The sequence below is a fragment of the Clupea harengus genome, chromosome 7, assembly GCF_900700415.2.
Source record: "Clupea harengus chromosome 7, Ch_v2.0.2, whole genome shotgun sequence".
NCBI lineage: Eukaryota > Metazoa > Chordata > Actinopteri > Clupeiformes > Clupeidae > Clupea > Clupea harengus.
Window position 1 is genome coordinate 11,906,641 of NC_045158.1, and position 103,299 is coordinate 12,009,939.

Genomic DNA, 103,299 nt, shown 5'->3' on the forward strand with positions numbered 1-103,299 from the left:
GTTATTTGTTTCAGTTGTGCCTTTCTCTTCATGTTGTATAAGTGTGCCACAAGCTTGATAAAGCATGCAAGTTATATGAACTATGTGTCTATCTAATCTTTTTTACTTTGTTGCCATCTATTTTACTTTGTTGCTGTATTATAAACAACATATTTGTGTCACGCTGAACATGTGAAATGTATTTGAAATAGGATTTCTGCTTCCTGCTGGCACTCAAACTGCAGCCCATAGCCTATGCCTACCTGTCCATATAGGCCTACTGCTTATAATAATCAGCTACCTCTATTTTTGTGACGATGACATGACGTCATACAAAATTGCCCCACCAGACATTTCAGGGAGAAAAAAAATTGGAGGACAACTCTGGAATTTGGTTAAAAGGTTCCGTCTTGAAAGGCTATACCGATTCCCCAATGAGGTAACCTGAAAACTCCAGTTTCATTCGGAGTGGAACATCAGAAATTGTCAATGCGAACACATCCTATTTCCACAAACTCTCTTAGAACACATGCGAAAAATCCAGCATCTGACCCTTTCGACATGGCACTCATACTCACTGTAATCCTGCTCTTGCAACTCTGACTACAAAATAATGGATTTGAATGGCTCTCCACATGAGTAATCACCAGTGTCTGGATATGCTTGTGCATTGTCGTTACATAACGGATCTGCATCTGGTATGCACTTGCTACACTGGTGATAAACCCCTCCAAAACTAAGATTGGTTGCCGAACCTTCACAAGAATCATCGTCTATATTGGCTTGACACATCCAGGACGACGATTGATCTTGTAATAATGCTTGACAGCCTGATGCACTAACATCGCCATCTTACACACAGTTGGTTTTGGAAGGTGAGTAAATGCTGCTGTTCAGGAATAATAATAATAATAAACCTTATTTGTATATACCTTTCATACAAAACAATGCAGCTCAAAGTGCTTAACAGCAAAGAAATGACATACACAAAGAAATTAAACCTTTAAACCCCTGGGTTACTGTGTGTCAATGATTTTACTTGGACTTCTCAGTCTTCTTATTAGTAGCAATTAACTAATAGAATCATTGGTATCCATAAAATCATCAATACATAACAATCCCTTGCTGTTTATTAACTGTACTTGTCAAAGAAATTAAACTTTAAATTAGTAGATTTGGGACACCTGCACGCAGTTGAATCCTACAATCTTCAATTGCTTCTACTCACAAATGGCAAGGCTGGCATTTCAGATGTTAAGGTTCTTCCTCTCAGAAGGGAGAGTGATTGTGGGAGTGACAACTGAGACAACACTGTGGGAGTGACGACTCTTAGACAGTAACAATGACTGTGACTGAGATCTGAAACACCCGATTAGAAATATAAGAATGGAGACTCACTCACAATAAATGCAATGCAATCCTGGCATGGTCGATAGGCACAAGATTATTGAAGGTACAGTATATAGGATTTAGTGGCAGTGGCGAGGCTGCAGATTGCAGCCGACTGGATACCTCTTCCTTTCCAAGTGTGTAGGAGAAGCTATGGTGGCCGTAAGGTGACATACAAATGCCCTCTTTAATAGCAGTGTTTTGGTTTGTCCATTCTGGGTGGGCTACTGTAGAAACATGGCGGTGCAACATGGAAGGCTCCATGGAAGAGGACCTGCTCCACATAAAGGGCTCATTCTAAGCTAATGAAAACACATACATTCATAGTTACACGTGAACATAATTATGAATACTATATTCCATTTCTAATAGATCACTCTAAATCCTCCATACTGCACCTTTAAGGGTGCTTTCCTGTCATTGTTGCAGCATGATGCCTGGTTAGAACAAAGCTCCGTCATGGCCCTGGGTGAAAGAGTATGTGGTGTTTCCCTCCTAATTGCCTCCACCCGGCAGCACACCCAGGGCTGGTGTTCTCATGACACTCCTGCAGCCCATTGTTTGGCCGGGGAAGAGACAGAGAAATACAGTGATCCAAGACATAAGAAGATTTCCCAAACAAGACCAAATCTGTCTATCAGATCGAGCTGCGGCGAACACAAGATATTGTTTGTTACCAAGGTCGGCCTGTGGCATAGGTGATACAGGTAGCTGACTAGTGAGGGACTGTTTGTCACCTCAACCTTGACATCCTGCGCTCATGAGACAAAGATTTGTGTGATCTCAGGATGATATTTATAGCGTGACCTAGAGCTTCCTGTTGAAAACTGTTAGTTTCGAGTTCTTGTAACAGACAAAGCTGTGAAAAAAATATGTTATATATCCTGTCTTTGTCTTTGGTCATTATCTGTTAGCATGAAGCAGGTAACACACAGGTTAGAGATCGGGCTAAAGCACTGAAATCATTTTAGGGAATCACTTTTATTTGTCTTTATGTAATGCAGATTTAAGCCTACTGTAAATATGATCTCTTAACTTTCCTTGCCTCACTTTAATAATGAGAAACTTAAACTCTTGTTTCAACAAATAACCATAAAGTTTTTACCTAAAGAAATATTGAAACTGTCCCCGTCAGATTTACTGATAACTAGGTGATCATCAGATGATCAACAGCAGTTCTACAAAAAGTAATTCCCCTGTGTTGGGAAATCAGATCAGGACTGTAGCAAGAAGCTGCAGCAGGGTTACCACTTAGATTCCGGTTTGTTGCATCCTGAAGCTGGCTGTTGTTGGTCACTGATGAGCTGCAAGCTTTTGCATCTGCTTTTTGCATATGATTTGTTCCCAGTATCGGTCAGTGACGGACCAGAAGTAGGTCACTTGGGAGAGATGCTGTATGTGCGTTGACTGTTGATGTCCAGCAGGGCTTCTGCTTTTTTTCCTTGAAAAAAAGTTATCAGAACAAATACTTAGGTCATACCTTTGATGGCCACTAGATGGCATAATGTAGCAGACAGAGGAGATAACTTCACAGACGGATGATCAGTGGGAACATTGAGGGAGGGAGCGATTTCATGCTTTGTATTTTTAAGTTTTTTAACCTGACATTAAAGAAAACAGAGGTTTATAAAAAATTATACTACATTTAAAAAGTGAAAAAAAACAAAACAGTATTGATTTGGCTTTGTGTTAAAATGCTGTTGCCATATCTTTCAGGTTTTTCATCTGTGTCCGGATGAAACACCTTAGTTATCAGTTGCTGGCATCTGTACATGACTAGCGAGAAGTGAAAGAGGTGTGATGAGGATCTGGCCCTGTGGTCAAGAGTTGTCCTGAAATGTTACCCTGTGACAGCCTTCAGCTCAATCTCTCCCACAGGGAAGTTTCTGGTACATTTCAGTATTGATTCTGGACTTTCCCCACAATACCAGTCTTCCTCTTTCTCTGATTTACAGACCTATCACACAGGTAGTGGCTTCTAAATGAGGAAGTGGAGCCCTTGATAAGTGTTGAAGCCTTATCATTCATCAAACCTGTTTATAAACAGGGAGCAGATATCTAGCTTCTCTAAGTGCAACATTCTGATAGAAACATTTTGATAGAAAATGCTACACCATGGTAACTAATTTCACTAGAAATCATAGGCTACTCAATTTTTTATATGGCTTTTCCTTTGAAAAGGCCAACAAGCTATTTTTGTTACACATGTACCATTTTAACATGATTAATTAGGTATCGGTTAAGGGAGTTGATCATTATGACACTAAAGTAATGGTAGCTGAAAATGGAGTTTTGCAGTTTTAGTAAGTCAATATCTATCAAAATACTGATGTATATATAGCCCAAATTACAAGAACCAAGAGAAAGAGAAAGGTTTCATTAATTAAGAATGGCCTTGATTTGACTAGGTAATAAATAAGCCAGTGAAAAACAGGCATCTGTCCACGTTATCCACATGTTCTGGAAAGTTGTACTTCAGTTTATTTCAGTGTTTGTTAGTAAAAAGTTAAATAAAAGGAACACATAAAAGAACATGTGCAAGAAATGTGCAAAAGGACCCTTTAATTGAGAAAAGAAATGTTTCTTTATCTTTTGTTAGCTTTTCACTGATTGTGGTGTACCCTCCCCTACATTCCTACAACAATCAAACATTGCATTATTTAAATTCTATTCATCTGAAATGCTTGTACCTCCTGTTTTCGTATTACCATTTATTCCACAGCGTATGCTCCCAATGTTAACACACAAATTTAGTCAAGCTTAATCTTGATGCAGGCAGCTTAAAAAGGCAGATTCTGAATGGCAGCATTGTTAACAAAAGTACTAGAATATGAGTATAATGACATATAAAAGGAAAAGAAATGACATTCATTCATCATGATACCTTTTTCTCTCAACTTTCATTAGTTTAACCTTGTGGGGAGCCCCGACACTGAGACTAATACCCAGAGGAGTTATGGGAGCAGGACCTGGGTTGGGCTGTCACTCTCACTCTCTGACCGCGGCTCAGCCTGGGTCTCTCCCTCTGACTCCGTTTGCCCTTTGCCCCTGATCTCCTCATATCCGCTGCCAATCAGAAGCCTAGTTCCCCTCTTCTTCCTCCTCATGACGACAACCGCACCTACAACTACCAGGGCAATCAGTGCAATAACACCAACAGCAACTCCAAACTTTTCCCCTCCTGACATCTCTGAGTTCTGCAGCTCTGATAAGTTTAGGATCTCGTCTGCGTTGGCCAGTTTCCACATCTTTGTGTCTCCAATTCGGACCCAGGCCTTGCCGCCCTCGGTCATGACCGCCACGGTGTTGGTGGCCGCCATGTTCATGACTGGGGAGCGGGTAAAAGGCGGCAGGTGGATGGGCAGTAGCTGCCCCCCGGTGAAGATACCTGACTGGACGCAGTAGAGCACCTGACACCCGTCGCTTATGGCGGCAAGGTGCTGGCTGTATTTCGGCGGGCAGCGAGGATGACCTCCCATGAGTGGGTTGCCAGACTTGCAGCTGAAGAATCCCCCAAAAGGCACAGAAAATCGAGTGCCTGCCTCATAGTCGTTACTCAGGCACACCATCAGTCCATTGGCGAGCAGTTTAAGAGGGATGTAGTTGGGAGGGCAGCTTTTAGATTTGGTTAAAGGATTCTGTAACAATGGGCTGTAGAGACCCCCAAAGAGATACCCAGAATCCGTTTTTGTTTCTTTGCTTGTAGAGCACCAGTATGTATCAACTTTGGCACGTCTGACATAATAGGAGTCGCCACACAAATCTTTGCAGCATGTTGCAACTAACCAACAGCGATGGCACTGCCGATGGCATTCATAACGACTATATCCCTCCTCCACCACCTCAGATCGTAAAAGGGTTGGTGTGAAGGGCTCGGGACAGGAGTAATCCCCAGTGCCTGGGTTTTTCTGAGCTTGTGCATCACAAATCGGATCTGCATATGGTGTGAGTTTGGTGCACTGCTGATAGACGCCGCCAAAGCTCAGGTTAGTTGCTGGGCCTTCACAACTACTATCATCTACATTGGCCTGGAAATTGAAATTCTGAGAGTCTGGCTTGACACACCCTGGGCGTGTGTTGATGGAGTAGTAGCGCTCTACAGCTTGACGCACTGATGTTGCCAGCTTGCGAATGGTTGGTTCAGGAAGGTCAGGAAACGCTGCCTTGGTAAGAAAGTAATGCAGTGGCATTCCCGCACGGTCTATAGCTACCAGATTGTTGAGGGTGCTTTCTTGCCATTTTTGCAAAGTGATGCCAGGGTAGAACAAAGCCCCACCGTGGCTCAGGGTCAGAGAATACGTCAAGTTTCCCTCATAACTGCGAGTTTCTGACGTTTCATGGGAGCCTTTGCCGTCAATGTTAAAGCTAACTTTATTGAAAAAGTTCAATCCGGCTGAAGCGCTCACAGTGGACCGTGAAGTGTCACTATTGGCAACATAAGAGGCCTTGAGATAGTCCTCCTGCACCAAAGAAGCGCCGGCTTCAACTGTGGTTATCACGTGAGTGCCGTAGTCAAGGACTAGCTTCTCTGACAGGTAAGCTGCTTGCCGAGTATCATTGTTTTCTATAGCATCGGCAATTTCCTCAGCCTGATGGGCGAATCGGGAGTCCAGGGTGAAGTCTGGATACACCTTCACCGTGTAGAGATGGTTCCGCACCTAGAACAAATTAATAGGAATATAACCCAAATAGCAAACATTTATCAGTCCACTGGTGGATAGTGTAACTAGTCATGGATATTCGTAAAATAATATAAAACAATTAATGGAATTTCTTCATATCCCTGGCATAGTCTATTTACAATTCCACCCGTTAAAGAGAAGAAGTTCATGGTAGCCTATTAGGCTCTCAGGGTGAAAATGAGTTTTGACTATTAAAGACTATGCTATGCACTGGTAACATCAATACAAAATGTTAAGGGTTTGTCAAAATGACTGAAGAAGTATAAATCAGTAGAGACTGTAAACTGTTTTGAAAGGGAGTCGCAAAACGGTGGGCCATTTGTCTCTAACTCACCAGCGGACCGCCAGCTTTGACCCCAGTGGGCCAACGGTGGTCCACTGGCGTTTTGCTATCAGGGAAGGATAACATGCTAGCGTTTGTGCAATAATCAGGGAGGTTCCAAATTGCCACAAACTCATCGTCATGAGATTTTCACCCTGGGTTGCCTAATATTCTACCATGTGATGCTGTTTAACATACAAATCATATTACACTGTTTAACATGAGTTGTGTATGACAGCAATAATATGTTTTGTATGAGAGCAATCTGTTCACTTAACAAAGCTAATTAAAAAGCGGTGGTAATTCTCAGATAACTATAAGAATAAACAAGATTAGAAGTAAAGTACAATATGCATATTTCTGGTGTGATTTATGTTTTTCTAAACTTAAAATGTTATACCTGAAATTTAGACTTGGCTACTAAAAAGAATGACAAGATAGTAGCCTATCACAGTATCATACGCAAATGTTATGCAATCAATGCTTGACATGTAGTAAATTGTATCCATTTTTTTTATTTGCATGTGCCATTAAGTTCTCCGATATACACCTACCTGTATACGGGCAGTAACAGCAGTGTCTTTGACCTGATGTGTTTTCATTCGTTGATTCTCTGAGGAGAACTTTGCGTTGAGGACGGAGAAAAAAGAGGCACCTGTGTTGATCGACTGGGAGGTGGAACTGTGTTGGTCGAGCCATGAGGAGATGATATCCGAATTGGTCTCCACACCACCGACCTTCTGTGGGATAACGAACACTTCATCGGGGATGAGATAGACTCCGTCCTCTGAGGTTTGGCATTGGGAATAACTGAAGTTCATCACTCTTCCCATGTCCAAATTACGGAGGTTGTCCCAGCCTCCACCAGGCAACACCTCTAGAGCCGGGATCGTTACGGTTTTCCGACAGTCGCGAAGCCCATTGCTTTGGCGAGAGAGTGGATGAGAGCTAATGTATCTACTGAGAGAGAGGACAAGGCAAAGGACTAGTTGGAGAGCCATGGTGTCCTGAAATGACTAAGCACACAAGTCGGGGCAAGTTATAAATATGTTCCTGGTTCCCCCAAGTCACGAGACAATTGCACGCAATGTTAATTTTGTTTCCACAGTTTCACATCACGAAATATACCGCTAGAAATAAATCACTTCCGCTTTATCATTGTTTGCCATTGTTTGTAGTTCCAACTTCTGACTTTAATTGTTCTTCGTTCTGCAGTTATTATCTTTGACTTGCTTCTAAAAAAGCTGCAAGAGTTGGTCCACTCACTTTAGGGTTGCCAACTTCCTCAACCCCAAATGAGGGACACTTTCTTCCAGGTGCGCGCTCGCGCGCCAACAGCTGACCAACAATAATGGAAATCGCAAGGTTTCATTAGCCATACCATAAACCTACTAATTTCAGTGTAATTTTGGCAAACCACTACTGTACTTGCTTGGATGTATTGTTCATAGTAATAGTCAAGACAATTATTACAAGTTTCTCTCAAATTTCATGTTGTTTTCTTGAAATAGCATTAGACTATAACCATATGCCACAGACACTGAAAAACTTTATTAGGCCTAAACCAACCATTGTCCTAACCTGATCAGCTCTGTGCTGCATCTGTTTCTTGAATCTGACCATTTATTAGTCATCAGTGAGAAGATCCTCTCTACAAAGGCATTTGAGCCTGGCACGCTGAGGACAAATCTGTTAACTCTAGCTTCTTAACAAGTTGATCGAGAAAGAAAAAAAAAGCACAGGTAAATCTCAGCAGTGTCGGTTTTTACTTCATCCTCAAACATTCTCCTCTGTACCATCGGACAGTTTTCCCCAAGGGACCTGAAATATGAGGTAAGAGCAGGCCAGGTTTCTAGGAGGAGTCACAGCAGGATGAAGGGAGAGCCATCTCGTGCACACATGACGCAATATCTCACGCCACTATATAACGACAAAAGCGAAAAAGGAACGTAATTCCTCTCTCCGAGATGCCGACACTGAGAAGTGGCTGTATATTTTGTAAAACAATGGCCTCAATATCCATGCATGTTTGCATGCATTATGTGCGACGTGGGACGGGCAATTAGCTTTTAGAATGCCATCGTTTGCGCTGCTGAGTAACTTGTAAACAGAGGGGTCATGCAGACGAAGTCTAGTTTGCCTGAACCCGGAGAGAACCGTCTCCGGATAGCCCTATCGTGCAGACGAACGCACTGTATCCGCACACTGTATCCGCACTCCCTCAAATCTGCGGTTCAAAGCATGCATACTATGTCTATGGTCCAAAGTGAGTAAACTCGAAATCCGGTCGCGAGTTGGTGTTCGTATGCACGCTATCCGCAAACCTAATCGGATTGCCCCACGTGATCGCATCATTAGACCAGCCAGAACAAGGACACAACCAGCATTATTTATAAAACTGAATGGGTTGCCATGGCGGAGTAAGTGTGGCTGCCAGTTATAACAGCTCTCCAGTTTAAAAAAAATAATTCTTCCTATTACCTTGCTGCTTTTCCACGTGAATTTCCCTAACGGGATCAGTGGTGGAATGTAACGAAGTATTTTTACTTCGTTACTGTACTTAAGTACATTTTTACGTATCTGTACTTTACTTAAGTAAAAATAATAGTGGATACTTTTTACTTTTACTCCATTACATTTTTGAGCTATTATCTATACTTTTACTCCGCTACATTTCTACAATATGTGTTGTTACTCGTTACATTTTATGAACACAGTTCTGCCAAAATGTTGCCCACACAAAACTATGGATTGCGTTGCTGTTTTGGAAGTTTAAACCAATCAGGTGGCTCTATCAACTCCAACGATATCAGAGTGCGCGTTTGGCAGCAGCACTAGCGGTAGCTTTGCCTGTTATACCTGAACATTCAACAGACAGCCTGACTACTGCCTATTCAACATGGATCCAGAGTCGGCCTGAACTGAGCCCTCTGATATGAGCCACCCTTGGCCCTATTTAAAAGATATGTTCGCGTTCAAAGGCCCTAAGAATGACTCCTGGAGGTTTCAATGCATTTTCTGTCTCCCTCAAAAAAAGGAGTTGCTAGCCTTCAATCAGAATCAGAATCAGAATCAGAATAGAATCAGAATAGTATTTATTGCCAAGTAGGTTTACACCTACCTGGAATTTGTTCTGATGTATAGGTGCATACAGTAAACATAAAAACATACAAACACAGTAAGTACTACACATAACATAAAACATAAAAACACAGTAAGTACTACACAAACACAATAAGTACTACAATTCAATACAAAAAGCAGGGCAGGAGTGCAAAAGTGGATGTGCAATGTGCAGTGTGCAATGTAGTGTGTGTTAACATAACACAGGCTTGAGGTGTGGGGGCGGGATGAGAGTCCACGTCAGGTGGCCTTGTTACTAAGGCCAACGGCAGCCGGGAAGAAGCTGGTTTTGTGGCGTGAGGTTTTGGTCCTGATGGACCGCAGCCTCCTGCCGGAGGGAAGGACCTCGAAGAGGTTGTGACCCGGGTGTGAGGGATCGGCCACAATCTTACCTGCCCGCCTCAGGGTCCTAGAGGCGAACAGGTCCTGTAGAGATGGCAGATTGCAGCCAATCACCTTCTCGGCGGAACGGATGATACGCTGCAGTCTGCCTTTGTCATTGGCAGTGGCAGCAGCGTACCAGACGGTGATGGAGGAGGTGAGGATAGACTCGATGATGCAGGTGTAGAAGTGCACCATCATTGTCTTTGGCAGGTTGAACTTCTTCAGCTGCCGCAGAAAGTACATCCTCTGTTGAGCTCTTTTGGTGAGGGAGCTGATGTACAGCCCCCACTTGAGGTCCTGGGAGATGATGGTGCCCAGGAAGCGGAAGGACTCCGCAGTGTCGACTGGGGAGTCACTCAGGGTGATGGGGGTGGGTGGGGCTGGGTTCCTTCTGAAGTCTACGACCATCTCCACTGTCTTCAGAGCATTTAGCTCTAGGTTGTTCTGCCCACACCAGGTCACCAGATAATTCGCCCTCAAATTTAAAGTAGCATATCGAGGCAAGCAGAGTGATTGCTATGCTAAGTTAATGTCCCTGACTTATATGTGTATTTAATTCGTTTACTGACATGATATTATAATGTTATCTAGCGAAATGCATGTTGACATACAGCAATAGCATCAAAAAACATGATTGTATCTTAATTATATATTTAACGTAGTGGTAAGATAAAGCTGGTAGGTTAGCTATGTCAAGCTAGCGTGCCTTGTTCTGTCCAGGTTTACAATTGCATTTGTTTTTCATGTTCCATGTTTTCCTTTTTTACACGTTTACAATTCAATAAAAGATTTAAAGATATCACATGGTGTCTTTATTGGTTTGGCTTAATGGTATTAACTTTGCAAATAATCCCTGGTAGATAACTTGTCATCCGCAGAATTGTAAGATATAGTGTGAACAGTATTACAGATGGTAGGCACAATAAGTACACCAACCTTTCCAATTAACAAATGTGGTTGCTTATAATTATAACTAGTAGTGACATCTGTAGAGGCATTTATTACCAGTAGCTATTTCTTTATCAAAATGGCACAGCCTAGACATTGAGAGACAACCCATTGCGTGAGTACTTTTACTTTTAATACTTAAAGTAAATTTAAAAGTAAGTACTTTTTACTTTTACTTAAGTAGGATTGTTGATGTAGCACTTTTACTTTTACTTTTACTTTTATTTTCCTGGGTACATGTACTTTTACTTAAGTACTAAACTTCCTCCACCACTGAACGGGATTAATACAAATGTATCTATCTATCTGTTGTTAGGAAAGGGATGACATTAACAAGCCACACTTTAATCTATCACTGTTTAATCTATTTGCATCAAGACCATTTTTCTAAAAACAGTTTTTAAAAGTGTCAGCAATAGCCTATATGAGCAAATCTGACGTGAAAAGATTTTTTATTATAGACGGAAGTTTCAAAACGGTCTGTAATAAAGATGAATGTTACGTTAGCTTTAGTCCTGTAAGACAAGGATAGCGATAGCTACTAGCTAGCGTTAACGTTACTTCAGAGGTAGCCTACAGTAGGTGAAGGACAAAGCCTTCAACAATAGCCTACATTTGTTGTTAGTAATAAAACCATGAAATTGGAAGCAATTGTAAACCATGAAACATCCAGGATCCACAGCACTTGCATTGTGGTCTCTCGCAGCTCAGCATCTCCATAAAGCACAGGCATTTAAACAACTCAGACATGTCATGTTGCACATTGCTTTGTTGCACTGTTCTAAACTCTTTATTATCAATAACAAATATTTTCGCTTAACCTACAGTCTGCTCTTACCACTGATTTTATAAACAACCATAATGTGTTACTGTGCAGATTAAATGTAGGCTATGCAGCTAAGCTAAACGTTGCTAGTTGAAGCTCAACTGCTGTCATATGTTACTTTATTAGCATGCTCCTGTCTTCTTCTCCGTTTTCTTCAGTTGTCTGTAGCACCTTAAAGCGCCACCAACAGGCGTGGGGGACGTACTACAGCTGAGTCAATCGGATTTGCTGGGTTCATGTGCACGTGATTTAAAAAGTTGATATGTGTGAAAAATGAACCCGGGTTCAGGCAAACTAGGCTTCGTCTGCATGAGGCCAGAGTGATGTTTTCCATAATTTACGTTCGCATTATCGGCTGCATACGCAGTGATGTTTCTTATATACAGCCTATCCTTAATTTTCCAGGCAGGTCATTAGAGCTTGTTGTATGTATGCCATTTGCCGTTTCATCGCTGTCTTCATAAAAGTCAAGCAGCTTGAATTGTACGCCATCGGACACAGAGAAATACCTCACGCATACTGGAATCATTTATCTATTTCCCTTATTCAAGGCAAGCAACAACCGTGTCCCATAGCAACGCTTGCGTGAGTTTTGGTGCGTTTACAGCAGTGTTGCCAACTTAGCGACTTTGTCGCTATATCTGCCGACTTTCCAGACCCCCTTGGAGACGTTATTAGCAAAAAGCGACTAGCGACAAATCTAGCGACTTTTTTCTGGCATTATTATTGGATTATTGTGTCGACAAAGCACTGAAAAAGCATCTCACATATCCCGCTCTGCAGTTCACATTACAACCGATCTCACGAGAGCTGAGTACAGTGAGGGCTGTAATCGTCTCCTCTCCACTCACACAGCGCCTGCGCGGCTAGTCTGACTAGATAGCAGCAAGATATTAGAGCTTTGTATTCGCGGTCAAAATATTCGAACTTTGTATTCGCGCAAAAATTGTACCTCTCCCAGAATTGCATAATGTGCGCATGCGCATCGTATTTGCATATTATGCGAATTAGTTGATTACGTCATCTAGCGATTTCTGGCGACTTTTGGGAGAGCTAACAGCTACTTTCCTTACAGAAAAGTTGGCAACACTGGTTTACAGTAGCCTATTATTGGCCGACGAGGCTGTGATTGGAATACGGGACTGGAGCTGGAACATTAATGATTTCCGTCAGGGACAAATCAAAATCACCCACAATTCGGGATGTCCCGGACAATTCAGGACGGTTGGCAACATCATTAATGTATTATAGTCAATGGTACTTCTACTATTACCTTAACAAAAGAGCAAAAACCTTTGGAACTTTGCCCACATGCATGATCACCCATGATAAAATGTCCCGGAAGACTATCCGACAAAATAAGGCGGCCACCTAGCCCACTGTAGCCTACTGTACTCCAAGGCCGTAGCAAGGTGGGGGGTTTGCTGCGCTACACAGGAGACTTTGAACATCATCACTGGGGCGTCTGGAATCCTATTTCACAAAATACATGTGAATCACTTAATTAAAGCTGTCAGTTAATCTAAAGATATCAGTTATAATTGTTATTAAAAACTATATTTACGATTGCACTAATGCGTTTCCAGTAACACATGATTAGTTTAACGTGGGATGCGGGACGTCTTAAGAGCATGAGAGAAAATAATTTCCCAAAGTCAGAAAAACCTTACTAGGCTTTGTCAAATGCATTATCACCCAGCCGAAACTGAGTTGGCCATCAGGCTACACTGAACCAGGAACTGTGATGTGTCTGATTTATTGACATATGCAAACATGTGCATCTGAGGAATACCTGGCATCTATGCTCAGCACAGTAAGTAGTAGTAAGTAGTAAAAGAAATAGCCTTATATTTTTTAAGACTGCTGTCAGTCATGGACTCACAAAAACACACATACTTCAACAACAGGTGGCAGCATTCCTCTCCCATTATGTTCCAAACAGCACATTCATGCCAGGTTTTGTAGGTTTTCTTATCTAGCACAAGAACCTCATAACATTATGGAGAACATTGGAGGAGAAATGGCATTGGCACTGGCATTTAAGACAGTCAGTCAGCAAGGTCTTGATATCAGAAACATAAAGGTAGCCCTTCAGACAAAGAATTCAGTTCAGGTTCAAATGTGTTATATGCTCTTATCAGCTACTTTCTGTCTTAGAATTAATTCTGAAAACCTGATTTAAGATTAAGATGCAGGGCAATTGCATGTTTCTGAAATTTCAAAACTTTGGGAAATTAGTTTAACCTCCTGTCCTAACCTAATGATTACAGAGTGACTAGCTTTTATACGGACCACATTTGAAAGACCGAGTTTTGGTCTGTTTTTTGTAGAGTGCGTGTTTCCAAATTAAATTGCGCCAATTTACGTCCCTCTAAATGCAGTGTTGGGGGTCCACATCTTCTGATGCAATGGGATCCGCCTGTGGTGCATTACATTGAAGGGACATTATGTAAATTTGTGAGCTACTGTTCTAATGTATGTTTTTTTGCCCCGGCTCAGAAGCTCGCTAACAACCAGCTTTTACAATACGACGTCACCAGGTATGACCAAAGTTTTTATCAGAGATCGCTAAACTGTTGTTGGTGTTCAAGGCATTTGGCCCTTAGTAGTAGGCTCCATAATGCCCAGGCAGTTTTATCCAAAGTGACGCACACAGGGAAGGTAAGAGAAGGTACGTAGAAGTATGCTGTCTGCACAAACCCATGTGCAGTGCCCTCCAGAATTATTAGCACCCTTTAGTAAAAATGAGCAAAACGAGATGCGAAAAAATTTCTTTATTGTTCATCCTCATGATCTTTCTTTCAAAATATTCACAAAAATCTAACCGGTGAGATTGTTGATTGACAGCAGAGGCTTTTTTCTGGCAACCCTCCCAAACAACTTGTGGTGATGTACAGTAGGTGGCGTCTGATGGTAGTTTTGGAGACTTTCTGACCCCAAGACTCAACTAACTTCTGCAATTCTCCAGCTGTGATCCTTGGAGATTCTTTTGCCAGTCGAACCATCCTCCTCACGGTGCGTGGGGTCAATGTACACACATGTCCTCTTCCAGGCACCTCAAATGTATACTCCAGTGAAACAGGAAATCATGGTTGACCACTTAAGAGTTCCTAATCAAACAGGTGAACTTAAAAAATGTAAAACATGACTGGAAATATACTTCAGTTAGATTTTAATTATAGGATTTTTTAGGGGTGCCAATAATTGTGGCACACATGTTTTGGAGGAAAATATTCATTTATTTTTTTCAATAATTTTACTTAAATGACAAGGTAAGATTTTTGTGAATATTATGAGTGAAAGACCAAGAGGATGAACAGCAAATACATTTTTTCATAGCCTGTTTTGCTCATATTCACTAAGGGTGCCAATAATTCTGGAGGGCACTGTATATGATATTAACCTCTACCTTACCGTAGAGCTTTTAGAAACACACACATTACAACACACTTCGTTAAATCATATTTGGTGTATTTTCTTTATACTATAAACTGCATCAGTTGTCCATGGCTTTTGATGGTTTTCTGCAAGTTACAATGTCATACCGTCGAGGCCTGAGACTGAGAAAGCGTTAATATAACTAGGTTATAAATAAGCCAGTGAAAAACAGGCCTCTGTCCAGGTTATTCACATGTTCTGGAAAACTGTACTTTTTTTATTTTTATTTCAGTGTTTGTAAGTACAAAGTTCAATAAAAAGGAACACAAAAGAATATTTTGAGAACAAATATGAAATAGCCTAGCTGTAAAATGTTTCTTTATCTTTTCTTAGTTTTTCACTGATGGCGGTGTACCCTCCCCTGCATACTTACAGCAATCAAACCATTCAAAAACATTGCATTCTTTAAGACAGATAGATAGATGGATAGATGGATACTTTATTAATCCTGAGGGAAATGTAGGTCGTCCAGTAGCTTATACACTTATACAACTCACAGACATACATACATAAATCACATACACATAGGGAGAACATGTTCACAAGGAGTGGGGTGTTTACAGATACAAGAATGGGTCTGACCCTATGGTACAATATGCATTGATTGTGACAGTGTAGATGCCCAGGAGGAAAGTGTTCTTGTGCTGCTAGTGTGGATAGTGCAAAAAGATAGTGTTCTTGTGCTTGTGTGGATAGTGCAAAAAGAAAAGAAATTAATTAATTATGATACCTTTTTCTCTCCACTCTCATTAGTTTAACCTTGTGGGGAGCCCCGACACAGAGACTAATACCCAGAGGAGTTATGGGAGCAGGACCTGGGTTGGACTGTCACTCTCACTCTCTGACCGTGACTCAGCCTGGGTCTCTCCCTCTGACTCCGTTTGCCCTTTGCCCCTGATCTCCTCATATCTGCTGCTAATAACTAGTCAACCAGAAGCCTAGTTCCACTCTACTTCCTCCTCATGACGACAACAGCACCTACAACTACCAGGGCAATCAGGGCAATCAGTGCAACAGCAACGCCAATCTTTCCCCCTCCCGACATCTCTGAGTTCTGCAGCTCTGATACGTTTTGGATCTCGTCAGCATTGGCCAGTTTCCACATCTTTGTGTCTCCAACTCGGACCCAGGCCCTGCCGCCCTCGGTCATGACAGCCACGGTGCTGTTGGCCACCATGTTCACGACCGGGGAGTCGGTGAAAGGTGGCAGGCGGATGGGAAGCAGCTGCCCCCCGGTGAAGATACCTGACTGGACGCAGTAAAGCACCTGACACCCGTCGCTTATGGCGGCTAGGTGCTGGCTGAATTTCGGCGGGCAGCGAGGATGACCTCCCATGAGTGGGTTGCCAGACTTGCAGCTGAAGAATCCCCCAAAAGGCACAGAGAATCGAGTGCCTATCTCATAGTCGTTACTCAGGCACACCATCAGTCTGTTGGCGAGCAGTTTTAGAGGGATGTAGTTGGGAGGGCAGCTTTTGGATTTGGTTAAAGGATTCTGTAACAATGGGCTGTAGAGACCCCCAAAGAGATACCCAGAAGAAGCGTTTGTTTCTTTGTTTGTAGAGCACCAGTACGTATCAACTTTGGCACGTCTGACATAATAGGAGTCGCCACACACGTCTTTGCAGCATTTTGAAACTAACCAACAGCTATGGCACTGCCGATGGCATTCATAACGACTATACCCCTCCTCCACCACCTGAGATCGTAAAAGGGTTGGTGTGAAGGGCTCGGGACAGGAGTAATTACCAGTGCCTGGGTTTTTCTGAGCTTGTGCATCACAAATTGAATCTGCATCTGGTGTGAGTTTGGTGCACTGCTGATAGACGCCGCCAAAGCTCAGCTTAGTTGCTGGGCCTTCACAACTACTATCATCTACATTGGCCTGGAAATTGAAATTCTGAGAGTCTGGCTTGACACACCCTGGGCGTCTGTTGATGAAGTAGTAGCGCTCTACAGCTTGAAGCACTGATGTTGCCAGCTTGCGAATGGTTGGTTCAGGAATGTCAGGAAACGCTGCCTTGGTAAGAAAGTAATGCAGTGGCATTCCCGCACGGTCTATAGCTGCCAGATTGTTGAGGGTGCTTTCTTGCCATTTTTGCAAAGTGATGCCAGGGTAGAACAAAGCCCCACCGTGGCTCAGGGTCAGAGAATACGTCAAGTTTCCCTCATAACTGCGAGTTTCTGACGTTTCATGGGAGCCTTTGTCGTCAATGTTAAAGCTAACTTTATTGAAAAAGTTCAATCCGGCTGAAGCGCTCACAGTGGACCGTGAAGTGTCACTATTGGCAACATAAGAGGCCTTGAGATAGTCCTCCTGCACCAAAGAAGCGCCGGCTTCAACTATGGTTATCACGTGAGTGCCGTAGTCAAGGACTAGCTTCTCTGACAGGTAAGCTGCTTGCCGAGTATGATTGTTTTCTATAGCATCGGCAATTTCCTCAGCCTGATGGGAGAAATGGGAGTCCAGGGTGAAGTCTGGATACGCCTTCACCGTGTAGAGATGGTTTCGCACCAAGAACAAATTAATAGGAATATAACCCAAATAGCAAACATATATCAGTCTACTGGAGGATAATGTAACTAGTCATGGATATTCGTAAAATAATATAAAATGTTATTCCTGGAATTTCTTCATATCCCTGGCATAGTCTATTTAAAATTTCACCCGCTAAAGAGAAGAAGTTCATGGTAGCCTATTAGAAGGCTCACAGGGTGAAAATTAGTTTTGACAATTAAAGACATATGTTATGCACTGGTAACATCAATAAAAAATGTTAAGGGTTTGTCAAAATGACTGAAGAAGTATAAATCAGTAGAGACTGTAAACTGTTTTGAAAGGGAGTTGCAAAACGGTGGGCCATTTGTCTCTAACTCACCAGCGAACCGCCAGCTTTGACCCCAGTGGGCCAACGGTGGTCCACTGGCGTTTTGCGCTCAGGGAACGATAAGATGCTATAGCGTTTGTTTAATAATCAGGGAGGTTCCAAATTTAGGGTTAGGAGTTTTTTACCCCCGGTTGCGTAATATTCTACCATGTGATTCTGTTTTACATACAAAACATATTACACTGTTTAACATGAGTTGTGTATGAGAGTAGTCTTTAGAGGTGGGTATGTGTCATAATTGGAGTAATGAGGGGTCATAAAGGTCATAAAGGGTTATTAATATGACAATTTGGATGGATGGTTAGTTTTGATCTAGCTTTGGGTGACAGCTTGCTTGTCATTTTGGATGGATGAGACAGGTCCTCGGCCCTTTCTCCCCCCTCCACACAGGCAGTTGACCCCCACAAATGGTGGGAATCGCTTTGATAGTAAGGTGTTATCTGAGAGGGTGAGATTTTCCCGGCGTAGCAATGGTGTTTCTGACCAGGTCTATCCTGTTGGCATAGCAGGGGTCAGGAAGACTGGCTGGTCTAGGCGTGAGCACGGGGTTGATAACAGAAATTTGGTGTTGAATGATGTCGTAAACCGGTGTTACCCAAGTAAACCATATGGGTTATCAGGCGCTCAAGCATAGCAACGTCTTGTCAGCCTGTGAGATGTCATTCTTTCATTCTATTATAGCAAACTTTAACATGATATACACATAATCCCTATGGTCTAATGGTAATGATACCGGCTTATTCAAGTCTAAAAGACTTAGTTTTGTAAGGCTTGACCCATAAGACATTTGTTCATGAGATGCTAGCTCAACAAAAGCAGATATAGTTCAACAGCACACACACACACATGCATGCACGCACGCACCCACAGACACACAGACACACATACACACATACAAACACAGAGACACAGAGACAGATACACAGTATACTAATAGTTATATTATAAACAACAAAACAGAGGTATTGTGTAATATGTGACTATATTTTAGTTTAATCCCAAAACAGCGTGATACATTGAAGACATACAAACACACACACACACACACACACACACACACACACACACACACCCACATTCACAGTAAGAGATGAGAAAGGTGTTAAATCCACTTTGTTAAGCAACTGTCATACAAACACAGAGACATAGAGACAGATACACAGTATACTAATAGTTATATTATAAACAATAAAACAGAGGTATTGTGTAATATGTGACTATATTTTAGTTTAATCCCAAAACAGCGTGATACATTGAAGACATACAAACACACACACACACACACACACACACACACACACACACACACCCACATTCACAGTAAGAGATGAGAAAGGTGTTAAATCCACTTTGTTAAGCAACTGTGTATACACAACACATTCGGGACCTACTGGAATGACTTCGATAGAACAAAAAAAAAGAAAAAAGTGACCCCATTAGTTGATGGTAGAAAATGGATAGAACATTTGAAAATTATACAAAAAGGTAACCTGAATTCTGAACAAAAAGCCTTAAATGCTCAGTTGAGAAAACAAATTGAATACAAAATTGAAATACCTCAAGAACAAAAAATGATGTGGTGTAGATGGAGGGTACAATCAAATGCTGAAACACAGCACACCTAAATTAAGAGAGACAATCTTGAAATTATTCAATTTAATCCTGTCGTCAGACCCCTTTTCCAGAACAATGGAAAGGTGAGCCACATCACACCAATTCATAAAAAAAGGTGACAAACATAAACCTGACAACTATAGAGGCCTCACACAAGGCCGCAATTTAGGAAACTTATTTTGTGCCATCCTGAACAACAGAATAACACAATTTATCCAGCATAATAATATCATAAATTCATCCCGGATAAGTTTTTCTCAAAATAACAGACCAACTGTTCATATATACACATCCCATACACTCATAGAGAGACCAGTACAAAATGTTAAAAAGGTAAAATATTTGGTTGTTTCATAGACTTTAGCAACGCTTTCCACTCAGTATGGCATGATGGACTTATGTTGAAACTAATTCATAGTGGAATTGGAGACTAAATGTATGACATCATTAAACACAGGTATAAAAACAATAAATGCTGTCTAAAAATTAACAACAGAATAACTGATATTTCGACCAGACAAAAGGAGTTCGACAAGGCTGTTGAGTAAGGCCAACCTTATTCAACATATAGATCAATGATTTGGCTACAGAGCTTGAAAGATCTGCGGCCCCAGGTCTTATATTTCTAAATGAAGAAATGAAAGGCCTGCTTTTTGCTGACAATCCTCTCCTACACTCCCCTAGTGTAGAGGCGCTTCAGGAAAGTCTAAATATTCTTAACTAATACAGTCTAACAAGGCCTCCCCTTCCAATTAACCAGGATAAGTCCAAAATCATGATATTCCAGAAAAGACACACCATACTTAATAGTGTTTATAGGATCACAACTGGCAAACAAAAACTTGAACAGCTAAAAATATATTGTTATTTAGGATTAATGATTTCATCTACAGGACATTTTGATGGTGTAATAAGATATTTAACTGAAAAGGCAAGAACAACATACTACATGCTAAGGAACTCATCACTAAAATATAACCATCCTATAAAACACTGCTTACAAATTTTTGATTCACTACTGAAACCAATACGATGTTATGGTAGTGAAGTTTGAGCAGAGGGGGTGGACACCCCGAGAGAGAGCCTTTAAACTATTTATTAAAAAAAAACAGGGGCTCAACTAAAATAAAAAAATAAAAAGATTCAACCATTGCTTCAAAACTGAAACAGCTAAAAGAAAGGAATAAAGAAAATTACATTAACTACGGGGTTTCCCTTTTTCTAACTGTCCATTACTTGTATTTGCTATATGTATATCTTATGGAATTTAACTTTACTTGATTATGTTTACTTAATTATTATTATTACATTTTTCCCTGTATTACTATTATTATTGTTGTTACTGCTTAAGTGCTTGGGTAATGGTGTATTGGACAGTCATTCCAATAAAGACAATGACATTTAATTGAAATGCAGAGAGAGAGAGAGAGAGAGAGAGAGAGAGAGAGAGAGAGAGAGAGAGAGAGAGAGAGAGAGAGAGATGCAGAGAGAGAGATATACAGAAGAGCGAGAATCAAAGAAATGCACTCCACTCTGTATAAAAAACAACAACAAATTCAATAACTCATATTGCAGCATGAAACAATACGAATCCTTTGTAATTAGCCAAGGGAACGTCCAAGGGTTAAGATCATCAGCCTTTGGACTAAAAAGTAACGAGTTATTTAATGAGTTCAAGGGGAGGGGGAGGAGGAGAGAGGGACACTTACACCAAATGGCTGCCCTGGAGTGACACAGGGAACGACCTCAGGGATGGAATCCTTATCTGGTTTAAAGCTAAATATACAAATTATATTGAACTTGTTAGAGAAGGTGAACATTATATATGGCTTAAGTTAAAAAAAATATTTTTTTTTTAAAAACCTGAGCTCCAATACCCAAAACATATTCCTATGGACAATCTACATCCCTCCAATTGAATCACCCACTTCCAAACCCAGGGAAACATCCTAATTGTAGGTGATCTGTATGCACACACAGCTGAAGAAGCACACACTACTAGCACAAACAGAGACAAATACATGAATAACAAAACTCACACCAGTCTTACTCTTCCATTAAGGAATAACTAAAATAAAATTAACAAATAGAAAGGGGAAAGAACTACTGCAGCTCTGTTGGTCCCACTGTCTGTACATAGTCAATAGTTGCCTAAGAGGGGGCTCCTTTGGCCGCTACACCTACAGCGCCTCTCAGGGCAGTAGCACAGCAGATTACGCATTAACATATTTGGACCCTTTCTCGCTCAGAGCAGTCACAGTCAGGCAACAACCCCCTTTTTCAGACCATAACCAGCTCAGAATACACCTAAAAAGACTCCACTCTAACCAACCATGTTCTAACTCCAGTAATTTATATAACATAACAACTCAATAAAAGATGGGCGCAAAGCAGAATACCTGAATATCAGGAAGCAATGAGTAGCCATGAAACTCAAGAACAGCAGTAAAGAAGGAGTAAACATAGCCACAAAGCACATCTTGTGGCACAACAATCAAACTTACCTTTCCAAAAACCAAACCTACCCCCTAAAAAAAAAGAAAATACAAGAAAAATGGTTTGACTCAGAATGTAAAAAACATTAGGAAAAACTAAGACAATTATCCACCCAAAAACACAGGCCTCCAGACAAGAAAAGTCTGTGCCCCGGACGGCATTCTAAATGAGATGCTTAAACATGCAGACTATGAATTCAAATCAAATCAAATCAATTAAAACAAACTTTTCAATTTAGGGCTTAGAACCGGCTTCTTTCCTGAAGTATGGAATGAAGGACTGATAACACCCATATTTAAAAGTGGAGACAAGACAGATCCACAAAAGGGGGAACTATATAAATTCAGGTGTAGGAAAAGTCTTATGTAGCATCCTAAATTCACGAATCATAGACTTCATCACAGAACATCACACAACACTAAATTTAGAACTACACATCATAGCTTCACATTAAACACAGTAATTGACAATTAAGGGCACACAAATAATGCAAAGACTTAGGCCTGTTTTGTGAATTGTCAAAAAGCCTTTGATTCAGGCTGGCACAGCGGCCTTTTCCTAAAATTACTTGAAAGTGGTATCAGAGGGAAAACATACGATCTGATAAATTCAATGTACACTAATGGGTAGTGCTCAATTAAAGCTGGAACAAAGAAAACAGAAGCTTCCTTTCAGAGACGTGGAGTAAGACAGGGCTGTAAACTTGCACCTCACTAAATTAAATTTCTTCTCTTTGAAGACGACTTGGTTTTGCTGTCCCCATTAGCAGAGGGACTACAACAGAACCTGAAGCTCATACACATGTTTTGGCAGACTTGGGTCCTGACCATTAAATCCCAAAAAAGAAAAAATACTAACTTTTCAGAAAAATCCAGAGGTCAGGGAAAGAAATTCACTATGCAGGAACATTTTAGACAAGTGTTGTGCTCCTGAGCAGCACTCAGGGAACTTGGAGGCCCGATTCCAGCCCAAATCATCTGGCAGAAAACTGCATTTTGTATCTGCAAGTTGAACTGTTAGTGAAGAATAGATCAGATGTACTAAATGTTTAGAGTTTCAAATGTTAACAACAGGAAGAAAGAACAACATAAACTCGCAAAAACACAAATGAGAAGTTTGAATGTATGTCAGTGGCAGAATAGGAGGTTAACAGTGTGAAATGGAGCGCCGAATATTGAGACTTGTAGTAAGGAGGATGAGAGACATTTTGGTCACAGCACCATGAATAAGATTTCTAAGACTAGTCTTTTTTCCTTTGTGTATTCATTTTAGAAAACTCAATGCACTGATTTTTGTCCCCCCTATAATTAGGGTTGGGTACCGAGAACCGGTACCAATATGGAACCGGTTCCAATACAACCGGTACCTACCCGGACCGAAATGCAACGCAGATTTCGGTGCTTCATTTCGGTGCCTGAGCCAATTGAAAACGGTTGCTAGGCAGATTCCGCGGGGCACATGTAAAACTGCCCCAGCTCCCAATGTAAACGGTGTCCTGTGTCGCTCACGCTCATTGGTGTTTTCATAGCAACAGTCTTATGACAGTGAAGAGCATGCAGCATTTCACAGAGCAAGCACAAACAGAACTAGCCATCAACCTTTTAACAGAGAAAATACCGAAAGCTAAACGGTCAAAAGTGTGGCTGTATTTCGCACAAAAATATTCAAACATCGCGACTTGCAGCAAATGCAACAAAAACAATTGCGTGAAAAGAGGGGCGAGAAGGCAAGAGTCAACGGCAGATCAGCAACCGAAGACTGAAAAATATACGGAGATGACAGCTAAACTACCTACGTAGTCTCTTAAAGGGGCAGTACACATTTTCTCGTACTCAGTGTGTTCAAGTAACAAGATTAACTATAAACAAGATAGAAAAGATAGGTATAAACAAATCATAAAATGGTGAAATTTCATGAAATAAATGCAAAAAAATAATACATTTTTGACTCCAAACTCCAAAAGAAGTTTGAAGCTGTTTTTTGTATTTATTTATATTTATTTAAGTATACTATTAATAACTGTTGTTTACAGTTAATATAATGTTCATAGTTTGAAAGTTAAAAAAGTTTGAAAGCTGTAGTTTGAATCCAAGTGTTTTGTATGTATTATATTTATAATATACTTTAAACAGTTAATATATTGTTCAATTTGAAGAAAAAAAATTGCCTTGGCAATAAAAAAAGCCTTTCTTAAATGTCGTCAATCGTCATTATTTTTTTTTTATAAAAGTATCGGTTCCGGCACCGTTTAGGCACCGGTATCGTTTTAAAAGTATCGGTTATGTACCGGTATCGGATAAAAACCAAACGATACCCATCCCTACCTATAATGCTGCAGGGGCCGGGAGCAAAATAGTTTAATTTTGTAGTATTTTAACTGGGCATTTGTTCATTCATGTAGATGGGGTCATCTAAAAGGAAAAGCTGTATGGTTTGTACAGTGTTCAGTAATTGTAAGGCTCAAAAATATTCCAACCAGTCATAGACCAATCGCAAAGATATGGCAGCAAACTTTTAGGTCCTCTGATGTACAAAGGATTCGAAAATGGAGACAACAACCAGTTAAAACCTAGGTATGGAGGAGTAATTTTAAGGTATTACTCCCAGGTGTAGTACTAACCATGCTACCGTTAGTGTTTTTATGGTAAACAAGTTCAAAGCTTGTGGTTTTAAATATTTGTGATTGTGGTAACAAATAATAATATAGAATCAACGTATTGTGATTTGAATTTACTTAACTACATGGGGGTGGAATTTGTTGACATAACTAGGTTTAGTAAGTCCAACGTGAATTCACTAGCTTTACAACAATGAAAACGATTTAAGTTAGCTGAGCTTATCCAAGTCAGTTAAGTTGGAACTTCAAGGAGTTGTTCAGGTGGTGTAAGTACATGCATTTGAGTAAGAATTACATATGTAAGGTTGGTCAGTGTAATGGATGTCTGTTTAGTTAGATGAACACTGTCTGATCAATTAAGGTTGACTTGACCAGAAAATATTAAATGACTTACTAAAGTTTTGTTGGTTTCACTTAAGTTAGTTATTTCCTCTGTAATAATAGTATTAAATAGTTTGAACACCACTCATGTATTGGAAATGTTGACATAACTAGTTTTAAGTACATTGATCAACTTTTTAGTGTAGCATTGAAGTGTGTTTTGTCTTTTGTTGTTTTCAGTTCAAAATGTCAGGTAGTTTTGTCCTTCTTATACTTGGTCATCTACACATTTATATTTAAGGTTAGGGAGATAAATATAAACTATACATGTTGTAAAATGGGGTATTTGATATGCAGGACATTTTTTAAGGTATTACTCACATTTGTAATACTAACCATGTTACCATTAGTGTTTTTATGGTAAACAAGTTCAAAGCCTGTGGTTTTTAAATATTTGTGATTGTGGTAACAAATAATAATATAGAATCAACGTATTGTGATTTGAATTTACTTAACTACATGGGGGTGGAATTTGTTGACATAACTAGGTTTAGTAAGTCCAACGTGAATTCACTAGCTTTACAACAATGAAAACTATTTAAGTACTGCTTATCCAAGTCAGTTAAGTTGGAACTTCAAGGAGTTGTTCAGGTGGTGTAAGTACATGCATTTGAGTAAGAATTACATATGTAAGGTTGGTCAGTGTAATGGATGTCTGTTTAGTTAGATGAACACTGCCTGATCAATTACGGTTGACTTGACCAGAAAATATTTAAATGACTTACTAAAGTTTTGTTGGTTTCACTTAAGTTAGTTATTTCCTCTGTAATAATAGTATTAAAATAGTTTGAACACCACTCATGTATATGGAAAATGTTGACATAACTAGTTTAAGTACATTGATAAACTTTTTAGTGTAGCATTGAAGTGTGTTTTGTCTTTTTGTTGTTCAGTTCAACATGTCAGGTAGTTTTTGTCTTTGTTGGTCAGTGTAATGGATGTCTGTTTAGTTAGATGAACACTGCCTGATCAATTAAGGTTGACTTGACCAGAAAATATTTAAATGACTTACTAAAGTTTTGTTGGTTTCACTTAAGTTAGTTATTTCCTCTGTAATAATAGTATTAAAATAGTTTGAACACCACTCATGTATATGGAAAATGTTGACATAACTAGTTTAAGTACATTGATCAACTTTTTAGTGTAGCATTGAAGTGTGTTTTGTCTTTTTGTTGTTCAGTTCAATATGTAATGTAGTTTTCTCTTTCTTTGTTCACAATTTGGTTTGGTGGTGCAAGGATGGCATAGATCTAATGCTGGTTGTTAGTCACATTAGTTTGGTTGTGCTCGTTTCTTGTGTTAGTTTGTGTGAGCCTTAGCACTAAAAGGCAGTGTTTTTGCGCATCTCTTGGCTATCAAGGGTTTTAAAACAATAGGAGTTGGGGTCACTTGTATATGTTTCCAGAATTTGATGGATCATTTTTCAATTTTATTTGATAAAGGGTACTGGCGTAATTCAGCCCTGCATGCATTGTTATGGGTACTCCTTTATAACTTGAGTATAACAAAATCTCTGTATACCGAGGTTTCAACTGGTTGTTGTCTCCATTTTCGAATCCTTTGTACATCAGAGGACCTAAAAGTTTGCTGCCATATCTTGCGATTGGTTCTATGACTGGTTGGAATATTTTGAGCCTTACAATTACTGAACACTGTACAAACCATACAGCTTTTCCTTTTAGATGACCCCATCTACATGAATGAACAAATGCCCAGTTAAAATACTACAAAATAATATTTTGCTCCCGGCCCCTGCAGCATTATAGGGGGGACAAAAATCAGTGCATTGAGTTTTCTAAAATGAATACACAAAGGAAAAAAGACTAGTCTTAGAAATCTTATTTATGGTGCTGTGACCAAAATGTCTCTCATCCTCCTTACTACAAGTCTCAATATTCGGCGCTCCATTTCACACTGTTAACCTCCTATTCTGCCACTGACATACATTCAAACTTCTCATTTGTGTTTTTCGAGTTTATGTTGTTCTTTCTTCCTGTTGTTAACATTTGAAACTCTAAACATTTAGTACATCTGATCTATTCTTCACTAACAGTTCAACTTGCAGATACAAAATGCAGTTTTCTGCCAGATGATTTGGGCTGGAATCGGGCCTCCAAGTTCCCTGAGTGCTGCTCAGGAGCACAACACTTGTCTAAAATGTTCCTGCATAGTGAATTTCTTTCCCTGACCTCTGGATTTTTCTGAAAAGTTAGTATTTTTTCTTTTTTGGGATTTAATGGTCAGGACCCAAGTCTGCCAAAACATGTGTATGAGCTTCAGGTTCTGTTGTAGTCCCTCTGCTAATGGGGACAGCAAAACCAAGTCGTCTGCAAAGAGAAGAAATTTAATTTAGTGAGGTGCAAGTTTACAGCCCTGTCTTACTCCACGTCTCTGAAAGGAAGCTTCTGTTTTCTTTGTTCCAGCTTTAATTGAGCACTACCCATTAGTGTACATTGAATTTATCAGATCGTATGTTTTCCCTCTGATACCACTTTCAAGTAATTTTAGGAAAAGGCCGCTGTGCCAGCCTGAATCAAAGGCTTTTTGACAATTCACAAAACAGGCCTAAATCTTTGCATTATTTGTGTGCCCTTAATTGTCAATTACTGTGTTTAATGTGAAGCTATGATGTGTAGTTCTAAATTTAGTGTTGTGTGATGTTCTGTGATGAAGTCTATGATTCGTGAATTTAGGATGCTACATAAGACTTTTCCTACACCTGAATTTATATAGATCCCCCTTTTGTGGATCTGTCTTGTCTCCACTTTTAAATATGGGTGTTATCAGTCCTTCATTCTATACTTCAGGAAAGAAGCCGGTTCTAAGCCCTAAATTGAAAAGTTTGTTTTAATTGATTTGATTTGATTTGAATTCATAGTCTGCATGTTTAAGCATCTCATTTAGAATGCCGTCCGGGGCCCAGACTTTTCTTGTCTGGAGGCCTGTGTTTTTGGGTGGATAATTGTCTTAGTTTTTCCTAATGTTTTTTACATTCTGAGTCAAACCATTTTTCTTGCATTTTCTTTTTTTTTAGGGGGTAGGTTTGGTTTTTGGAAAGGTAAGTTTGATTGTTGTGCCACAAGATGTGCTTTGTGGCTATGTTTACTCCTTCTTTACTGCTGTTCTTGAGTTTCATGGCTACTCATTGCTTCCTGATATTCAGGTATTCTGCTTTGCGCCCATCTTTATTGAGTTGTTATGTTATATAAATTACTGGAGTTAGAACATGGTTGGTTAGAGTGGAGTCTTTTTAGGTGTATTCTGAGCTGGTTATGGTCTGAAAAAGGGGGTTGTTGCCTGACTGTGACTGCTCTGAGCGAGAAAGGGTCCAAATATGTTAATGCGTAATCTGCTGTGCTACTGCCCTGAGAGGCGCTGTAGGTGTAGCGGCCAAAGGAGCCCCCTCTTAGGCAATTATTGACTATGTACAGACAGTGGGACCAACAGAGCTGCAGTAGTTCTTTCCCCTTTCTATTTGTTAATTTTATTAGTTATTCCTTAATGGAAGAGTAAGACTGGTGTGAGTTTTGTTATTCATGTATTTGTCTCTGTTTGTGCTAGTAGTGTGTGCTTCTTCAGCTGTGTGTGCATACAGATCACCTACAATTAGGATGTTTCCCTGGGTTTGGAAGTGGGTGATTCAATTGGAGGGATGTAGATTGTCCATAGGAATATGTTTTGGGTATTGGAGCTCAGGTCTTTTATTTTTATTTTTTAACTTAAGCCATATATAATTTTCACCTCCTCTAACAAGTTCAATATAATTTGTATATTTAGCTTTAAACCAGATAAGGATTCCATCCCTGAGGTCGTTCCCTGTGTCACTCCAGGGCAGCCATTTGGTGTAAGTGTCCCTCTCTCCCCCTCCCCTTGAACTCATTAAATAACTCGTTACTTTTTAGTCCAAAGGCTGATGATCTTAACCCTTGGACGTTCCCTTGACTAATTACAAAGGATTCGTATTGTTTCATGCTGCAATATGAGTTATTGAATTTGTTGTTGTTTTTTATACAGAGTGGAGTGCATTTCTTTGATTCTCGCTCTTCTGTATATCTCTCTCTCTGCATCTCTCTCTCTCTCTCTCTCTCTCTCTGCATTTCAATTAAATGCCATTGTCTTTATTGGAATGACTGTACAATACAACATTACCCAAGCACTTAAGCAGTAACAACAATAATAATAGTAATACAGGGAAAAATGTAATAATAATAATTAAGTAAATATAATCAAGTAAAGTTAAATTCATAAGATATACATATAGCAATACACGTAATGGACAGTTAGAAAAAGGGAAAACCCGTAGTTAATGTAATTTTCTTTATTCCTTTCTTTTAGCTGTTTCAGTTTTGAAGCAATGGTTGAATCTTTTTTTTTTTTTTAGTTGAGCCCCTGTTTTTTTAATAGATAGGCTCTCTCTCGGGGTGTCCACCCCCTCTGCTCAAACTTCACTACCATAACATAGTATTGGTTTCAGTAGTGAATCAAAAATTTGTAAGCAGTGTTTTATAGGATGGTTATATTTTAGTGATGAGTTCCTTAGCATGTAGTATGTTGTTCTTGCCTTTTCAGTTAAATATCTTATTACACCATCAAAATGTCCTGTAGATGAAATCATTAATCCTAAATAACAATATATTTTTACCTGTTCAAGTTTTTGTTCGCCAGTTGTGATCCTATAAACACTATTAAGTATGGTGTGTCTTTTCTGGAATATCATGATTTTGGACTTATCCTGGTTAATTGGAAGGGGAGGCCTTGTTAGACTGTATTAGTTAAGAATATTTAGACTTTCCTGAAGCGCCTCTACACTAGGGGAGTGTAGGAGAGGATTGTCAGCAAAAAGCAGGCCTTTCATTTCTTCATTTAGAAATATAAGACCTGGGGCCGCAGATCTTTCAAGCTCTGTAGCCAAATCATTGATCTATATGTTGAATAAGGTTGGCCTTACTCAACAGCCTTGTCGAACTCCTTTTGTCTGGTCAAAATACCAGTTATTCTGTTGTTAATTTTTAGACAGCATTTATTGTTTTATACCTGTTTAATGATGTCATACATTTAGTCTCCAATTCCACTATGAATTAGTTTCAACATAAGTCCATCATGCCATACTGAGTGGAAAGCGTTGCTAAAGTCTATGAAACAACCAAATATTTGACCTTTTTAACATTTTGTACATGTTCCTCTATGAGTGTATGGGATGTGTATATATGAACAGTTGGTCTGTTATTTTGAAAAACTTATCTGGGATGAATTTTGATATTATTATGGATAAATTGTGTTATTCTGTTGTTCAGGATGGCACAAAATAAGTTCCCTAATTGCGGCCTTGTGTGAGGCCTCTATAGTTGTCAGGTTTATGTTTGTCACCTTTTTTATGAATTGGTGTGATGTGGCTCACCTTTCCATTGTTCTGGAAAAGGGGTCTGACGACAGGATTAAATTGAATAATTTCAAGATTGTCTCTCTTAATTTAGGTGTGCTGTGTTTCAGCATTTGATTGTACCCTCCATCTACACCACATCATTTTTTGTTCTTGAGGTATTTCAATTTTGTATTCAATTTGTTTTCTCAACTGAGCATTTAAGGCTTTTTGTTCAGAATTTAGGTTACCTTTTTGTATAATTTTCAAATGTTCTATCCATTTTCTACCATCAACTAATGGGGTGACTTTTTTTCTTTTTTGTTCTATCGAAGTCATTCCAGTAGGTCCCGAATGTGTTGTGTATACACGTTGCTTAACAAAGTGGATTTAACACCTTTCTCATCTCTTACTGTGAGTGTGTGGGTGTGTGTGTGTGTGTGGTGTGTGTGTGTGTGTGTGTGTGTGTGTGTGTTTGTATGTCTTCAATGTATCACGCTGTTTTGGGATTAAACTAAAATATAGTCACATATTACACAATACCCCTGTTTTATTGTTTAATATAACTATTAGTATACTGTGTATCTGTCTCTGTGTCTCTGTTTGTATGACTGCTGTATCTCTCTGTGTGTGTGTGTTGTGTGTCTGTGTTGTGTTTGTATGTCTTCAATGTATCACGCTGTTTTGGGATTAAACTAAAATATAGTCACATATTACACAATACCTCTGTTTTATTGTTTATAATATAACTATTAGTATACTGTGTATCTGTCTCTATGTCTCTGTGTTTGTATGACAGTTGCTTAACAAAGTGGATTTAACACCTTTCTCATCTCTTACTGTGAATGTGGTGGTGTGTGTGTGTGTGTGTGTGTGTGTGTGTGTGTGTGTGTGTGTGTGTGTTGTATGTCTTCAATGTATCACGCTGTTTTGGGATTAAACTAAAATATAGTCACATATTACACAATACTCTGTTTTATTGTTTATAATATAACTATTAGTATACTGTGTATCTGTCTCTATGTCTCTGTGTTTGTATGTGTGTATGTGTGTCTGTGTGTCTGTGGGTGCGTGCGTGCATGCATGTGTGTGTGTGTGCTGTTGAACTATATCTGCTTTTGTTGAGCTAGCATCTCATGAACAAATGTCTTATGGGTCAAGCCTTACAAAACTAAGTCTTTTAGACTTGAATAAGCCGGTATCATTACCATTAGACCATAGGGATTATGTGTATATCATGTTAAAGTTTGCTATAATATGAAAGAATGACATCTCACAGGCTGACAAGACGTTGCTATGCTTGAGCGCCTGATAACCCATATGGTTTACTTGGTAACACCGGTTTACGACATCATTCAACACCAAATTTCTGTTATCAACCCCGTGCTCACGCCTAGACCAGCCAGTCTTCCTGACCCCTGCTATGCCAACAGGATAGACCTGGTCAGAAACACCATTGCTACGCCGGGAAAATCTCACCCTCTCAGATAACACCTTACTATCAAGCGATTCCCACCATTTGTGGGGGTCAACTGCCTGTGTGGAGGGGGGAGAAAGGGCCGAGGACCTGTCTCATCCATCCAAAATGACAAGCAAGCTGTCACCCAAAGCTAGATCAAAACTAACCATCCATCCAAATTGTCATATTAATAACCCTTTATGACCTTTATGACCCCTCATTACTCCAATTATGACACATACCCACCTCTAAAGACTACTTATGAGGGCAATAATATGTTTTCTATGAGAGCAATCTGTTCTCTTAACAAAGCTAATTAAAAAGCGATGGTAATTTTCAGATAACGATAAGAATAAACAAGATTAGAAGTAAACTACAATATGCATATTTCTGGTGTGATTTATGTTTTTCTAAACTTAACATTTTATAAATAAAATTTAGACTACTAAAAAGAATGACAAGATAGTAGCCTATCACAGTATCAGACATAAATGTTATGCAATCCATTCTTGACCAGTAGTTAATTGTATCCATTTATTTTTGCATGTGCCTGCCATTAAGTTCTCTGATATACACCTACCTGTATACGGGCAGTAACAGCAGCCTCTCTGACCTGATGCGTCTTCATTCGTTGATTCTCTGAGGAGAACTTTGCGTTGAGGACGGAGAAAGAAGACGCACCTGCGTTGATCGACTGGGAGGTGGTACTGTGTTGGTCGAGCCATGAGGAGATGATATCCGAAGTGGTCTCCACTTCACTCACCTTCTGTGGGATAACAAACACTTCATCGGGGATGAGATAGACTCCGTCCTCTGAGGTTTGGCATTGGAAATAACTAAAGTTCATCACTCTTCCCATATCCAAATTACGGAGGTTATCCCAGCCTCCACCAGGCAACACCTCTAGAGCCGGGATCGTTACGGTTTCCCGACAGTCGCGAAGCCCATTGCTTTGGCGAGAGAGTGGATGAGAGCCAATAATGTATCTACTGAAAGAGAGGACAAGGCAAAGGACTAGTCGGAGAGCCATGATGACCTCAAATGACTAACCACACAAGGTGGGGCAAGTTATAAATATACGGTTACGTGGTGTACCAGTGTGTGCGTGACGATTTCTGTATACAAGCACCCGCTGGGTATTGTGGCTGCCGTGGGATACCTGATACAAACATAGTGTTCCTCGCAAACTGTAACGTGAGCGGCAGACTGGTTCAACTGCAGTCGGCATTGTCGGTTGCTGTTTTCTACGTGTATGATTGTGGTGTTGATTATAGCCTAACTAGCCTTTGGTTTGTTTTTCCTCTAGCCTGTTGATTGTTGCTATGATTGTAAGTGAGAGTGCATGTATTGTACATATCAGGCTAGAGTGGTTTCTTTATTCCTTTGTTTTGTCGCCCCTCCCTCTCGTGTAGCCAGCCTCGGTGGTGGTGGACATAGACATAGTATACTATGTCTATGGTGGTGGAGCCACGGTAGCATATAGGACCCTTTTGAGAAGGCAATCTCCCTAGTTCCCCCTCTTGCACTCAATGAGTAGCCTCACTATAATTCTTCTTTTTAGTGTTTCTTTCTTGCTTGCCATTGTCACAGAGAGTTTGTGCATTGAGAATGCGCTCAATTTATATGCTAATTAAGAGTAAGTAGATTTCATTTTGTTATATTTCTTAATATGTAAAGTAGTATTTATTGTTACACCAGGTTCTATTGCTCGTAGCTTGAGTATTCTCTCCCTTGTACGTCGCTTTGGACAAAAGCTTCTGCTAAATGACTAAATGTAATGTAAATGTAAGTAGGGGCGTTGGGGCGGAGATTCAGTTGCACACAATTCCACGATCATTTGTGATTTATAACTGAAGGATTGGCGTAGGGGAGAGCGGGGTAATGTGAGACATTTTTTACATTTGCTCTCCTCTAGGCGAGCTAAATTGATATATCAGTAAAATGTACACATTTCCCATTAATTCAGGATGTCTCCTAGCAATTGAAATGATCAGAATGTCTTCAGGACTAAGGGCAGTGAAAATATGATTGTTTTAAAAAAAGTGGTCTTGTGTCTCACTTTACCCCAGCTTAGGGGTAAAGTGAGACAGACCAGTGAAATCAAGGGGGTAAAGTGAACCACTTACTTTTTCCATTTTAAAACTACCATAACAACACATGTTGTAACAGTAAGAATCCTGACAGCTAGATTGACAACCACACATTCCAAAACTAATATCGGACTAGTAACAGAATCAAGGGGATTTGTCAATTAAGCAATTTTTTTTAAACACTTGAAAGTAACTCTGAACAAAATCATATACAACATAATATAATTCAAAATGTTTTTGTTAACATTCAAATGACAGATAAAACCAGTTATATTTGAACACAGTCATGGGACCATAATCAGAACCAGCTAGAACAGCCTGGGACTCAGAACACAGGACTAGACCCTCCTGGATTAGAACATCAGCCTCATACTCATTTTGTATTTGGTTGCAAAGTTAACTAGGACAAAGTCACCCACGGACAGATCTGTGTTTCCAGGATCACTTCTCTCATCCTCAGAGCTCTCTTTGTCAAACTCATCATCAAGTTCGACAGGGACAACACTCTCCTCAGAGCCGCTATCTATGATTTTCTTTTTGGGTGCTTTCTTTTTCGGTTTTCCCTTTTCTTTGCTATTTTGCTTTTTCCCTGCCAGTTTCTTTTGTCTCTCTTCATAAGCCTTTTCTATTGTCTGCTTCTCAGGAGTATCAGTTAGGATGGCTGTCTTCACACGCTTTCTTTTGGTTTGTGCTCTGGGGGGACATTTGGGAAGTGGTAGGATTTCACGAGGAGACACATATCCAGGTCGGCTCGGAACACATGGCACATCTGAGTCAGCTGGCAAGCACATCCATGTGGACCACGCGCAGTGGATGGACCTGCATCAGCGAGTGGATCATCTGCAGCAGGTGGTTCATCTGCAGGTGGTTCATTTGCAGGGATTGGACCTTCTGGATCATCTGCAGGGGGTGGATCATCTGCAGGGCGTGGACCATCCGGATCATCTGAAGTGGATGGACCACTTGGATCATCTGAAGTGGATAGACCAGTGGATGCAGGCTGCAGCTCAGGATTTGGCCGGTCTGACACCATGGATGGTGCAAACGCTTCCTCAGGGAAAATCCCAGTGGACCTGAATCCAGAAGTGATATTCCGTGGTGTCACAGCTGACAAGGCCTCATTTACAAGTCCTGCAATCTGGTAGATGGGGACTGTTTTGCCAGGGTTAGATCTCTCTCCACAGTCTCACTTTACCCCACAGCATTTGTCTCACTTTACCCCACAGCCACTTTTTTAGAAAAAACAACATCTCTTAGCAATTCAGGCTTATCTTCACTAGCATCAATCACATGGTTTTATGTGTTGGAAGTTCATCAACATGTATGATATAAGTTTTTCTACCTGAATCAATTTGCTTTGACACAACAGTTGATTAAGTTCACATCTAGAAAATGTACTTTTACATGCAAAAAACACATTTTTGTGAAAAAACATACTTTCCACAGCACCAGCACCAACCCCTCCTTCATGGCAAGGGGGGAATGGGAGGGTCTTGAAAACATAATGGTTACATGACCACAAATGTGTTCCGTTGCCTAGATACAGGGGGTGTCTCACATTACCCGGTGTCCCACATTACCCCGCTCTCCCCTACACGTGTTTTTTTTGTGTGTATGTTCGTTTTCTCTGAATCACACTTGATCATTTCAGAAAATGTCTTAGATCAAATGGAGGATGGCTTCTACGCAACATTTTATAAATGAGGCCCCTTATCAGCTACTTTTTTGTCTTAGAAATCATTCTTAAAACCTGATTAAAGATAAAAATGCAGGGCAATTGAATGTTTCCGAAATTTCAAAACCTTGGGAAATTAGTTCAACCTCCTGTTGGGTTGACAGTTGACTTGTGTGAGAGTTGGTGTTACACAAATTAAATGTCTACGTCTGAATGATAACAGAGTGACTAGCTTTTATGCTGACCACATTCGGTCTGTTTTTTGTAGAATGCGTGTTTGCAAATTACATTGTGCCAATTTACGCCCCTCTAAATGGCGCTGCCCAAGTTTCTTAAGATGCAGTTGTGCACGTCTTCTAATGCAATGGGATCGGTCAGTGATGCATGACATGCTGTTTTTCAATAACATCCTCACATTTACATTGATGATACACAGTAATGCAAAGGGGAGATAAAACACTTGACGTGCTTACAAGCTCAGAAACTCAAAAACGACCAGCTTTAACAATACGACGTCACTAGGTATGACCAAAGTTTGTATCAGTGCTCACTAAACTGTTGTGGGTGTTTGCAATCCAAGGCATTTAGCCCTCAAGTATTGAGCTCCATAATGTCTCTCTAGGCAGATTATAAAGCGACGCACAGGGAAGATGTGTGTGCTGTGCATGCTGTCTGCACAAACCCATGTATATGCTATTAACCTCTACCTTGCCGTAGAGCTTTTACAAACACACACATTACAACACACTTCGTTAAATCATATTTGGTGTATTTTTGTTTATACTATAAACTGCATCAGTTGTCCATGGCTTTTGATGGTTTTGTGCAAGTTACAATGTCATACCGTCGAGGCCTGAGACTGAGAAAGCGCGGTCCTGCGTGCATTTGTGTTTTTGTTTTGGGCGTGGAGGTGCTGATAGGCACAATTTATTAAACCAAAGTCCTGAATGCTCTGTATCGCAGTTATACAGGTTTTGGCACGATATGATTAATTTGAGCGGGACTAAACAGGGGGGAAATAAACAGCGCGAAATGATTTGCGTAATACGAATATGACTCCACCTACCACAGCCATATGAACTGCTGAAGAGATGCCCTCCATCGCCCCAGTACTATATGAATATAAACTTGAGCAAAGGGAATCCTCTGTCGTTGGGGAATCAATTCTAGGTTTTATGAGTTAGAATCACCCTATGGACAAATGTATCTGGGCAACGATACTTAACCTATCCGAATCAACCTTTGGAAAACAATTCCATAAACCAGCACTAGCCACTTCAAATGTGACGCCCAGTAGGTTCAAAATACTGCTGTTGACCTTAATATGGGCTTACCTTATTCTACAAAGTAAAGTCCCACTTCGACTTTAACTTATAAGTACGTTTAGGATTTAATGCCTAACAGTTATTAAATTATTATTGTACTAATGTATTGTATTGTATTATTGACATTTAACCGTGTGGCGCATTAGCCTACTTTATTAGTCCAAACGAACAAACAAAATAATCAGAAACTTGTGAAATGAATAGTTTTTATTTTACAAGCAATGTAAAATTTGTTCTAGAGCTTTACACATACTCTTATGCATATGTTAAAGGTATGATATTAAGGCCAGAAACAAGTCCAAGTACTGTAAATTGAAGCAAGGTCTCCAAAATGTTGCACTTATGGACAAAATGTTACATGACCCTCTGCGTCAGTTGTAAAGCGTGTCCAGGTAGACGACGCATTCACTTCTTCTTGGCTGCAACCCTTTTGGTTTTCCCTCTGGATACTCTGCGTTTAGCCTTCCGGGGACTTTTCGGCTTTTTGGCTGCAGCTGGTTTCTTTGCCTTCTTTGGACTCTTTGACCTCCTCCTGCGCTTCTTTGGTGTACCTGTTGCTTTCGTTGCTGCCGCCCGTTTAGGCTTTTTGGCTTTTTTGGCATTGGGCTTCTTGGCTTTCTTTATAGGCTTTTTCTTGACCACTGGTTTCTTCCCGATCTTGAAAGACCCAGAGGCCCCAGTGCCTTTTATCTGAATGAGACTTCCATTGGTCACCAAGCGTCTCACTGCAAGCCTTATGCGCGCGTTGTTCTTCCCTATATCATAGCCGCTGGTTGCAAGACCCTTCTTCAGGGCGACGAGAGAAACACCACCGCGTTCTTTGGATGCAGCCACTACCTTGAGAATACGGTCGGACACAGTGGGTCCGGTTTTCCTGGCCTTTGAGGACCTTCTCTTTGCAGGTTTGGCTGGAGCAGCTGAGGGAGCCGGGGGCACTCCTGACATGGTTGCACAAGTGACAAGTTAAGTTCTCGAGAATGACAGAATGAATGGGTGGGAGCGTGTCTTCACCATAAATAAAGATATGATGAGAACCATGGAGACTCAAGTGTCAACAACCCGCGTCTTTTTTTTATAAAAAAATGTAAGCTGTGTTTTCTTATCCATTTAAAAGTTATGTAGTTGTGAGTAGAACGATTAAATATGACAAATAATGGCATCACCAGTATTAGCAAAGAATGCACCATGCGATCGATGTCTTAAAACAAATAAAAATAACTTTGTTTGATTATAAATTGCTAAAATACGACTGACACCTTGATTTGTTTTCGTACACTTGTAGTCGATTTCTTTATTTTTAGTTAATTTATACAATAGAAAATATAGAGAAAAAGCAACTATGTTTTCCCGTTATGTCTTTAAAATAAAGTTAATAGTTTCTGATAGGAAAAAAAGCTGTTTGAAATGAATAATGCAAATTACTTTATGTTTTTAAAACCCCTAAGAAGCACAATTTTTTATCATACTTTAACGTCCGAATTTAAAACATAAATAGGCCTGTTTTTTAAATGTAGGATGTAATGGACATTTTGATGAAAACATTCCTTAAACCTATTTAAAATATTCAATATTTTCGGTTTATTGGTTTTTAAACTTTTTTTCTCTATGTTAACTTGGTACGGAGCGGGAATCTCCATGGATCTTTGCCAAAATAGGCATCACATTTACCGCGCCTTAAAACGATTGGAATATTGAAATACAACTCTGATCCAAATTACATAAACAGTGTTCACATACTGTCCTGTTGATTGTTCATTGCAGAATAGCTCATTGCTGTCGAATTTCACGTATATAGTTGTGATATTTAGTTTAGTCTTCGGATTAGATTTTTTGTTTTGTGTTTTTCTCTTTAAAAACAACAATCTGCCTACCTACCGACTATTTGTTTTGCTGGAAGGATGGGAAATACGTAACTTAATGTACAGAGTTAAAATATCTCTCTCTAGGGTTGGCAAGACTCTCTTTTTGATGAGCAAATTGCCAGCACACACAACCTCTAGTGGCAAATGACATGACGCTCTTATCTTTTGCACCAGAGGTTTTCTTTAAACGTCCCAAAATGACCTATGTTCATCTTAGTTCAAGTGAATATTCGCTTTAACTAGGTGCTTACATGCACCACTGAGAAAAGATCATGAGGAATTTAGTTTGACTAAATATCACTTTTGACTGCATGTTTAGTTGGCTGTATGTCAAGAAGGGGCACATATAAGAAAACACATACAACTGCATGGTCAAAACAGAGAAGCAGCCTTAATTTGGTCCTGTTTTAAAACAAGACTTTCACAACTTATTGAACTTTTACATCCCAAAGACCCTTAAATGTGGCAGTTAAATGTTTGTGAATGGGCTTGAGTGTACTGGGGATGTGGTGATTGAAGGCTGATTGATGGAGCTCTACTGGTATGGGCTTTCTTGATCAATAGGAGCCAAGGGGGCATGAAAAAAAGGTCCTTACTGTTTATTATATTAATATTATTTACAGTATGCAACAGAAGTCAGTACATCCCTGTGCACCATCAATTAAATCCCCAATGATTCAAAATTGTATCACCTTACACTAATGTGCTCCCAATATCCATCAGGCTTCCTTTCATGTTCTTCAGCAAAGTTTAATCTCTCAGTTTTGTGCCGAAGAGCAAGCAAGGGTTTCTTTTGTTGGATGCTGTCCATAGAGGTAGATGTTATGCAAGGTCTTTTGCACTGCCTGAGCGATCACAGAAACTCAAACTTCTATTGAGAATCCCTGTCAAGTCTGAAGCACTTTCCCACCTGTTTTTCAGAGCTAGAAGTGCACCGTCTGTGGCGTCAATTTCCGGAGGACGGCCACCGCAGCTCTGATTAGTGGTACTATGGCTCATTCTGTACCGCCTGAATACTGCTGAACTGCTGAATACAACTGAGTTTTAGTTGTCACTAATCACTCAATAACTCAATTTTGTTTCAATGATCACAGGTCTTCCAACTTGAATGTCAGTGATTACAGGTGTATTCACTCTTGTTGCATTGAGGTTCTACTTTGAGCCCAGAATTTGCAATATAGTCTTCCTAAAGTATTTTTTTTTTCAATTGTTCTTAAGAGGAAACACTCTACTTGTTAACTTACAAATAATGCAATTATTGGAAGGTGACACAATTTTGAATAGAAATATATATATATATTGTCACTCAAAAAAGGTAGGAAAAATGAGGTGTAAGTAAACGATTAAAGGAAAAAGTAATAAGCATGAATACATTTGTGTGAAAATGTTTGTCACAATTATATCACTATGCCAAGCAAAAACATAGTATTTATATTTTCTTGTACATTTTTTACTTTGCTAAGTTGATATGAATTACAAGGTGCACTTAAGAGGTTACCCATCACTTTCACAGAGATGTTGAATAAGGTAACAGATTCTGTCTCTTAACCAAGGACTGTAAACAGCAGTAGCAACGAAGGCTAAATCAACTGGGGGGTTATTCCAAGAACGTGGTTTAGTGTCAAACCTGGCTAAGTTAAGTCAGAGTCAATGGTAAACCTCCTAATAGAAGGAAAATTGTTTTGCTAGGAGAAATAAGCCACAAGGCTCTTCTGTTAGGAAGTTTACCACTTACTCTGAGCTAACTTAGCCAGGTTTGTCACTAAACCACTTTCTTGGAATACCCCTCTGGAGATGTTAGGAACCTGCCTGGATGTGGTGGTTTGTCTGTCTTGACCCCATACACAGTAAGAAAAATGATCTGAATTATTAAAGATTCTCCCAGTTACTTTCATCTTGTGGTCAGACGGTTTCCCATCAGACATCACCAAGTTTAGGGTGGCAGAAAAGTCCTGTCATTTTCAACCAACAAGGTGGCCTTTCAGTGGGGTGGCTTGGTTAGATGAGATCCAAACTGAACTGTTTGGTAACACCAGAGGTGGGTTTGGATGGTCATAGATGGCCATAGGTGGGTTTGGATTTGGATAGCCAGACATGGGTTTGGATAGCCATGGATGGCTTTTTACAGTAGACAAATCAAAACCTCACTGCTTCTGCCAGAATGCTTACACTGGTTGGATCTTCCAACAGGACAATGATCCGGAAGACATGCATAACAAGGAGTTAGGATAATGCTATGTCCTTGCCCATACAATGACCCATACTAAATAATTATGGTTGCCTAGAATGTATCAATTACGATTCTGGTTACAATAAAACTTACAGTAGCGCAGATTGAAACTTGTACATCTGTCAGGGGTAAGTTTTAGTGATTTATAAATATAAAAAGGAGTTCACATGGAGTTAACAAGGTATGTGAATCACATATGATTTACATCATGCTGTGTGAGTTTTCACACCTTGAAGAAATCTTCTTTTCCTTCTCCCTTTGTCATCAGGAGATGCCAGAGTGCACTCCATTATAGAAGCACTAGGAACTGAGAGTTAGAACTATTTCGTAATGATGAAACTTGTTCATTTCCCCCCACACATTTGGTTAGCCAGTTTTACCTTCTGAATTGTGGATAACTCATGAAGTGTATATGGCCACTGGCTCAAATGCTGAGGAGGATGTTCATTCTTTACCTCTTCAGTGACTTCTTCAGTGAATCTTAACTATTTGTTTCTTCTTCTTCTTGAGTTCTTCTTTAACTACTGTATAACATGGATCTTTTCTGGATGGAACACATTTCCACGTGAGCTCTACATTGCAGCTAGTGAAAATGAATGTGCCATTAAGGAGGTACATTGTTTATTATGTAAGGGATAATGTATAGTCCGGCGGTCATTATCGAAAAATAAATCCCGACGCACAGCAGATACATTTAACATTAAATGATGTACATTGTTTATTATTGAAGTTTTAAAATGTTGTATATGTGACTTCAGATTAATCAAATGTGGGTGGTTCTAGAATGACATTAGTTGCTTACAAGTTTGAAATCAGTGTTACCATAAAAAACATCACAGAGGAATGTGTTATGCCTGTCCAGTGTGAAAATTTGATTTCAGACATTCAAACAAGACAAATTGGAATTGAACTAATTTTGGGTTACTGATACACTATTGCTATTGGAACTTAATTTCTATGTTGAATTGAAAACAGCTTGCACCTCCAAGACAGATGAAAATGTAGAGGTGGTCAGAATGTTGTGTCATTAGTGTAGCAGTGGATTTTCGATGGCAGGGGGCCTTGTTATAAAATAGGGGGATACAGTACGTAACTGAATCCCAAAAAGATATGTATGACAGGGGTGTTCTAATAGGCGCCAATCGCAACAGGTTGTCCGGTAAGAACAAAAAGGATGTAAGTCCCAAGAATTGTATTAGCACACACACTCTCAAGGCTTGACTAACAGATATTATCTACACTGATATTAACAGACTATATCACTAATAACACAAACAACAGAACACTCACTATCTTAACGACGCACGGCAAGAACGAACGCGAATGTCTTTGATCTGTGAATCGTCTGATGAACTTCTCGATGGTGATGCTCCTCTCCAGCTTTGCTTGACCAACAAACTGAACAGAGGTGGGTTGGAGTTATATAGGGGTGATGAGGGGAACCTTGAAACCGGGCTTGGGGTAACTAAAGACTGTCAGTGCATTCCCTGTTCATGCGCTCCCACGGAACTTTGGGAATACCCGATTGGGTGGCCTCTCTGTGTTCCCCAAGTCTCGTGAGTGGCCTGCGCAACAGGGGTGCACAGCTGGATGCCGCTGGTAGCGGCAGCCTTCTGAACACTTGTGATATGGCCAAGAAGGAGGGGGTAGATAATGGACAGCAGGGAGGCCAACAGTGACACCTGGGGGCTACCAGGGGGAACAGGGAGCCCGTTCAGCTCCTAAGATAAGGCCATATGGTATTCAAAATGTACACACACCCAAGCAGGAAAGTATGGTCATGTTTTCCTCAGCTAAAGCTACTGTTTGTGATTCTGGCAAAAGGTTGTTGATGACATTTGAGCTCAACAGCCAATCAAATGACACCCTTCCCTTCCGTGCTCCCAAAGCAACATATGGATTGGATCAGTCCGAGCCACTTGTTTCCTGTTTACAGAGCCAGGACGGTGTACTAACACCAGGAACTACACCGGCGTACACACAGAACGGAGAGCTAGAGACCTGTGAGGACTAATTAACTGAATTTGACAAAAAGTGTGAAATTGCGAACCCTGCAGAATTTAAGAGCCCGTGCACATTGTACATGTAACTGTAGGCCTATCATTCTTTGATGTTTTAACCCTTCAGCAGGTAGAAAGATGGTATGGGAAGATGACAAGGGGGTCTTGTTTTAACATCTGCTTCTGTCAAAGAGACCTGAGGATCCTGGTCTGTAAAACAATATGAAAACAACCCAGAACCTGTTGTTTAAGTTACTAATGTTATATTAATGTGCTTGAGGACAGCCTTGTTGTTATATTAATTTGCTTGAGGACCGCCTTGTTGGTTGAGTCAAGGCAAAGTCACAGTGGAATTATTTATAGCCTGGTTATTTTTCATCTGAAAATAATGTCAGGCAGGGAGGAAGTGAAAAAACACCTCTGTTTACTCGGCAGAGTACAGGGCCCTTGGTTGTGTACAGCGTGACACCTAGGCCTACCCTTCTATAAATGGGGAAGTCCCTTTTGAAAGACAATTTGAAAATATAATTATGTTGAAATGACTAGTCAGAGAATGACTTTGGTATATTCCACAGGCCATAATGGAATCTCATTGAAACAATTTTGATATATTTGTATTGAGAGCAACACTGGTTTGAACCTGAATCCCATATAGTGTTACAATCTGTACCACAGATGGTCATCTATTTCTAAAAAAAAAACCTTTCAAATCTCATAGAAGTTCCGCAATATGGAACATTTCCCACAGTGACTGACCTACATGTGTTGTGGGATCCATTCCACAGAACATGAAGGGGGGCAGCCCAACACTGTATGGATGATGCTGAAGTTTTGTCTAAAACTAGCGAGCTACCTCCCTAAAAAGCATGCAAAACCTTGTAAACACTATCAACCGCTCAGCTGGCACAGATAAAAGCTTGCTAACTTGCATCTTCTGGCGATATTGTTGGCAATGTCGTGCTGTGAAGGCTTTTCTTGCGATTTCACGAGGTGCTCGATCCAAACCACATAACTACATAGTGCATAGCCTGGACGGATAGTGGGAACAACATGTGTGTTTATCGGTCGTCCATATATATCATTTGAAGATGATACCAAAAGTAGTTGTTCATAAAAACATACCTCAAAAAGTGGCAAATTGCTGCATTTGTCCATTGTCCACTTAACGTGATGTAGCAAAGTAACTTAGTCAGACAACTAAAAACAATAAGGCAGGCCTACTTATAATATTACTGAAAAGCTCACTATTTCACAAACTTGATTGATCTCCCTTGTACGTCGCTTTGGATAAAAGCCTCTGCTTAATGACTAAATGTAAATGTAAATGTAAATGCTATAGGCTATACTGAATAGTGTTTTTAAGCAGACTTTTAACATTACAGGCCAATTGTGAGACTATGTATCTTCGTTTTCAGTTTACCCCACTTATTTTAGTGAGTTGCTGGTAAAGTCTTTCGGGTATTTATATGAGGTGCTTGTAAGCGTTTGAGTATTGTGAATTACGCAACCGCGCCTGAGCATGTGACTATGACATTTCCAGTTAGTTCACGCGGAACTTGGTACAAATAGTGAGCTGCATGCGAAACGGTTCAGTAGAGAGAGGACTCGTCGTTCTTTACTGTAAACTTATATCGTACGTATACCTGATCAAAGATGGACTGTGGGATCATCACATCTAAAACTGTCTTGCTGCTCCTCAGCCTTATGTTTTGGGTAAGCCCATGTTTACAAATATAATCTGAATGTATAGTAGACAGGCGAATTCGCTCACTGAAATGTTGAAACGCACGGACTATGGAGTAGTCGGCAACTAAAGACTCAGTGGAAGCTTGTGTTGACAATTTCATAGTTTAGCCTACTTACAAAAAATTTACTCTCTCTCGGTCAGTGGAGGGTAGCCTAGCTTGAACCACCGTCGTCGTTGAAAATCCTTATTAGGAAGACACTAAAAATATGTGATTTGCTTTGCCCAGTATTCGGTTCCGCCTGTTCCTCAGGGTTTTAAAATAGTGATTTTGAGTTAAAACCATGATGAAGGTGATTTTTTGTTATATTCCATTCATAGTGACTAGCTTAACGTTTGCCTACATTATGTCTTATTGCGTTTTAAATTTCAGGTCTTACGGTAACCGTTTTGTCTATTGGCAGTGATGTTTTGCAGATTTCTGGTTGTAGCTTACTTCTGGTTTATATCTGATAACCTACGTTCACCTAGTCGCGTTCCACACTACTTTGCTTACTTCCGCTTCATAATGTATTTAATTCATTTTATGTATATATTTAAATTTTTGCCGCTACCATGGTTTACAATTATCCCTGGTTTCAGCTAATCTGAGCATTTATAACCTCCTAAGAAAACATGTTTACAATTCATTCGAGAAAATCTCTCCGTCTTCCTCACTCTCTCCCCCTCTCTTCTCATGACCGATTCTTTGTCTTCTCATTTATTTTAATTAAAATGACCACAGTTTACTTCAGTGTGTCAGGAATCAGGGCACACTCAAAGACTGAATTATGAATAAGGCCTTTTACATATTTTGTTCACTGGACTTGTTCAAATTACTCTTTAAATAGCATTAGAACCTCCTTAGGCTAGAAAATGAACATTTTCATCTACTGTGAAACACAAAAATATGCAAACGGCATAATTGGTAACTAATACAGTGGGTTATTGATACTTTCATACCATTCCTAGGCTGCTGTATGTTTACATCATTGGTTTGCAAGGTTTTTTGATGGTCCCTCCCAGTACTAATCATGTCAAATCCCAATCAGTGAGCGTACGAAGTGGACATTTTTAATACAATACATAATGAGACAGATTTAGAAGACGTTATGAGACTGTTGGACTTCCTGAAACATCTAAACCGTAATTACTCTATTCATCTTTTGTGAAGAGAAAGAGATGTTTTCACCACATTTGCTTATTACCTCTGCTCGCTGACGTTTTCTTAAACATCAGAGCCGCAGGAACCAAGTTCCAAGAAGGATTAAGGGGGATAGTGTCCTGGGTCCCATGACGGCAGTCTGATTGTGAGAACAGTCAGTCATGTGCTGTGGAGGGTGAGAGGGTAACTCATGTGATTTAACGACCCTCAAATCTTAAAAAAGGCCCTCTTTTTTGTAACACCTCCCATACTGTTTTGTCAGTGTGTCATGAGAGCATATTTCCTAGCAACCCATGAGTCACATTCCTGGCTTTTTACGCAAGATGTCCACGTGATCAGGGTGAGGGGTGATCATTAATGGATCTTGGAGTAAGGCAGTGGGAGAAACCTTTATTAGTGCTGATTCGGGTGCCACAATAAAGCAACTTCATGCAGTACACTTTGCCAGTAGTTTGAAGAAAAAAATTGCGGACCCAAGAACACCTCAAGAAGCACACTGAAAAATCATGCGTTGTAAAACTGAAAGTATACAGATTCTTAAGGTAGCACAAGACATCAAATGTTTCCTAATATGTACTGCTAACCCCTCTCCCCTATTTGATAAGGAAAAATCTTTGTTGGATTCATGTTCCACCAATGAGATGAGCTGCCTGCTTTTAATGTTTGTGTCAAAGTGCATTTTACTCAACAGAGGAGGATTCACATTTTGAAGATGTCCATGTTTTCTGGGTTTTTCCTTCCTTAGCTATACATGCAGTTTGACCTTTGGTTTAGAATAACAGGATGAACATATGACAATTAAAGGAAACACTTTCAGTTTTTTATTTCTGTAGAAAATGACTGTAGAAACAGACACTTATAATTACATTATGAGCCTGTCAGTGGCAAAAACTGTTCTGATTTAGAACGTTTTTTTCTCTGGTAAAAGTTTGGACCAAGAAAGATGGGACTATCTTTAAGTTTAAGTTTCCTTTTAAGTGCAAAACAGAAGCAGAACATTACCCCCCCTGCCAAACCTCGTATTACTAGTTCCTTGTTTAGATAGGAAGATGAAACTAATGGGTCCTCAAAAGAAGATGTAAAATGGAAGCATACAATATGTTTGTGGTTTGGGGTGTGTCCTCAGTCAGTATATACTTGTGAATCAACACGTCTTGCTCTGTTTATTTAGCTTCTATTTCAGTGACTTATCGTAGATCCTGTCTAGCTGCCCATCATAGCTAAAAGTTGAAGAACCTGTGTTTTCTCCTTCCAGGCTGCAGGAGCTGCATTGGCCTATGTGGGAGCATATGTCATTAAGAGCTACAATAGCTTTCAGAGCTTTCTGGAGGACAAGACCACCCTGATCCCTGCGACCATCATCATCGTTGTGGCTGCTGTGATGTTTATCATCGGGATTGTGGGATGTTGTTCCACCTTAAGGGAGTCCAAGATTGGTTTAGGCTTTGTAAGTAGGGATATATCTTGGTTTGTTTTACTTTCATGTGTGTCATTGTCATGTCAGGTGCACACTTAAATGAGTGCCTTGTCCTTGAACAGTCAATCTGAAATCAGGGCAGTTGGAAATAATTGTAACAACTGAAAACATAACTCCATCAAATCATATTTTAATTAGTTGATTTAATATTCATATTTAACTATTAATATGCTAATGGTATGTGTTGTGTATAGCTATTTACTATTGTTTCTTTAAAAAAATTCTAAAATAATAATTCATTTTATCTCACCCCAGTTCATGATAATCATACTGCTCATCTTCGTGGCGGAAGTAGCAGCTTTAGTTTGCAGCTTCATCTACATGAAAAGGGTAAGCAGAGCCTTTCACACCTCAGGCCAGACACCACATGAAAGCAGAAGTTCATTCTGTCCTATTCATTCTGGCTTTGTGACTGTCCTTTTTTTGTGTGGGGGGCTATTTCACAGCTAAATGGCGAACTAGAGAAATCGATGACCACAGTGTTCGCCAAATATGACGGAAATAATCCAGAAACTCATACGGTGGATTTACTGCAGTCTCAGGTGAGTCTCTCTTGTTTGGACCTGGGGACCTGTATTATGATGTGTCAGTACTTCTATATGTTGATGCTGCTGCTGCTTCGTTACATTAGGGCACATATGGTAGAAGTTGATACATGCAGTGCATGGTTTTCTTCACTTCAAATACTGTGCATTCCTATCTCTGTTTCTCTCTCTTTCTCTCCTCTCACTGTGTCTGAAACATGTCATAATTCCCTCTCCAGCTCCAGTGCTGTGGTGTCCAAAACTACACTGACTGGTCCGGCACCCCCTGGTTCAGCTCTCACAACAACACAGTGCCCCTGTCCTGCTGCAAGACCAACAACACTGAGTGTACTGGACGCCCAGACCAGCCAAGTCTCCTCAACACTGAGGTAGAAATGGCTCCAAGCTTCAAGACTGTTTGGTCATGTTTATTACACCTTGTCAAATATGTTTAGCAGCTTTTCAGCAGCACAAGAAAACAATAATAAAAACAATAAATAATGTCAGATATATGCTCAGAGATTAACAATAAACACAAGACAAGAGACCTAAGACAGTACAGTAGTGGGGAGGGACAGAGTTGGAGGTAGCAGCATATGGGGCGCTGTTTGCAGTACTGCAGTATGTGCACTATGAGTATGTAGGTGCTCTATGAGTAAATAGGTGCAGTTTGAGTAATATAGTCCAGTATGAGTAAGTACGTCCATGAAGTGCTTAGTGCTTGATAAATGTTTGTATGTTTGTGGTGTAATGACACTTGTTGAACCGTTATTGATCATATCCTGCTGGCCTGGTCATGGTTGATGTATGTCTGTACAGGGATGTGAACCCAAGCTGGATAAACTCATTCAGGATGTGATGAGTTATGCCATGCTGGTCATCTTGGGTTTCGCCATCATCAAGGTACTTTTTCTTTTACTTTTCCTTTGTAACATTTGAAATGTATATTTGTTTGTTGTAGAATATTTGTTTTGTCAGTCAAGTTCCGTTTGGTTAACACGGTGCTTTGTCTGCATTCCAGTTTTTCGGGATAGTCAGCGTTTGTGTGATCACATGCCGAAGCCGCAGAAATGATTACCAGCGGTTTAATGCGTGACCTCAGCGTAGAAGCATCTGAGGATCTCAACCACTGAGGATGGGGAAAACTCTCCTAACCTACACACACACACATATATATATGCACCTGTTGCTTACATCACAATAAGGTATTGTTCATTTGTCACGGTTTCTATGTTTTTTTTTTTGACGCACTGGGATTTTAATGTCATAATTATTTTTAACATATCACAGGTTTTGAAATGTTATTCAATAGGAGGGAAATGAATACATAAGCTGACAAATTATGCATTATAGGATATCAAGGCATGCATATGTACAGTACAGCTGTAAGACATAGCATCTGTAGCATCATTAAGGTTCTTAAGGCTTGCCAGGAATGTGAGTAGTTACCTACACACAGCTTTCCTCCATATCATTTTTATGTTACAATTCTGACAGTTGCATTCCAAAAATGCCCTGCTAAAGAAGACCTATACTGTTGACTGAGCCTGGACTTATTTACCTTATTTATCTACCTGGCTCAGAGATGGAAGGTGTTAAGTTTCATGCCATTTAGTATCCATGAACTTTAGATTAGTGTTTTGAGTTGTAGTTCCCAGTTGAACAATAGAATGAGGACTGATGTTGGTCATCCTGCATGCAAGCGTATTTGGCCCATGACTTGGTTTGTAATTTTATCAGGTTGGTTTTTCTCTTAAATTGCCATTCAGTTGGAATTATCTGCAGCTGATTCAATTCATTTACTTTAATAAGATTTACTTTTGGTAAGGAAACGTGTCTGACATCAGGAAATATGTTTTGGATAGTGTGGAGTGTGGACATAGTAATCTGGTTAAAACTGTTTGTAATGCCTGCTATGTATATTTCATGTATGTTCAATATCTACCATTACAGACACAGATATAGTTTGGTAGGCATATCGCACTGCAACTCCTGGTAGCCAGCAGCCAGTTCTCAGAAAATGTGTGCTGCAAGTTCAGATAACCCTTGCAGTCAACGACTTCTGCATATCTTTTATTTTTGATACAATTTGGGATGCTTTCCAAAAGATTGTCAAATATGGTGTTTCCCAAACACAACATCCTCATGTTTTGTGCAAAAAAGGTAATGTAAATCATATACAAAAGTGTATTTCCATATTTAAGAACTCAACAGACAGGATAGATAGTAATTAGAAATGCATGGATTATGTTAAATTGTCTTGCAATTTTGTAATGTACTTTAATGTTAGATTTTAATGCTGTCAATCTAAATTTATTTTCTAAATAAAATCAACATATTTTATGACCCTATAATATACTTCATGTTGCACCTCACATCTTTTAATGTAAATGTTCTTACCATTATTTATTTGATTGTATGTGATGTATTGACTGCTGTAGAAAACCATTCAGAAGACTCCAAACTCAGCAGGTTTGGAAGTGTATAAGCTCTATTCACAAGGGGGCAGCACAAACATGTTTTGTATTTGAAGAACGGAAAGAGACTTCTTGTCCTTTACAATTGAACATTTTGTTGTAGATAAGTGAATTTGGTTTTATATAGTGTTATCTTCCCACAACACAAGTATTATGTAAGGACTTGCTGCAGGCACCATTACAAGCAGCAGCAGATGCTAAAGAATGCATTCTCTTTAATGGCCTACTTACAATACAATAATAAAGAAATGAATACTGATGGCCACATTGAATAAGAAATTATAATATCTTGGCATGTCTTCTCATGAAGGACCTCTTAGAACGATTAATTCTCAGTCACAAAGGATTTCTGCTTGATATGGCAGCCATTTGATGCCAGGCTGAGCAGAAGTTCTTTATTCCCATACTGAAGAGGTTTCCATACTTGACACTTCCTCCTCTATTCCTATACCCATATGCAATGAGTGTGCCCTACATAATGTACAGCTTTGTTGTTCTGGAGCAACGAGGCACTCAGAACCTACAGAAGTGCACGCACAGAGGTACATATAGCACCTAATTTGTTAAAGCTGAAAAAGGCTCTACTTTACCTCAGCAATGTGAAGGTAATTGAATCATGGAAAAATAGTATGAAATGTCTACTATACTATGATTATTAAACTGATAAAAATGATAGATGATTGCATTTCACATAGCAGCCTCTTATGAGAGAGTCTTGGTAGAACTTGTAACATTACTATAAGGCTAACTGTAGAGCTGCATGATAAGCCCCACGTGAGGTACAACAGTTCTTTGAGCTAAGTCTTTTTTTCTAAATGCCATAATACTTGAAACCTTGAATATGCAGTAGTATGCCTTCATGGGGTTGCCAACTGAAGATCTGTGTACATGTACAAAGGCACACAACACACTTCCCACTCATATGACATTTATGGACAAATTTCAGGTAGCTGGCACTAGAAAGATAAAATGTGATTCATCTCAAAAAGCCACCAAACCTAAAATGGCCTTGACCGGAAATTATGATAATGCCTACTTTCAATACAGAGGTAGTACAGTTATAGGCAATGGACAACAAGTAGGGATATACAGCTGCAGGTAACACTACATTGACGTCAAATTATAATGGCAGACAAAACATCTGAAGACTCGTTGCTGGGAAATCAAAAGATTTATTTTGTGTGGTGTTGATGTGTGTGCAGAGGGAGGGCTTTATCAGTCCCATGACAAAAAGGTTTGCACACCACTTAGTCAGTTCTCCTCAAACTAAAGGTCAGCAGAGTGTCAACAATCATGCTTTAGTGGCCAACTACAGTTACCGTGTGGTTAATGATAGGGAAAAGATCTGCTGCTAATTTAGCATGAGGAGAGCGCTGCCCAAACACTAGTAAAGACAATCTGCTGGCCATGCAGATATTAGGCCATCACTGATATTAGGAGTGTATTTGTGAGGAATTGACCAGAGAACTTAGTTCATGCATAGTGACATGGTAACATGTTACAGAAGTGCAATAGCAAAAGGAACCCAAAACCTCTAAAGCCCCCATCCTCAAAATCACTTTCATCTTCTACTCTACAGGCCAATGGCAACAGACTGTTTTTCAACCTATTTAAAAATAACTGACTCACTGAATAGACTTTTCATGGTACATGAACATTGGCTCTACCAATGTTTTCTGCACTGGAGATAACCTTAGTCCCCAATTTGCTGCTGACCAATTTGCTGATTTCTTTGCAATTTGTATTTTAAAATACCCTAAAATATATGGTTCATACATTATTTTACTTAAATCCCTTTTCAATAAGTAATATATCCTTCTCCATAGACGTTTTGCCACAACAACAGTCATTCTCTATCTGTTTGTCTATCTATCTATTCATTCATTCATCATCGCTCTCTGCCCTCATGGATCAAGATTCTCTGTTATTTTTTTCCTCCAGTGAGGTCATTCAGATTGCTGAGTCAGGTTGGTCCAGTGCAGACACTTTAGACAAGCTCCTTATTTATTTATTTCCACCCCCATCCCCCTCCATGCAGAAACCTGACCCCTGCAGATGATGAGACAGTGGGAGGGAAGCCAAACATCCTTCTCTCTCTGAGGGGATCCAAGGACTTCTGCACCGCCAGCCTCAGCAAGACTGCCTGCCTACTGCCTGCATGCTGCTGGTTCTGCTGCAGCCAGCATTTTTGGCTCATGTATCATGATGATTTTTACTTCCATTCTGCTGCCCCCCCCCCCCCCCCTGCTCTTCCGGGCTATGTTTGCATATGCAGGTGGAGAGGGTTCATCTTCAGTCATATAGCACAAACCTGGTTTGCATGGGTAGCAAGAGAGAGAGCTTGAGCGCAGTCATGGGATGTCAACAACTCCTGTATTTCTCAGAAGTGGCACTTAGAAGCTTCTATGTTGATTCATGTAGTGTGGACAGTATTTTGTTGTTCTTCCACACTGGTCTGGCCCTAGCACATCACTGTATTCCACGATTTCATGATCACAATCCCGACCTTAGAGCGGAATATGGAAATAACTTATCTAACATGTGAACCAGCCACTTCTTCATCAATCACTTACGTAAACGCATGCTTCACGGTGAGGTGAGAGAGGTCAGTGCTGTTTATGGCATTTGTGGATTTAAATGGGCCCCTCCTCTCACCTACAGTATGTGGTAATCCCCACACTGTGAAAGACTGCTCTGCTCACCCAGCAGCTCTCACTTTGCAATCAGATAATCTGGCGCATGACTTCCATGAGGTTCCATGAGAATTGTGTGTGTGTATGTGTGTGTGTGTGTGTGTGTGTGTGTGTGTGTGTGTGTGTGTGTGTGTGTGTGTGTGTGTGTGTGTGTGTGTGAGAGAGAGAGACAGAGAGAAAGAAAGAGAGAGAGAGAGAGAGAGAGAGAGAGCGCATGAGTGAATGAGTGAATGAGTGAGTGAGAGAGACTTCAGAGTGCCAACACAACTATTGCAATATTTTTCATATTTTCATTGTTTGCCAAGAAACTAAAACAAACACTTGGAGAGGAAAAACGTTAAACAAGACATGCTTTGCATAACAAATGTTGTTCTTGAAATATTGATCATACATTTCCAGATATTTAGTTTACCGTATTTGATAGCAGGTGTCCGGAGACCGTAGCCTATTGATTGACAGCTCCTTGAGTGACGTCATTACGGGGGGCGCCGAGGAGTTTCTAATAAAGAAAGGTTAATGCACAACCTAGAAGACAAGGAAAGCTACAAGGCACAGAGACACTTCATGCTTGGTGCGCCCATTTCTTGTCTTCCCCCCTCTCTCCACCAGTTTATCACGGGTTACATCAGAAGGACTGATACCTTGGAATGAAAGGATCTCCGCGCAGTGGGGAGATAGGCTACTGTAATCTTACAAATCACATCAGTGCACCATGGCTCTTACAACGAGAAGCCCTGGAAAAATGAGACAACTCTTCCTTGGCTGTCCACTTCGGTGATAAGTAAGGATCGCGCAATCGCATACAGTGATGTGAAAAGGTTTTTATGTGTAACCATAGCATGTTACGGTAAGAGCTGTATAATCGCCGTCTCTACCTCTTTGTAGTTTTCTCAATGGATGGGCCGGAAGATAAAAGATAGCCTACTGTTGTTAAAGCGTGTCGTGGTGCAGAAGGGATATTTCTTGCGGGGATGTTTATTTCAGGCTTTCTACTTCAGCTCATTATTCGAGGATGAAAGTTAAATTCGGTCCCACACATGGGTTTCAGTGCAATTGTTCCGTTGTTATCCGGGTGTCTCAGTGTTGCCACACACAAAGGCAAATGCAGCACTATTGTTTAATAATCATCTGACGGATGGTCATTGTTTTGGGGGGAAATTAATTATCTGTAAAATTTCACAATACACTGTCGGACAGTTAACAAGTGGCCGCTGCTTGCGTGGCGTTTTATTTTTTTGAATTATTAGAAGCTTATTTATTTACGATTTTGTTCATTCACATGTTATGCAGTAATGTTGGCGTGAACCTATTTCGCGTGATCAAAAAACAACGTTTAATTATATATGTGCTTAAATTCTGTCGTAAGATTAGATTTTTTCCCTCGTATGAAACGGTAATGCAAAATACCAGCGGAGCTGATACACTGAGCGCCATACTAGTATACATTATTTATAAAGTTGAGCAGTAGGCAGGCTGCGGCGAACCGCTCCTTCCATCTTCTTAACCATTCCGTGCAACATCAAAACAGAAACATAAAAGGGGCATAAAAGTGCTTATATATTGCAAGCGATTTTCACTTGTACAGGCATCATGTGTTCCAGGCCAGATGGGAAATCAGATTGTACTAGATTATAAGGAAATTGTGTGCTATAGTAAGCTTTTTTTATGAAGATTTTGTGTGGAAGACTTAAATTCTTGAAGCTTTTCTCTACTATTAATTTGCTGACATTTGTCTTCGGGGCTGAAAGGGGTTGAAATCTTGTGTTGAAATCTTGTGTTGAAAAGAGGGTTGAAAAAGTGTTATTTGGTGTAAATTGGGCCCTTCACTTTGGAAAAGTAAGGCATCATCTTTTTTTTTCCCGCTGAAGTGTTGGATTTCATCAACTAATTCACTGGAACAAAACAATTTCATCATGGTTATTTTCCTAAGGGTTTTCCATTGGTCTGTCCTGTAATAAACTTTTCTCTCCCCATACTGCAGGAGGATGCAAGTTCCCTGATACTGTCTCTGTGATGGATTAGTTACACTGAGTACGTGAGTGTCTTAACCCCAAACATCTGTTCTTTACACTTGCTCGCTGATTCATGTCTTATGGATTTGATGCAAATGCTGATATGAACTTGACATGATGGCATAGGGTGTTACTATGTTGAATTGTTATTGTTTTGGAGGCATATGCAGTACATTTACTGTAACACGACACAAACCAAATTAAATTGGAACAGCAATGTCATTTAAATAGTTTAATTAGTTTCTGAAGTAGAGAACCAGGATGTAAGCATGAATATAATAAATAAACTTTCATCAAACTTTGAAGTTTAAGAGTTTTTAGGCTCTGCGAAGGAACACGTACACACACACACACACACACACACACACACACACACACACACACACACACACACACTCACACTCACACTCAAGGTTAAAAGCTACCGAGATAAATTTACCCCACTCCTTGTTTTGTCCCCTTTGTGTCAAATTGGGCGTCCTCTGTCTCGTTTACTTTGTCCTTTGTTGTCTCTCTCCCCCCCCCCCCCCCCCCCCAGCAGGAAATGCACAGTGATGCCAGTCCTGAGCAGGTCCTCCTGGCCAGTGGAGGTTAAGGAACAGCCTGCAACCAGAGAAGGCAAGAGGCGGCCTCTTAGATTACGGACGGATTACACTTGGATTTATTAACTCACTGCCACTATAAGCAGATCTGATCTGGGCAAAACCGTCTGTGAGAGTTATGTGTGCGCAATAAGGACTCAGGGATTCATTCACAGAGAGAGAGATAGAGAGAGAGAGAGAGGGAGAGAGAAAAAGGACAGCACGCAGGGAGGCCGAGCAGGAGGATGGCTTTGATTTTCTGGGAATGTAACTCAATTTAGCCTTGCATAGATTAGAGGCGGGATTGCTCTTGTAGGCGACCAGCTGAGAGCAGAGTGCAGCCTGCAATCCTGTGCATATGGAAAGGCTACTGTACCACTGTAGCAGGAACTGTCTGTGGGATGTTGCTATGGAAACACTTGCCCTGCACCAGGGTGTTGAGTTGTCTCTCACACTAATTCTGGTTTCTTGCTGATGTCTAAGGTAGATGGAAGAGACAGCAGTTCATGGGGTTTATCTGTTCAGCAACAACTTTGAATGGGTTGTGTTCCTGCCAGTTCTGATCATGTGCCTATCTTACAGTAATCAGTAGTCATAACGATGTTGTGATGCAGATCTGTGTTTATTTGTTTATTTATTTGTACATTTAAAAAGATATTGAAGGCTATTTGTTGGGTTGTATCTAGTTTCTACTGACTTAGTCTGGTTGTTTGCCATTCTATAAGTCGTTGGTATTGATAAATGCGAAACTTCACATGTTAAAATCCTCCCTTCCCTCTCAACTCTCTCCAGAGGCACCTGTCTGAGCCATGTCCAGGCAGACCTCTTCGCCCTTCCGTTACGCCTTCGACCTCGGGGGCCACTTCCAGGACGTACGGCCCCTGGGCACTGGAGCCTCGGGCCTGGTCCTGTCGGCCACGGACAGACGCACAGGACAGCGGGTGGCCGTGAAGAAGCTGGTGATGCGCAACGCGCTGAGCATAAAACACGCGCTCCGCGAGGTCAAGATCACGCACCGACTACAGCACGAGAACATTGTGCGTGTCCACGAGGTGCTGGGACCCTACGGCCAGCCCCTGCCTGCCGACCTAACTCAGCTGTCGGCCATGTACATCGTCCAGGAGTGCATGGAGACCGACCTGGCGTGCCTGCTGGAGCAGGGCCCTCTGCCCGCCGGGCACGCCACCCTGCTCTTCTACCAGCTCCTGCGCGGCCTCAAGTTCATCCACTCGGCCAATGTGCTGCACCGCGACCTGAAGCCCGCCAACATATTCCTCAACCCTGAGCAGCTGCTGCTGAAGATTGGGGACTTCGGCCTGGCGCGCATCGTGGACCCACACTACTCGCATAAGGTTGGTGGATACAGGGCGGTGCGTCTGAGGCTGTCGCTCCGTAACCAGTGTGTGCACTCACTCTGCAGGCTGCCTGAGGCAGGCTGGTGAATACAGAGCAGCAGCCGTAGTGGCAGTTTCATTACTCGGGATTGACCGGGGTCTGGGAATGAATTACGTTACTTTGTGGCGCAGTGCTGCTGGAAAAGGCAGGGAGGAGGAGGAGAGTTGTGTGTTTGTTTAACAGCGGCTTTAAACTCACTTGTCTCTATAGCACAAGGGATGTTAGGTGTGCATACTAAAACTGATCCCCAGTGGCATAGCCTTGACACTGATAATATAGCCAATACTTTGCTCTGAAGGGATTTACTTAGCTGACAAGGATGATTGTAGTCCCAGATGAATTATCAGATTATCGGATCAGATTATTGTGAGCAGATTTAGAATGCCTTAGCCAACATCTCCAGAAAACTCAGGCTTTTGCCTTGGTTGAAGATGAGTTTCCATCATAGTGATTCCAACTCAGCACCCACTCTTGTAAAACAGGTTAGCCTGAGGAAGATACATTATTATATAGTGCATATAATCGCTTTACTTATTTCCCTGTTTCAAGTATTGTGTTGGTTTGCGTTGTTGAGGCTGTGGAAAATGTAAACTGTTGCCTTCAAACTACCTCAAGCATAGACTCAAAAACACAGAACACTAGACGGAAGACTATTGGGAAATCTGTTCTCTTCACGGTTCCTCTACAATCACAGTATTATTATTATCGTTTCACTAGATGCATTTTTTTTTTACAACATAATATGCAAACTGCACCTTTAATCACTCGGCCAAATTAACATCACATCAGTGAACCTCCTCATTAAGCCTCATGCAGACATCTTCATACGGAGAGGGTACATTTTAGCCACTTAGATGTAATGGACCCTGCCATAGCGCTGCAATAAAAGCAGAGAGCCATTAGTCTTATGCAAGCTTACAGGAAAATGAACTATGGGTGGGACGCTGGAGGTTTCCATATGGGTTTAAGCCTTTTGATTCTGTCCCCTGAGGTTGTTATACAGGAATGCACAAGTGTGTGCCTAAGAAGGAGTGGATGCCTCTGGTAGGACTAAGGCACTGTCAAAAGCCAAACTGTGGACTCAATGGCTCAGTGGCCTGAATTTTAGCCTTCTGAATTCTGTATTGCTTTCAGAAGTTTTGGTGCGCATAATTCCCAGATTTGGTTTTATTTCCTTAAATAGATTTGTAATCTCTAAACTATGCAGCAAAGCATGTTCTTAGCTCAGCTTTTCGGTGGGCCACAAATATTTTCTTTGTGATGTTGTAATTTCCATCCTGCTGGATCTAGTGCTACCACCTAAAAATGTCTAAAAGCCTACAGCCCTGACAATAGCAAGTGTATCAGTAAGCATATTTTACTCATGCCGTGACTGGTAAATAACCGTCAGTGTTACATCAGTGCAGTTTAAACAACAACTGTTTAGAATCCCAGTACTTCCGTGAATTAATACTTTTTAGAACCTCATCAAACACTGCCATATAATGTTACACAATAATCAAATTGAATCACTCCCGCTGTCTGAATAGGATTAGGGCCTGAAAGATTAATGTGCCAATTTACTGCCTCATTGTGCTGGTTTATTATTGCCGGGGAGCCCTCTGTGTAACTCTATCAGATCAGTGAAGGCCCAGTGTGAAAGGGGGGCTTTGTGCGTGGGGACAGGATGAGCAGGAGCAATGATGCACGCAGAGGGGAAGGTTTCGACATGGATTGGGTTTGGGCATGGATGGGGCTGGCAGCAGCAGCAGGAGGAGGAGGAGGAGGAGGAGGAGGAGGAGGAGGAGGAATGGAATAACAGACCGGTCAGGGTGCAGCCTGGGGGCCACAATGGGCCACGCTGTGCAACAGATACTGGGGTCAGACAAAACAGCCTCTATACAGAATTCGATGCGTTACAGATGCAAAGAAAGGCTTCGACACATTATGACAAAGGCTCCAGTGTCTAAATGCTCTGTGTTGGTGCAAGCGTGAGTTAACAACTGATCCCCCCCCCCCACGCCACTGCAGTTTTGGCCACAGTGTGTCTTTTGTGTGTGGGCCTCAGCGGATGCGGATTCATATTGCTAAGCTGAAAAAAAGTTCCAGAATGTCAGTGCTCTTTATACATTCCCCTCAGGCATTACTGGAGTCTGTAATGCACTCAGGAGAGGACACTGAGGTCCTGCAACAGTTGAGGCTCAGTATGAAAAGAGAGACAGAGAGGGGAGAGAGAAATCGTCAGTGCTGTGAAGAAGAGAGAGAGAGAGCGACAGAGAGAGAGAGAGAGAGAGAGCGAGAGAAATGGTCAAAGTGATAGTCGCCCGGCAGTAACCTGGGTGTATGGTGAGAACAGGAAGCTGAGCATGTGTCACAGAGATCAATGGCCTCACTGACAAGCTTCCTGTCACACTTACAGAAGCCTCTTCAAACAGCGACTGGGTGCAGTGCAGTGCACCAGTACGAGACAGAGAGAGAGAGAGAGAGAGCGTCTCGGGCAAACATAGTGTTTTTGTGCCCACACATGTCACGGTTTTAACAATCAACAACTGTGTTATAAACACTCTAAAAGCATTCAAAGGTATGTCTATGCAGTCTATGTTCAGAGAGAAAACACATTTAAACTGTTGAAGGTTATAACCCAGTATAAATGTCCCTCTGATTTACTTGCATGTATACTGATGATACTCTTATATATGAATGTTTACATTACCATGGTACAACTTTGATACATCGCTTTGAAACAAAGTGTGCAGAGACAATAAGCAGCCGACACAGGGAGTCAGCGTAGCAGCATGTGGTGGATATTTGGGCCAGCTCAGATCCTCCCTGCTGAGTCTGCCTAGCCAGAGCCCACAAATAATTCATCACCTGGACTCGTTGTGCGTGGGAGGTGAGAAGGGAGAAGGGAGAAGGGAGAGAAGAGGAGCCGGGGAGAGACAGAGGGATGGAAAGAGGGTATGGCAAAGGACAGAGAAGAGATGAAGGGATATAGACAGGTTGGCTTGCGGCTGTCTCTCACGAAACACTGAGCAGCGCTCCGTCAGTTATTGTCAAGCAAAGCCGTGGAGGATTAAGAGGGCAGGCTAATACGTACCTGGGCTCTGACAGGCTCAACCTGAGATGCCAGCGCCTGTCACGGCACACAATGTGTCCTTTTCTCTCTCTTGTCTCACGCCTGATAAGTGCAAACCTCACTGGTCCTCAGCAGGTGCTTTTGGAAATGTCTCGGAAATCGTGACTGGAGAAGAAATGGAGAGAGAGAGAGAGAGCAAGTGTTTCTTTTACTTTTTGAAGCCTAGTTCTGTCACTCATTATATAGCACTACACACTTTGTAGTAAGGCATTGTTGTCCAAAAATATCACCCCCTTTTTTCTCTGCTGTGCAGCATCTAAATAATAATTTGATCATCACTCATGACTTTATCTCTGGGTTTTTATCCCTTCTTTTGCCTGAACTTTTTTTTCTCTCTCTTTTCTCTCTCTCTCTCTCTCTCTCTCTCTCTCTCTCTCTCTCTCCCTCACTTTCTCTATCGCCCCCTCATTCCACCTTAGGGGTACCTGTCAGAGGGCATGGTGACAAAATGGTACCGCTCTCCTCGCTTGCTGCTCTCCCCTAATAACTACACCAAGGCCATAGACATGTGGGCGGCCGGCTGCATCCTGGCTGAGATGCTCACTGGCCGAATGCTGTTTGCAGGTAAACAAGAGATGTAGGATGAGATATGTGTGGTGGGTAAGATCATGTGATTCAGACTGTGTTGCGGGTCATAGCTCTATGACGCAGCTCTGCAGGAGTAATAAACTCAAAGTATTTGTTGTGGCAGACCATATAGGCTTATTGTCTGACATGGTGTATTCAGATGGAAAATACGAAATAACACAGAACAGAACAAAAACTGTTTAAACTTCTTAATGATCATTATTGTACCTCCCCCTCGCTATATATAGCTATTACTCTCGAGCCATTGAATGTGTTTGACATTTCTGTACTTACACCCGTATAAATAGATAACATCCACTTAAATGGTCTTCTTCTCTCTCTGTCTTCTTCAATTTACCCTTTGGATTTTTTTGTTTATATAATGTTTTACACTATGCACTCATGTCTTGCTGTGTGTTTGTGTGTGCATGTGTGTGTGTGTGTGTGCATTTATGTGCATGTGTGTTTTTGTATGTATGTGTGTGTGTTTATGTGTGTGTGGATGAATAAATGGCTGGTTGTCTACTTGCGGGTCCTCAGGGGCTCACGAGCTGGAGCAGATGCAGATGATCCTGGAGACGGTGCCCGTTCTGCGGGACGAGGACCGGAAGGAGCTGCTGCAGGTCATGCCCTCCTGCGTCAGCCGCGGCTGGAAGGTCAGGAGGTCGCTGAGGGACCTGCTGCCGGAGCTGGACACCGAGGGTGAGTGCAGGCGTCAGCGGCTAAAAATATCCAGCGCAGCTCTCGGCGTGTTGCCGCACTGCCTGCTTTTGAAGAATCAGTATGCAGCTTACGCAACGAGATGAGCGAAGAGCTTGTTCGCTTTAGTGCCATGACCGGACATACATTCAATCCAATTCCGAAGGCAACTCAATTTTAGTTGTATTAGAGAAAGCATCCAGGAGCAAAGACTACTTCTCCTTTCTCTCCTTTGTTTTCCACTCCAGTGAGATAAAAATGAACGTTACTCTCCTTCTGCTTTTCGAAAACTACCGTGTCATCTTAAATGTCCTGTCAATATTAAAGAAGTGCGTTTTCTTTTCCACTCACGTATCTCCCTGTAGCCATTTGCATCTTGGAGCGCATTCTGACCTTCAACCCCATGGACAGGCTCACCGCTGAGGCGGCCCTGGCTCAGCCGTTCCTGCAGCAGTACTCGTGTCCGCAGGACGAGCCCACGTCCCTGCAGCCCTTCCGCATCGAGGACGAGCTGGACGACAGTATGGTCACCGAGCACAGCCACAACTTTTCCTTAAACTGGCACAGGTAGCTAAGTCAAGTCAAGTGCTTGAGATTCATATGTGCATTGCATAATGTATTCTGACATCCTGGAGTTAATGCCAATGTTGGTCCCGTTCAGGTTACCCTGCGATATTTTTCTCAGCTTTGCTCTCATTCATTAGTTCTATGTTTTGGTTCAAAGATATCACTAACGAACACATCTGGAATCAGAATACTAAGGAGATAATTCATTTTAGCAATGTTAAGATTCCATCTCTTAAGTTGTACCTCTGCAGTGGATGAATGTGCACAGAAATCCTCTGAAAAAAAAATGTGGAAAATAGTGCTGTCAGTTTAACGCGTTATTAACGGCGTTAACGCAAACCCATTTTAACGCCGTTAATTTTTTTATCGCGAGATTAACGCGAATTATTATTATTATTATTTTTTTTTTAGATTAACATTCTTTTTGGCCTCGCAAACTGTGTAGTAGGCTAACGTTACGGTTTGAGTGAATGGTGAGCGCGATACGGCGAAATGGATGATAAAAAGCTTCTGAATGGAAAGTTTACTTTTAAAAGTTGTGTTGTGCAAAAGAAGCGAGCTTCACTGTTGTCTGAAAATGTCAACAGGCAGCTGGCTGAAAGCAAAGAAGTAGTAGGCTTACCTTTTATTGATAACCTAACTGTTACAGTTCAATGTTTCTGAAATAAGAGGCCTGACTGCTATGTTCCCAGCAAACTTGAAAAAAAGAAAATATTAAGCCATGGTTTAACTGCACTATAGGCTGAGTCCTTGTTTATCTGAAATGTGCACTTTATAATTTTATTTTGTACCGCCCTGTTTGGCAATATTGGTTTTCAATAAAATAAAACATTTGCATAAAGCAAGCCAATCAACTTTTCCATGTTGATAAGGGCATTAAAGTAAAAATAAAATGATGGAAAAAAGAAATAAACAAAGGGACATTTAGAATAGATAAAAATCTGCGATTAATCGTGATTCATTTTGAGTTAACTATAACATAAATGCGATTAATCGCGATTAAATATTTTAATCGTTTGACAGCACTAGTGGAAAACAAACAAAGCGATGACAGATTGTGAACATGTCTTCTCTGATAGACTGCGCACGCTCTCAGATAGTTTTAAATATCTGCTGCGTCCTGACAAAAACGGTCTTTTATTTTTAGCGTACAGCAAGACACAGGCTCAGAACCCAGGCTCAGTAGTGTTCAAAAAGAAAGAGAGAGAGAGAGAGAGAGAGAGAGAGAGAGAGAGAGAGAGAGAGGTGTGGAAACCCTACTAGTCCTCATGGAACTAAGAGAAGGGGCAAAACATTTCAGACACAATGCTTTCATCTTTCAATACTCAATATATATCACAGTATACATCAAAGAGGTGCATAGACCTGTCAAGGGTGAAGTTAGAGGGTTGCTCCACATAGCTCATGCTCGTTTCTGCATCTATTTTTCCATTCCTTTAGAAAAATGAGGTGAATTGCATAGCTTTAGTTTCAACAGTGCTTCTGAAAAGAACTGTAAAGGAGAAAGCTTGGAGATTCACGTCTTATTGAGATGGAAGAGATGTAGGAATGAAACTCAACTCATAATGGTGACGGGATGGGTGCTTGATTATGAGACAGAGGAAGATCGGGGAGATATTGATTGGAAAGTGAGACGAAAATCTCAGCAGACTTGTTGAGACTTAAAGCCAGTTAAATATAGCAACACATTAATTCTCCCCTTAATTACATCTCCTGCTTAATGCCCTTACAACTTTATTGTCATGTCCTTGTTGTCCTCACTCTTGCCATATGGCTATTCATTAGTGTGCTGCGCCTGAAGTAAACAGGGCAGAAAGACATTTCTTTACCGTGGATTAATGACACAGCTTCAAGAGCTGATTTTAGAATAAAGAATTAATAAAAGAAAGAGTGAATGAGAGAAAGAAAGAAAGAAAGAAAAAGAAAGGCACAAAGGAACAAACAAAATAGAGCTGATTTTAGAATAAAGATTTAATGAAAGAAAGAGTGAATGAGAGAAAGAAAGAAAGAAAAAAAAAGAAAGGCACAAAGGAACAAACAAAATAGCAATCTCAGATACTAAAGTACTGATACTAAAGTCTTTCTGTTGTTACAGGTCGGACACCAGCCTGTCGTCTGACACGTGCTGGCAGCAACAGGAGCAGTGTGAGTGCATGCAGAGCGTCTCGGAGATGGGCGACGTGGATGAGGAGGAGGTGCAGAGGGACCCCAGGGCCAGCTCAGCCACCCTCCTGGAGGAGGCGCAGGTGGACCCGCGCAAATACTCCCACAGCAGCTCGGCGGAGCGCTTCCTGGAGGGCTCGCACTCCTCCCTGGACCGTGCCTGTGGCGGGGCCTACGGCGAGCTGGACTGTGGGCGCTCGTGCGACTACAAGGTGGGCTCGCCGTCGTACCTGGACAAGATCGCGTGGCGTGAGGGCAAGCCACAGAACTACTCGGAGCCCAAGCTCATCCTGGACCTGTCGCACTGGAAGCGCAACGGCCGGCCCGGCCCGAGGAGGAGGAGCATGGAGGAAGAGGAAGAGGCGCTGGCTGCTGAGGAGGAGGAGGAGGAGCCAGGGGACCTGTTTCAGGAGATCTCACGATGGGTGGAGAGCACACAGTCGCGCCTGCACTCCCCCAGCCCGCCTCAGGAAGCCCCCGGCACTCCCAGCTCTCCCCCGCTCCCCTTCTCCCCTACCCTGCACCCAGAGAGCGTCCTAAGCCACGGCCACAGCAGCATGCTGCTGCGCTCCACCCCCGACTTCATGGAGGAAGACAGCAGGACTGGGCCCTGTTGCTTCTCCTCCTCGCCCCCGTCTCTGTTGCCGTCCTCCCCATCATCTCCCACACCGGGCCCCTCTTTCATCTACCCACAGAGGACCAACACGCCCCCTCCCCAGACATCTCCCTCTGAAAAGCTCCAGACGCAGTTTGACCTGGATATGCTTATCTCGCGTGCGCTCAAGCTGTGTGGTCAGAGCGAAGGTCTGGGAGGCTCTGGTCCAGCCGGATCCAAGAGGCCCAACATTAATGGTGTTCCAGGGCTGTCAGACCACCGTCCAGCCTCACCCGGGCGCAAAGAGAGCTGGTCAAGCATGGCCCAGTAAAATTATTACAGAACTGGTGATGTGTCTCTACTCCTCTCTGCAGCAATCAATGCTGCTTCAGTGCTAAGAAATGCCACTGAGATCAAGGGTGAGGGATTGCTTGGATCCAAGCATTACATTTGGCGACGTACAGAGAGAGCACTTCCCGTCCTAACTGGCACTTCGACTAGTGCGTAACTTGCAATTACAGCAGTTACATTTCTGCACTTCTTTTTTTCCTTTTTTCTTTTTTTCCTTTTTATTTCATTTTGTTATATTTCTTATGTAAAGTAGTATTTATTTATTGTTACACCAGGTTCTATTGCTCGTAGCTTGACTATTCTCTCCCTTGTACGTCGCTTTGGACAAAAGCGTCTGCTAAATGACTAAATGTAAATGTAAATGTAATGCTTGGATCCATCCAAGAGATCACTGGGGTCAATCAGAATAGGCACCTTCAGAAAACCGGCTGTTCATGGGATGTTATTAAGATGAATTTAGCCTTATGTAACACAGAGTCTTTTCCAGCATGTGATTGATAATGTGCATGGAAAGAAAGATGATTTGCCAAGTTCCATATCAGGTTGTAACAGAGGGAAGATCATATTGCCTTTAGGTGCTTCTATGGTATACACAGGACATACAGTTGCTTTGTTCCTAACATTATTTCTAGTAGGCAAAGGTATTCTGATTACTCAGAAGAGGATAACAACTGTTATTGGTAATAAACACTACATCATGAATGTATTTAACTCTATTTACTGGGCAGTAGGATTGTAGCATTTGAACTCATCTCGAACCAAGACAACTGCTTGGCTAACTGATGCTGTTAATATCACTGTAATGTTACAATGTTAACATTATTGCTGAGCTTCCCCGGTGATGCTGTGTAAATTTGTAAATTTACTTGAGAAGTTTGTGTTCCTGCTATATTGAAACACTTCTTATCTGATGTTTCTTAGTGTTTGATTATGGTCTTTAATATGGTTTTATTGTTATCATTTTTAAGAGAAGCAATATTTACAATCTTTCTGAAAGGCCACAGTGTGTTTTATTGCAAGTAAAACCATAAAATGCTGTAGCCATCTCAACAGATAAAACACAGTACAATAAAAACAATCGCCAGACAAGCATTGATTATGCACCTTCATACCCAAATAGGCTAAAATCACCAAACAGTTTGCCATAACTCATGTCACATAATTCAGGAGGTTAATTGGTTTTAACACGCTATAGGCTTTAAGTATAGAATAAGTCTGAACCCTTCCAGATCATTTCTGAATACATGAAGCTAATGAGAAAATGAAATACAGGCTTACAGTATCAGGTTTCTGAAGAGCACAGTATGCAAGCACTGCCAGATCAGTACAACTTATCTCCACTGTAGAATACTCAGTAATTGAGTCATTGTTCATTTACCATGCCACTCAGCAATAATATAATAACATGGATAGTAATATTATCATAGAAGTCACAGTAATACTGACATGATTGCTTTGATGGATTGATTTGTTTTTTTTTGTCCAGAAATAAACTGACGTGCCTTTGTGTTTTCTTGGGCTTCCAGCACACTTTTATTCTCATTTTTGCATGGCATGTGGAATATTGTTTTTAAATCTGATTAACAATATATTGGTATTATTACTGATGTGTAATCTTTCAGTTCTAGCATATTTTGTCCTTGGGATGTAACACCTTTTGTGGAGGTCACATCGCATTTTCCTCTGTGCCGTTTCTACTTTTGCTGACAAGTGAAAAAAATAAAAATTTGCTGATATTTTTTTGTTTGAGACTGTTTGTTTAATGAACACTCACCTCAGCACTTTAGTGTGTGGTCATTAATCCTCGATTGATTTGGCATATAATATAGAGAGATAAGTGGGCATAATTTAGCATTCAAAGTTATTGGTGAAATCTTTTATAACCACTTTGCAGTGTATTGTTGTAGATATGACTTTGGTACTGGATTCTCATTGAAACCATTTATGTACAAACAGATACACAGACATACACACATACACACACAGAGCAAGAGAGACAGTCCATTTGAAGAAAAAGAACATAAATGAGCAGCTGTGAAAAGCGAACCGAAACAAAAGCCCTTTTAAGTTGATTCACGTCAACAAAAAACAAGGTAGCTGAAACCATAAAGATTATGTTTGGTGTGGTACTCCTAAATTTTCATGTTTAAAAGGCTAAAGAGTTTTTTGCAAAACCATGTCAGTCTATTATTAAAAAAATAAATGAAGGCTATTACATGCAACAAATTGGAAAGAACATGAAGATATCTTACAAAGGTGTGTGCCACATCCTTCACAGAACAGCTCAAACCAGTTCAAACTACAAAGAGAAGTGGGCGGCCATGGTGCACAACTGTGCAGGTGGATAAAAACATCAGAATCTTCAGTTTGAAACAGATTCCTCGCAGGTCAAAGCTTGCGATTTCATTACGGGCTAGTCTACCCATAAAAAAAAATCAGTCTTGTCTATAGGGCTTGAAAAAAAAAATAGCCATACATCACATGACCAATGAAAGGCCATGACATAAATGGGCATAAGGAAACAAATACTGTGTGGAAGATTACTGTAATAATGTTATAGACATTGGGGTGGGTTGGGATATTTGGGTCACAGTGAAGAAACTTTGTGAGGCATAGAACAAATGAAAAGATGCTGGAGGAATGCTTTACACCACCTGTCAGGCACGGGAGAGGATATGATGGTCTGGGACTGCTTTGGTGCTGGTAAGGATATAAGTCTTTAATCTGTATACCTCAGACAACAGAAAACAGGGCTTGATGTGGCTAAACATCACCATCTACTGAGTCAACCTTGTAAATGCAATTCGACAGCAATGTTCCTCCACATGGCCTTATGTTCTTCTGTGTGTTTTGTAAAGATAATATAAAGACAAAACCTGCAACCGATTGCACATCATTAGGATTACAACAGAGACACCTTTACAATCTGGGTCTATTAAGCTACGCCTCGTTGTAAATCAAATACTATCGGAAGGGGGGGTTCAACTAGAAACAGAAGGCTGGAGGAACATTGGCTTCACTTGTGCATTCATGTCAAATATCTGCTTACGCTACAGTCAACTTTGAAACTACATTGCAAAAAAGTGCTCAAAAAATGAACCAGAAAACAACGATGCTGTAAAACCATTTGTGTAGAAAAAGCGCCTGTCAATTTCAGATTCACTACTTCGTTACAATTATATTGTCTAATGTGGGTTGTTGTAGTTTCTGATATTTCTGTTTTCAAATACCGGTATATTTCTTCGAATTCTAAATTTGGATACTGGCTTCAAGCTTCACCATGGTAATACGATTTAGAACACGCTCTTCTGATTGGGCAGGTTCTCAGCTTCTCTCTAACAGGCGCCTGTGCCGCCTAGTGTAGTATTTATTCGTGCTTACCGGTCTGACAGCCTTTCACTGGTTAGAACTGCTGTGGGTTGTCGGTAGTGCGAATACCATGTCCTCAAGCCACAATTAAAGGAAATAACGAAACAGACATATCCTCATTAAAAGGTAAGGACGATTAAATGAACCACAGCCGTCTTCCGATAACGTCTGGAGTTAGCTGCTTAGCCTGCTAACTAACGTTTTGTTAGGTGGTAGCCAGGCTAGCTAACGTTAGATAGCCTGCTCAGTTGACAAAAGCTGACAGCGAGTTAGCTGGCTAGCTAAGGTTTTCAGTGAGGTAGTGAAACGACACTAAGATGGTATGCCCTCTCGGGTCTTTCTTTGCTCTCCTTTTTATCGTGAAGCCACAAGTTTGAGTGTCATCCAAACCTATCCAGTGATTTTTGTGTCCTCTACCCACCTAACACCCACAGCGTGACATCTTGACAGATTTGAAATTGCTTCCTGTCATCTACCTACATGTAGGCAACTGGTAATTGCCACATCTTCTTTTATGTGCAAATGTATGTTTTATGTATCAATTTGGTGTTTACTGGAGATTATTCCTGGAAAGCCTGCCTTACACTGTTAAAAATCCCAGTGTCGCTGATAGTTTTTGCTAGTTTCCCAAAATAGACATATGAATAGCAAGCCAAATGTCATGTGAGGGGTTACAGGCTTGTGGCACAGGAATAGACTATTTGTGTGGCATTTTAGGGGGTTTGAAATTCTCAATTTGGCCTGAGTGAGGATATCACTGTCTTTATTTCTATTCACTAAGTTTATTATTTGGCCAACGAATCTCACCAATATCACCTTGGTTTTGTAGAGTGTCAGAAATTCAACTGAAATAATAGGTGCTAATATTCCTGAACATTGAAGGGCAAATGTAGTAGATACTAAGGAAATATTTCACTTCCTCTATTGTTTTATAAGCTGTAAAACCATAGGCAGTATGCAGACATGAATGTGCACTTTGACTCCTAAAGGGGTTGGCAGTAAAATAACAAACTTTAATCACTGCATTGAGCAAAAGGGAGTGGAATGCTTCAGGTACAGAATGGTATGAAAACAGGAGTGGTCGGTGTTTGTAAAGGCATTGTTAGTCATCCCGTACTGCTTTAGGAGGCAATTGAGCTAGCAGAAGTGTTCGGCAGACTTTAAATGCCAAAGGTCTCCACTTTGGAAAGCAGTCTTCAGCAGTGGACGTGAAATTTCAACGGTGTAACAAATTGCTTATTGCTTAATATGTTCCATGGCAAAACACTTGAATGGTGCAAATAGTTTCAACTGAGTAAACATGGAGATCCAGTAAGTCACGTGGATGTTGCATTCCAGTGCACACTGCACAGAGATAACGGCTGAAAATGAGTAACTGTCGGGTTAATATCAAAGTGATCAGCTATATTATGGCCTATTGTGTGGTTTTGCTCTGTTGCTTTACCCTAAACATACACACACAGTTTATGTTCTAAAGTAGTGTATAACAAGACACTAGCTCCTGGTGCAGCAAACAGCCCGGTTGTGAAATACAATATACAGTAGGATCAACTCACTTAGGGCTATATAGACTAAAGAGTAGCCTGTATGTGTGCCTCTCCCTTTAGAGCTGGATGGGATCATGGGATGTGAGCATGTTTTAGACAATGTCATCATTTTCAAGTTCCGTGACTGATGTAATGCATTGTGATTAGCTGAAATACAGGTGGGGAAGGCGAAATGCATTATGAGAGATTACTATTATTTAATACTTTTTTAAAAGTGCTTCAGACAGTGATGATGGCTGGTTACTAGGAATGCACGATAATATCACCTGTTACGGTGAAAGAAATTAAAACGTTCATTGGGCTGTGTGTCTCCATGGGCATTCTTCAGCTGCCAGCGAGGACTGATTATTGGCAACAACAGAAGTGGCCTATGCATTTTTAGATATCTCCACCAACCAAGCAACACGACGTTCTGTCAAGCTGTGGACCTCACCAGTCAATTTCAGTCACTCTACGAGGTAAATGGCTTTGTGACGATAGATGAGCGCATGGTGAAATTCAAGGGAAGACTCACCTTCCGTCCTCAAAAGGACAACCTCAGTTTCTGTGTTTGGCAAGACACCAAGGCTGTCATGGTACTGTCTAATTACCATGATCCCACTGAGAAAGGGTCAGTGAAGTGAAGGAAGCAAGAGTGCAACCAAACGGAGGTTGTAGTGCCACTATGCCTTTCTGACTACCAAAAACACATTATCAGTTGCAGCATTGCTCCAAGAAATGGTGGAGGAGGCTCCTCTTCTTTTTATTGGCAGTCGGATACTACAGTGGATACATTGCTGGAGGAAAAACATTCACAGCCAAGTAGAGAGTGGCATCAAAGAGTGGCTGGAGGAATTGGCACAGAAATCTGTTACCCCAGTGTCTACAAGGAGTGCTCCTCAACCATTAGGATTTGAGTGAGCCACATCTGAGCATGACTGTGAGAAACTCTCTCAGAAGAGAAGGAGCTGCAGGAAGTGTGTGCTGTCAAGGAGTGGCACTGATATCAGGCGCTGGCTAGACTACTGTAACATGATTTTGTCTGGTCTACCAAAAAAAGCCATTAGTCAATTACAAACAAAACAGAATGCTGCAGCACGAGTCCTCACTAAAACAAGACGGAGGGCCACATCACACCAGTATTAAAATCACTGCACTGGTTACCTGTTAGGTTCAGAATAGATTTCAAGATTCTCTTATTAGTCTATAAATCACTCCATAGTCATGCACCTGAATATATAACAAACATGCTCTGAAGGTACACACCCAGTAGATCCCTGAGGTCTTCTGGCACTGAACTCCTAACAGTTCCAAAAGCCAGGACAAAGGGACATGGAGAAGCAGCTTTTAGTTTCTATGCCCCCAGCCTTTGGAATACTCTGCCAGAATACCTAACAATGGCTGAAACGGTGGAACGTGCATTTAAGACATACCTCTTTAATCTCGCCTATCACTCCGGTGTAATATTTATCTGTTTATTTATCTCTTAAATCGGTGTCTCCCCCCCCCCCCCCCCCCATTTTCCTTCTGTGAGGCGCATTGTGGTTATGCGCTGTACAAATATAGTTTGATTTGATATGCGTCTCACTGCCAACGTCTATGGCTGCAGACAATGCATCATGGCTTTGGCCAGCACGTCCGTCAACACCTTCACTCATAGTAGATGATGACTTGATGATGACTTTTTATTACACTGCTTCTTTGTTTTTTTTTCGACTGCCACTTGTGTTCTAGCAGTGCCACTTTCCTTACAGTGGCACACATTTATTTAATTTTTGGTTTATTGATTGATCTATTTATTTTAAAAGGTTAATGAACATTAGGGCAAAGGCAGTCATTTCCAGTTAAAAATAAACATTTATGACGTAAATCATTTTTATTTCATGTTTTTATCTGCTACAGAAGCTGCCAAATGAAAGTTTGAGTCTCATGAAAGTTTTTGGTTTTTAGATGTACTTTGCTGAGACATGCTGACAGATGTACTTTGTTTTAGACAATTATTCCCCAGAGCAACCCGAACGCATTTCCTGTTCCTCCCCACTGTTATCCAATGTCCAGTGCAGGATAGTTGGCACTCGGCAGCAGCTGAAAATAACATCTCTTATCAACTGAATAAATATTCAGATACTTGTGATCACAACAGTAAAGCAACAGGGCTGCTTCATTGCTGGATTAAAAACGTGCTGGTGTTTGCCAGTCATTAAACTAACTAGTTTTGCAAAGTCTGAGTTAGAAGGACACATGCTTGTGTGATATTCCAAGTCTTATGGTGCAACTTCAATTTTGCCCTTCTTCAGAGCTTCTTTTGAAAGAGGATTAAGACAATCACTCGAAAACGTTTTTTTTTTGTCCTCTTTTTTGCGTCAGATTCGGACATAGATTACTCCTCAACCCAGATTACAATCCGTCTGTTATCATGAGGCATAATCCCTTGTGAAGACCTGCTGTGAACACGCAGTGTGTCTCCCAGCTGGGCTTCTCTTCTTTATGTGTACTGAGAATATGGTATAAGGTCAAGACATGGGGGAGGGGCACGCTGTCCTCACCACTGGACTGTATGTCCCTTGGGAGCGTGGTGCTCTTTGAAAGGGGGCGGGGTTCGGACGCCCTCATAATTCAGCAAATTTAATAAGCAAAGTACGCCTGACACCCATGTGAATACTAATGAATGTGAGTTTGCTGCTGAGGCCCTGTAGGCTAGAGTTGAACTAAGATGTCTTTTATTTTTCGTGTGTGTGTGTGTGTGTGTGTGTGTGTGTGTGTGTGTGTGTGTGTGTGTGTGTGTGTGTGTGTGTGTGTGTGTGTGTGTGTGTGTGTGTGTGTGTGTGTGTGTGTGTGTGTGTGTGTGTGTGTTCATTCTGAGAGGGCGAGCTACCATATACATGCCTGATCTTGGAGTTGTTTGGCATTAACCTCAGTGACTGTTCTTGCCTCACAGAACCACTACAAGTCATCCACCAGCCATGCTGTCCAGACTGAGATCCACTGTGCGCCCCAGCGTGACTGCCTGCCGATGGGCCCACACCAAGGAGAAGGGCAAGCCCCTCATGCTGAACCCCCGCACAAATAAGGTAAGTGTTCAGGCATCACGAGGGTGGCACAAAGAAATAGGATTTCTATTATTTTATTTAGTGTTGCAGAAAACTATGGACAAAACACTACAATTCCTGAAGTACAGTTTGTACCACCAGCTTCCTAAATGTACTGTGGAGCCTGGACTGCATTAGAGGCATGACTCGGCACTAAGTGCTCTGACTATGGGGAGAGCCCCTCTCCCCACTCTGTGTTGTCCAGCCCCTCTAACTCTGAAAAACACTATGCTATGGTTTCCATATGTTGTGTGCACCGTAAACACCCACTCGGGTCCCTGCTGCGGCCACGGGGCCTCTGATGCTGCACGTGGGAATTTTACACATGCACAGCTTGCCAGCACCCGTCTTCCGCCCAGGGGTGTCTCTCTCAGGACTCCCCTTATTGGTTTCATGGCCAGCTGCCCCTTTCTACACACACACACACACACACACACACAGCCCCCCCCTCTTCTGACATTTCAGCCTAAGATTCCTGCCAGTTTCAGTTTCAGATATAAGGGTTAGGGTCAAAACGCCTTCATACCTATTACAGATTTTTAAAGCTGTTCCAATGTCCCGCTGTTTAGGCAGTAGCATGGTTTTGTGTTGGTTGTGGTGTCCAGTGCACAGTCAATAAGCTAATTACTAATGGCTAACCGCAGTGTTGCATATGGAGCTGTGTCATGGATGTTAACCTCACAAAGTCGTATGTGCTGCGTTCTCATCGCAGATAGCCCCAGATTGTTGGAGTGGAGGCTGGCTTTGTCTGTCACCCAGCCGAGTCACACTAATAAAGCTGTCATGCCAAGCCACAAGCCAGCGTTTCAGCACAGGCTTCCGACACCTGTCTGCTTCTGTAATTGTCGCATAAATAGCACAGCACTCATCAGGTTATCTCTGTCTGTCTGTTTGTCATCCTTTTGTTTTCCTGTCGTCTCTCCAGGGAATGGCCTTTTCGCTGCAGGAGCGGCAGATTCTTGGGATCCAGGGCCTTCTCCCACCCAAAATCGAGACCCAGGACAACCAGGCCATGCGCTTCCAGCAGAATCTGCAGAAAATGACCGACCCATTGCAGAAGTGAGAGTGGCCACATCATGACCTTGCATTTTCCTCTAAACACAAGTTTGCTTATTGTGATGGGAAATGCTTGCAATGTCTGATCATGTGATTTACCATTTTACTCAGGGAACGCACTTCTGTTTCACATATGAGTTACATTGTGTTACGTGCACGGCTCAATGCATGACACATAAAGGGGAGGCCACGCAGAATTTATAATAATAATAATACAAGTTATTTAATAAATGATAAAGGGTTATATTTGTATAATAATTATAGCAAAAAGTGTGGTGAAAGTCAGTGTTGTGAATAGAAACCAAAAATATAATTCAAGGGTAATACAAAACAAACGACTACGACGACAAAACAAAATCCAACGAGTATCCACAATCCAATCACTATCCAACGACCAACGATAACCAAATGCAGGGAAGACCAAAGCTCTCCCGTCTGCCGGCTGATCAGGGCTTTTGTAGCCCAGCCAATCAACGATACACCTGTCCCCAATCACCTGCTGTAGAGACAGCGAGAACAGGCATGCAAATATCACAGGGCGGGGCCTAGACCCGCCAGGGTCGTAACAATTGTCACATTGAGTTCACATTAGTTTATGTTATGTTCTTAGACATATGTAATGTTTGTGTGTGTGTGTGTGTGTGTGTGTGTGTGTGTGTGTGTGTGTGTGTGTGTGTGTGTGTGTGTGTGTGTGTGTGTGTGTGTGTGTGTGTGTGTGTGTGTGTGTGTGTGTGTGTGTGTGTGTGTGTGTGTGTGTGTGTGTGTGTGTGTGTGTGTGTGTGTGTGTGTGTGTGTGTGTGTGTGTGGCAAGGCACATTGAGATGACTTGTGTGTGTTCAGGTACATCTACCTGATGGGGATCCAGGAGCGTAATGAGCGGCTCTTCTACCGGGTGCTAATGGAGGACATCGAGGACCTCATGCCCATCGTCTACACCCCCACAGTGGGGCTGGCCTGCACACACTATGGGCACATATTCAGGAGGCCAAAGTAAGTTCACCTCAGAACACTTGTAGTAGTCCCACAGGACTAGGGCCTAAATTGCATTACTTTCACTTGTACTCCCAAAGCACACCTTATGGTAAGACTTTTGGGAAGCATTAGAAGGCAGGACAGCAGGTGTGCAGACATTAAAGGAATTGGAGAGAATGAAAGGATAATAGGACGTCTTGACTTGTCTTTCTGCTTCTTCAGAAATGTACCCTAAGATGCACTTGGCTGCAAGGTTGCAAGTGAAAGGTAGTGTGACTCAGGTGTAGTGTTAAAAGCTTGGCCACTGTTTCCGTAGAGGTCTCTTCATATCCATCATGGACCGAGGGCACGTGCGCTCCATCCTGGATAACTGGCCAGAGACTGACGTAGCGGTATGTGCTGCTTCTCTCTTTACAAATGCCTCCAACAAACACCACGATTGCTCTGTTGCTTACCTGGACGCATTGCACTGACAGGCTGTGGTGGTGACGGACGGGGAGCGCATCCTGGGCCTGGGGGACCTGGGAGTGTACGGGATGGGCATCCCGGTCGGGAAGCTGTGCCTTTACACGGCCTGTGGTGGAATCAGGCCAGAGAAATGCCTTCCCGTGTGCATCGATGTGGGAACAGACAATGAGGTCAGTGGGCATGGCTGGAGCGCTAGCACGCCTCCGCTAATGAATGTGTTTTGTTGTTTCGCTAACCACTACTGCCCTGAGGGAGGCTTGGGAGGAAAGGGATGGGAAGACAAGGGGGGGAGGAAGATGGCTGTTTCAGGAGAGACTGCAAAAGTGTTTTCCTCCCCCACCCTCCCACCCCCTCCTTTAAAAAAAAAAAATGCTATTTCAACGGGTGGACTACTTGTTCCTTCTGACAAATTTATCAGCAGTGCAGCTACTGGCACAGAATGCAAAGCCAAGAAGCGCCCGCTGCAGAGGAGTACGCTGTCATGAATCCAGTGCTTCCTGCAGAGGGAGAAAATAGAAAATTAAAAAATTAAAAAGGTCTGAGTGCTGGTGTTGCTAACTCCTCTCTCCCTCACAGACTCTGCTGCAGGACCCCTTCTACATGGGCCTGTACCAGAAGCGGGATCGATCCCAGCTTTACGATGACCTCATCGATGAGTTCATGGAGGCCATCGTGGAGAAGTATGGCCAGGACACCCTGATTCAGTTTGAGGACTTTGGCAACCACAACGCATTCCGCTTAATTAAGAAATACCGGGAAAAGTATTGCACCTTCAATGACGATATTCAAGGTTAGTCGAAGCATGTTTCTCAACAGGTATTTCAAATAGCTTGAACAATGCAAGCGCCACTGCATACTGTTGTGTGTTTTTAAAGAATACCTTTCATTCTTATGAGGGGGAATGTGTAGTATTTTTAAAGTATGATCTTTGCACTGTATTCAGTAACAGCGCGTTTTTATTTCAGGTACTGCAGCAGTAGCCCTTGCTGGGCTGTTGGCTGCTCAGAGGGCGATTGGGAAACCCATCACTGAACACAATGTGTTGTTCCTGGGAGCTGGAGAGGTACATGTATACACGGCTTAAAGAATGTAGAACATCCAAGTTGAAATGTGTATAATCCAAATGGAAAACCAAAGGATATAAAATATTTTTTTCTTCCCCATAGGCAGCCCTGGGCATTGCCGGCCTTATCACCATGGCGATGATGGAGGCAGGCATGTCTCAGGAGGATGCCAGGAAAAGGGTCTGGTTGTATGACAAACATGGCCTACTGGTGCAGGTCAGGGATGAGATTTTTCAGTGGATTTAAATTCATGATTCAAGAAGGCTATCTGTTACATGTTCAGTTGCTATTTGTGAGCATCCCTGCACACACTTGTATTTCTGATAAGTAATATGATGATAAAGTAATACTTTTTTTTTAAAGGAATTAAAGTAATATTCCAAAGCTAACAACTGAAATACTGCTGTATTGCAAAGGTTTTGTTTTGTTCCTTTTTTTAATTTTGTGGTGCAGTTCACATAGGTATTGCAATGTACATGTACACAGAGTCATGTACACAGAAACTAGGCTGCCTTAGAAAGCGTACGGCCTTGACACTATTATGTCTGTACGTGTTTACAGGACAGACCACAGGGCACAGATGGTAACCAGGAAGCGTTTGTGCACCCTAGTCCAGGAGAAGTCAGCAGCTTCTTGGATGCAGTCAATGTTATTAAACCCACAGCCATCATTGGTAAGAGTTAGTTCTGCTCCGTGTGCATTGCATCATTAGCTCAACTATTTCCTTTATAGGTTCTGTCCTTCTGCGAGGGCACTCAGAATGCAACCAATGAGCAGCTGCTTCAGCAGTGGAGGGTTCTTGGTAGAGGAAATGCATGACCACTACTTTCAGTATCTGATGAGATAAAAGGGGGAAAACCTGATCTAATTAGAACATTAGTTTTGTAGCTATTGGATAAGGTCCTAAACTATGTGGATACTTCTGATTATTTCCTTCAAATATCTATGTGTTTCTCACCTTCTTAAAGCTTCCATATGTAGTACTTTTAGAATATTGGTACATTTGGAACCCACTTATTTCTGGAACTCTCCCAGGCTCTGTAATTAATCACTACCAATGTGGGCTTGATTTTCCTCCATTAATCAGGCTTTCTGCTTCTGGTTAATGGAAGGTTTGGGTGATGTGGAAGTGACGGGTGTCCTCGTCTGCCCGTTAATTTGTGTGTGCACAGCAAATGAAAGGAAGGTTTTGGCTGATGTCACTCACACCAGCTTTAAGTGTAATCTTCTGTGGGAATACTTTTGAGAGACAGATTCTTTACTGAATATCCAGAATAGTTAAGTGAGTATTTAATAAATAAGTATACCTTGCTGTTTCGTATAGTTAGTAGTTATATGCAGTGGTTTGTCTGACTGGGATGAAGTAACCGAGAACATCATCCAATCATAAAAAAATGTCATCATATATTATTTCACATTATACTGTATGTTTGTGACTGCACATTTGCTATCCTTGTTAAAAATACAAATGGCATATGCTTTTACGTGAGTGTTGGGATAAAAAAAAGACAATGTACTGAGCCATTGCAGATGTATATATGATGTCTGTCTCTCTGTCCTTGCGTTGTAAGGACAGGCCTGTTGATGAACATGATGCTGTTTTCACAGGCGTGTCAGGGGCAGGGCGACTCTTTACACATGATGTCATCAAAGCGATGGGCTCCCTGAACGAACGGCCAATCATCTTCGCCCTCAGCAACCCCACCACCAAAGCAGAGTGTACAGCTGAGGATGCCTACACACTCACAGAGGTACACACACACGCACACAGTTGGTCAGTATCATTTCAAAGCTGACTTTATTGCTATGACACTTTCACATGCATTAATGAAAAGTTCTGGTATACATAGTCAGTTTACCGGTATACAACAGTAAACCATCTAACGCAAGACATTATGCTGTAGATGGAACTGTCTAACAGGATATGCTTCTTTAATTGAAGCTAACATTGAGGAAACTGATCTTTTTTTCTTTCCACTCTGGTTTTCTTCTCTCAGTGTTTTGATGCTTGACATGGCAAGAGTTCTCTCTCGCAGTTTCACAAGGGCACTCCCCTCACGCTTTGGTTTTGCGTCTCTCCTGTGTCCCCTCAGGGAAGGTGCCTGTTTGCAAGTGGAAGCCCCTTTGATTCGGTAACATTGGCAAATGGCCGTGTGCTGACTCCTGGCCAGGGGAACAACGCTTACATTTTCCCAGGTGAGGCCATCAGCAGCCACCTGCAACCACGGAAACCACTAATCATGAGGCCCAGATTGATTTACTAATTGAATTATCCTGTTGCTGTCAAGAAAGGTGGTTGAAAGGAAGCCTTGTTATAGTCTAGTTAGTGAAAGCGTCATTGTTGACCCAGCTCTATCAGCACACTGGAAGAACATGGGCGAAGATATATCAGAATCCACTCAATGCATGTGGGGATCACTCATTCTCATGGAGATATTTAATAGAGGAAATAATTGGTTATTTCTGGCTTCAGGCACATCAGCAAAGCTAGAGAGTCATGCATGAAGTAACCTCTTTAAAGATTGAAGTGAAACAAGGAAATAGGAATTGGTCAACTGACCCTTTTGAAACTGTGAGTAGTTGTCATCAAAACTGCTACAGGAAGAACGTGCCATACCCAGGAATACACTTTAACAACTCACTAAATTTAAGGCACTGGGCTACTCTCCTGAACACACACACACACACACACACACACACACACACACACACACACACACACACACACATACATATATACACACACTATGTGTGTGTGTGTGTGTGTGTGTGTGTGTGTGTGTGTGTGTGTGTGTGTGTGTGTGTGTGTGTGTGTGTGTGTGTGTGTGTGTGTGTGTGTGTGTGTGTGTGTGTGTGTGTGTATATATATATATATATATATATATAAATATTTTTTTTCAGTGCTGCTAGTACACTGCTCTCTTGCTTAGTGTTGTGGAAATGTACTGTTAAAAAAAAAAAGGGTGAGGTGAAAGTCAGTTTATAGAATCAGTCGAATCCAGATACACAGGAGTCTCTGTGTGGAACTTCTAGCATTAATTAATTCCTTAACTGAGGTAACGGATGTCTGAGAAGCACACAACGATGAAATGTCCACATTACCTATACTGTAAACCGTTTGGGTTGAAAGAATGGTTAAAAAATACATGGAAATATATTACACTTTTTGGGGGGGGTGGGGTGAGATTCTGTTCATTTGGAGTGCTCTTCACTATACTTTTAAATGAATATATCTCTTCGGTATTTATGAACTATTTACCATATACCATGATGTCTAATTGCCCTCCTCATGTCTGTGTACTCTGTGTTTATTTTGAAGGAGTGGCTTTGGCAGTGATCCTTAGTGGGGTAAGGCACATCAGTGACACAGTGTTCCTGGAGGCAGCTAAGGTAAGCAGTACTCTCACAAAAGCACAGGCCTTTTTTACATGCCTCCCATCCTCGTATGGCAGCCTGGAGAAATTAATTCCTTTTGTTGCTCTCATGAACCAGTGTCTGGCCGAGGAGGTGACCGACCAGGAGATGACTGAGGGAAGGTTGTACCCACCTCTCTCCAACATCAGAGAGGTGTCTATACGCATGGCCATCAAGGTGAGCTAGTGTTCCGTATTTGGTTGGAAGGGTTACTTGCAGATCTTTTGTGTTTTGAATATTCAATTGAAGGTTCTTTAGAGTAAATCAATCAGCTTGGACTTCTAGTAGACGCCCAGGAAATGGTTATACTTAATACCAAATCCTCCTCATTCTCTCTCTGTCTCCCCTCAGGTGGTGGAGTATGTGTATGCAAAGGGAATGGCCTTCCGCTACCCAGAGCCTCTTGACAAGGACAAGTTTGTGCGGTCAACTATATGGAACACCAATTATGACTCTTTAGTCCCGGATATCTATGAGTGGCCTGGGGTGTCCCACACGCCCTTAAAGAAGTAGAGGGGTGATGGGGTTGGGCGTTTGGGACAGGTTCTGGTGCGGTTAGCTTGACAGATTGGTTAGGGAAGTGTTAAGAGACAGGAAACATGAAGACAGCATTAGATTCGTAGGGTCACCATCATCACAGTAGACTCAGGTCATCAAAGAAAATGGAAAAGCCTATCAAACATGGCATACACTCCAGTCAATGGCTTTATCCCAACTACTCGTTTCTCATTGATTTTATTTTTATGCTTTGGTTTGTCATCCTCATTTATTCCCTTTACCGTACCTTGAATTTCTGTCGTTTTGCACATGAGGTTTCTTGGTTTTAAAGTTATCGTCAGTTATTCTTAAAGCCCAGCAAACCTGCTCCCCACATATAGGAGATATCAGTAATAAATTGTATTTTTCAAGTTTTTGACAATTTGTATTTTATTAGTATTTATTCACTCCCCAGTTCCATGAATTGCATAAAGTAGTGCATTGCATGTTGTATAGTCAAAGCAGGAAATTGTTTGAATCCAGATTTTATTCTTCAAGAGACATTGAACATCAGAAAGGCTTTTCTTTTTTAAGTATTTTCTTAAAGTGGGCAGAGATGGTTCAGGAATGACTTTTAGTTTAGTCTGATTTAACTTTTGAGAGAGCTGTGGGTGTCATGCTTCCATGGATTCCAAACCGATTTTAAGGGTTCTAGTTCCTTAGCATCTATTTGGCCTCCATTGCAAAGTTGTAATGTCCTCTGTAGTGTCCTTTTAAGATGGAAAGTTTGTCAAAGACTCATACAGATAACACTCATCAACTGTGAAGCCAGTATTGCAAGTAGGGGTAGAATGAACAATGACTGGACCTGTTTCCCTTATGTACCTGTGCTCACTATTCTGTGCAGAACAGATTAAGGTGTCCTCACACAACATTAAGTATATGCCACAGCTACTACACAAACAGTTACACAAGCAGCTATTAAATAGAATTCAGCATGGGCATTGCCAAGTTTAATTGCATCATTTGCAATATACAGTTAGCTAGTAGATATGACATGTAATGCTTAGATCAACAGCATAGGCACTTCCCACGCTTAAAAAGTTAAGGTCAGGGGACAGAAAAGAGTACGGCAGGACATGCATTTTTTTCTGGCTGACCTTCTCTGAAGTGCCTGTGTTGACTTCAAGAGACGTCTTTCTCGTTAACTATTCCGTTTACTAGCCAAAGATTTCAACACAGTTCATACAGTTCTTTTCATTTATTTGAACACGAAAGCATTGAACAACACAGGTGTAAGGTCTTATAACAGCTAAGATGGCTTAAAGTGTAGAGGCACTTTACATGATTATCATTAATATCATATAAAAGATATTTATGTACTTGTGGTCATTATGGTTTCATCACCAGTTCATGTTTCGAGCATTTTCACATTATTGGCGTGGGCTATAGGTGAAATGCAGGAGTGAACATTTGGGTTTATTTCAGACTTGTAGTTGAACCACCTCCTTCCTGTGATATCTGGATGTCAAACCTGGATTCCGTTGGGATTCTTTTACTTATCGTTACCACTTTCACCCAGTGTAACAACATGAGATGTGAAGTGTCTTAACATCACAATGGTTTTACCCAGCTGTGTCTGTGTTGTTGAAGTGAATGTGTAGTGTTTATGTCATACTGGTTTAGTTAAACTCTTAACCTCACCAAAACACTGTAAATGCCCAGGTAGATGATTGCTTATGAACCTCCTTGTTTTTTAATGATCATTTCTGGTATATAGAAGTTTGCATTTGTGCAGTGTTAATTTGGTGTTTTACTGTTTATTTTGCTATGCAATGTTGCCTTAGCGTATGAACGCACAAAGCAGCACATACATTGGACCAGCTCCCCATGTGTGCTGTAACAGAATAAATGAAATTATAGTTTTCAACTCTTTTGACACGCCTCTTGTGTTCATTATTTAGGCTACATAGCTTCAGTCAGAGGAGTTTTACCTGTTTGAGAAATGTTATGGACTTCAAATGTTCTGTCCGTTTACATGTATTTCCGTTCTGGATTATATAATATTTCATACAATAGTCATAATTTTCAAAACCTTTCAGTAAAAACTATTGCTGACGCAGGGAGTCTCCTATCCCTCACGCGTTTGCGTTTGTCCTCTTAAACTCGCACGTATACTATCATGTGACCAGAAACGGCCAATAAAGCCTTTCAATACAACACCTTTTGAGCACCATCCAATCAACGATCGCGTCACTTCCTTAACGGAACAACGTGGTGTGCTTGGTAGGAAGCAGATGTAAGCATGCAGTCGAACTTCCCGAATCAAAAGTAGAACTTCGTGTTTTTAACCTTTTATTATGTCTATGGACTTGACATTCCTCGGGACGGGATCAGCATATCCGTCCCCACATCGTGGTGCTTCAGCAGTGGTTCTCCGTACCGAGGGAGAATGTTGGCTATTCGACTGTGGGGAGGGTACACAGACGCAGCTGATGAAGAGTCAACTTAAGTCTGGTAAACAGAATAGCCGGTTGCATTAATTATTTTTGCCAGATCGCACATTATCACTGTTGCTTGCATTTAGTTGCTATGCAAATGAAAAATTGACATTGACAATGACCGTTTCTTGCAGAAACTGCGATGAGTTCCCTGCCATGTAGGTTTGTGAACGATTCCACAATTCTGTCTTTCTCTTTACTCCCCCACAGGTAAAATCACCAAAGTGTTCATTTCTCATTTACATGGAGATCACCTCTTTGGCTTACCGGGGTTGTTGTGCACTGTGAGCCTCAACTCTAGTCCCACTCAACCCCCGAACTGTGTGGACATATATGGCCCACTAGGCCTTAGGCATTTCTTACGTGTTGCCTTGGAGCTGTCAGGCTCTCAGCTCCTTTTCCCTTATGCCGTCCATGAACTTGAGCCCACTGTAGACCAGTGCCCCCCTGAAGGCCTGTTAAGTCCCACAGTGACACAGAGCAGTGAAAGTCTTCATCCTCAAGAGCGGCCAGGGCGAACTATCTGTTTGGATGGGGAGAGTGACTGCTACTTGCTTTTCGAAGAGAAACCTTTCACAGTGAAGGCTTTCAGGCTCTTTCACCGGATTCCATCCTTTGGGTTCTGTGTACAGGAGCATGATCGTCCTGGACGTCTGAACACCCAGTTATTAAAAGAACTAGGTATGTCTCTTTCCGTTTGCTTTGCCATTTCAACTTCAACTTCGTCATGTGTATTTAAAGTACAATTAATTACTTGTGCTCTGACTCTCTCTGCCTTAACATAAAGGGAACACCATCACAAAAAACAACAAAGGACATTACAGACCTACTGTAGACGATGTACACCATGCACTCTTATGTATACATTATGTTCACAATATACAGTACACAATGATCTTACATATTATACAACAATGTGTAGTGCATATGGTTGTGTCAGCTGCTCAGCAACCTGACTGCCTGTGGAAAGAAGATGCGTGGTGTGTGATTTGATGCAACAGTAAAGTTTTTTTTAGATGGGAGGAGCGAGAACAGAACATGAGAGGGCTGGCTGGTGTCCTTATTGATGTTTTGTAGTGAGTGGTTAGATGTTATGAAGTTGTGGTAGTTCTGTGCCAGTGATTTTTGCAGCTGTCTCTACAGTCCATTGTAGCAGTCTGCAGACCTGAGCAGTCAGGTTGCCAAACACACACTGTGATACAGCCTGTCAGTACACTCTGGTGCAGCGCTAAAAGTTCACAAGAGCTTTGGTACTCATGCCAAAACTCTTGAGAAGCATTTGTTCTGAGTTCTGTAAATGTGGAAGGACTATGGTGTTAAATAGGAGCAAGAGTGTTTGAATATGGAAAACTTGAATATAACTTTGCTGCAGATGAAACGTGGTAGGGTAAAACAAGACAGATCGAATTGTTGTAACATTGTAGGACAAAATTAATTGATTACATTTTATATCCCCAATTTACACATACCTTGATGTCTTTTAAGTGTTGACACTCATGCCTTTTCATCTAAACACATTATCAGCAACAGGTTCACAACTGTCCTGCTCTCTCTCTCTCTCTTTTACAATAGGACTGAAACCGGGACCACGGTATGGGCAGCTCAAAAATGGAGAGACTGTTACGTTGGAAAATGGACAGGTGGTGAAACCAAGTGAAGTCTTGGAGCCAGCCATTCCTGGCCGAAAAGTGTGCATACTTGGAGACTGCAGCTCAATGCACGGGGGAGGCGGACTGAAAGCATGTAGAGGAGCAGACATTCTTGTCCACGAGGCAACCCTGGCTGATGGCCACCAGGAACGGGCTGTGGAGCACGGGCACAGCACACCAAGCATGGCAGCAGCCGTGGCTCGTTCCTGTGAAGTGCGGCGCCTGGTGCTATCCCACTTCAGCCAGAGATACAAGCCTGTTAGGCTGCAAAAGGACAATGAAGAGGACAATATCCTTGAGCTCCAGATACAGGCTGAAGATGGTTTGAGAGGCACTGTCACAGAGGTTGTGTTGGCTGAGGACTTCCTCACTTTGCCCATACCGATCAAAAGACCTTAGAATTGACCTGAGAGTAGGTCACAAACCTATTTGCTACTAATGTTGCAAGCTTTTATCTTATAAAAAGTTATCTGATCATGAATTGCTGTGCCACAAAAGGTTAGTTTGACTGCAGATTTGAGTTCAAACTAAACAAGAGCACTCATCACTACATGTATCAGTAGTTGACGAGATGTCCATGTTGACTGAATAATTCTATAATAGAACTGATGCACCGCTGCTCTGACCAACCTTAAACCTGTGGGCACATGTTTGACACATTTGGGTACCCAATATATACATTTCTGCAATTGTATGTTATAGTCTCATAATAAAGATGAATTATTTTGTATTTCTGTCTATCATTGAAAAATAGTCGTTCTTATCAGTTTAATAAACACATAGAAATAAGCACATCCCGGTAGCCTATCCACATACCTGCGCGTTTTTTTGCTAGTCATTAAATCAAGAATTATTAAGAATTATGCGGCAGGATGTGCAGTCAATGGAAAGAAAATCCGTTTTACCATATTTAAATGGGAATAGGGGGGAGATATTCAGGCTATTCTATCGCCGAATGAAACACTGTGATGTTTCAACCGAATGATTAACTAAACATACTACTTAAGTGTTTCTGGCTGTCAGATAGGTTACTACTCATGCGCATATCGCCATGTTGATTGAACTTGCAGTCGCTGCGAGGAGCGTGGGCGTCTACATGAATCTCAGCTGATGTTTAGCGGGCTACCAGCCTTGCAATCAAGTTTTAGTTTTAATTTTGGAATTATTTCTTTCTGAGTGTAATGTGCTGATTAGTTTGGTGTATGAGAAGCAAATAAAACACTTAACAAACTTGCATACAGACAGAAATGCATTAATCGTCGGAACGGTAAGATTGTTGACTAGCTAATTTGGCTAACGTTAGCTATTTATTCTGGAAAGGGACGTCGTAGTTAGCAAGCTAACGTTAGCTGGGTGTCCAGGTTTTCTGTTATAGTTAGGCCATGTATTGAAGTATAGAGGTCCTTTAAAGGATGTATTAAAAGGCAACAGTTTACCTTGATATCGAACTGTGCGCACTGTCAAGTTTAACACATCTTTTTGACCTATGTATTTATTGTCGTTAGCAGTTCTTGTCAGACTGCAACCTAACCAGCTGATGTCAGTTGACCTGAGATAGCTAGCTAACGCTACTCAACGTATTGAGGAAATTATTGTTGTAGCAAATGAAACGTTAAGTATTATCCCCACAGACCCATACTGTAGTTACGATGGATATGGTATTATTTCATATGGTATATTTTCATATTGTACATTGTACGCGCTGCTCTTTGCAGTATAGACAACTGTCTTGCTAGCATGCTGAAGCAATCCATTATAGTTGGATGTCTATTATCTAGCATTGGTAGCAAGCAACTAGGCTACTTTGCGGGAGCTATGTTAGCAAAGTAGCTAGATGGCTAGCTATTTACAGTCACGAGAGGTGTTGCGTTCAATGTGTTCCGTTGGGAAACAATGATTTTCGGTTCACGCATTTTTAACTCTTCTTTCCAGCGACACGAATGAACATCTATGGCAACCCTTTAACAATGTTTCAGAGTTGTTCTTGCTAATTGCTTTATCACCTTCTTTCCTTTCACCTCATGATTTCCCCTCCATATTCTCACCTTCACAGCTGGGGGTCGGATGTTGAAGTCCAGTTCAGTCCAATACCTACACCTGCTCAGGAGGGATTCAAGTATTTTGGCGTGCTGTAATACTTTACTGGAAAGAGCAACAAGTGTGATGAATTGATACATTGGAAACTTTTTTTGCAATTCTGTTGTACAACCCAACTACAAACATCCAGGATGTCAATCACAAATACGCCGACCAGTAATGATGCCTGCCTCAGCATCGTGCATAGCTTGATGTGCCATCGGCAGGGTGGTGAAAGCGAGAGCTTCTCTAAACGAGCTATTGAAAGTCTGGTAAAGAAACTGAAGGAAAAGAAGGACGAACTAGACTCTTTAATCACTGCTATAACCACCAATGGAGCTCACCCTAGCAAGTGTGTGACGATTCAGCGCACTCTAGATGGTCGACTACAGGTTGGGATAAACTCTTAACAGCTCAAACAAGCTTTCCAAACAACAGATTTAACTATTTAACATATTTCATTGCGGGTTGTTGTATCCACATTGCAGCCTTTGCTTCTGGATCCATAGACCTCCGTCTCTTCTGTGTCTGTCCCTGATTTGAATGGTCTTATCACATGCAGGTTGCTGGACGCAAAGGTTTTCCCCACGTGATCTACGCACGGTTATGGAGATGGCCTGACTTACACAAGAACGAGCTGAAGCATGTGAAGTACTGCCAGTACGCCTTTGATCTCAAGTGTGACAGTGTCTGCGTGAATCCATATCACTATGAAAGAGTGGTCTCTCCAGGCATTGGTAAGAGGAACACTTTTAATTCTGTTTTTCATTGTGTCCTGTAGTTCAAACTGTGAAGAGCTGATTTCTCACATTAAAATACGTCTCTTAAAATCTCTCATTAAAAAATGTTTCATTTGCAGATCTGTCAGGATTGACACTAACCAGCTCGGGTAAGTGCATACATATTAATCATGAACTTTTATTAACAACCACTTTCAAACGACAGTCTAGCAGTGGATGCAGTTCTGTATTCTCTGAAACTTTATTCCAAGTGATTTTGGGTCTGTCACATTAAAGCGGGTGCTGGTAAACTAACACAGTAATGTTAGACAGGCTGCCGTTTGACTCCTGCTCCTGGCGTTCTTTCTCTCCCTCAGGACCCAGTTCTGGTTTAATGGTGAAAGACGAGTACGAGTACGATGGCCCGTCTTCTCTGCCCAGCATCGAGGGGGGGCACTCGTTACAAACCATTCAGCACCCCCCCTCCACCCGCGCAGGCCCCTCAGAACCCTTCAGCAGCCCTGCCCTCCTGCCTCCCTCGGATGCTGGCAACTCGGCCTCCACCTCCGCCTTCCCGGGTATCGCGGTCGGATCAAGTGAGACGCAACCAGTGTTCACATTCATAACGGCTTTCTCCTTTTTTCAATAGTTTCAGTTTCCTTCCTCCATTTCCTCATACCTCCCCATTCACCAATAAGACATCTGCTCCCATCAGTGTTATTGAGTAGACCTTAGTGATCATTTTACAGTGTCTGTACATGTGTTTATTAGATTATAGTGTGATGGTATCTGTCTTTAGGAATCCAGTTTGTAGTTTTTCCATTGTCTTTCTCAACTGATGGAGATTTTCAACTCATCCCTACTGCCCATCACGACTAGTGTATATTTTGGGACTGATTTTGAAAAGCTTTCTGGAAGCAGTCCATTCTGACTGGGTTGAAAGCGATCGACTGTTTGGTCTGGTCTGGTTGTGTGTTGGTGCGCGTGTGTTGTGTTCCTGTGCGCGCACCAATCCTCCTGCCGCTTCTCTTCCCAGCCCAGTCCAGTAGCCTGTTGCCAGGCTGCCGCGGGGAGGGGCTGCTGCAGACGGCCGCTGCCCGGACGGGACGGGGATCCCAGCAGAACGGGTTCTCCCCCTCCACGCCGGCCACTTTCCACCACAGTAAGCCCCCCTGACGACCCCCACCTGTCTCTCTCCGTACATGGGGAACCCCACCAGTTTCTCTGGAGGGGAGATGGAAAGCTTTTCAACATCATCCTAGAGCAGTGGTCTTCAGCACTTCTCTGTGCCCTGTGGTTTAGTGGCACCGCAGGGTCAGAAAGATGGTTGTGGATAATGATATCCCATAATGATCCCATTATAATAAGGATAATAAGAACCCTATGGGGGTTGAGGACCACTGCACTAGAGCATCCTGTAAAAACAAACAAACCTGCTCTTTCCCATTGGTTGGTGCTGACTAGTCTCTCATCCTCTCTTTCCTCATGGTCCCTGCATGGTCTCCTCCTTTTCATGCTCTTTTTTTTCTTTTCTTTTTCACATGTTTAGTGTGAAGAAAGTTTTAAGTTCATATCAGTGGGTTGAGGGGACTGTATGTCATTTTTTCCACTGTGGCTTTTGAATGGGAACCATTGCAAACGTATTTCCACCACCCATCCCCCCCACTGTATAGATGCTACCTCCACCTGGGCAAGAACCAGCAGCTTTACCCCCAACATGCCTCACCATCAGAACGGACACCTACAGCATCACCCTCCAATGCCCCATCCAGGACACTACTGTAAGCATCCACAGTACAAACAGGGTTCCATTGAAAATGGTTCATTAGCGAACATGATGCCACTTAATGGTGTCCCTTTGTTTTTATTTTTTTTCAGGGCCAGAACACAGTGAGCTTGCGTTCCAGCCTCCAATTTCAAACCACCCTGGTAGGACAACATTCTATATCTCCTGTTTGACATTCCTTATTTCACAAACAGATTTAAAACAGGTAAATGATCCTGTTTTTACTTCCAAGCACCAGATTACTGGTGCTCTATTGCCTATTTCGAGATGGATGTGCAGGTGGGGGAGACGTTCAAGGTGCCTTCCAGCTGCCCCATTGTGACGGTAGATGGTTATGTGGATCCCTCCGGGGGCGATCGCTTCTGCCTGGGCCAGCTGAGCAATGTGCACCGCACAGAGGCAATTGAAAGAGCCAGGTACCGTCCCATGTAGTTGATTGATGTCCTCAGAATTTTTTTATATAGGAAAGTAAAGTGGCCTCCTACTGAATGTGTGAGGGGCACATACATGAGAATTGACCTATATGCATCATGGGTTCTAAATGTTTCACATAAAGGATTTAAAGCTATAAATAGGTTGACCGGGTTAAATGAACTGGGTGTTGTATCATTTTATCTGTTTTAATCCCCAGTGTTAGATTGCCAGTCTCAGAATCATTCATATCAAACACCAGACGAGAGTTTTCCATGCTTCTTCCAGATTACACATTGGAAAAGGTGTCCAGCTGGAGTGCAAAGGGGAGGGGGACCTGTGGGTTCGTTGTCTGAGCGACCATGCAGTGTTTGTCCAGAGCTACTACCTGGACCGCGAGGCCGGCCGGGCTCCAGGTGACGCCGTGCACAAGATCTATCCCAGTGCCTACATAAAGGTACTGTGGGCTCTTTACCCGTTCACACAGTCCATACATACTCATTTCAATGATTTGATCCAAAGCAACAAAGCTAAAGTGTAGGAGACGTAAAAAATTCAGGTCCACAATCCTGATATAGTGCCATGATATTTTTTTTTTTTTTTTTTTTATATATATATATATATTTTTTTTTTTTTTTTTAAACCACCCATGAATTTTCTGTTAGCTGGGCCAACTGGTTCCTGTATTCTGTATAGCAGGTCTAGCTGTCTGAAACTAAACCCATGGAAGATTTTCCTCATCTCTGAATGTGTTCTGTCCCCACAGTGCGATGGCAGAGTTTTATTGTTAGCGCATGTTGCTTCCTGGCAATGAAATAAATGTTGATATTGCTAACTGTGACATTGTGTCTCTTAGCTCGTCAATCTGAAACTACCTTTTTAAAGACTGTGCCGTACATTTGTATTTATTTCCTATAACAGATGCTTTTATCCAGAGTACATTGCAGATACACGTGTGCATCAGTACTAGTAGTGTTCTCCCTGGGTCCGGTGCCTATGACCTTGGGGCCGTTAGCTCCTTGTTTAGTAGAGCTCAAGGAACACAACTACTAACTAACTGGGATTGCTGTAAGAGTTGTAGGTGTTCACGCTCTCTTAACTTGTGTGTGTGTGTGTGTTTCCAGGTGTTTGACCTGCGTCAGTGTCACAGGCAGATGCAGCAGCAGGCAGCCACAGCTCAGGCGGCAGCCGCGGCCCAGGCAGCAGCGGTGGCAGGAAACATCCCCGGGCCGGGATCAGTGGGAGGAATCGCCCCCGCAATTAGTGAGTCCCTCTCTTACAGTCAGGGTTCGCTTACAGGACAGGCTTAATGTTCAATGAACACTGGGAGATTTGAGTGAGGATTGTAGGCAATTAGGGGGAGTTGTCAAATGTTTTGTTATTTTGTAATATTCTGGTATGAGGATACAGTTATAGAATACAGAATTCAACAAAGACTTTCCTATTTTAAAAATACGCCCCCGTTTCACCCTCACACAGGTCTGTCTGCAGCAGCAGGCATTGGCGTGGACGACCTGCGGCGCCTGTGCATCCTGCGCATGAGCTTCGTGAAGGGTTGGGGTCCTGACTACCCCCGCCAGAGCATTAAGGAGACGCCTTGCTGGATCGAGATCCACCTGCACCGCGCCCTGCAGCTGCTGGACGAGGTGCTCCACACTATGCCGATTGCCGACCCCCAGCCCCTTGACTGACCCGCCTCAACAAAGAAACAAAGAAACAAACCAACACACAAACAAACTAGTGGAGAGCGACCCAAGACTCTCTCACCTTCCTCGTCTTCACTGTGATGCCTCCTGGCAAAGGTGGAACCCCAGGCGGATACCCAACCCCCCCCCCCCCCCCCTAACAGGAGACACGTTTTCTGTGTGAGATTTGGAGTTCTGTCAACAGGAATGCAAAGATCACTTTTTAATCTTCACAGGCAGTTTTTCTTCTTCTTCTGTGTTCTCATATCCTTTACCTCACAGCTTCTCCCTAAAGAGAGTCTATGAGACTACAAGAGAGAGAAAGAGGGGGGGGGGGGGGCCCTACTTTTTTTCTTTTTTTTTTCTCTACCCCTGTCCTTCTCAGTAGGTCAGGTTTCTTGGCTGTTACCCTGGGATTGGAGCTACATGCGTGGCAGAAGAACATTTGGTGAGAGAGGAATGTTGTCATGTCTGCTCATCCAAAATCATCTCCTCCACTGATAATGCAGGTGATTTGGTTGCACAGAAAGATGGGGCAAGTTATATTTATATAAATGTGTGTGGGTGCTTGACTTTTTCCATCTTTTCTTGTGCATATTTTACAAAGTAATTGTGATACCGTATTTTACCACTTTTTGATATATAATAATGTTCATTCCATATCCCTACAGAGAAAAGCGCTATGGAATTGAATGATAATCGTGTCAGTCGCATAGGCCTACAAGTTAAGCTCCAGTACCGTTTTGTCCCCATTTAGGTGGCATAGTACATCAAGATAAACTGAATTTGACATTTTGCACTAAGCTATATGTTTTTTTTTTTTTTTTTCAAGTAGCGAAACACACTCATTGTAGTTAATTTATGTCTTTCTTAATGCATGTGAAATTTTGCATGCAAGTGGCAAAAACAATTATTATTGGTTCTTGTCCTAGAATGTCCTTCTGACTACAGTGGCAAGCCATGAACAGAAAATGAACTATTTGGATTGCTCTCCAAACCATTGGTGTGAATCTTGACTTCGGTAAGAACTGCTTAATTGTTACTGGCTTCCTGTAGCCCCTGAGATCCTTGGAAGTATCAGCCTCCATTCACAGAGGCCGTTGTAATTCCCACCAGGTGAACAGCCATCTTCACTCTGTCTGCATACTAACGGTGTACGTCAGCATCTCTCCATTTTGTGTCGTTTTCTTTTTTGCTTCCTTGTCCTTACGGCTACTTATCTCTAGATTGCCCTCCAAAATAAATGTCTTTCATAAAGTGTTCTAGAGCCATACTACAAAGCTGTAATTTTACCATTTAGGCTTCTTTTTCTAAAAGGCCTTTAACAATGGTTACTACTTGGTGAATTCTTGCAGTTTTTATAATTTCTGACTAAAAAAAAAGAGCAGGTATAAAATGGATGAGAGTTATATGAAGTTGCTTGAAGAATGTTTGACAACAGGAATGCATAGTGGCAAGAGGCATACCAGTGTGATTTCTTGCGAGTTTTACTTACACTTCTGGATTTATCAATATTTAGCAGATTTAGTTGGATTGTATATTGTATAATATAATTAGCAATATTAAATCTGTTTAAATGAACCTGTATGAAACATAATTTATGTCAATTGATAGTATGGTATTTTTGCATTATGTGAATTGCTCAAGACAGAATTTTTCTTTTTTTTAAAGTCCTGCCATAGACACTGAACAGTTAGAGGGCAATAAACAATTATTTCTTACTGGTTGTATTGAGTCTTTGAATTGGACATGCCTAGGGTGTCAGCATTGCAGTCAGTGTTAAAATGGGCTGAGGCATCTCCACCCTTTACTGAACTTCAGTAAAATAGAGACCACAAAGCCTAACAGTGATATATATATTTTTTAAAAACAGTGGATTAATTCACGTCTAATCTCCATGGTACTAAAAATGTACCACAAATTAACCTATTTATATCTGTCAACATATTAATCTGATCTTTTGTGGAATCAAAAGAAAAGTAGGGATGACTTCATGAGTAGTCTGATACACAGTGGAGCTGGTTCTATTCTCTTGCTGGGCGGCAGCTGTTGCGTCACGTTTGACCCATTTCCCAGTGGGAGAGGTGAGGTAAGAGCAGCAGGAACCTCAGACAAGAAAACTGCAGCAGCCTGACCACAGGGCTGCCTCCTGATTGGCTCGACAGAAAACATCCGCAGGCAATTAACCAGGCATGTCTGCCTCCACTCCCACTGTGTGACAGGATGTCAGGCATAGGCAACAGCACCAGGACCACCAAAAAAAAAACATCACCCAAAAGAACACAATGAAAACAGGTTTTTTTTTTTTTTAGAATGAAACTGCCTTTATTAAGTAACTTTTAATATCAGAAAATAAAACTCTTAATTCTCTTTACAGCAAATATATAGTATCAGTGCTTTGGCCACATGACACATGAAGGCCATTAATCATAAAATATAATTTGCATTTAACCTTATTCTGTAGAACATATATGCCCTAATGTGTCCCTACATACACATAATGAAGGTAGTAAAATTAGCAAATACTTAACTGTTGGTGCAGTGAGCCAATATGTACACACTGTACCAATAAACAATATCTGCACATATATATAATTTCATTTATAGTTTGGTGACGTACAGACATATATGCATCTTACATGTTAGATCCTTGGCCTTTTAGTTGCAGTGTACAATGTGGTATGTTATGAAATCATGCTTATGTGCACATTCCTCCTTGCCCAAAAGACTAGTTAATCTTATTTTCAATACTGTTAAACTGCACTACAAGCGGAGAGCACTGACAATCAGCAGTGCACTGCAACTCACCGAGAGATTTGCTCAAGTCATACTATAGAAAAAAATATATAACCTTATCTTTAAAATTGTAATATATATATATATTTATAGGCATATGAAATGTAACTTCTAGAAGAAATAAAAATAAAGTTCTGTACAATTTTAACCAATCTACATTTAAAAAAACAATGCAAAAAATGTCAAGAGTAATCTTGAGAGGTTATGGACCAATGTGTTCTCCATCCGTTTGACCAGGACTCGTCAGGTTCATGGCCTTTGGCTGTGGCTCTAAAACACTGGGTTTTCAGTAGTGGTCGGAGGAAGAATTGTGTGGGCTGTTGTGCCATGTGGGCCGTTGTGCGAGGTTGTCTGCGCACAAATTGTACCTTTCTAAATTGATGAACACATCACAGAGAAAAGCCACCCACCCCTCAAACAGATCGTCGACCCCCCCCCCCACACACACAAATCGATGCATGGGAACAGGTGTGGCCTTCGCGTTCACATTGGAGGAACTTCCCACGCCATGTACTTAGGATGTACTAGGTACGCAGATAGAAAAATCTATCGGACCTGCTGACTGTCTCAGACCACAGAGTGAATGATCTGGCTGGTTCCTTTAAGGCAATAAAGTTGTCAGTTATTTGAAATCAGGCGATGTAATGAGAGCCACTTTAAGACAGTCGCTCTTGAAACACTGAGTTCCCTGCCTAGAGTTGACTTTAACTGAACCCTCTCCACGAGAAAACTACAGGTTTAGCTGGAATGTCAGTGCAAAAACCACACCCATTTCCACTACATCGAAGACTTTTCCACAATCCTGTGCATCTACTGTTTTAGCAATGATGAAAAGAACGAAAAGCTCATGGTTGGCGTCTAGTGTTTTAGAACTAGCCAAGACAATGGGGCAAAGGCCACAGACTTGCTTCGTTTTTTTGTTGTTTTTTTTAAGTTAGAGTTCAATGGTAACACTACGCACACAAAACTAAAGGTTGGATTGTAATCAAGTGGAATTGGATTAGGCACGAGTAAATCTAAACGGAACTAGAAAAATAAAAATCTAAGCACGTTCTTTGAAGAAATGGATAGCGCAGCAATGCGCGACACTTCTCAATTCCCAAGGAAGAACCTACTCCACCCCAATTTCAGCAATGCGAAGATGGAAAAAGTAAAAAATATTCAAAATTAAGAAAGAAAATTTAAAAGAAATACAGGAAATCAACATAGCAGCTAAACACATGGGGTGTTTTAAATTGACAGGAAAAAAGTTAGACATTAGCCTTGATTTAAACTTTGTTTTAACCGTATGTTTTAACATTTCTGGAAAATAAAAATACAAATGATAAAAAAATAACAGGATTAATGTAATGTAAAAATAAAACTCCATATTCTTTGATATTTCCTTATTTTCACCCTTACGCCCTCTCCCTCTAACTACCAGCTACATCCCAAGGTCCCATCCCAAACATTACACCTAAGTAGTACACATGCTTCCCCCAGGACCTCTCGTCTGACACCTCAGATCAGCTCACATTCTACCTAGCTTTACAGCCTGGGTCATGCGTCTGGTACACAAGTGCAGACGGGCTATGCACTGTGTAGAATACTGTGAGTGCATTCTATGCAGGAAAGACCACAATGCCCAGGCCAGGGGGAGCATGGGACAGCGACGATGGGCGTCACTCCCTTGGAAGCGAGTAGAGGCCGCCTCCTCGAGAGGTTGGGCCACAAAACTGATGGTCGGGAGGAGAGTTGGAGGTGGTGCTGTCACTGGAGGACGAGAAGGCAGGGCCGTAGTTGGTGAGCTTGTGCGCATCTGAGCTGAGGTAGCCGCTCTGCACAAACTGGGCCATGGGGTGCTCGAGGGCTTCCTGAAAGGTGGGCGAGAGGCGTGGGGTCCCTGGCTGGCTGTCGCGGAACGAGGGGGTGCGAGTGTCGAAGACATGGATGGCCTGCTCGTAGGGGTTCCACACAATCGGCACGGCATTGACCGAGGGCGCCGTCGCAATGGGAAGACTGTCGAAGCCTGGTGGATCCAGCCCAGCCAGGTCCTCTGACCCCGCGGGAAGTAAGGACTCCCCGAACCAGAAGCTACCACCACCGCTACCACCACCACCTCCGCTGCTGCTACTGCTGCTGTTACTGTTGAATGGACTTGTGGGACTGAAGTCAGCCATGCGGTTTCCTCCACCACTGTAGAACGAGTCAGAGGAACCACTACCAAGAGAGCTCGAGCTGTCATTGCGATAGTTGGCGGTGATCCGGGCCGAGCCGGTGCCTGTTCCCCGATGGACTCCGCTGGGCGGAACCGTGTTTGAATGGAGCCAGGCCCCACAGCCGCTTGTTTCGAAGCTGACGTCAGTACCGTTGCAATGGAAGTCGTTGTCTTCTGTGCTCATGTCAACGCAGCTGCCTGTGCGCATGGCGATGTGTGCTTCAATCTCTTCGCGAGCTCGGTCAACATTCTCGGGCATTCCTGTGACCTCAAATACAGGCTCCTTGTCGCGACTGGGTGTGACAATGTAGGTGTGAGTCTGCTGTTGAATTCGCTTAATGGTGGCACCTTTAGGCCCCACTACCAGACCCACTACACGGTATGGCACACGAACCTGGATGGTGGTTTGACCAGGCAAGGAGGGGGCACTAGTCAGCCCAGGTCCGGTGGTTGCTAACGGTCCTGCTTTGTTCCGGGAGGCTCGGATGTGGGAAAAATGTTCAGCAGCTGAAAGAATCTCTCTTTTAGCCATGGCCACATCTTCTTTCCGGCCAGTGACTACAAATACTGGCTCCTCCCCTCTCACTGGTGTTTTGATGTAGGTGTTGGTCTTTGCCCTCAATGCCTTGATTTTGCAACCTACAAGACGGTAACCAGATTAGCAACTGACATTTCACTCTCATCAGCAAACCAGTCTTAAATTTCCACACAGATAACATGCCAACTTGGTAATGTGTCTGTAGCAGCAGCTATTTCCCCATTGAAGAAACAAGCTAGCTGCTACAGACAGTTCAACCTCAAAGAACGAAAGCATACGGTGGTCTTCGTGTTTATCTGTATTACCAATGTTACGCATCCGCAACTACAACATTGAGTAGGATTGTAAAGAAGGCATAACAACTATGGTTGAGAGAAACACGCTGGTTTATTAGCCACCTCATGTCTGTACCAAATTACCAGGTAACCTGTGTATGGCGAGGCCATGTTCAAACATGTATCGAGCTACAAAAAAGCTAGCTCGCTAGCTATATCTGAACATGTTAGCCAAGTTAACGTTATCCACCTCCTTTCGCTAAACAACACGTATGTTAATTTCAACTGAGGTTCACATATTGCCATGTCTATTTGGTAGGTTCAAAATTGAACCTGCTAAATTAATCCACGGACCAGTTGCATGGGTTGCGTGGGCAATTTATGTGGTATACGGCTAACATTAGCTTCTGGCTAAATGTCTCACAAACTAGCAAGCTAACTTATTAGCTAATTTTCCAAGGCGTTGCAAACTCACCCTGTCGGCCGACTATCTCGGCTACGTGCTCAGAGCTAGGCACCTCGACACATTCCTTGGTATTGACGCTCTTTCTTCTCATATTAATCAGAGGTGGTTCATATCCAGGTTCCCCATATGGTATCATCATCCCAGGAACCTGCTGGGCAGATGAATCGTCAAGCCCATCACTGTAGAGGACGACTGACTCTTGGGCCTCATGTCCTGGGAGCATGACAGAGCCTAGCCCTGAGACATGGGCCTGTGCGAGCAGTGAATGGTTCACAGATTCATTCTCATTTAGTGCCTCTTCCTCAGACTTATCGTCGTCGCCCTCCTCCGTTCCCGCTGTGTTGAGCGGTAAAGGCTGAAGGTCCAAAACAGCACCTAGCAGGCTGAAAGGCGAGGCCCGACATTGATGAGGAAGAGTTGGCTGTTCAGCTTGGCTTTGCGCGCCGTGGTCATCGATGCCCATGCCGGCAAATGTTTGGACTAGTGGCGGGAGCTCAGGCTCTGTTTCCTCGTTCTCCAACAAAGATGTGCTACTGGGCATGGTCAATGCTTGACGTTTTTATCAAAACAATTACGATGTAACTCGTGCGAAACAAAGTTAACCATATAGTTACGGAATTAAAATATCGCTGGCTTAATATGTTACATCCGTTTTTGGCTGTAACTGCCAATGTTTTTGGACCTTTTTTCTATAAAGTGGCTACAGTTCTCCAGCCTTCCCTTGGCTTCTTTGTCTCATCTTCACTGCAAGTAACCACGCCCTTGATCAGATGAACTCATTTGCTATTGGTAGTTCGAGCATTACAGCACTCAGGTTGATGTCGTGTACACCATAATCATTGGCTAAGATATATATATAAGATCCAACCTTTCCATGTGATTGGAGGGTTCCTGGGAAGGGAAACGCATTGTGTTAAATGTATGGCTCTAAATATATAAACAAACAAGCGAAACATCTGTAACGTATTTTTCTACATTCAGACACCACAGCCCAACATATATTTGAAAAAAATAAAGTCATCATCGGTGTCTCACTACGCTGGCAGCTTGTCCACTTGTGATTTGCAGACCCATTGACCTATGCAACAGTAATGTAATGTAAAGGAACCATAGTAAGACACCCCTCCCATACCCTTAGAGAGGTAAGTCTCCGAAAAATCTTGAATTGATAAAATAAGACCCAATTCATTATTATTTAATAAATAATGTATTAATCATTTATAATGATTATTTAAAATGATCTTTCCTCAATGTATTACCCATACCACCCCCCCCCCCTCCCCTTCCATTCCTCCCTTCCAAAATTCCAAGCCCGTCAAGGATTCAGTCTGCCCACTTTTTTCAGCCAGAAGGTTATCTGTTAATCTCAAGGCTACCACCCCAATCAGGTTATGTAGGAACTGAATATCATATTTACAAAAAAAAAATGTCAATTGGTTGTTCTCCTGAGAAAATAGCAAGACAAAATCAAATCAAAATCAAAATCAATTTATCAGTAGATTATATATTTTTTACCAGATTCTAAATCACTGGCTGAACTGCAGAGACTGACAAAGCCATCACTATTTTCTGATGACACAATCTCTTTTTTTTTATTTGGACGTAAAGCCGATTGTTTTTTAGTCGCTGGGTGTTACTTCATACCTTATGCTTTATTTTTTTCAAGTAGAGCTATTGCAGTGTGTTCTGTGCATACAATTTGTATTAAAGTGGCATTATGTAGGAATTGCTAATCGCTATCGAGATGCTAGCGGCTTAACCTAGCGAAACCTCTTGAAATTGGCTTACTTTGACACTATGACAAACTAGTGAGTCAACAACTTTCCTAACACAGTCAAACATCAAGCAAGTGCAACACAAGACAAAGCAAGACGGTAAATAAGATACTTACTAGTTCAGCAGACAGTAACCGGGCGGCTTCAGGCAAAACTACATAACGCAGTAATATGCTTACGGACCCTGGTATGGCACGGAGGCGATTCTCCATATTAAACGTCATTGTAGCGCCCCAATTTTTTTTAAGCTGTTATTTTAAGGTAAAACTGCTAATCCTAACCCTAACCCTGAAGTACAATTCCTACATAATGCCACTTTAATGATTTCATTGCAACAAGCATTTTAAGACTATAACTATTTTTTCCAGTCATTTGTGTTCTATGTTGTAGGTGAATAGGATGTGGAAAGAACATTTAAAATTTTATAAAAAAGAAGGTAATTTAGTTTTGTACGGGAAAGCCATCTGGAGTTACCAATCACAGGCCTGATGGAGGGATTCAAATGCACCAAGGCAAGGCTTGACATGACCCTCGCAGAATCACAGGACGCAGTCATTCGAACAGCCGCCCCCCACGTTGTAACAGGAAAGAAATGGACTCCATCAGAAGCTGTTCAGAGTGCCAAGTCTGCTCTTCTCTTCAAGGATGTAATTGGCCAGGTCCAGCAAGGAAGAGCTGGCCTTGGGCTCATCCCAAGTGCTCCTCAATGACACAAGGCAACATCAGTGCAAAGGAGACATCTTGTAGTGGAGGAGAAAAGAAGATAGGAGGAAGCAGAGCCGCACGCCAAGGCTGTGTCAATGGCCAAATAAGGCCAATGGACTAACTGGGAGAGCTTGGAAAAGAGGAAACTCAGCTGGAGAGACATCTGGGAGATGGAGGGACCTCGGCTGAGTTTCATATTAAGAGCCACATACGACCTTCTTTCTACCCCCTAGAACCTAAAGCAGTGGTATGGAGAACTCTAGTTGTTCACTATGTCAGGCACCTGCATCATTAAAGCACATCTAATCAGGATGCACAACAAGGCTCTCCCAAGGACAGCTGGCTTCAGTCTTGGAACAGAGGCGAACCATCACTAATGCTCTCCCACAGACATCAACAAGAAACACCCTACAAGAAACACTCAACAAGGCCAACCCCCCCTAAGCACCACACAACACCAAGAGACACAAGTATCCTACAGGTTGCACGGAATTGGAAGTTGGAAGTGGATCTGGACAAAAAACTAGGCTGGCAGTTGTTGTGGAATTGACGGTTCCATGGGAGGGTGGTGTGGAGGAGGCCTACGAAACCAAATACGCCGAGCTAACATCGCAGGCGGCCCAGAATGGTTGGAAGCTAAAGTTGTTCCCTGTTGAAGTGGGATGCTGGGGGTTTATTGCAACTTCCATGATCTACCTGCTTTAGAGAATTGGAGTCAGAGGGTGCTCCCTCCAACAAACCATCAAGTCCTTGTCCACAGCAGCGGAAAAAAGCAGCAATTGGCTGTGGATAAGAAGAAAGGACAACACCTGGGCTGCAAGATGAAACAGGAGGGTATGGAGCTGAGGGGGGTGTACCTGGGACGCCAGGTGTCACCGTTGAGCCCTCTGGAGATGTCGTGGGCTCATCAACGAAACATCAGAGAAGGAGGGTGCCCACCTGATGACCCCAATGACGTACGTACCCTCCTGAGTACCAATCCCATTCCCCGGCCAATATCAAGAGTTCTGACTCAAATTAGGGATTGAAACACCAAGTTCTATTTGCTCTACATTGCAACAAGCATTTTAAGACTATGACTATGACTCCAGTCATTTGTTCTATGATGCCAAAAAACAGGTGAATGGGATGTGGAGAGAACATTTTGATTTTTATAAAAGAGAAGGCAAATTAGTTTTGTCTGGTAATGGATTGACACATTATAACACAAGATTAAACCTGTGGATAATTTAAAAAGAAATGACTATAAATTGTGTAAAAACCTAAAAATTGATAACGATAAAATGCATTAAAAAATTTAAAGGGCTTTAGCTTTGACTTACTTTTGTGGTTGTGGAGTTGGTGTGTGTGCAGCGACCTGTTACTGTGGGAAAACAATAGCAAAACCCCTTGCAGCTGGGAAGGTTAACATCGAAAGGTGTTTTCAACTGGCGGCCCGTGGGCCAGATGCGGCCAGTTTAAAAAATGTTCTGTGGCCAGCCAGCAGCCAAATCTTGTTGCCATGTGGACGCTATGATAAATAAAATCTGCAGCGGCGATTGGCTGCTACGATTACTAGCGCGTATCGCTTCAGAATCTTTCATTATCAGTGAAGAATCGTTGGGGTCAAACTGGACTACACTCTGGTATTTGCACGTTTTAGAGCGTGAAAATGTCCCTGTCAAAGACGAAAAAATGTCTAATCGCTGACGAAAATCGACAATTTAAACATGAATAGAATGAGTATTTGTTTACGTTACCATCCGTAACAAGTGTTAAACCGATGTGTCTGCAATAAATGCATCACGTTACTTCAGGATCTGGGCCATATCTGGGCCGCATCTGGGCCATATCTGAGCCACATCTGGGCCATATCTGAGCCACATCTGGGCTATATCTGAGCCACATCTGGGCTATATCTGATCCGCATCTGAGCCACATCTGGGCTATATCAGAGCCACATCTGAGCCAAATCTGGGACATATCTGAGGCACATCTGGGCCATAAAGCTTAATTTATACTTATTGGAAAGTGTCGCTCAGCATATGGTCGCCGACAAAAAAGAGAGTGTCGCTCATGTTGCTGCATTTATGCTTCAGTGAACAGTTTCCTTCGCTCAACGGTCATGTGACACTCGACGTACTGACGTACTGACGTAGGCGGACGCATAGCTTTATTTCCGATACTCTCTGCAATTTCCCCCCATGAATTTTCTATGATTTGGGCATCTTTATAATATGGCAGGGAGGCATTGTACAGGTGGGGATATTTGTTTACTAGCTCCGCTAGCCTTTCCTCTATCCCCTCCTTTAAAAAATACAGCGTTGAGCACCGAAAACCCAAATAAAGGAAGTCAACGGCGCGTGCTGTCTATCTAGCCAATCACACTTGCACAACACTATGTGACGTAGTCAGCGACAGTAGAATTTTCTCTTGGTAGCAGACACTTCCAGGCGACGGTTAAAAATGTCGACCAACATGTCACTTCTGTCGGTGACAGTTTCAAAAGTGTCGAGAGACTAAGCATAAATTCCCTGTCCCAGGGGGAATTGTGGCGCAAGCAGTAGCCCCGACCATATACGGGCTTGAACACCCACGGGGACACGGGTTTGAATCCGACCCGCTGTCATTTCCCGATCCACCTGTTTGCTGAAGCATGAATGCAGCAACATGAGCGACACTCTCTTTTTTGTCAGCGACCATATGCTGAGCGTCACTTTCCAATAAGTATAAATCAAGCTTAACTGTTCCTAGTTTCTTTTACCAAAGAAAAAAAAAAGACAAAACAAAAGTTATATCTGAATAGAATTACTGTGTAGTGCCCATCTACTGATTCTGTTTGGCTGGCATATTTGATAAATAACCAATGAATGGGGGCCTCTTAAGCACCTTATGTCTGATTAAGATGTTGTCTTTTTAAAAGGCAGTGTACAGTATTTTCCCCACTGACACAATGATATGTATTACAATGACAATTACAATGAAATGAAATTATACGTATGGTTATATGTTTAGCCTGGGTTGTTATTTTACTACCCAGATCTGATTACATGAATGACAAAAGTCTGTTTTAGCCTGGCAGAGTTCTATAGCTAATCGTTGAGAGAATATTTGT

At 41.7% G+C, this 103,299-nt stretch overlaps 9 protein-coding genes across 14 annotated transcripts; 5 read left to right on the plus strand and 4 right to left on the minus strand.

Moving 5' to 3' along the window:
- Positions 1 to 3,940: 3,940 nt before the first annotated feature.
- LOC105902894 (macrophage-expressed gene 1 protein-like) lies at positions 3,941 to 7,416 on the minus strand. The gene is made up of 2 exons (XM_012830574.3): positions 6,927 to 7,416; positions 3,941 to 6,026 (listed from the first exon to the last, which is right to left on the minus strand). The coding sequence occupies exons 1-2, from the start codon at positions 7,371 to 7,373 to the stop codon at positions 4,323 to 4,325; spliced, it is 2,151 nt and encodes a 716-aa protein (XP_012686028.2). The 5' UTR covers positions 7,374 to 7,416; the 3' UTR covers positions 3,941 to 4,322.
- An 8,624-nt stretch (positions 7,417 to 16,040) lies between these two features.
- On the minus strand, positions 16,041 to 17,656 carry LOC105893833 (macrophage-expressed gene 1 protein-like). The gene has a single exon (XM_031571207.1). It carries the CDS (start codon positions 17,136 to 17,138, stop codon positions 16,041 to 16,043), a length of 1,098 nt encoding a protein of 365 aa, XP_031427067.1. The 5' UTR covers positions 17,139 to 17,656.
- Positions 17,657 to 37,184: 19,528 nt separating this feature from the next.
- On the minus strand, positions 37,185 to 37,976 carry LOC105901164 (histone H1-like). Its single transcript, XM_012828562.3, has one exon. It carries the CDS (start codon positions 37,938 to 37,940, stop codon positions 37,401 to 37,403), a length of 540 nt encoding a protein of 179 aa, XP_012684016.1. The 5' UTR covers positions 37,941 to 37,976; the 3' UTR covers positions 37,185 to 37,400.
- A 6,643-nt stretch (positions 37,977 to 44,619) lies between these two features.
- On the plus strand, positions 44,620 to 50,334 carry tspan36 (tetraspanin 36). Its single transcript, XM_012828529.3, has 7 exons — positions 44,620 to 44,800; positions 47,231 to 47,422; positions 47,708 to 47,782; positions 47,899 to 47,994; positions 48,216 to 48,365; positions 48,796 to 48,879; positions 48,998 to 50,334. Exons 1-7 carry the CDS (start codon positions 44,741 to 44,743, stop codon positions 49,070 to 49,072), a joined length of 732 nt encoding a protein of 243 aa, XP_012683983.1. The 5' UTR covers positions 44,620 to 44,740; the 3' UTR covers positions 49,073 to 50,334.
- Positions 50,335 to 53,450: 3,116 nt separating this feature from the next.
- Positions 53,451 to 65,427, plus strand: mapk4 (mitogen-activated protein kinase 4). 3 transcript variants are annotated; one of them, XM_031570524.2, is made up of 8 exons: positions 53,451 to 53,993; positions 55,128 to 55,177; positions 55,697 to 55,776; positions 56,532 to 57,091; positions 60,669 to 60,813; positions 61,357 to 61,518; positions 61,881 to 62,082; positions 64,178 to 65,427. In XM_031570524.2, exons 4-8 carry the CDS (start codon positions 56,549 to 56,551, stop codon positions 65,169 to 65,171), a joined length of 2,046 nt encoding a protein of 681 aa, XP_031426384.1. In that variant the 5' UTR covers positions 53,451 to 53,993; positions 55,128 to 55,177; positions 55,697 to 55,776; positions 56,532 to 56,548; the 3' UTR covers positions 65,172 to 65,427. The 3 variants fall into 3 exon arrangements, with proteins under 3 accessions (XP_031426384.1, XP_031426383.1, XP_031426385.1); XM_031570523.2 differs by having other exon boundaries at positions 53,451 to 53,927; XM_031570525.2 differs by having other exon boundaries at positions 53,451 to 53,927; positions 55,700 to 55,776.
- Positions 65,428 to 68,521: 3,094 nt separating this feature from the next.
- me2 (malic enzyme 2, NAD(+)-dependent, mitochondrial) lies at positions 68,522 to 82,556 on the plus strand. Of its 2 annotated transcripts, none has more exons than XM_012828581.3 (15): positions 68,522 to 68,686; positions 73,025 to 73,157; positions 74,101 to 74,234; positions 75,072 to 75,221; positions 75,520 to 75,595; positions 75,680 to 75,841; positions 76,248 to 76,461; positions 76,637 to 76,734; positions 76,838 to 76,951; positions 77,297 to 77,408; positions 78,344 to 78,486; positions 78,829 to 78,931; positions 80,055 to 80,125; positions 80,228 to 80,326; positions 80,501 to 82,556. In XM_012828581.3, the coding sequence occupies exons 2-15, from the start codon at positions 73,050 to 73,052 to the stop codon at positions 80,660 to 80,662; spliced, it is 1,746 nt and encodes a 581-aa protein (XP_012684035.1). In that variant the 5' UTR covers positions 68,522 to 68,686; positions 73,025 to 73,049; the 3' UTR covers positions 80,663 to 82,556. The 2 variants fall into 2 exon arrangements, with proteins under 2 accessions (XP_012684035.1, XP_031426386.1); XM_031570526.2 differs by lacking the exon at positions 68,522 to 68,686 and adding an exon at positions 68,823 to 69,053.
- Positions 82,557 to 82,635: 79 nt separating this feature from the next.
- Positions 82,636 to 85,506, plus strand: elac1 (elaC ribonuclease Z 1). Its single transcript, XM_012828585.2, has 3 exons — positions 82,636 to 83,143; positions 83,338 to 83,808; positions 84,700 to 85,506. Exons 1-3 carry the CDS (start codon positions 82,987 to 82,989, stop codon positions 85,173 to 85,175), a joined length of 1,104 nt encoding a protein of 367 aa, XP_012684039.1. The 5' UTR covers positions 82,636 to 82,986; the 3' UTR covers positions 85,176 to 85,506.
- Positions 85,507 to 85,820: 314 nt separating this feature from the next.
- On the plus strand, positions 85,821 to 93,174 carry smad4 (SMAD family member 4). 3 transcript variants are annotated; one of them, XM_012828583.3, is made up of 12 exons: positions 85,821 to 86,043; positions 86,830 to 87,244; positions 87,415 to 87,589; positions 87,712 to 87,741; positions 87,949 to 88,167; positions 88,608 to 88,733; positions 89,245 to 89,352; positions 89,450 to 89,500; positions 89,590 to 89,773; positions 90,057 to 90,225; positions 90,893 to 91,031; positions 91,248 to 93,174. In XM_012828583.3, the coding sequence occupies exons 2-12, from the start codon at positions 87,005 to 87,007 to the stop codon at positions 91,457 to 91,459; spliced, it is 1,653 nt and encodes a 550-aa protein (XP_012684037.1). In that variant the 5' UTR covers positions 85,821 to 86,043; positions 86,830 to 87,004; the 3' UTR covers positions 91,460 to 93,174. The 3 variants fall into 3 exon arrangements, with proteins under 3 accessions (XP_012684037.1, XP_012684038.1, XP_031426387.1); XM_012828584.3 differs by having other exon boundaries at positions 89,596 to 89,773; XM_031570527.2 differs by lacking the exon at positions 88,608 to 88,733 and having other exon boundaries at positions 85,822 to 86,043.
- A 575-nt stretch (positions 93,175 to 93,749) lies between these two features.
- On the minus strand, positions 93,750 to 98,527 carry LOC105901182 (RNA-binding E3 ubiquitin-protein ligase MEX3C). Its single transcript, XM_012828582.3, has 2 exons — positions 97,735 to 98,527; positions 93,750 to 97,085 (listed from the first exon to the last, which is right to left on the minus strand). Exons 1-2 carry the CDS (start codon positions 98,264 to 98,266, stop codon positions 95,911 to 95,913), a joined length of 1,707 nt encoding a protein of 568 aa, XP_012684036.1. The 5' UTR covers positions 98,267 to 98,527; the 3' UTR covers positions 93,750 to 95,910.
- Between the last annotated feature and the right edge of the window lie 4,772 nt (positions 98,528 to 103,299).

Excerpts from the sequence above, each read along its gene's own strand:
- LOC105902894 (XM_012830574.3), bottom strand. The coding sequence starts at position 7,373 with ATGGCTCTCCAACTAGTCCTTTGCCTTGTCCTCTCTCTCAGTAGATAC. Across the intron at positions 6,027-6,926 it reads CTGTTACTGCCCGTATACAG|GTGCGGAACCATCTCTACAC; the intron begins GTAGGTGTATAT and ends AATTTGTTCTAG.
- LOC105893833 (XM_031571207.1), bottom strand. The coding sequence starts at position 17,138 with ATGCCACTGCATTACTTTCTTACCAAGGCAGCGTTTCCTGACATTCCT.
- LOC105901164 (XM_012828562.3), bottom strand. The coding sequence starts at position 37,940 with ATGTCAGGAGTGCCCCCGGCTCCCTCAGCTGCTCCAGCCAAACCTGCA.
- tspan36 (XM_012828529.3), top strand. The coding sequence starts at position 44,741 with ATGGACTGTGGGATCATCACATCTAAAACTGTCTTGCTGCTCCTCAGC. Across the intron at positions 47,783-47,898 it reads GCTTCATCTACATGAAAAGG|CTAAATGGCGAACTAGAGAA; the intron begins GTAAGCAGAGCC and ends GCTATTTCACAG. Across the intron at positions 48,880-48,997 it reads TGGGTTTCGCCATCATCAAG|TTTTTCGGGATAGTCAGCGT; the intron begins GTACTTTTTCTT and ends TCTGCATTCCAG.
- mapk4 (XM_031570524.2), top strand. The coding sequence starts at position 56,549 with ATGTCCAGGCAGACCTCTTCGCCCTTCCGTTACGCCTTCGACCTCGGG. Across the intron at positions 57,092-60,668 it reads ACCCACACTACTCGCATAAG|GGGTACCTGTCAGAGGGCAT; the intron begins GTTGGTGGATAC and ends ATTCCACCTTAG. Across the intron at positions 62,083-64,177 it reads TTTTCCTTAAACTGGCACAG|GTCGGACACCAGCCTGTCGT; the intron begins GTAGCTAAGTCA and ends CTGTTGTTACAG.
- me2 (XM_012828581.3), top strand. The coding sequence starts at position 73,050 with ATGCTGTCCAGACTGAGATCCACTGTGCGCCCCAGCGTGACTGCCTGC. Across the intron at positions 77,409-78,343 it reads TAAACCCACAGCCATCATTG|GCGTGTCAGGGGCAGGGCGA; the intron begins GTAAGAGTTAGT and ends CTGTTTTCACAG. Across the intron at positions 78,932-80,054 it reads CAACGCTTACATTTTCCCAG|GAGTGGCTTTGGCAGTGATC; the intron begins GTGAGGCCATCA and ends TTTATTTTGAAG.
- elac1 (XM_012828585.2), top strand. The coding sequence starts at position 82,987 with ATGTCTATGGACTTGACATTCCTCGGGACGGGATCAGCATATCCGTCC. Across the intron at positions 83,144-83,337 it reads GAAGAGTCAACTTAAGTCTG|GTAAAATCACCAAAGTGTTC; the intron begins GTAAACAGAATA and ends ACTCCCCCACAG. Across the intron at positions 83,809-84,699 it reads CCAGTTATTAAAAGAACTAG|GACTGAAACCGGGACCACGG; the intron begins GTATGTCTCTTT and ends CTTTTACAATAG.
- smad4 (XM_012828583.3), top strand. The coding sequence starts at position 87,005 with ATGTCAATCACAAATACGCCGACCAGTAATGATGCCTGCCTCAGCATC. Across the intron at positions 88,168-88,607 it reads GGGTATCGCGGTCGGATCAA|CCCAGTCCAGTAGCCTGTTG; the intron begins GTGAGACGCAAC and ends TTCTCTTCCCAG. Across the intron at positions 89,774-90,056 it reads GAGGCAATTGAAAGAGCCAG|ATTACACATTGGAAAAGGTG; the intron begins GTACCGTCCCAT and ends TGCTTCTTCCAG.
- LOC105901182 (XM_012828582.3), bottom strand. The coding sequence starts at position 98,266 with ATGCCCAGTAGCACATCTTTGTTGGAGAACGAGGAAACAGAGCCTGAG. Across the intron at positions 97,086-97,734 it reads CGAGATAGTCGGCCGACAGG|GTTGCAAAATCAAGGCATTG; the intron begins GTGAGTTTGCAA and ends ACCGTCTTGTAG.